Source organism: Meles meles, chromosome 21, assembly GCF_922984935.1.
Source record: "Meles meles chromosome 21, mMelMel3.1 paternal haplotype, whole genome shotgun sequence".
Classification (NCBI taxonomy): domain Eukaryota; kingdom Metazoa; phylum Chordata; class Mammalia; order Carnivora; family Mustelidae; genus Meles; species Meles meles.
In genome coordinates, this window is record NC_060086.1 from 10336430 (window position 1) to 10441707 (window position 105278).

The 105278-nt window shown below is 44.8% G+C and overlaps 4 protein-coding genes and 1 long non-coding RNA gene across 25 annotated transcripts in view; 2 read left to right on the forward strand and 3 right to left on the reverse strand.

Annotated features, from left to right (window-relative positions):
* Positions 1-6557: 6557 nt before the first annotated feature.
* Positions 6558-37876, reverse strand: LOC123934047 (transmembrane protein 225B-like). Of its 11 annotated transcripts, none has more exons than XM_045993923.1 (12): positions 37598-37876; positions 37186-37344; positions 33752-33856; positions 33284-33359; positions 20386-20560; positions 18732-18809; positions 17262-17472; positions 15617-15763; positions 15115-15186; positions 14662-14799; positions 7738-7796; positions 6558-6906 (listed from the first exon to the last, which is right to left on the reverse strand). In XM_045993923.1, exons 6-12 carry the CDS (start codon positions 18741-18743, stop codon positions 6781-6783), a joined length of 765 nt encoding a protein of 254 aa, XP_045849879.1. In that variant the 5' UTR covers positions 18744-18809; positions 20386-20560; positions 33284-33359; positions 33752-33856; positions 37186-37344; positions 37598-37876; the 3' UTR covers positions 6558-6780. The 11 variants fall into 11 exon arrangements, with proteins under 11 accessions (XP_045849879.1, XP_045849878.1, XP_045849880.1 ...); XM_045993922.1 differs by having other exon boundaries at positions 33752-33887; XM_045993924.1 differs by lacking the exon at positions 33284-33359.
* A 5694-nt stretch (positions 37877-43570) lies between these two features.
* On the reverse strand, positions 43571-58562 carry LOC123934046 (zinc finger protein 655-like). 7 transcript variants are annotated; one of them, XM_045993916.1, is made up of 5 exons: positions 58436-58540; positions 57345-57389; positions 57097-57239; positions 45719-45823; positions 43571-45200 (listed from the first exon to the last, which is right to left on the reverse strand). In XM_045993916.1, the coding sequence occupies exons 3-5, from the start codon at positions 57230-57232 to the stop codon at positions 43807-43809; spliced, it is 1635 nt and encodes a 544-aa protein (XP_045849872.1). In that variant the 5' UTR covers positions 57233-57239; positions 57345-57389; positions 58436-58540; the 3' UTR covers positions 43571-43806. The 7 variants fall into 7 exon arrangements, with proteins under 7 accessions (XP_045849872.1, XP_045849870.1, XP_045849869.1 ...); XM_045993918.1 differs by lacking the exons at positions 43571-45200; positions 45719-45823; positions 57345-57389; positions 58436-58540 and adding exons at positions 53632-54320; positions 55313-55439; positions 55839-55924; positions 57906-58091; XM_045993914.1 differs by lacking the exon at positions 57345-57389 and having other exon boundaries at positions 58436-58562.
* Positions 58563-58595: 33 nt separating this feature from the next.
* On the forward strand, positions 58596-63410 carry LOC123934048. Its single transcript, XR_006816728.1, has 2 exons — positions 58596-58864; positions 63257-63410. It is a non-coding gene; the product is annotated as an uncharacterized LOC123934048 (long non-coding RNA).
* Positions 63411-70404: 6994 nt separating this feature from the next.
* Positions 70405-95065, reverse strand: LOC123934045 (zinc finger protein with KRAB and SCAN domains 5). 5 transcript variants are annotated; one of them, XM_045993907.1, is made up of 7 exons: positions 94590-95065; positions 93805-94324; positions 88236-88374; positions 82955-83037; positions 82540-82675; positions 74144-74752; positions 70405-72080 (listed from the first exon to the last, which is right to left on the reverse strand). In XM_045993907.1, exons 2-7 carry the CDS (start codon positions 94216-94218, stop codon positions 70963-70965), a joined length of 2499 nt encoding a protein of 832 aa, XP_045849863.1. In that variant the 5' UTR covers positions 94219-94324; positions 94590-95065; the 3' UTR covers positions 70405-70962. The 5 variants fall into 5 exon arrangements, with proteins under 5 accessions (XP_045849863.1, XP_045849866.1, XP_045849868.1 ...); XM_045993910.1 differs by lacking the exons at positions 93805-94324; positions 94590-95065 and adding an exon at positions 93515-93612; XM_045993912.1 differs by lacking the exons at positions 93805-94324; positions 94590-95065 and adding an exon at positions 90324-90619.
* A 6574-nt stretch (positions 95066-101639) lies between these two features.
* Positions 101640-105278, forward strand: part of LOC123934158 (zinc finger protein 394-like) — a 6645-nt gene continuing 3006 nt past the window's right edge. The window contains exons 1-2 of the mRNA XM_045994154.1: positions 101640-102269; positions 104856-104991. Of these exons, the coding sequence (XP_045850110.1) occupies positions 101817-102269; positions 104856-104991 (589 nt within the window). The 5' untranslated portion in view covers positions 101640-101816. The remainder of the gene's footprint in view (positions 102270-104855; positions 104992-105278) is intronic.

Below are 105278 nucleotides of genomic sequence, written 5' to 3' on the forward strand. Positions count from 1 at the left end.
ACCGCCTTACACCAATTAGAATAGCCAAAGTTAGCAAGACAAGAAACAACATGTGTTGGAGAGGATGTGGAGAAAGGGGAACGCTCTTACACTGTTGGTGGGAATGCAAGTTGGTGCAGCCACTTTGGAGAACAGTGTGGAGATTCCTCAAGAAATTAAAAATAGAGCTTCCCTATGACCCTGCAATTGCACTGCTGGGTATTTACCCCAAAGATACAGATGTAGTGAAAAGAAGGGCCATCTGTACCCCAATGTTTATAGCAGCAATGGACACGGTCGCCAAACTGTGGAAAGAACCAAGATGCCCTTCCATGGACAAATGGATAAGGAAGATGTGGTACATATACACAATGGAGTATTATGCCTCCATCAGAAAGGATGAATACCCAACTTTTGTAGCAACATGGACGGGACTGGAAGAGATTATGCTGAGTGAAATAAGTCAAGCAGAGAGAGTCAAGTATCATATGGTCTCACTTATTTGTGGAGCATAACAAATAACATGGAGGACATGGGGAGATGGAGAGGAGAAGGGAGTTGAGGGAAATTGGAAGGGGAGGTGAACCATGAGAGACTATGGACTCTGAAAAAGAATCTGAAGGTTTTAAAGGGGCAGGGGGTGGGAGGTTGGGGGAGCCAGGTGGTGGGTATTATGGAGGGCACACATTGCATGGAGCACTGGGTATGGTGCATAAACAATGAATTCTGTTATGCTGAAAAGAAATATAAAATAAAATAAAATAAAAAAGAAGCAGTCCAGGAGAGAGAGGATGATACAGACCTGGGCCAGTCCCCAAGACCAGAAACTGCCAGGAGTGATTCGATAGGAAACTTACTGGGGAAGTAACATTGCCATGGTTTGAGGATTGATTGGATCTGGAGGATGACAGAGAAGGTGAAATAATTTAGTAAATGACCAAAGCCACATATATCAATAAGAATGAACATTTTTAAAGCAAACAATTTATTGGTTATCTGGAAAGAGATAATGTTGGGTCCATACCTTATGACGCATTCAGGACCAAGTCCAGCTGGGCTCAGAGGATCACAGATGTTTTTATATTACAAATTATATAATCAGTCCACCTTGGGAATAGTGTTATAGCCTACATCTGCTAACATGCACTCACATCTGAGAGTTATTAGACAACCTTGACATCCAGGGCCAAATGAAACTGCCTGATTGGCTCAGTCTATCTGGGAACACTGAGCTATTCCTAGTGATATCAAAAACCTTCCATCAGCTTGCCACGGAGAAGACACAGAGAAGAGAGTGTTCTGGCAGAGGCAGGATTGGATCAGATCACAGGTTTCCAGGGCAGGTTTGGAGAGGAATTGGGAAGAAAAAATTCAAAAAGATTCAAAGAGATGGTCTAGGTTAGGGCTCAGCAAACTTTTTCCACGAAAGGCCAGAAATAACTATCCTAAGTTTTGCTGGACACATTTTCATATATTCTTCATTTTTGAAATCCTGTAAAAATGTCAAAACCATGTTTAGCTCACACCCAGTGCTAGCTTTGACACAAGGGCTGTAGCTGGCTGACCCCTAAAGTAGATGGTTTTAAAATCATTCTACAGAGGTGTTTGAGGAGTTCATTCTTGGCCTCTTTCCCCAGTGATATTACCTGTTGAGAATGCACAGGACAATGATAGGCTTAAATAATGAAGTAAAAAAACTGAAATATCTATTGTGAGGAATAATGTAAGAAAAAACTGTAGGGGCACCTGGGTGACTCAGTTGGTTAAGCATTTGCCTTCCGCTCTGGGTCTTGGCATTGAGCCCCACAGGGGGCTCCCTGCTCAGCGGGGAGCCTGCTTCTCCCTCTCCCTCACCCTCTCCCCCTGCTTGTGCTCTCTTTCTCTGCCCCCCCACAGTTTGTGCTCTCTCCTCCTCCCTCTCTCTCTCAAATAAATAAAATCTTTTAGAAAAAAGAAAAAATTGTAAGGCAAATGGCAAGATTGTCAAGCAACACTGAACACCCAAGTGAGATTGAAACCAAACAAGTGATAGAATCAAGCCACACAATTGTTTGTGCAATCTGGGGCAAATCTGCTTAAAAATAACAGGTGGATTGATCTAATGTTGGGATTTGACATAGAGAATCCCGGAGTGGAGGGAAGGAGTACTCTGGTGGGAAAAGTTTGTGCTGAGTGGCCAGGAGTCTAAGCTGAGCAGAGAGGAGGGATGGAAACCAACAAGAACGGAACAGCTGAGGAATGAGAGGTTGGGATGAGGCCGTGAAGCAGGTTCCAGAAATGTTATAGGCAAACTAAGCATAAAATGCATATCCTGTTTGTTTCCCATAAACAGAACCATGCTATATTATTCTGCACTTTGCTTTTATTCACTAAACAACATCTCTTTCCGTGTCTACACATATCGATCTATTCCACTCTCTTTAACCAGCCGCATAGTGTTCCAGTGCATGGATTTGCCATGACTTATGGAGACTCTTGGTAGACTTTTAGGATGTTTCCAGCATTAAGATTTACCAGAAATAGGGGCACCTGGGTGGCTCAGTGGGTTAAAGCCTCTGCTTTCGGCTCAGGTCATGATCCCAGGGTCCTGGGATCGAGCCCCACATCTGGCTCTTTGCTCAGCGGGGAGCCTGCTTCCCTTCCTCTCTCTCTGGCTGCCTCTCTGCCTACCTGTGATCTCTGTCTGTCAAATAAATAAATAAAATCTTAAAAAAAAAAAAGATTTACCAGAAATATAGGATGAACATTGTTAACCATTCTTGAAAGTTTTATCCAAGGATAAATTCCATACATAGAATTGCTGGGTCTAAAAGTTATATGCATTTGGAATTTTGTCAGCTACTGCCAAATTTTCCTGCAAGGAGTCTGCACAAATTTCCATTCTCACTGACAATGGGCGATTAACATTCATTTCCCCACAATCTCATCAACATTAGATGTTATCAAACTTTTCCATCTTTGCCAATCTGATGAGGGAAATAAATGATGCCACAATTTTTACTTGCATTTCTTAATTATAAGGGAAGTCAATCATTATTCCTGCCCACATTATTTACTTGTATTTCTTTTTCTGTGGACTAGCTATGTTTATCCTTCCCTCTTGTTTCTGTTAGGTTATTTATCTCTTTCTTATTGATATATGTGTTTTCTGGACATTTGAGACAATTGGCCCTTTTCTAAATGTCTTGCAAGTATTTTCTTTTTTGTCTTTTTTTTTTTTTTAAGATTTATTTACTGGGGCGCCTGGGTGGCTCAGTGGGTTAAGCCTCTGCCGTCAGCTCAGGTCATGATCTCAGGGTCCTGGGATCAAGCCCCGCATCGGGCTCTCTGCTCAGCAGGGAGCCTACTTCCCCCTCTCTCTGCCTCTCTGCCTACTTGTGATCTATCTCTCTGTCAAATAAATAAATAAATTCTTTTAAAAAAAAGATTTATTTACTCACTTGAGAGAGAGAGAGAAAAATAGAACAGGGGGAAGGGCAAAGGGAGAGGGACAGAGAGAATCCTCAAGCAGACTCCATACTGAGCACAGAGCCCAACTCGGGACTCAGTCCCAGGACCCTGAGATGATAACCAACTGTGCTATCCAGGTGCCTCCCCATTTGTGTTTCTTAATGAATTTCATGCATGACCAAAGATTGTATGTTTTATGTATTCAAATTCATTTATCTTTTTTTATATTTTTTAAGATTTTATTTATTTATTTAAGAGAGAGAGCGTGCACGCACCCACACACACAAACCTGGGTTGGAGGAGGGGAGGATTGAAGGCGAAGGGGCAGAGGTTGAAGGAGAAGCAGACTCCTGCTGAGCAGAGAGCCCAAGGTGGGACTCAAACCCAGGACCATGAGATCATGACCTGAGTGGAAGATAAGTGCTTAAGCAACTGAGCCACTCAGTCACCCTTCATTCATTCTTTTTTAAAAATCTCTGTGCCTTCCAAGGGCACCTGAGTGACTCAGTCCATTAAGTGTCTGCCTTTGGCTCAGATCCTGATCCTGGGGTCCTGGGATCAAGCCTTGTGTCAGGCTTCCTGATCAGTGGGGAATCTGCTTCTCCCTCTCCTTCTGCTTCTCCCCCCTGCTCATGCTCTAGCCTGTTCTCTCTCTCGCTCCCTCAAATACATAAAATCTTTTTTTAAAAAATCTCTGTGCCTGGGTGGCGCAGTGGGTTGGGCCTCTGCCTTTGGCTCAGGTCCTGATCTCAGGGTCCTGGGATCCCCCCGCATCAGGCTCTCTGCTCAGCGGGGGGTCTGCTTCCCTCCCCACCCCGTCTGCATCTCTGCCTACTTGTGGTCTCTCTCTCACTGTCAAATAAATATAAACAAATAAATTCTTAAAAAGTCTCTGTGCCTTCCATACTCCCAATGACTAGCAAGTTTCCCTCAACACCATTTGTTGAAGGCCATATTTTTCCCTGTATAAAGTTGCCTCTATGTTTGGACTCTTATTCTTTAATCTAGCCCTATGTCAGAACCTGCCAAATTGTTTAATAACCACAGTTTTATATTTATCTTTTATATTTGGAGAGCTATTCTACATCACTGGCCCTTCTTTCATGATGTAAAGAGAAGATTTTTGAAGAAAAGTTAAGAACAGCACTCTGAAAACTGCAAAGGAAACCAGACAAATTCCAACCTCATGCTTCTGGCCCCGAGAGGTCAGAATATAACCAAAGGATTGTTAGGGAAAACGGCAATGTCAAAAAGAAAACAGCTCAGGGATGCTGAGCAAATGAGGGCATTTTTTCCTAGCAAGGAACATGATACGGAATGAGTTGAGAGCACTATGAGGCTCTGAGAGAAAAGAACGGGTAAAGGGAGGAAGGAAGGGAGAAGGAGACAGAGAGACAGAGGGAGAGGGGAAGAAAATTATCTGACAAAAGACATCACCTCTGTGGTTCTTATTTTAAAAATGGGTAGAATTATACCTGGCCTATCTTTGGCAGGACAAAGTAAAATGACAGATGTGAGAGTTGTTTTAGCATTAACAATGGAAATGTAGGTTATAGGGGTGCCTGGGTGGCTCAGTCAGTCGAGCAACTGACTCTTGATTTCGACTCAGGTCCTGATCTTATCCTGATCTTGGGGTCCTAAGATCAGGACCTGAGTCAGGCTCAGTGGGGAGTGTGCTTAAGATTTTCTCTCCCCCTCTGCCCTTTATGCCCCCCAACTCCCTTTCAAGTAAGTAAATCTTAAAAAAAAAAAAAAAAAAATGAAGGTTATAAGTTCAGAGTGCTGGTATGGACAGTTTGGGATTTTTTTTATATATTACCCTTTCTTATTTAACTTTTATAATTCAATAGGAGGTTTTGAAAAGGTAAAACACGTTTTGAGAGTCAAAATCATATAAGTTACCCGCAGAGAATCACTGCTCCTATCTCTGCCTTCTGCTCCCACCCCATTCCCTAATCTATCTCCATCGCCAAAGATTTATTAGTTTATTGTATGAGCTTCAAGCATTTATTTGCAAATACTAATATTTGGATATTTTCCTTATCTTCTCCCCATTTCTTGCATGAAAGGAACTACACCAGGTACCTTGTTTTTTTTTTGTTGTTGTTGTTGTTTTTTTTAATATTTTATTTATTTATTTGACAGAGAGAGAGGTCACAAGTAGGCAGAGAGGTAGGCAGAGAGGGAGAAACAGGCTCCCCACCGAGCAGAGAGCCCGATGCGGGGCTCGATCCCAGGACCCTAAGATCATGACCTGAGCCGAAGGCAGAGACTTAAACCACTGAGCCACCCAGGCGCCCCGGTACCTTGTTTTTTTAATCATGTAATATGTCCTAGAAAATTTTCTGTGTCGGTACATAAACATCTTTTTTTTTTTTTTAAGATTTTATTTATTTGACAGACAGAGATCACAAGTAGGCAGAGAGGCAGGCAGAGAGAGAGGAAGGGAAGCAGGCTCCCCGCTGAACAGAGAGCCCGATGCGGGGCTCGATCCCAGGACTCTGGGATCATGACCCGAGCCCAAGGCAGAGGCTTTAACCCACTGAGCCACCCAGGCGCCCCGGTACATAAACATCTTTCTCACTTTCTTTTCCCCTTAAGCTAGTGTGGATGTAACATAATTTAACATGTCCCCCATTCATGGACATGTGAATTGCTCATTTGATGTGACAAATGCGACCCTTTGTATCCGTGCACCTATATGTCAGTTTTAAACATGCGTGCAGGTGTATCTGTCAGATAAATCATTAAATTGAGAATGTTAAAGCAGGAATGCTCCTGCAGTCTCGCACACATTGTAAGAGTCCCCTCAGCAGGGGTTATGTCATTTTTTACTTCCATCTACAACACGTGACTTCCCGCCACCCCACAGCTTAGCCGACACAAAGGCCCATCAAAATTTTGAGTTTTGGGGCGCCTGGGTGGCTCATCGATTAAGCACCTGCCTTAGGTTCAGGTCATGATCCCAGGATCTTGGGACAGAGCCCGACATCTGGCTCTGTGCTCAGTGGGGTGTCTCCTTCTCCCTCTCCTTCTGCCACTACCCCCGTTTGTGCTCTCGCTCTCTCTCAAATAAATCAATAAAATCTTAAAAAAAAAAAAAGACAAAACACTCAGGAAACACAGACTAATTCAAAAAACTTTTAATAAACTGCAAATACAAGCAAGACAGAACAGTTGTGAGTACAGGGAAGGGGACCACTGATCTGAGTCACGAAGCTCCTTGGAAGCGGCGGAGACCAGCTGCCCCTTAGGCCTCCGCAGGCTCATACAGCTGAGGACGCCTGGAGGACGCTCTCTTGGACTAGATAACCGTTTCTTCCTTCAGCAATGTCTCCTTTTGTATGGAGCTCAGGTCTCCTCCCAAACTCTCCAGATTCTCCAGGTTGGGGATGCCCTGGGTCTCCTCGATACTCCGGGAATTGGGCAACCAATGGCAGCTAAGGCAGGCTGTTTCCTGGAAGAGGCAGATGGCACCTGGGTAACAGCGAAAGTTTGGGTCAGGTTAGGGATTGAGGTCAGGAACGCCCTCCTCGAATGTGACCCCCTCTGACCTGCATCTAACCTCCCTAATTCTCCCCTCCAATAGAGAGTATCACAGAGACAGATGGAAAACAGAATGCATCACAAGACAAGGCAGACGAACAGATGGATAAACTCACAGAACCAGAGCCAGTGCTGGAGGGCGTCTTAGCAACCGGCTAACTATTAATAGGTAAGAAAACAAGGTTTAGGAGAGGAAGGTCAGACACAAAACCCAGGCCTCTTGATGCCCCGCTCAAGACTCCCAGCGAAGTAAAAGAAAGGAAAAAGAGAGCTGATGTCACAAATGGAGATAGCTTGAGTGAATAATATATGCTGTGTTAAGGTTAAGGCTAAGGGAAAGGACAACTTCGATGTTCTGATATGTGTGATAGCAGACTACATACTCTCCCACTGAAAAAAACCCAAAAACTCGACAGAAGATATTTCTTCAGAAACCTATTGGTAAATACAGCATCAAACTGGCATCAGGGTAAGGCATTCTTAGGAACAAAACTCTAGTGAAAACAGAAACCTAGAGAGTTTAAGCAAGCATACAATCAGCCTTCACCGTAGGGACCTACACTCAACCCAGGTGACCCTGAGTTTCCATTCTTTTGGACATTTGGGACACAAAGTGAGAGGAAAAGCCCAGGGCCTGCTCAAGATGACCAGTCTAACAAGGCTCTGCCATATGGAGCTAGAACTTCAAAGTTACCTGTATTGACTGAGAATTCATAAACAGAGGCTAGCTGTTCTGTGGGTCTGCAACCAAATTCACAATACCTGTTGTGATCCTTGGCTAGCTGTACATCCGAGCATCAAACAGGAGCAAATGCAAATCCCTTTTTGAAAAAAACCACTTTAAATACAGGCCTCAATTAGTTTCTACCGGGAAAAAAAAAAAAAAAAAAAAACTTCCAAGGAAAATGAATTCACAAACATACCAAGAAACAAGGCACCAGAAACAAGAGCCAGTAGAAATAGCAGCCTCCGGACACAGACCTGCATATCATTCAGTTGTTAAACTTAAAAGACACAGAATCGGGGTGCCTGGGTGGCTCAGTGGGTTAAGCCTCTGCCTTCAACTCAGGTCATGATCTCGGGTCCTGGGATCAAGCCCTGCATCAGGCTCCCTGCTCAGCAGGGAGCCCGCTTCCCTCTCTCTCTGCCTACTTGTGATCTCTGTCTGTCAAATAAATAAGTAAAATCTTTAAAAAATAAAAGACACAGAATGCAAAGTATGCTTAACATGAATAATAAAAAATGTAGAGAATAGATTAAAAGTATAAATAAGGAAAAACAGCATAAAACTAACACAAATTAAGGGAAAATATAATTCCAGTTATAAAAAGATTCACAGATTGAGTGAAATAAAAATGTAATGAACGGGTAAAGCAGCCAACCAGACACAGCTGGAAAGTGAATGGATGAAATTGAAGATCTACATGAGTTATTCAGAAGGCAGCCCAGAAAGACAAAGAGATGGAAAGCATGAAAAGACAGAGAGAGAGACATAGAATAGAGTGACAAAGTCTAACAGATGTCTTCCTGGCGTTCTGCAAAGAAAAGAAAAGAGAGAGGAAAGCACACAGAGATTAAAAAAAAAAAAAAAAAAGAGAGAGAGAGAGAGATTAAGATGGTTGAGAAATTTTGAAAGACCTCACTCCTCAGACTCAGTTCACACCACAAGTCATGACACAAATATCCACACCCTGTAAGGTACCAAAGAAAGTCTGAGAGAAAACTAAGATTGCTTCAAAAAGAATGATATTTTTAGAGTCAACAACAATGGAAGTGGTCAAATAAGAAAAAATAATAGAATAATATCTTGGATGCTTAGGGATACTGTCAACTTCAAAATATAAGTTCAGCAAAACTAATTTTAATAAACAAAAATGAAAGGAAGGGGGCGCCTGGGTGGCTCAGTGGGTTAAAGCCTCTGCCTTTAGCTAAGGTCATGATCCCATGATCGACTCCCACATTGGGCTCTCTGCTCGGCGGGGAGCCTGCTTCCCCTTCTCTCTCTGCCTGCCTTTCTGCCTTGTGATCTCTCTCTCTCTCTCTCTCTCTTTCTGTCAAATAAATAAATAAATAAATAAAATCTTTTTTAAAAATTTTTAAAAATGAAAGGAAGATAATTTCATACAAACAAAATATGAGAGTGTATCTCTAATTGACCCTCACTAAAACCCATTATAAAGTATGTATTTCAGGCAGAAGGACAGAAGGTCTGAGAAGGGTTGATGAGCAACTAAATTGGTAAATATGTGGGTAAATTTAAACAAATAAATATCAAATGCATAAAATAACAATAACATCAAATGTATAGAATTAAAAAGGAAACAGAAGAAACTAAAACATACGAAACAGCATATAAATTGGGAAGACATTACCTTGTATTATTTATAAAGAGAATAAATATGTTGGTGAAATTTCAACTTTGTTTAGTAAGCATGTTTAGTGTTTAGTAGCATGTTTAGTAAGCATGTTAAAATGACAAGAGTCGCTACTACAAGATAGACTACATGACTTCCAAACTAAAGAGGGAGGAAATATTTAATGAGAACTGTATCGATCAAAGTCAATCAATTCAAAGCAAGGCAAGAGAGGTGGGGAGCAGAAAAAACTGAAAGCAAAAAGTAAGATGGTAGGAAAAAATACAAATATATCAGTAGTCACAATAAATATAAATCAGTAATAAATGCTCCAGTTAAAAGACAAAGATTAGGGGCACCTGGGTGGCTCAGCTGTTAAGGGTCTGCCTTCGGCTCAGGTCATGATCCCAGGGTCCTGGGATCGAGCCCCACATCAGACTCCCTGGTCAGCAGGAAGCCTGCTTCTCCCTCTCCCACTCCCCCCTGCTTGTATTCCCTCTTTCACTGTCTCTGTCTCTGTCAAATAAGTAAATAAAATGTTTTTTTAAAAAAGACAAAGATGATAAAACTAGATGAAAAAGATACAATCACAAGCTATATGATTACATATAAGTAAAAGATTAGAAGGATCTATAACAGGCAAATACTAGAGCACTATTACTAGCTAGAGTAATACCAGATAAAACAGACTTTCACAAATGGGATTACTAGAAATAAAAAGGATCACAGCATGCATAATGATTAAAAGTTCAATTCACCAGTAAAACAGAACAACTTTTTTTTGCCTTTAAAATCATTTTATACACAATTTTCCCAACTTATTCTCCCCCTCAGTTAATAGAGCATGAAGGGCCCTCCACATCAATACATAAAGATTTGCTATACTTTTTAATAGCTACATAGTACTTCATTACACGAACGTAACATAAGTTTATCTATTTCTCTTCCTTAGATAATGCTGCAGAGAACATTCCTATATTTTCCCATACTTGTGCTAGTATTTCCATTTCATTGTGTTTTGAAAAGCCTGTTCTATAGTTATAGTTCCTAGACTTTCTTTCTTTGTGTTGAACTGAAATCTGTGTACCTGTGAATTTCTCTGCTGCCACCCCTCCCTTGATGTGGTTTTTCCACTTCCCTGTGAGCATGAATCTAGGCTTATAAAAATTTGTGAATACAGTTTCACTATACATATATTTGTCTCTTTTACTGGTAAACTTGAAATCACATGTTTTCAGGGCTTTAGCCTTGAAACAAGTATGATGCGATTAAAATGTGAGTTAAGGGGCGCCTGGGTAGCTCAGTGGGTTAAAGCCTCTGCCTTCGGCTCAGGTCATGATCCCAGAGTTCCAGGATCGAGCCCCACATTGGGCTCTCTGCTCAGCAGGAAGCCTGCTTCCCTCTCCCTCTGCCTGCCTCTCTGCGTACTTGTGATCTCTCTCTCTGTCAAATAAATAAATAAACTCTTTTAAAAAATAAAATAAATAAAATGTGAGTTAACTTTATTAATAACTGGATTTCTGGAAAGGTATGCTTTTGTAGCAGACCGTGTCTTTGTGGGCCTTTCCACATGGCTTCGATTGTGTTTCTTGACCTGAGAGATGCCAGCCACGTCTGTGCGTTGTGTGGTCAAGCAAGGTCAATTGTTAGGCTGTCATTAAGCCACTTACAAAGACCATTTAGAGGAGTTTTACAGGGAAAAAAATCAAAAGAAAAGTTTCCATCTATGTGTAAGCTCTGCCCCTCTGAAGCTGGCATCTGAATTGTCAGGAATGGTTCTTATCACATTAAGTTGGAAGCAATGAGAAAGGAAAACAGGGCATCTTGGGGCACCTGGGTGGCTCAGTGGGTTAAAGCCTCTGCCTTCAGCTCAGGTCATGATCCCAGAGCCCAGGGATCGAGCCCCGAATCGCGCTCTCTGCTTAGCAGGGAGCCTGCTTCCCCCTCTCTCTCTGTCTGCCTCCCTGCCTACTTGTGATCTTTGTCTGTCTAATAAATAAATAAATAAAAATCTAAAAACAAAAAAAAAAAACTCAGGGCATATAAGTGAATGAAACTGAGAACTGCCTATAGGAAGTAGGCTCTATTGTACTTTTTTTTTCAGCCTTTTAAAATTAATGTAATTTTCTCCATTTAAAAAATATACTTGGAAATTAAAAATAGAGCTTCCCTATGACCCTGCAATTGCACTACTGGGTATTTACCCCAAAGATACAGATGTAGTGAAAAGAAGAGCCATCTGTACCCCAATGTTTATTGCAGCAATGGACACGGTCGCCAAACTGTGGAAAGAACCAAGATGTCCTTCAACGGATGAACGGATAAGGAAGACGTGGTCCATATACACGATGGAGTATTATGCCTCCATCAGAAAGGATGAATACCCAACTTTTGTAGCACATGGACGGGACTGGAAGAGATTATGCTGAGCGAAATAAGTCAAGCAGAGAGAGTCGAGTATCATATGGTCTCACTTATTTGTGGAGCATAACAAAGAACATGGAGGACATGGGGAGATGGAGAGGAGAAGGGAGTTGAGGGAAATTGGAAGGGGAGGTGAACCATGAGAGACTATGGACTCTGAAAAACAACCTGAGGGTTTTGAAAGGGTGGGGGGGGTGGGAGGGTGGGGAACCAGGTGGAGGGTAATAGGGAGGGCACATACTGCATGGAGCATTGGGTGTGGTGCAAAAACAATGAGTACCGTTATGCTGAAAATAAATTAATTAAAAATATATATATATACTTGGGTATCCTTATCATTTCCATTTTTTGAAAAACGAATTCATTATTTTCAGCTTTTGTTTTGATTTTTTTTATTGTGGTAAGAATACTTCAAATGAGATCTACCTACTTAATGAATCCTTAAGTGCACGGTACAGGTACAGTATTGTTAACTATAGGTATTATGTTGTGCAGCACATCTTTAGAACTTACTTATCTTGAATAACTGAGACATTATATTCATTGAACAACATCTCATTTTGCCCTGCTAGCTGCTGGCAACTACCATCCTACTCTGCCTCTATGACCTTGACTATTTCGGTCATCTCATATTGCACAATCATGCAGTATTTCTCCTTCTGTGACCAGCTTAAACCAGAACAATTCCAAATCAAGATTAGAATAATATAATAAATAAGCTTGATCTAATGTTTATAAGTGAAAAGTTGTGTTCAACATCAAACATCAAAATGGACCTCCAGGGGCGCCTGCGTGGCTCTGTGGGTTAAAAGCTTCTGCCTTTGGCTCAGGTTGTGATCCAGGGGTCCTGGGGTCAAGGCCCACATCCGGCTCCCTGCTAGGTGGGGAGTCTGCTTCCCCCTCTCTCTGCCTGCCTCTCTGCCTACTTGTGATCGCTCTCTGTCAAATAAATAAATAAAATCTTTTTTAAAAAAATGGACCTCCAACTAGGCTACAAGAAATCTCAATAAATCAGAACGCTTTAGGATTATATAGACCATGATCCCTCATCACATTGAAATTAAGTTAAAATCATTAACACGAAAATATAATAAAAAGTTACATGCTTGGAAATTTAAAAGTACACTCTAAAATAATCTATGGATCAAAAAAATCATAAGGGGAGCTAGAAAATATTTGAAATAGAATAATAACATAAAATACCTCATATGAAAATGGGAGCTGCAAATGAAGCAATTCTTACAGGGGAATTAAAGCTTTAATTGCCTACTTAGAAAAGAAGAAGTAGGGACACGTGGGTGGCTCAGTCAGTTAAGTGTCTGCCTTGGGCTCAGGTCATGATCCTGGAGTCCCAGGATAGAACCCTGCATTGGGCTCCCTGCTCAGGGGGGAGTCTGCTTCTCCCCCTGCACTTCACCCCTCTCATGCTCTGTCTCTCTCTCAAATAAACAAAATCTTAAAAAAGAAGAGAAGAAATAAGCAATGAGTTTAGATCCTGACTTAAGAAGCTGGAAAAGGAATAGCAGAATAAATGCAAAAAAGCAGCATGGAGGGAGGTTCAAAATAAGAAGCAAAAATTAATAAAATAGAAAACAAACATAAGGGGCGCCTGTGTGGCTCAGTGGGTTAAAGTCTCTGCCTTCGGCTCAGGTCATGATCCCGGGATCCTGGGATCGAGCCCCGCATCAGGCTCTCTGCTCGGTGGGGAGCCTGCTTCCTCCTCTCATTCTGCCTGTCTCTCTGTCTACTTGTGATCTCTGTCTGTCAAATAAATAAATAAAATCTTTAAATAAATAAATTAATTAAATTAAAAATAAAATTCTAAAATTTTAAAAAAAGAAAACAAACATAAAATATGAAGGTTCAAGAAAACTAAATGCTGGTCCTTTGGAAAGACTAAAAATGTGGTAAATCTGACACAAACCTGGCAATGAGAAAAGAAAAAATTAAGTATGAAAAATGAAGCATATAACTACAGATGCAGCACAAAATAAAGTTAAAAAAGAAAACATTTCAAGTAACTTTATGTCAATAAATTTCAAAATTTAGACAAAATGTATAAACCTATAGAAATATGTAAATTACCAAAACTAACTCAAGAAGAAATCAAATAGCTGAACGGTCCTATAGTAATTAAAAGAAACTGAACCATGAGCTTAAAATTCTCCCACAGAGAAATACCATATTCCTTCTATAGACAAGCTTAGTTTATACAATTAAGTACTTAAGATGTTAAAAATGGGGGCGCCAGGGTGGCTCAGCAGGTTATAGCCTCTGCCTTCGGCTCAGGTCATGATCTCAGAGTCCTGGGATCGAGTCCCACATCGGGCTCTCTGCTCAGCAGGGAGCCTGCTTCCTCTTCTCTCTCTCTCTCTCTCTCTCTGCCTGCCTCTCTGCCTGCTTGTGGTCTCTCTCTGTCAAATAAATAAATAAAATCTTTAAAAAAAATAAGTTAAAAAAGATAAGACAGTAAGGTGTTGGTGAGGTGAGTAAGATCACAGATTCCAAGACAGAGATAGAGACAGGCACAGAAACCTGTAGGAGTCAGGAACAGAATAAGATAGAATGTGAAATCTGGAGGCTGGTTCTAAAGTCAAGGAGGACAAGGGTGAGAGAGAGGACTGAGGCTCCGGAGCAGTGCTGTTCTGTAGAACTTTCTGCACTGATGGAAATTTCCGCATCTGCCCCATTCAATATGGCAGCTACTAGTACATTATAATGTTACCAAACACCTGAAGTGTGGTTACCATGGGTGAGGAACTGAACTTCTACAAATTTCATTTTAATTAATTAAATAGCCACAAGTAGTTAAGTGACTAGAGTTTCGGACAGCACCGCTCTAGAGCGTCCACGGCTCCTGAATCCAGACAGAGGGCAGGGAGAGGGGCACCAGCCCCAGGACACTCACCGGCCACTATGAACAGAACGATGGCAAAGCCAAGGACGTAGTAAGGCCACTGCACGGAGAACTGGGGGGGGCTGGGCTTCATCCTCAGATTCTGGATCTCCAGGGCATGCAGCAACAAGGCCAGGAAGGCACAGACCCCTGCAGGGTCACAGGGAGGCACTCTTGCTCTCCTCCCATGGTCCCCGCCTTTGCTCTTAATCCGACAGAGGCACGTGGTCCACACCGGTGGTGCTCCAGTGCAGAGCCTGTTTTCTCCAGCCCACACCTGTGCCCTGTTGGAGCCCGTAACCTCTACCCCACATGCCTCCATCCCAACTCATTTCAGAGCCCATGTGCCTCAGCTCCCAGGGGCCCCATAACCAGAAATCCCTTTCCCGGGTCCCCTCTGTGCCCATGCTGTTGGCTGACTCCAGTTGGGACCCCCTGGGTGCGATGTCTTGGGTGCAACTCAACCTGATTCTCCCACTGTGAGCGTTCCACCTTCTCCATGTGATGGGAGCCTCCCGGGGCAGGGCCTTGGCCAGCCTCTTAAAGTCAAAAGGTTCCAAAGGGCAGAGATGGTGTCTTCCATCCACTCATCCAAGAAACACTTATATTTCACTCATATTATATATTTCACTTCCACACTTTCATTCTGCGCCAGATTCTATGACAGTGGCTGGGATAGAGATGATGGCAAAAAAGAACCCCAGACCGATGACCCCAAGCCAACGCAGTGAGGGCTGTCCTAGCTCAAGTGCAGGGGGCCGAGCAGCCCCCCGGGGAGAGTGACTGTCATCCTGGGGGGCAGGCTGCCTCAGAGAAGGCAGCAGGTGAGAGGGGCCCTAAAAATTCCCTCTCTCCTGACATCACAGAAACCAACCATCTCCCTGCTTTTGGGTCCCCCCACCCCACCCCAACCCCTTCCCAAGGCCGAGGCTTGCCTGAGGACAAGGCCTGCCTGCCTCTTCCACACCTGTGAGGAAGCTGATGAAGGCTGACACCAGATTGTGCTTCCGGGTCCTGGGAAACAGCTGAGATGCAAAGGACACCAGGATGAAGGTGGTGAGGAAAGACAGGACAACCGCAGACAGCAGGAAAACGCGGCCGAGAATGATGTACACTGCAAGGGAGGGAAGCTGGGCTGCAGCTGGAAACCCTGACCCGTGACCGGGGACAGAGCCCCGCAGAGCCTACAGAGGAGGCCCCCGGAGCTCGCCACCCTCAGTCCCACGACGCGGCCTGGGACCATGGCTCCAACCCCGCCACTTTGCCTCCGAGAATGCTCTGGTTCCAACATTTTGTTCCCCATGACATGGAAGTGTATGGGGGAAAAAAAAAAACTAGACAGACAAATGGTCTTTTCAATAAACAATAAAAATTATAAAAGCTGCGTGTGGAAATGTGAAGAATTGTATCAGTATGGGTCACACTGAAATAAGCCCCTGGTGGAAAATCGGAACTTATGCGGTTAAGATGGTCTGAACTCTGGGGGGGAGGGGTGAATGCTTATTTCTTTGTCCCAGTTAACAGAAGTAATGAAACAGATCCAAAATGGCAGGACCAGGGTCTCGATGATCCCCAACTATTGGCGTGACTCAGACGCACATTAAAAACACGTCTGTACGCCCTCCTAAGCACGGAGAGATGGACAGCTAGGGGACAAAAAGACAAAGGTGTTGCTAAAGACCCAAATGTTCTAGAATCTACTCTGGAGTTAAGCCAATGGTTCTCAATTGGGGGTGGTTTTACACACACACCCCGGGGATATCTGGCGATGCTAAGAGATAATTTTAGTTGTCGCAACTGAGGGCATCAATTGTGTCGGAGGGGGTAAGGGCGCCGTTAACTGTCCCGCATGGAAGAGGAATGCCCCCACAACAGAGTATCCAGCCAAGTTTCAGCAGCACTGAGGCTGAGGAGCCCCAGATCGAACAGCACACACAGCGTGGCCTGTCTTCCCCAAAGAGGCTTCTCCGATTCTGTCACCAGGAGAGAGTCCCTAAGGACTCTTCCCCAAAGAGGCTCACCCCTTTTCCAAGACAGACATCCTCCTGACCTCCCTAAGTCCCTTGTAAAACACAGCCTCAAGTGCACCCATGGTCCATTGGGCTCATATCCACCTGCTTTCCCTTGAGAATGTGGTACTCGGGCCTGAGCACCTTATCTGCCGGGTTGCCACCTGCAGTCGGACGGGTGTTCAGCACAGGGGACGAGCGGGGGCTGAAATCCAGCCTGGGTCCTACTAACAAGGCTTTCCCCAGCTGGGAGCTGTGCCCACCCAAAAGGGTCCCTTGTCGGGGAGCTAGTAGCTGCCTTGGGAGGTGGCGGAGCCTCACAGAGTAGGGCAGGACACCTGCCCCTCCATCCTAGGTGAAGCCACTCCCACCCCAGAAATCAACTTCCTTGCTGACACATTTGCTCCTGACCCTGGTGGTCGACTTGATACTATTAACTTTTTGCTAGCCACGTACTTCCCTCTAGAGAGCAGAGGCTCAGAAAATGTCCTTATGCGCTTACTAAATTCTGTCCTCTCTGACTCCTTCTGGTCCTCTTGTCACCCAAGTCCCCATGCTGGCCCCATCTCCCCCTGTCCTGTCCCTGCCTCCATCCCTCCTTACCTGATAAGGGTCGAGGCTTCCAGCACTTGATATGGAAGCAGTTCTCAAACAGGCCACTGAAAAACACCTCGTGGGACTCCCCGTTTACCAGCCGTACCCAGAAGGGAAAGATGGAGACCAGCAGTATGAGCAGGTAGCCCAGGGAGGTCAAGGCTGGGGCTATGGCCCACGTGAATCCCTTCATGTCCTTGTTCTCTAAAGTCAGCATCACCTGTTCAAGGGAAAAGTGAGCGCTTCTCATGCGGAACAGGGGAAGGAGATGACGCCTGCAGAAATGTTAGCACACTAAGTGAGGCTCGGGAAATGTTGATTTCTTGGTCCGGATAAACTTGACGACCTTACAGACCGCTTCAGCAGACCTAAAATATGCACGAAACGTTTTCTGCCACTGAGTCACTGGGGGATCTTGGGCAAGTAGGGTCCCTTCTCTGAGCCCCAATTTCCACCTCAATAAATGATGTTGGACTAGGCCAGTCCCAAAGCCCCGCCAACCCTGAAGTTCTCACCACTCGATTCTGTCAAGAATCACCCCGCCTGCAAAGACCCCCTGCCCTGTGCTCCGCAGGCAGCTAACAGCCAATGGCTTTGGGGATTTCAGGATAACGATGGAGGTGGTCGTTAGGCCGGGGTCTGAAGTGCAGAAGACAGGGCCCTCGAGAGTGAGTGGGCTGTTCTCTCTGGTCCACACCCTGTGCAATCCCCCCAGGCACTGGGGCCTCTCCAGGGTCCAGAGGCAGAACCCCGCCCCTGCAGCTGGGGCAGGGAGTGTCTCTGAGGCTGTGGGACCCACAGAGTGGGGGGTGCGCTCATGCACCCCCCCCCCAAAATCTGCTGTTTATAAACACGTGAACAGCTACACTACTCTGAGTGCTGTCAGTCTGGTTTGGAAACAGCCTCCTGCGCTTTCCCCTCTTTCCTGTCACTAGCTTCTCTTTTTCCCACCTGAATAATCCTTCGCTCTGTCCAAAGCTCCCCTTAGATCTTCCCTCCACCCCCCAGGCCACACCGCTCAGTCACCTCACTGCTGGGCCTCAGTTTCCTTGCTCTAAAATGATGGAGTCAGGCAGTCCCCAGATCAGTCCCAGCTCTACAGCTCTCTGGTCCGAGCCATCCTCACGCCCCTGCTCCAGGTGGGGCGGAGTCCACTAGACACTGTCAGCAGATGGTCTGCACCCCCGCCTGATCCCCCGCAACCTCAACTTCCCTAAAACAGGCCTTCGTGTTTTCCCTGTTTTGGTCATGCTCCATCACCACGCGACACCTCCATCTCCTCCGCCTTCCTCCCAGGAAGTCCCCAAGCCCCTACTCTTCCTGCCCCACGCCTACAGGTCTCCCTCCCAAGCAGCTCCAGCCTCCCCAGGGTGGGGCAGGGGGGCCCTCTGCCTCTCCCACAAAGCTCAGCTTGGCCCCATCCACGGCACCCAGCCCTCCCAGCCACCGGCCACTACCTGTCATTCCGTCCACACTTACCGGACGCCCCATGCCCAGCTTAGGCCAGCAGCAGCGATTCAGGGATGAAAAAGACAGGAACTCGCAGGCTCTTGGTAACTAGAGGGGAGAAAGACACAAAAAACAGGTCACTGGGTACAAAGCCTTCCTCCCCCCGCCTGGGTGACTTCAGGGCCAATGTACCCCAGCATGCCACCTCTTATCTGCTCCCCCCCCCCCACACCTGGCAGCTCTCCAGTGAGGAGGACCTTGCCAACAGCCCTTAGCCCAGGGACTGGACCACTGCACCCCATGGACATACAACTTGGGGGATGCACTGATATCGGCTAGACTTAAAGGACCCTAGACATGTTAATACAACAGGGAAATCTGTTTGTTTTCAGGGGGTCCCTGTTTGTATACAGGGACCCCTTTGTACTGTTGAAATGGAGAGCAGGAGAGAAAGACCCACCACCACCGGTCAGCGCAGGGGCAAGGACCAGAATCCCACACGGCTGCCCCTCCCTCCCGCTTCAGGGCTCAGGCCCAGAGTTCAGCTTGGTGACTTTCAAATCAGGAACCAGTGAATTCTTCCTACAAGATAAGCTCATTTGCATGAGTGAGAAAGAGATTGTGAATGGGGTGTGGGGTGGGTTACAGAATTGCTAAAACTTTTAATTTTGCCAAAAGCATTCAAAACAGCAACACTTGGGTGACTCAGTGGGTTAAGCCTCAGTCACCGGCTCAGGTCGTGATCCCAGGGTCCTGGGATGGAGTCCTGCCTCCCGGCTCCTTGCTCAACAGGGAGCCTGCTTCTTCCTCTCCTTCTGCCGCTCGCCCTGCTTGTCGACACATTCTCTCTCAAATAAATAAATAAAATTTAAAAAAAAAAAAAAGAGGCATTCCAAACAAAACAAAAACAACTGTCAGCAACTATCACGCTGTCTTAATTATTATTTTAAAAGGACCCAGGAAAGTAAAAGAGCTGCGGCTCGGGGACCTTGGACCAGCGGGGAGCCGCTCCCCGGCTCCCTCAATCGGGGTTCCCTCGGGGAGAGTCCCTGAGCCACCCTGCAGCAGCCTGGATGCAGCCCTGTTCCCTCCGGAGGCCCCGCGCAGCCCCGGGGTCAGCAGGGAACTGTACTGGGAATGAAAGCGATGGACGAAAGAAAGTACATCTGGTCAGGACAGTGCGGGTACCCCTTTCCCGCCAGTGATTCGGGGCAACCTGGGCAGCAAACTGACCCCGGTTTGGTCAGAAGATCCTTCCTGCCGACGAGCTTCCTTGGCCCTTCTCTGGCCCCAAAGCCAGACCCCAAAATGGACCCAGACCTGACGATCCGCCCCCATCCTACAGTGGGTCCCAACAGCATGTAGGGTTCTGTACAGCCTGGAGGTGGGGGGTTGGAGGCCCTCTTCACAACCCCTTAACCGGGGAGACACCCTGACCCTCCCTCCCCCGCGGCCTCCCTTCCCTCCTTGGGAACCGTCAGGGTCTCCCGGTCTCCGGGGCAGGCTTCCCTCCAGGAGGGCCCCTCACCCGCGCCTTGGACCCCCAGTCCGCAGTTTCCGTTGGGCCTGGAGGCCCGGAGCGAGAGGTTGCACGGTCTGCGGACAGAGCCCACGGAGCCCGTGGGGCCCTGCGGAGGGGGGCAGGGGCTCACGGGCCCTGTGACCGCACCCGCCCGCCACTGACCTGGCTCTCCGCTCGGCGGGCCCTGGCCTCCGCAGCTGTTGGCGGTGGGCGCGCTGGAGGGGTTGGAAGCGATCCGGAGCTGGGCAGATCTGAATTCGAATTCCAGCTCTGCCATCACCAGGAGGGGGACCTTGGGTAAGTTACTTCTCCTTCCTGGGTGTCAGCTTTCTCATTCCTGAAACAGGAATGATAATAATAACTCCTCCTGCCGGGCTGAAAGGGCCTAATAGCAAGTGCCCCGAAGAAGGCTCCGACACCTCAGGACCCTTGATTTTTTTTTTTCCCCCTGATTCAAAATAAAAGAGCTGTAAAACACATTCTTGGGGCAACTGGAGAAAGTCTGAATATGGACTGCACTTCAGACGGTATTAGGGAATTAAATTCTTTTTCTTAGGTATGTTACTAGTGTCGCGATGATGCAGAACTGCCTTCCTCTTAGGAGAAGCATGACATTGTACTTAGGAGTGAAGGTTATATCCATGCTCACTTTCAAGTAATTCAGAAAAAAAGTATATGGATAGAAAGCAGGTACCGGAAAACAATAATAATTATTAATCTGAGTGATATATAGGGTGTTCATTTATACTTTTTTCCAGCTTTTTGGTATATTGAAATCTCTCAGATAAAATTATTGTTTAAGAACATATACACAGCAGGGCACCTGGGTGGCTCAGTGGGTTAAAGCCTCTGCCTTTGGCTCAGGTCATGATCCCAGAGTCCTGAAATCCAGTCCCCACCCCCCACCCCACCCCCAAGAATCAGGCTCTCTGCTCAGCAGGGAGCCTGCTTCCCCTCTCTCTGCTTACTTGTGATCTGTCTGTCAAATAAATAAATAAAATCTTAAAAAAAAAACATATACTCTATTGGGAGGGAGACAAACCATAAATGACTCTTAATCTCACAAAACAAACTGGGGGTTGCTGGGGGGAGGTGGGATTGGGAGAGGGGGAGCGGGCTATGGACATTGGGGAGGGGAGGCGAACCATAAGAGACTATGGACTCTGAAAAACAACCTGAGGGTTTTGAAGGGTCAGGGGTGGGAGGTTGGGGCAACCTGAGGGTTTTGAAGGGTCAGGGGTGGGAGGTTGGGGGAACAGGTGGTGGGTAATGGGGAGGGCACGTTTTGCATGGAGCACTGGGTATTGTGCAAAAAGAATGAATACTGTTACACTGAAAAAATAAATAAAATGAAAAAAAAAAAAGAAAAAAAAACACATATACATAGCTGGATGCTAAACTTGGGTTTATCATTCAGCTACATGGTATCTCAGTGCTTTCTCCAGTGACAGATACGATGTTCGCTGCATGGTCCTCGCCCTCATGGAGCTTGCAATCTAGCACAGAGACAAGTAACTGAATACCTTTTTTTTTTTTTTTTTCTCAAATGTGATCAGTGCACAAAGGAACAGAGCTACAGGGATTGCAGAGGCAAATACGGTTCAAGGGAAGACCTGCAAGGAGGCAGGATTTAGACGGAATCTTATCCCGTAAAGGGGACAGCATTGTGCAAAGGTTTTCACTGGCTCTACAGCAAGAACTACTATACAGGGTACACACGTGTGCACATGCACACGGGAAAGCTCCACTTACCTTTGCGACACTCAATGCATGCAAATATTGTCTATCCTGCTCCGGCCCTGCCTACTTTTTACTTTTACCCTCAGTGCTGATTGCAACTCACTATGATAAATTAACCTTATGACCCATTAGTTGCTTTGACCTACATTTGAAAAATACTGTGTTCAAGGGCCCAACGAATTTTAAAACGACTGAAAGGAGTACCCCCAAGAGGACTGAAGAAATCAATGGGCAGAGCTGGGGTGTGAAGGGTCTTGTAGAATTTCATCCTAAGAGCCATGACAGGTGAGATGAAAGCAGTCATGTTTGGATGCTAGTACCCAAATTCCTCTTCCTCCTTCTATCTTCCCTTTGCCCAAAGACTCCTACCTCTTTAACCAGAGCACAGGAAATGCCTCTCACCCAGGGGTCCCAAGGCTATATACACAGCACAGCTAGGGCTTACCAGGCCAGCCCACACTAGGACTGGAAATTCTAGAATGTGTGCATAGGTTTAGGTTATAGCCTCCTCTAGAAATACTTTCATATTTTCCCAGCTCCAGGGTAGAGGACGGGCAACGGAGGAGTGAGTGCCTGCTGAAAACGGGGTTTTTCAGCCCCCCTGAGCTGGGGCTCTGACTTCCCCTAGGCTCTGTGCTTCCTTTGGCCAGAGCTCCAAAGGGAAAACCCAAGTCACCCAAACTGTAGTGGGTTTTTTTTGTTTTGTTTTGTTTTTTCTTTTCAGCATAACAGAATTCATTGTTTTTGCACCACACCCAGTGCTCCATGCAATACATGCCCTCCTTAATACCCACCACCTGGCTCCCCCAACCTCCCACCACCCCTCTTTCAAAACCCTCAGATTCTTTTTCAGAGTCCATAGTCTCTCATGGTTCACCTCCCCCTCCAATTTCCTTCAACTTCCTTCTCCTCTCCATCTCCCTATGTCCTCCATGTTATTTGTTATGCTCCACAAATAAGTGAAACCATATGATACTTGACTCTCTCTGCTTGACTTAGTTTTACCAGGTAACAGAACTGGGAAGTGAGCAGGTCCCTGCCCCCTCCCCTCCACACCCAGCTTACTGCCCTCAGGGAATCCCCTCAATAGCTGGCTCCAAATCCAAGGCCAGAGCCCCCTCCCACAGCTCCTTCCTCCTGGGACACCCTCTCTCCACTTTCACATGGGGCTCCTGATGCACTCCACACTCCCAGCCCCATCCTCTTACCAGCCCTTAGTGACTAAGCCACAGATCCTATATGGTCTTTTTGTGTCTTTCTCTCAGCACCTGTAAAGCATTAATATCCTCTATCGCATGGGTTCTCAACCTTAGGTGCACATTAGAATTACCTGGGAACTTGCAAAATCCCAATATCCAGGCCAAACACCACACCATAAAATCTCTGAGACTGGAACCAAGACTATAGTCTTCTGGAAGCTACCCAGGTGATTCCAGTATGCAACCTAAGTTAAGAATTCCTGCTCTACTGGGTCCTGCTGCAGCTAGGAGCTATGAGGGACAAGGGAGGTGCGGTTACTATGGTGTCAGGTGACCAGTCATCCCAGTTTGCCCAGGACCAAACATTTCTTGGTGTGGAATGTTCAGTACTAAGACAGAGAAAGGCTTGACCAACAACTGGGCTGAGTGGTTGCCCTTGTGTTTACCTGAGGCCTAAGAGCTTGGTCAGTTGCCTGGCCACTTGTAATGGTTGTGCCCAAAGAATCAGAGCCCCCACTTTAGTGGGGTTTTTTTTTGTTGTTGTTGTTGTTTTAACATTTTATTTAAGTAATCTCTATACCCAACACATGGGGCTTGAACTTACAACTCCAAGATCAAGTCACATGCTCTACTGACTGAGCGAGCCAGGCATCGCCCCGACCACACACACACACACACCAACCTCAGTGCCTTTGATGCTGCTAGACAAACTCTTTTCTCCCCTTTCCTGGTCTCCACAGACACCTCTGCCCTTGAAGCCTGGCATTTGACCCCACGCACTTGCCTTATCCTGGGGTGCCCCTCTCTGTTATTCTCCACCAATCAGAATCCCGCCCAGCCTTCAACCCCAACTCATCAAGCTCTGCCTCAACCGTGATGCAGCTCAAGACCCCACAGAAGGAAAGGGCCCTTTCTGTGGTGAAGGGAATGGGGAGGGACTCAAGGAGGGTCATGAGTCGAGTGCAGTAAGTGGGCACTTGAGCTCAGACCCGACCTCACAGAGGGCAAGTCCATACTCAGGACATCCAGATGCAAGGCAGTCCTTAGAGCAAGGTCACCTTCAGTGAGTGCTGATAACCACCTATCGATTACAGAGGGAGAAAAGCAGAGGAGTGCAGACAGGAGATCTGAGATAAAGAAGACTGTGGTGTCTGGTAAACAGGTTCATTCCAGAGCCATGCACTCAGTACCTGCTGTGTGCACAGCACCAGACCAGACTTGGGAGCTATGAGACTGGCAATTTTCTATTTTAAGAGTCCACATTGTAAGTATACTTTTCATTTATATTTTAGATAATCATTAATCCAAACTAACTGGAGAAAAAATAATCTGATTATTTTGTAACCAAAAATAAGCATTTACTTGGGGTGCCTGTGTGGCTCAGTCAGTTAAGCATCCAACTCTTGATCTCAACTCAGGTCTTGATCTCAGGGTCGTGAGTTTGACTGCCCTTACCCCACCCCACCCCACCCCCTGTTATGCCCCATGCCCAACATGGAGCCTACTTTAAAAAAGAAAAAGAAAAAGAAAAAGGGGCGTCTGGGTGGCTCAGTGGGTTAAAGCCTCTGCCTTCGGCTCAGGTCACGATCCCAGGTCCTGGGATCAAGCCCCGCATCTCTGCGCAGCGGGGAGCCTGCTTTCCTTCCTCTCTCTCTGCCTGCCTCTCTGCCTGCTTGTGATCTGTCAAATAAATACACAAAATCTTAAAAAAAAAAAAAAGTTATATGGGGCACCTAGGTGTCTCAGTGGGCTGAGGCTCTGCCTTCGGCTCCAGTGATGATCTCAGGGTCCTGGGATCGAGTCCCGCATCGGGCTCTCTGCTCGGCAGGGAGCCTGCTTCCTTGTCTCTGTTTTTCTCTCTCTCTCTCTCTGCCTCCCTCTCTGCCTACTTATGATCTCTGTCAAATAAATAAATAAAATATTTTTTTAAAAAAGTTATATCTATTATGTATCACTATTCAACTGCTTTGCTATTCAGCCTTTTCCTGGACAATTATACAATAGTGAAGCTCTGCCTCAGGTTATGATTTAAATTTTGTTATGAAGGAGTTTGAACCGTGGCTTTTTCTCAAAGGAAATCATAAAAATTATTTTTTCAAAAACAGCCAGAAATTAACCATTCCTCTCTATCTAAACTGAAAATCAATGTGTACTTGTTCAAGAACAGTAAGCACATGTATGACTAGGATTTGATCAGAGAAGTAAAACCATGAGGACACACACACACACACACACACACACACAGAGCCCAGCAAAGGCAGAGCAGGATCCAGGGGAAGGTAGGCAAGTGGCAGGCCCTAGGGAGCTGAGTCAGCAGATTAGCAACAACGTGGGTGAGCCACAAAGATAATAACTGCTGCTTTTCTTCTGCGCTCCTGGTCTCCTTAGAATCTCCCTCTAGCCCACAAGAACCAGAAAAAAATACAGAAAAGGGAATTCTAGCAAATGCAGTTCAGCCCAAGTTGACACATAACAAAGCCCATAACGTGTCATCCTGAGAGATTGTTTGGTCTAGAAAATTTGCCTGTTTATTAAGTGCAGTTATGTCCTATAAAGCAAAAAGAGAGTCTGCAGAGTAGTCTGCAGAACGCTGAGGAGTGAAATGCTGGTACAAGATCCAAGAGTCACTTCCATTGATAGTTACAACAAATGGAAGAGATGAGATAGGAGAGTTACTGGGTTCAAAGGTCACCTGGCTGCTTTCTTGACCTACAAGTCCAAATCTAGAATTCCCGGATTCTTTCTTCCCTGGGATGGACCTAACTCATTCCATTTTCAGAAGGCTATGAAGATTTGGACACCAAACCACAGAATCTCCCTCTGATGCAGATCCTTGACACCAAATCATAGTGTTAATTGAAGGTTCTGCTTAGCCACCACCTTCGTTGTGCTGCACTATGTTCCTTTCACAGCCCTCTCTGACACACGCTCCTCCAAAGTGAATCTGCTGATGCTGAGTAAGGCAGAAACTCCATCTAAAGGTTTTTGTGCATTGAACACACCCATGAGATTTGTCTACCATCTGTATTTTCAGGTTTTATTTTTTTAAAGATTTTATTTATTTATTTGACAGACACGGATCACAAGTAGGCAGAGAGGCAGGCAGAGAGGCAGGCAGAGAGAGAGAGGAAGGGAAGCAGGCTCCCCGCTGAGCAGAAAGCCCGATGTGGGGCTCGATCCCAGGACCCTGGGATCATGACCTGAGCCGAAGGCAGAGGCTTAACCCACTGAGCCACCCAAGTGCCCCTGTATTTTCAGGTTGTTTTTTTTTTTAAGATTTTATTTATTTATTTGACACAGAGAGAGATCACAAGTAGGCAGAGAGGCAGGAAGAGAGAGAGGAGGAAGCAGGCTCCCTGCGGAGCGGAGAGCCCCTTGCGAGGCTTGATCCCAGGACCCTGAGATCATGACCTGAGCCGAAGGCAGCGGCTTAATCCACTGAGCCACCCAGGCGCCCCTGTATTTTCAGGTTTTAATAAGAGCTGAGCCAGCACAGAAGGCCGCCCACCCTCATGAAACCCAAAGGCTTTCTCCCCAGTTGCAAGCTCTAACATTCAATCAAGGGCTCTACCCACTTCATTTCATTCAGTTGCTCTCTTGTGTGGATTCCTAGATGATTTGGAAAGGTATGAACTGTACTTGAAGGTTTTCCCACATTCTTTGTATTCAGAAGATTTTGCTCCACCATGAGATTTCTGGTGCTAAGTAAGAGTGCCAACTGAAGGCCTTCTCACATTCACAACATGCATAAGTTCTCTTTCCAGTGTGGATCCTGTGGTGTTTAGTAAGAAGTGAACTCCTACTGAAAGATTTCCCACACTCGCTGCAATCATAAGGAGTCTCCACTGTGTGGACTCTCTGGTGTTCAATGAGGTGTGAGTTACAACTCTAAGTTTTCCCACATTCGTTGCACTCATATGGTCTCCCTTTGGTGTGAACTCGCTGGTGTTCTTTTAGACTTGAGCTCTGGCTGAAGGCCTTCCCACACGGGCTACACACATAGGTTTTCTCCCTCGTGTGGATTCTCTGGTGTTGAACAAGACTTGAGCTCCGAGCAAAAGTTTTCCCACGATCATCACACATATAAGGCAGCTCTCCTGTATGAATTGTCTGAAGCTGGATAAGGTGTGAGCTGCACCAGGTTTTCCCACAGCCACTATATTCATAGGGTTTCTCTTCAGTATGTGTTCTTCAATGCTGAATAAAGTTCGAAATATGGCCAAAAGCTTTTCCACATTCATGACACTCATAAGGTTTCTCTTATGTGTGGATCCTTTCATGCTGAATAAGGTATGAGTTCCACCTGAATAATTTTCTACAAATATTACACATTTGGGATTTCTCTTCAATTAAGAATTCGTGGCTGTTGGATAGAGTTTGTGATGTTATGAAAGTTTTGTCCATATTCACAGAGCCCCTCATGTTTGTTTTGTTCATGTTCATCTCCTTTGTGTAGTCATAGCCCTATTTTGAGAGTTTTCTGCTTTTATAATTAACTGATCCTCAGTCCAGTTCTCACCATCTGACATAAAATATTAAAAAAGTAAAATATAACAAGAAAAATTCCTGGTGGGGAACAGGATGATCAGAGTATACCAGAAGTATTTGGTTTAAAAAAATGTATGAAAAATGGCCTTGCAATATAGGGAAAAGATGGATACAAGTTGAGCAGATTTGGAGAAAGTGGTGGGGAAACTAAAATTTGGGTTTATAAAGTAGATAACCAGACAGACATACTGGGATTAGCAGAAAGGGAAGCAGAGTTTGAGGGAAGTGGAGTCATCTCAGAACTTTAGAAGGGAGAGGCTGGGAGCTACATGTGGGGTGGGGCAGGGTCTGAACAGATAAATTAAAGAGGAGAACCTCACCCCAGAGGTTCTGCCCACATAGCACTCTGGCCACATGATCATCCCTGAGGTACAGAGAAGACTACCTTCATGGACCAACACCTTCCCCACCAGAGCATCTCTCTCTACATTCCAATGCTCATTCATGAACACAAACTCGGACCTCATATGCATCTTTTAGAAATACTGCAAATGGGTAAGATTTGATAAAGGAAGAGGTGGGAGGAGGAAAAGTTATTTAAAATATGAACCATGGGGTACAGAGAAATATTCCCAAGTTGATTTCAACTCTAAGAGAATATACAAAAACAAATCCTGTACCCCTGCATTCAAGGGAGACAGGAGAGAAAAATATCTATTTAACAGATTTCTCCCCTTAACTGAAATACGGCTTACTAAAGCTGGAGAGGTTGTTTTGCAATGAAATTAGAGAAAGGAGGCCCTCTGCTAAGAGGGATCTTTATGAAAGGACGGGGTGCCACATTTCCATCAGCAGTGAAAGCGTAACACACAAACAGCCCTGAATTTATTAGTCAATGGTCATTTTAAGAATTTAATAATCATCTGTAATATCTTATCACAGAACCTATTCACACTTGTTTTCCACCTCCAAATATGCCCTCATCCTCTGTATGTTCAGTTTAGATACTGTGTTTTTAATAATTTTTCCTTCTGATAAGAATTTTTAAGATCCCCTCTCTCAGTAACTTTCAAACACACAATACAGCATTACCAAGTACAATTGCCAGGTTGTACATTACATCCCAGGACTTGTTTATCTTATAACTGGAAGTTTCTACCTTTTAACCCCATTCATCCAATTCCCCCACTCCCACCTCCCATGTCTGGCAAGCACAAGTCTGTTTTCTGTGTCTGAGTTGGGTTTTTTTGTTTTTTTGTTTTGGATTCCACACATAATTGAGATCACACAGTATTTGTCTCTGTTTGATTTATTTCACTTAGGGTAATGCCCTCGAGGTTCATCCGTGTTGTCGAAAATGGCAGGATTTCCTTCTTTTTGCAGCTGTACAATATTCCACTGTGTATATTCATATATTTTTTGTTGGCCCAGCACATCTGCTTTATCCACTCGTCCACTGATGGACACTTAGGCTGCTTCCACGTCTTGGCTACTGTACCTAATGCTGCAGTGAACGTAGGGGTGCAGGTAGCTTTCCGAGACAGTGCTTTCATTGCCTGCAGATAAATACTCAGAAGTGGAACTGACAGATATGTAGTTCTCTTGGTAGGTCACCAGTTTACATCCTCACCAACACGTGTTACTTCTTGTCTTTTACGCAATAACCATTCTAGCAGTGTGACTGATTACTGGCTTAATGTTTTTACAAGCGCTTGTACATGTGTTTTACTGTTTCTCTTACATGTCACACAATCTGCAAACAGTTGGAGAACACCAGCTCGGTCTAAAAAGTTAGGTAACTTAAAAAGAAAGATAAAGACACCGATCAAGTCTAAATACTAGCTAGGCAGGCCAATTCTTTTTAGCAAGATACCATAATGAACTGGTACTATGAATTCAAGTCACTCACTGTGCACGGTCCCGACAGAACTTTCTGTGGTTATACAGCTGTTCCACATCTGCACTGTCCAATACAGTAGCCAGTGGCCACATGTGGCTACTGACCACTTGAAATGTGGCCAGTGCAACTGAGCAGCTGAACTTTTAATGGTATTTAATTTTAAATTAAATCTTTTTTTAAAAAATGGAAAGATCAATAGCCTTGGAATGCCTCCATTTGGACTTGGATTTGGAATACTTCATGAAGCAGGAGACGTGCCTTCTGTGGTTGGTTTGGGCAAATATTAAACTCAGGGTTTCTTCTACATCTCCCTGGCCTGGCCCGTCTTTCCAGCTTCATTCCCCTCTCCTCCCCTATACAAAGCCTCCTCTCCTTTCTGTTGGGCCATGCTATTTGTTCTCTCCCAACATGTGAAGGCTTAGTATCCTAGAGGATGAGCTTTTTATGTGGCCCACTGCCGGAGAACTGACAGCTGGCCCGACATCTTCAAGAATGTAAATCCTACAGCTCTCAGGCCCTGTTCAATACCACTCTCTCCATTAAGCTGGAGGTGATCCTTCTCCTACAACTCTCGAGTCCTTCTCTTTACCAGTCCTGTGACACTTGAGTCGTTCACATTTATCTTACTGAGCACCAACAACATGCCACGTACAGTTCAAGGTGCCGAGATACAGCAGGGGGCAAACAGGCAAAAACTCTGCCCTCTAAGGTCTTTCATTACAGTAAGGGAGCCGAGTAGTAAACCCTCATAATCACATACTACTAGAGGATACAAGTGGTACAGAGACAAAAGCAAGAATAGAGAGCCAGAGGGAGGGAGTGGGCAGAAGGGTTGTAATTTTACACCCTACGGTCAAAGGAGGACTAAGAAAATGACACTGAAGCAAAGACTCGAAGGAGATAAGGGTTTCTGGGAAAGAGCATTACACATGGAAGAAACAGCAAGTGCAAAGGACCGGGGTCTTCAAAGAGTCAAGTATGACTAGAACGCAATGAGCATGGGAAAAAGTAGTGAGAAATGAGGTCAGAGACATAGAAAGGAATCAGAGAACATAGGACCCGATAGGCTATTGTAAGAGGTGTGCTTTTATGAGGTGAGACAGGAAGCCTTAGGAGGCTTGTGACCAAAGGAAGACCAAGACCTGACATTTTAACAGGATCACGTTGCCGGCTATAATAAGTATATAAGTAGAGAGTATATAGTAATAAGTATATAGTATATAATAATAAGTATATAGTATATAAGTAGGGAGGCAAAAGCAGAGGCAGGACAACCAGCCAGGAAGCCACTGCCATGATCCAGATGAGGGATAATGGCACCCTGGACCAAAATGGTGGCAGAGAAGGTGTGGTAAGTGCTAGGATTCTGGAAAAACGTGGTGATGATGGTATGGACAGGATTTTTCTCTGTGGGTTGAGTAGCTGGAGGGATTGTGTCCCCTTCTCCTGAAATGGAGGATATTTATGACAGGCGACAGCATCTTCAATAATCTAAAAAGGTGTTTCTAAGTGGCTCTCATACCCTAAGTCTCTTGAGATCATATGTCTCAAATGTGCTCCTCCCTCTGGCGTATGAGTATTGGTTTTACTGTTCTTTGCAACTCTCCTCTAGCTTTAGCGTTTTCAAAATATAAAGGGAACGGGTGACAATGAGCAGTAACTCCCTTTTCTGCCCCCACATCCACTTGGTAAATAAGTACTATTGCTTCTACCTACAACACACTCCTTGGTTTTTGTCCCTATCCTCCTATTATCACTAGCAACAGCCTAAGTCGGATCCTAATCACCTCTCACCTCCCATACCACACTCAACAAATCATATTCTCTCCCCTGATACACAATGCTCACTGGCTAGCTGCCTATTAAGAAAAGCTGACATAACATACTTCAATATCTACCAAACGAAAGCTAAGCTCCCTGGCTTGGCATTCCTTTCCCACAGTTCTACTTCACTCTTCCTCACAGACTCACCTTCTATCACATCTCCTCTGTGCTCCAGTCAATGTGAACAGTTTCCTGGCCATGCATATCCCCTCCCACGTCCTTCTCCTCCACCTATCAAAATCCTATTCAACCTTCCAGACCCCAGACCCCCCTTCCTGAAACCTAACCCTACCCTAATCCCAGCTGGAAGAGAGCTCACCCTTCAATCTCTAAAGCATTTGCTTTTTGCCTCCTTCATAGAATTTAACCACATCGTCCTGGGACCTCTCCTTGGAAGTATTTTCAGTTGTGTGTGTTCCCTTCAATTTATATTGAAAGTATCTCTAGATTAAAAGATGTCTTCCGGGGCACCTGGGTGGCTCAGTGGGTTGAGGCCTCTGCCTTTGGCTCAGGTCATGATCTCGGGGTCCTGGGATTGAGCCCTGCATTGGACTCTCTGCTCCACGGGGAGCCTGCTTCCCCCTCTCTCTGCCTGCCTCTGCCTGCTTATGATCTCTGTCTGTCAAATAAATAAATAAAACCTTTTTAAAAACAATAATAAAATAAAAGATGTCTTCCGGGGCGCCTGGGTGGCTCAGTGGGTTAAAGCCTCTGCCTTTGGCTCAAGTCATGATCTCAGGGTCCTGAGATCGAGCCCCACATCAGGCTCTCTGCTCAGCAGGGAACCTGCTTCCCTTTCTCTCTGCCTGCCTCTCTGCCTACTTGTGATCTCTGTCTGTCAAATGAATAAATAAAATCTTAAAAAAAAAAAAAATGATGTGGGGTGCCTGGATGGCTCAGCGGGGTAAAGCCTCTGCCTTCAGCTCAGGTCATGATCCCAGGGTCCTGGGATTGAGCCCCGCATCGGGCTCTCTGCTTAGCTGGGAGCCTGCTTCCGTCTCTCTCTCTCTCTCTCTCTGCCTGCCTCTCTGCCTACTTGTAATCTCTGTCAAATAAATAAATCTTTAAAAAAAAAAAAAATGATGTCTTCCATTTCTTTGTCTCCAAGCCCAGTACTATGTAAAGAACCCTGCACACAATTCGGCGCTTCAAAATGCTCCTAATTAGGGCGCCTGAATGGCTCAGTTGGTTAAGCATCTACCTTTGGCTCAGGTCATGATCTCTGCATCCCAGAATCTGGCCCCACATCAAGCTCCCTGCTCATCAGGGAGCCTGCTCCTCTCCTCCCCCCTCATCATCTCTCTTGCTATCTCTCTCTCTCTCTCTCAAATAAATAAAATCTTCAAAAAAAACAAACAAAACTGAAAAAATGCTCCTGATTATCTCCTAGCAATCCAGAGAAGAATCGTTAAGTCACTGAGGGGCCCAAACAGACCATTTGTAAAACGTCTTCAGGACTGAGGCTCAAACAGAATTCAGAGAGATGTATCTCCTCATGGGTCAGAGCCACTTACAGAAAAAATATCAAAAACTTGGGATTTGAACACTGGTAGAGAGTAGGACCTTCTGGAATGCCTCAGCAGACAGTAGCCAGACTGAGACAGACCTTGAGAAGCCCAAGAAGAGAGCAGTTGTCCCCTGAAATAAACAAATCAAATGTGTCCCTGTGAACAGAGTTTTTTTTTTTAAAAAAAAAAAAGAGTTTCTTCACTGATCTGCTTCTAATTTAAAGGGAAGGGGGGAAAGTAGTTCTTCTAACCCTAACTACAAAGCTGTGGGATCCCAAGTATATTTACTTCTAACAGCAGAAGAAATGAGCATTACTTATTGTACTGGGTCCAAAAGTGCCGTTTCCCTGCCCCACCCCCCACCGATTCATGTCCACCTGGAACCTCAGATATGACCTTACTTGGAAGTGGAGTCTTTGCAGAGTTAAGATGAGGTCAGAATGGATTCGGGTGGGCCCTAAATCCAATGACTGCCATCTATAGAAGAGAAACGAGAGGAAGATTCAGACATGGAAACACACAGGAAAGAAAGCCATTGGACAAGTGAGGCAGCCTTAAGCGAAGGAGCACCAGGGATTGCTGGGAACCACCAGAAGCTGGGAACAGCCAAGGAGGGATTCTATCCTAGAGCCTTCAGAGGCAGCACAGCCTTCATGGATTTCTAGTTTGCAAAAAACTAGAAGAGAATACAGTTCTGCTGTATGAAGCCATGAAGTTGTGGTAATTCGTTACAGAAGCCCTAGGAAACGAATACACTCCCTGTTTGATTTAGCCAATCAGCAAACGTACATCCCACCTACTACATGCAAGATACCAGTAGAGGGCTTATAAAGGTGCTTCAAAGCACAATCAGGAAGGACAACCCCTACCTAGGTGAACTGGAGATGGTAGGCTCAAAGAATGACGTTGAGCTGGATCTTGAACTATGATCAGGATCAACAAGATGAAGAGTATTCCAGGCAAAGTAACAGCATCTGCAAAAGCTCAGCAACATGGAGGGGAACACTAAGTTTAAGGAATAATTAAAAAAAAAAAAAGAAAACCTCCATGTAAGTGAAATATATGGCCCATGTGGGCAGGAAGCCAGAGATACAGCAGAAAAATAGAGGAGAACCAGATGAGGTGCCTGGGAGGCTCAATCAGTTGGCTGTCTGACTCGATTTCAGCTCAGGTCATGATCCTGGGGTCATGAGATTCGAGCCCACACTGGGCTCTTCACTGAGCACAGAGTCTGCTCAGGATGCTGCCCCCTCCTCCCACTTACGCTTTCTCTTTCTCTCAAGAGAGGAAGGAAGGAAGGAAAATAGGAAAAGGGCAGAGCCAGATATGAAGAAGCATATATGCCACACCCAGGGCTTTGGACAGAGACTGACTTGATCAAATTTGTTTCCAGGGAAATTCATTCTGGCAGCAGATGGAGGATAGCCTAGAGTAGGGGACATGGCCAATAGCACAGGGATGTGTGAACGCTCCAAGAAAACTAGAATGGGTCTAAAGTGAGGAAATGGCAGTCACAGACAACAGAATCAGGCCTTTCTGAGGAAACACTGATGGGATTTGGTGGTAGTTGACTGAATACGGAGGGAAGGAGAATAGTAGAGTACAGCTCCAAATTTTCCAGCTTGGGAAAACCAGTTACTACAATTAACCAAGGTAGTCACTGGAAGGTAGGGAGGTGGGGGCCTGGCAGAAAACAAGGAGCTCCAAAGTACACCCATGAACATCTAGTATCCAGGACCCAGCTGGCAGCAAGAGCAGAAGCAAGCAGTTAAGAGAGGTCCTGAGAGGGGATAGGATCACCCACAGGAGTGAAAAAAAGGGGGCTAAGAACAGTCTTGGGAGAAAAACCAATGTTTAAAAACAGATGGAGAAACAGGAGTGGGGAAGGCCCGAGAAGGCAAGAGGAAGACCAGAAGAAAAGAGAAGAGTACTTCCAAAACCAAAGAACATGATGTGCAAGGAATAGCGATCACATCAACAAAAAAATAGTTATAATGGGCCAAAAAATTAAAGCTTATAAAAGGTGTCCAGTGGATTCCTCAGCTAAGCCACTGGCAACTTGGCTTTGATCAATTCTGATGAGGCAGAAGCAGTGCCTGCGTTCCAAAAGCAAAAGCAACTAGTGACGATTTTTTTAAGGGGTATGACAGTGACGGGAACGAGGGCGATTGTCCCCAATTCCTCCCTAATGCTCAATCAACCACCAGGTCCTTGGGTTTTCATGTAAATGTCTCTTGCATCTGTTTGTTTCCTTCCTCACAGTCCAAGTCTGTTTCATAAACTTCACGGAGGAGGCTGCCGTGCATGGGACGCTGGGATATGTGGCGTTTGGATAGGCAGAGAATGTAGGGGACAGCAATGCACATGAGAAAAAGGACACAAAGGCACAACGGTGGAGAGTGCAGGGTCTGTGGCATTACTTTGTGTAGACACACCAGTCTTGCTGGGTTTGTTTTGGGGAACACACAGGAAAGATTTCAAGGTGGGTTGAGGCCACACTGCAGAGGACCCTGGATGCCAGGTTATGGAGTATGGACTGAATGCAGTGGGCACTGTGAACCAACATGAGTAAATGAGTATTTTAGAAGGTGAGTCCAGGCACTTGGCCTTTTAGAAAGACTAGTAACAGGGGCGCCTGGGTGGCTCAGTGGGTTAAAGCCTCTGCCTTCAGCTCGGGTCATGATCCCAGGGTCCTGGGATCGAGCCCCACATCGGGCTCTCTGCTCAGCAGAGAGCCTGCTTCCCTCCTCTCTCTGCCTGCCTCTCTGCTTACTTGTGATCTCTGTCTGTGAAATAAATAAAATAAAATAAATAAAATCTTTAAAAAAAAAAAAAAAGAAAGAAAGACTAGTAACAGGGAGCCTATGGTAAGCATCTATCCCCTCTCATTTAAAATTTGACTCCTTTCGGGGCTCCTGGGTGGCTCAGTGGGTTAAAGACTCTGCCTTCGGCTCAGCTCATGGTCTCGGGGTCCTGGGATTGGCCCCGCATCGGGCTCTCTGCTCAGTGGGGAACCTGCTTCCTCCTCTCTGCCTGCCTCTCTGCCTGCTTGTGATCTCTGTCTGTCAAATAAATAATTTTTTTAAAAAATCTTAAAAAAAAAAAAAACTTGACTCCTTTCTGGAACACCTGGGTGGCTCAGTCAGATAAGCGTCCGACTCTTGATCTCAGTTCGGGTCATGATCTCAGGGTCGTGAGATCGAGCCCCATGTCGGGTTCCATGCTGGGCATGGAGCCTGCTTAGGATTCTCTCCCTCTCCCTCTGCTCCTCCACTCACTCACTTGCTCTCTCTAAATAAATAAATAAATACAACAATAGTATACTACTTAAAAGAGAAATGCCAACTTCATACCTTTCTTACTCTAAATTCTTTCAAGGCCAGACTTCTGACTTTCTAAGATTTCCAGGGCCAAAACCCAGTCTACGGGGATCTCCTCTTGCAAACTTTTACAGTTTACTGTCCCAAAGCCCCTCACAGGTAACTATTCCAACTCTTAAGTTTGCGGGTGAGTAGGGGTTTGGTTTTCTTCCAACTTAGTCCCAACACCTTATACTAAGAGCTCAATTAATACCTGTCAAGTTAAAAAATTAGTCTGAAAACACAGTTTTTACAAATAAATGTGTAAAAGAAAATCTCCCCCAAAATAAGCCATCTCAGAGTCTTTATCTAAGCCTTTGTCACGCAATTAAATAATCTTTTTTTTTAATGGCTATGCCACTTAATGTTGGGATGGATGGCAGGATGAAATAAAAATGTTTGCTACTCAGGGGAAAAATGTTGATACTAATAGCTTAACCTCATTTTCCATCAGCATCTACTGTACTCCACAGGCAAAGCACCCTCTCGGAGTTTACACCTCAGGTGGTAAATGTATCTTCCCTAAGGATGAAGGAGAGCTTGGGTAAGATGAGCGGAGAAGCCCACTCTTCTCCTGGTACTTCAGGTATGGGACACACTTGGCTGAGTTCATTCATTCATTTATTCACACATTTCCTGAGCTTCTCCGAAAGCCAAGCAAGTTGGCTGGTGCTGGAATGACAGATCCTCCAAGACTTAGTGCGAGGATAGTACTGCTGAGGCAGGTCTGCTCCACACAGTCAAGAGAGGAAACTTTGGTTACAGGCTTTATTTACAGGTAATAGAGCCCTGAGGTTAAAAAAATAAAATAAAAAAAGGACGTGGGGGAGTAGTTTTCCACCAGACCAATTCTAAGTGTAAAGTTAATCGTGGCCATCTGATCCGAGGCCGCGGCTGGAAGGACAAAGTTTAGACAAAGAAAGCCAGCTAGGTCAGCTCCTCACCCTTGCTCTTTCGGGGATCCTGCTGGGAGGATGGGTACAGGGACTCCGGGGTTATCTGCTCAGGCAGCTTCTCCATGGGCTGGATCCAATCCCCGGTGCTGCTCCAAAGACAAGACCTCTAAAATTTCTTCAGAGCGCGGCACAACGGATGGGCAGTCACTGCGGGAAAGGGAGGGAGAAGAGGGTAGATGTAGGGGAAACCGCAAGTGAAGCTTTTCCAGGAGAGGGTCCCACTTCTCTCTCCCCTGGCTGGCTGGGCCCCGGAGTCGGGGGGGCGCGGTCCTGCCTGAGGCCCCACCCCCACGCCACCTGGGTCCCCTCGGCGCGAGCCCCACTTCCGCCGCAGGACCGCGCTTCTCCCCTAGCGACAGCGCAGGCCCCGCAGCTCCCGGTCCCGGACCTCGATACTCACTGGCGCAACCGCTCCGTAGCAGCGTCGACCACGGTCCCCAGGCACGACTGGAAACTCGGGCTCCCCCGTGCGCACTTCCGGGTCCCGTCTAGGCAGCTCGGAGGTCTCCTCTCGATCGCGAGTTCTCAGGGGCCGCTGGGGAGCTGGGCCCAGCGCGGCTTGGGATCGCGTCTCTTTCGGGCCCCCAAGGAGGCATTGAGGGAGATGGGGCTAGATTTCCCTATTTGCCCTTCATCGCCCATGTGGACCTAGCGTCTAAATTGGTTGCTTACTTCTTTCTCACCCCTACTGTCCCGTATGCACCCCCATTTGCCTACTCCCTTGACCCCTGCGGTTTTACCACCCATCCCCACCTCCCTTCTTCCGAATCACAAGGCGGGGATGCCCCTGCTGGGAGGAAATCCCTTATCTTTACCCGCAGTCCAGCCTGTCTTCTCCCTATGCTTCAACCCAACTGGTGTTTCCCCTACACTATTCCAGTACCCCCTAACTGGGCCTGGAGTAAGTAAGTAAGCAGGCCTAACATATAGGTATCCATGGGCTAAAAGAGGGAGAAGAGCCTTAGAAATAGGATCAAGATTTCGAATACCCTACTGTGCCTAGATAAGTTTGCCAGAGGTATATTTGATATGTTGATGCAGGAAAAATGTTAGGGAAATGAATTGTTCCTGATAGGGTTATATCCTGCTAAACTCAGAAACAACAGTTACCACCTATGGAGTAAAATGGCGTCTCATTAATTTTCACAACAATCCCATGAAATTCGTACTTTTTCACAATTTTAGGTGCCCCAAACTGCAGACTCAGTAAGTAAAGGCAGCCTTTAGACCCCTGGCCAGTTCAAACCAGAGCCTGGGGAAGGACAAAGGCTAGACTAGGTGGAGATTTGTAATTGGAGCAAGTGTGGGGGGAAAAAAAGACAGACACTGTCATTATGCCCAAGTTGTAAATTTATAAACATGAATGGATTACAAATATGAGGTCAACCATTTTCTAAAAGTGAAGAGTGTGGGGGCGCCTGGGTGACTCAGTTGTTAAGCGACTGCCTTCAGCTCAGGTCGTGATCCCAAAGTCCTGGGATGAGCCCTGCATGGAGCCCCACATCAGGCTCCCTGCTCAGCAGAAATCCTTTTCCCTCTCCACTCCCCCTGCTTGTGTTCCCTCTCTCGCTGTGTCCCTGCCAAATAAATAAAATCTTAAAAAAATAAAAGTGAAGAGTGTGAACAGAATGCATCAGCAAAATGAAAAATTCCCGTATTTATTTTCTCATTGACTTGTACAGTGCAAGGTTGAAATCATCTTTCCAGTCTCAGATTAAACACTGGTTCATTCATGCACCCATATTTTGAAGGGAGTGTAAGATGTGATCCCAAAGGGTACAAATCTTAGCAAAAAGAGATGTCAAGGTTTGCTGACTCCAGTAAAGAGCGCCTATGGGGAGGCAGTTCCTACCAGTCTAGGATTCCTGATGACCTCTCAAGCCATATTTAAGTTCTCCAAACCCAGGGTATCCCTCCCTGGACAATGCTAGTCCTGCACTGCTAAATGCTTGCTCCTTAATTTGCTTTTTTTTTTTAGACTTCATGTTCTCACTGGTTTTTATAGTGATGTTTATATTTGTAATTTTTTGGCAGTTAATTTATGACCAGTACCTTTTCTATTACTTGGTTTAATTTTCATGCAATTATTAATCATCATATGGACAAGGAAACCAGAGGCTAAAATGTCCAAAGTCACACAGCTAGTAAACAGCAAAGTTGAAACACAGATATGTCCAATTCCAAAGTCATTGCTCTGACTAATGTTGTCTTCATTACTTAGTAGATGGTTTAACTGTGCCCACAGGTTAGCACTGAATATCACACAGCATCTGGCAACTGTATTACCGAATGAATGAAAGGATAGTTGAGGTCACATTTTCAGATGTGGAAATCCCATTGTGCTTTGCTGTTATGACATCCAAGGGGCCTCCTTTAAACTTCATTCTTTTTTTTTTTTTTTAAAGATTTTATTTATTTACTTGACAGACAGAGATCACAAGCAGGCAGAGAGGCAGGCAGAGAGAGAGGGGGAAGCAGGCTCCCCGCTGAGCAGAGAGCCCGATGCGGGGCCCGATCCCAGAACCCTGAGATCATGACCTGAGCTAAAGGCAGAGGCTTAACCCACTGAGCCACCCAGGTGCCCCTAAACTTCATTCTTAAATTTCCTCAGTTGCCCACTACTTCCTAGGGTGAGCCATTCCTCCAGAGAGCTTACTACATTGAAGATGCCAAACTCTTTTATCTGGAGGCCTTCTGACATGCTCTTTTGCCTGAAATACTCTCCCTGCTCCTCTTCCAGTGGTCCCCATCTCTCTAGTCTACCATCTATCCACTCTCTTGCTCAAGTCAAAATCTAGTTATCAAACTTGATTTTCCCATTACCCACCCTGTTCACTGCTATGATTTAATCAGAAGTGATAGGAAATCTAATACATGTCCATCAATCAGCAAGTTCCAGTTAGCAGGGGAAAAGAGCACATTCTGGCCATTGAGAAATGGAAATGTGTATAGTGATGGGAGCTAGGATAGCTTGACAGGAGGTTAAGAATTTGGGAGCTCTGACCTGTGGCATGTCATTGTCAAAATTATCTAAGCCTGTTTCAGGAGCAGGATTTCTGACTTGCTCCCCAAAGATACGGGGAGTGCTTTCTCCTAGTACTCCAGACAGCTCTGGAAGCATTCAGATTAACTGCAAACTGGTAATAGTCAACCACTGAGGATATAACCGGGAATGAAGAGCTATCAAAGAAAACTTCTCTGGGTTCTGGGATGTGTCTAATACCAACATCATGATGATGGAAAGCCTGGAGTCAGGCCTGACTTGGGCCATTAACTTGCTGAGTGACACTAGCAGATTCTTCAACCTCTCTACGCTTCAGTTCCTCTGTAAAATGGAGCTAGTTCCCTTGCAGAGTTGCAAGAATTAAGTCTGACCATGAATATACATACATACGCATGTAGGTAGGTGGACAGAAAAAAGATAAATCTGCTTGGGGTGCCTGGGTGGCTCAGTGGGTTGAAGCCTCTGCCTTCGGCTCGGGTCATGTTTCCAGGGTCCTGGGATCGAGCCCCGCATCAGGCTTTCTGCTTGGTGGGGAGCCTGCTTCCTCCTCTCTCTGCCTGCCTCTCTGCCTACTTGTGATCTCTGTCTGTCAAATAAATAAGTACGCCTGGGTGGCTCGGTGGTTTGGGCCGCTGCCTTCGGCTCGGGTCATGGTCTCAGGGTCCTGGGATCGAGTCCCGCATCGGGCTCTCTGCTCGGCGGGGAGCCTGCTTCCCTCTCACTCTCTCTGCTTGCCTCTCTGCCTACTTGTGATCTCTCTCTGTCAAGTAAATAAATAAAATCTTTAAAAAAAAATAATAAAAATAAAAATAAAAATCTTTTAAAAAAAGAAGATAAATCTGGTAGACCTCAACTATTAGATCTCTTCCTTCCTCAATCTTCAAGATTAAAAGACTAAAAATACAAACTCATATTATATTGGACTGATTAAATATCACAAGTTTAAAGAGGCAAGTTAATTGTCCTCCAGAATTATTTTGGTTTCTCATTTTTTAAAATGTGTTTTACTTATTTAAAACACACACACACATATATTCTGCCTAGTTCTACTGAAATCTCAAACTATTTATGTGCCAACAAAATCCTAACTGAACAATTCTTAAAACCCTAAACATTCCAATGGACTTTGTTCCCGAAGTCTGTGGAAGAGCAAGCTTTGTATCAGTATGAAAGAGAGTGATCTATTCTTCTGAAGCGGGTTTCTGGAAGGAAGTGAGTCACAGCCAGGAAGGTGATTCCGTGATTTCCAAATGCTTCTGGTTGAGGCCTTAAGATATTTTTTGAAACAAATTCTGAGTATCAAACACACCTTTATTCAAGTGGAAGTACAAAAGCACATTCCTAAACCAAATGCATACATGTGATTTTTACATATTCTGTTATTTAGGGATTAATCTGTTTCATAATCACCAGAAGTGACCATTGGTCTCTGTACATAAGGGCATACACATTCATAAACAAGGGGAAAAAACATGCATTTTTCATTTGCTTTTACATTTATATCAATTCATTTAGATCTCTACTTTGCCCTGATAAGATCCTATGCTTGCTGATGGCTAAGAGGCAAAATACGGTGGTAGAACTATCTTAGAGCTTAGCCATAAGAGGATTATAGAATAAGCAATAAATTGTTATATATTTGTTGAGGATCCCTAGTAAATATTATAACATCTGAACTACGAAGGCCTCACTTGCTTGGAATGACAGTAAGACTTTTAAGTGACATCTTATTCACAAAATGTTATGAAACTTAAGATGGAAAAATATAATAAAATGCTCTAACATCATCTAAACAATCACGAATTCTTGGCGAGTTGTTGACAGGGACCCTGAACTCTGGACATCCTGACATCTGTGATCACTTTTATCAATCAAAAAACCAAGTTCTTGGCCCGCAGACTCATAAAATGCAGAAAATGTGATGATGAACAAACAATTATACACAAAGCCCCCACACTTCAAATACTGTCCTGGACTGATGGGAGAGGGGGCCAAAAATCCAAACAGATAAAGAAGCAATCGTAGCGGTTAAAATTATATCAGGAATACCTGCCACTCTTGAAATTCTCTCTCCAGAGAGATTACAGAAGAATAGCAGTATCTTTTTTGAAAAGCTGCATTCCCTTATGAAGGTCTCTGACTTTTCTGTATATGTTCTTTTATTTTGCCCCTATCAAAAGCAGACCTGAGCATTTTGCTGGCCTTCAACAGAAGTATATAAAATAATTCTAAACCTTGACATGCAGAATAGGTGCTGAATGAATGTAGCTAGACCACCAGGAGTCTTGTGGGCTCCCTGATGTCCTTATCTCTTTTACAGGGCTGTGGATGCAGACAAGGCAGCTAAGAACTTGGGTGTCATTTGAAAATGTTTAGCTGCCTGCCACAAACAGAGCAGAGATGGAATCCTTCAAACGCACGGGTGGACAGGATGTGGAATTCCAATTCTTTTTAAAGGTAGATGCTTCACTTTAGGAAAGAAGACACCAGAACACGAACATCAAGTAGGGACGGCATACCTGCTGGTGAGACGCTTAAAACTAGAAAACCATCATTTGACGGTACTAAGAAAATGGAGAAATTAACAGGAATCCAAGTGTTGTGCCTGGAAAGGAACAGGAAAGTAGGATGCTCAGGAAACAGCAGACCTAAGAGTCTGTTTTGGAGAGAACCTGGGGTGAGAACAGCAGAGATAGCTAAATGAGCTGTTTTCAGAGCTAACTTTCCAGAAGTTAATTATGTCTTTACATTGGTATATTAACAATATCCTAGAGAAGCTGTGACAGGAACCAAATTTCGGAAAAAATAAAAATGTTCATAGGCCATATTTAAAAAAATAGTTTCAATGAGTCCCATAAATTTCATATACCTACTTACACCAGCTATTAAATAAAAAGAATGCCAGGAGGAGTCAGCATTGCATTCACCAAGTCACTCCTCAGACTATCTTCTTCTGCAATGAAAAAGATCAGGGCTATATATTAACAATTTTATATAAAATTTTCTCTCCAATATTTTGATGTTGAATAAAGCCTGAAATGTACAAGTCCGTTTTTTCCATTTGCGTTATGAGCAGACCGTGATCTGGTGCGGAGATTCTAAGGATGAAAAAGACTTGAACTCCTACTGGAAGACCTGTCACCTTTGCTACACTTGAATGGCTTCTCCTGGGCATGGATTCTTGAGCGTTGAGTGAGGGGTAGAATATGACTGAATCCTCCCACGTGCATACAGATTTATTACACTCATTGGCTTTCTGCATGGGATGAATTTGATGCTGAGCAAGGTAGTTACTTTGACTGAAGGCTATTTCATATTTATTCTGGTGATGGAATTTTATTCTGGTTAAGAATTCTCCAGCAGTGACTAAGGTATGAAGATGGCATGGAGCATTTACCACATTCAATATATTCGTAGATTTTCCCATTGGTATGGGTTTGCAGATGTCGATGAAGTTTAACACTGGCAAATAGTCTTCCTACATTCATCACATTCAGAGGGTTTCTCTCTGGTTTCGATTCTCTGATGCTGAATAAAGGTTGAGCTGTGCCTGAAGGCTTCACCACCTTCAGTACGTATATGCTTTCTCCCTGGTATATAACCTCTCACATGTTGAAGGAGGCCTGAATCTGACTAAAGGTCTCTCCACGTTCATCACATTCATAAGGTTTCTCTTTGGTATGAATTCTTTGATGCTGAACGAGGTGTGCTCTCTGACCGAGGTTCTTTTCCCATACATCACAATCAAAGGCTTTTTCCCTGGTGAGGACTTCCTGCTGAAGAACAAGATCTGAGCTATGATTGAAACTTTCCTCGTATTCACTACACTCATAGGATTTCTCTCGCCCATGGATTTTGTGATGCTGAATAAGGCATGACGTTTGGCCGAAAGCTTTTCCACATTCGTTACATTCATGTGGTTTCTCTCCTGTGTGAATTCTTTGATGCTGAATAAGATGGGAATTCAATCTGAAGTCCTTTCCACATTCATTACACGTATAGGGCTTTTCTCTGAGATGAATTCCTTGATGTTTAACAAAGGTCAACCCACAATCACTGTACTCATAGGCTTTCTCTTCACAGTGGACTTTCTGATGTTCAGCCAGGTATGAGGTATGATGGAAGTCACTGCCACATACAGTACACTTACAGGGCATCTCTCTGTGAACCTTCTGATGCTGAGTAAGATGCACGCTACGACTGAAAACTCTTTCACAATTACTACATTTATAAGACTTTGCTCTAGTGTGAATCCTCTTATGTGGAGTAATGTCAGAGCTCTGACTACAGGACTTATCAGATGCTTCACAGGATTTATCAGATGCTTCACATTTATAGGGTTTTTCTCTAGTGTGTATTCTTTTATGTCGACTAAGACTTGAACTCTGACTGAAAGATTTTTCACATTCTTTACACTTGTAGGGTTTCTCTCTAGTATGAATTCTCTGATGTCTAGAAAGGGCAGAGCTCTGATGGAAGACTTTCTCACACGCATCACACTGATAGGATTTCTCAGCGGCAGGCATGCTGTCACATTTACTAAGGTGGGAGAGATCCATTAAGCTTTCCTTATATTCACTACTCTGAACATCCTGTATGAGATTTATTTGTTCCTGTTTACCAGCAGCTGAATTCTGGTTCACCCCCATGTCATACTTATCAGTATCATCAATATTCTGAATTCTAAGAACTCTTTGATCTGTATCAAGGGTGGAGTCCAGACTGAAGCTTTTTTCAGGTTCATTACATTCATTGTTGTCACTGGTGAAGGCTTTCTTGCTGATTGTTATTTGCCTAAACTCTCTCTCCAGGAAGAGAAATTTCCTTAGGATTTCCTGAAGCCTTTCTAATCTGTCCTCAGGTTTAGACACTTCTCTAGTCCCAGGAACTTGGGCAATATCCTTTTTGAGTCTTCCTACTCTCACTTTGTACGAATGTACTTCTTCCAAAATTTCCTGCTTAGGAATCAACAGCTTGTTCTCTTCTCTGGTCTCTCCATCTGATTCAATATATAAATAGAAAATGCAAATGTAATCTGTACCCTGTGCTTAATGGGGGGGGGGGAACCTCAGAGAGGAGAAAACTAAATAATCTAGAATTTACTAAAATGAGAGAAGTTTATTTACTCTGAAGCAGAGGCACAAAATCTCAACAGCAGATGTAAGGGCATGAACAGGAGCAATAAGGTTAAAACGCAAATGGTTCAGGGTGTGGTAAAACAGAGGACTTTTTGGCACAGAAGGTAATCAATTAAGATGGTTCAAAGCAGGTAACAGGGAAGTAATTCAAAAGATTTATAGATCTTTTGATAGATAGATAGACCCAGTACAACTTGTGGGTGAAAAGGGATAAAATAAATGCAAAGAATTCATCAAAACTGAAGGGAAAACAAAGGAGCTTGCCATCTGGTGTAGAGATCGAGCTCTTCTTCTGACTACCAAAGCGGCTACAATTTGGCTCAACAATTTGAATCTTACTTCCCTACTAATTCCATCTGATTGAGTCTACCTTACTCACCTGAGCAGTCATCTCTTAAGACTTCTCTATTCTTAGTTTCCAGATCAAAGACCTGTAGATCTTGTTCCCGCAGGGAGATCCCATCAGGCTTGGAAATTGGAAATCCTGCTCACAGAGAAGGAAATGGGATGTGGCGATTTATCCCCCAGACACTACACAAAGCCACTTTTTCTCTTAACTAATGGTTAATGGAGAAAGAAAGTAAATTCTTAGGAAGACATAAGGTTAGTCCTAGAGAGTGAGAAGGGCAAAGATCCTCCACAAGGAGCTCCTACTTGTGCTCCAGAAAGAGGTGTGTTATGGGGCAAGTTGATGACTCTGGGAGAAGTATTCATTTAAACATTACTCAGACGGGCGCCTGGGTGGCTCAGTGGGTTAAGCCGCTGCCTTCGGCTCAGGTCATGATCTCAGGGTCCTGGGATCGAGTCCCGCATCGGGCTCTCTGCTCCGCAGGGAGCCTGCTTCCCTCTCACTCTCTCTGCCTGCCTCTCTGCCTACTTGTGATCTCTCTCTGTCAAATAAATAAATAAAATCTTTTAAAAAATAAAAAATAAAAAAAAAATAAATAAATAAACATTACTCAGACAAGGGAACTGGTGCATGAGTGTGTACCTGTCTTCACAGAAGCGATCTTCTTCAGCTACTGCCTATAGATCAATCTTTAGATTAGACCCCGTCAAAAGGGAGGCCCTCAAAATATACCTTTGCTGGACTGGAGAAAGGCAAATACTCAAATACCCATTGTGGGGTGAGCTAAACTGCAGCAACACAATCACTAACGACTGAATAAATATTCCAAGAACCAATCTTAAGAAATGTCACGAATCTCAATTTGCTTCAGTGCACATGAGGAAACAAAAAACAGCATAACACATTCTCACCATCAGGAGCTTACACTCTTCTTTATTCAACAAACATCTATGAGGTGCCTCCCATATGGAGAGTATGTAGAGACAGATATAAACAACTAACCATAATACGATATAGAGAGGCAAATACAATAAAAATGCACCATGGGGCGCCTGGGTGGCTCAGTGGGTTAAAGCCTCTGCTTTCGGCTCGGGTCATGATCTCAGGGTTCTGAGATGGAGTTCCCCATCAGGCTCTCTGCTCAGCAGGAAGCCTGATTCCTCCTCTCTCTGCCTGCCTCTCTGCCTACTTGTGTTCTGTCAAATAAAGAAATAAAATCTTTAAAAAAAAAAATGCACCTTAACATAAAAATTGCCGTTCTTGGGGCGCCTGGGTGGCTCAGTGGGTTAAAGCCTCTGCCTTCAGTTCAGGTCATGATCTCAGGGTCCTGGGATCGATCCCCACATCGGGCTCTCTGCTCAGCGGGGAGCCTGCTTTCTCCTCTCTCTCTGCCTGCCTCTCTGCCTACTTGTGATCTCTGCCTGTCAAATAAATAAATAAAATCTTAAAAAAAAAAATTGCCTTTCTTGGCTCACGTAATGGGACTGCTAGGATCTTATCTCTTTTAAAGCAAAACCAAAAAGCAGTCTGCTCCTGAGGGAGACAGAACTATCAGAGTATCAAAGGGGCAGTTTTTATACATCTTCAGACCAGAGTCTTCTACTAGCACACATACAAGGTCTAGCTCAAGCCCATCAACTTCAAAAACCTTTCTTTCGGGCGCCTGGGTGGCTCAGTGGGTTAAGCCTCTGCCTTCGGCTCAGGTCATGATCTCAGGGTCCTGGGATCGAGTCCCCCATCGGGCTCTCTGCTCAGCAGGGAGCCTGCTTCCCTCTCTCTCTCTCTGCCTGCCTCTCTGTCTACTTGTGATCTCTCTCTGTCAAATAAATAAATAAAATCTTTAAAAAAAAAAAAAAAACCTTTCTTTCTACTTACTGAATAGCTACACAATTTATTAGTTGTTCCTCTTATCCTGACATGTCACTATATAATGGAGTTTATAGATTTTTTTTTTACTTAATTGGTTTCAGGAATTATCATCCCTACTTTATTTGTAAACTTTTACTAGCAGGGACCACACATCTAGTATCTTCTTTTGATTTATTTACTTAAGAGTTACTTATTGAAAAAAAAACTAAAAAAGGAGTTACTTATTGAGTGCCAATCTTGTGTCCCGGTGTCAACATATCATAGATAACCAGTTTCTAAAAGGGCACTGGGCCTGGAAAATATGACAAACCAACAGCTGTCCTCTTGGGATTCCATATGAGAGCCTACGAACAGGCAGACACAGAACACACATAAGAAAGACATTTCCTGGGGAGCCTGGGTGGCTCAGTGGGTTAAGCCGCTGCCTTCGGCTCAGGTCATGATCTCAGGGTCCTGGGATCGAGTCCCGCATCGGGCTGTCTGCTCAGCAGCGAGCCTGCTTCCCTCTCTCTCTCTCTGCCTGCCTATCTGTCTACTTGTGATCTCTCTCTGTCAAATAAATAAATAAAATCTTTTAAAAAAAAAAAAAGAAAGAAAGAAAGGCATTTACCGTGTTTCTGAATTCCTGCTGGGCACTAATAGTCTATTACCCCCTTTGGATGCTTATTTAGTTGAGGTCCTCCATGCCAAATGAAATAGTTAAGTTTTTAAAAAAGGTTAGCATGGCTTGAAGCAGCAAATATTCTGCTTGAATTCTGATAACAGAATTTGTAGCTTTTACCTCGAGTATATCTAAAGTATTTCTAAGTATTTGATAACTGAAGCAACTTTTGCTTATTTACTCTATATCTACACGTATATCACCTACAAAAAACAAAAAAAACTGTCTCCACGTGGAAAGAAGCATTTGATTTTTTGAAAGATTTTATTTATTTATGACAAAGATCACAAGTAGGCAGACAAGCAGAGAGAGAGGGAGAAGCAGGCTCCCTCCTGAGCAGAGAGCCCGATGTGGGACTCGATCCCAGGACCCTGAGATCATGACCTGAGCAAAAGGCAGAGGCTTAACCCACTGAGCCACCCAGGCGCCCCAGAAGCATTTGATTTTAGACCGTGCTTAAGTTAATGCAGTGAGGAATAAGAGAAAAAGCTTAGTAGGCAATTAAAGATAAAAAAAACTATAGTTCTGGGACTCCTGGGTGGCTCAGTTGGTTAAGCCGGCCACCTTTGGCTCAGATCATGATCCCCGGGTCTTGGGATCAAGTCCCTTATCAAGCTTCTTGCTTGGCGGGGAGACTGCTTCTCCCTCTCCCACTTGCCCTGCTTGTGTTCCCTCTCCCACTGTGTCTCTGTCAAATAAATAAATAAAATCTTAAAAAAACATAATCTGCATCATCAGTATCATTAAAATAATTAAGCTAACACTTACTGCACATTTGGCAGATCCAAAGTACCACACCAAGAACCTTATAAATTTTCACTAACTTAATGGTAATCCTAACTTCATGAAGTAGAAACCACCATTGTACCCATTTTACAAACAAGAAAACTAAGACTGACAACTTAAGTAACTCACCCTGGAGCGCCTGGGTGGCTCAATGGGTTAAGCCTCTGTCTTCGTTTCGGGTCATGATCTCAGGGTTCTGGGATCGAGCCCCACATCGGGCTCTCTGCTCAGGAGGGAACCTGCTTCCCCCTCTCCCTCCACCTGCCTCTCTGCCTACTTGTGATCTCTCTGTCAAATAAATAAATAAAATCTTTAAAAAAAAAAAAAAAAAGTAACTCGCCCAAGGTCACAACAACTAGCGAACCTAGGGCTCAACATCAGTCTTTCAGAACCTGGCTTTTACATAATCTGCTTGTAAAAAACAATGGTTGTGAATGAAATCTGTCCTTTCCTCCAACATACGTACAGAAAGACAACAGAAGACCAACATACTGACAATGGAGTAAAAAGTAAAAATAAATAAAAAGAAGACATAGTGGTGCCTCAGTGGCTCAGTTGGTTAAGCGTCTGCCTTTGGCTCAGATCATGATCCTGGAGTCCTGGGATCAAGTCCCATCTCAGACTCCCCGCTCTGCTTCTCCCTTTGTTCTCCGCACCCCTGCCCCGCCCCCGACCAACCCCACTCATGTTCTCTCTCTCTCAAAAAAAAAAAAGAAAAGAAAAAGAGGACAGAGAAATAGTTATTAGAGTAATACACGGAGAGCCAGGACCCAACAGATTTACAGTCATGGATGTTCTAATTAAAAGCGGGCGCCTGGGTGGCTCAGTGGGTTAAGCCGCTGCCTTTGGCTCGGGTCACGATCTCAGGGTCCTGGGATCGAGTCCCGCGTCGGGCTCTCTCCTCGGCAGGGAGCCTGCTTCCCTCTCTCTCTCTCTCTCTCTGCCTGCCTCTCTGCCAACTTGTGATCTCTCTCTGCCAAATAAATAAATAAAAAATCTTTAAAAAATAAAAAAAATAAAAAATAAATAAAATAAACGCAAACTAAAAGATCACATAGTGTCAAAGAAATGAAAGTCTCTTCAAAATAAAAATCCAAACTCCTTTACAAAAGTATGAGCAATATTCAATTTGAGGAAATACCACTATAAAGAAGTAATTTGAACATACTCCTGAAATTTGTTTATATTAAAAAATCTAGGGGCGCCTGGGTGGCTCAGTGGGTTAAAGCCTCTGCCTTCAGCTCAGGTCATGATCCCAACATTCTGGGATCGAGCCCCGAATCGGGCTCTCTGCTCGGCAGGGAGCCTGCTTCCACACACCGCCCCCCACCCCCCGCCTGCCTCTCTACCTACTTGTGATCTCAGTCAAATAAATAAATAAAGTCTTAAAAAAAAAAAAAAATCTAGTCTGGGGCACCTGGGTGGCTCAGTTGGTTAAGCATCCGACTCTTGATCTCAGCTCAGGTCTTGATCTCAGGTTGTGAGTTTAAGCCCTGCTTTGGGCTCCATGCTGAGCATGGAGCCTACTTAAAAATTAAAAAAAAAAATTTTTTTTTAAATCTGATCTATTGCTCTTTTCGCCTGCAGTCGTTTCTAAAAAAGCATTTAAGGAACTACCACAAGTCAGGTCCTTACACACACGTAATTTAATCTCATTTAATCCTGGGCATAAATTCAATCCTTGGCATAAACCCAGAAAGGCAGACATTATTTTTCATGTTTTATAGTTGAAGAAAATGAATACCAGTTTAAATAATCTGCTCAATGTAAGATGAACCCAAGTCTGATTCCACAGTTTATATTCTTTCCAGTCTAACATTCTAAGGGTCACAGGAAGCATTAAGGCAGGTTTTCTTGCCATCGTCCTGAATGCCTTTTTCCTAAATTTTAAAGTCAGAACTCTATGACTTAAAAATACGCATTTGCAATTAATTTTTCCTATCTAAAATTATTTAATCTTAGGTACCTAGGTGGCTCAGTTGGTTAAGCGATTGCCTTTGGCTCAGGTCATGATCCCAGAGTCTGGATCCAGTCCCACGTTGGGCTCCCTGCTCAGAAGGGAGCCTGTTCTTCTGACCCTCCCACCTCTCATGCTCTCTCTCATTCCCTCTCTCTCGAATAAATAAAATCTTTAAAATAGATAAAAATTATTTGATCCTTTATTAAAATCTTTTGATTTTTGACATTTAAACCCTGACAGTGTTCCAATGAGATTTATTTTAAATCTGGTCTTTAAAAATGACATTTAAAATTCACCTCATTATTTGGTTTGTTGCCTATCCAGTTATGCTAAGATTTTAGCCACCTAGAAGTTTTATGCCCTTCTTCTTGGTCCTTAATACACAAAATCTTTCCTTAGTAATACTGTTCTTAGGTAGATACCTACTGTTTTTAAATTTATTTATTTGAGAGCGAGCAAGAGAAGGGACTCCCCACTGAGAAGGGGGCCAGAATCGGGGTGGTTCCCATGACCCTGGGATCATGACCTCAGCCAAAGGCAGCTGTTTAACCAACTGAGCCACCCAGGCACCCCTAGATACCTAATTTAATGGAACGTATCCCTAGACAATTTTATTTCTTCTCCAATGCATGTTTTGTTTTTTAAAGATTTTTATTTATTTATTTGACAGAGACAGTAAGAGCAGGAACACAAGGAAGAGGAGTGGGAAAGGGAGAAGCAGACTCCTCGCTGAGCAAGGAGCTCAATGTGGGGCTTAATCCCAGGACCCTGGGACCATGACCTGAGCTGAAGGCAGAGGCTTAACTGGCTGAGCCACCCAGGCGCCCCTCGAATGCATGTTCTTTCTGCTCCCAAACTGTACAACCTAATGCCCATCTGTCCAATTTTTCTAACTGGATGGATTTTTCTAATTGTAATCAGAGTATATAGCCACAAGAATACTTTAAAAAAACACATGTGAAGCCCCTGGGTGGCAGAGTCAATAGAGCATCCACTCAGTTTCCACTCACGCTGTGATCTCAGGGCAGTGAGACCAAGCCCTATGTCAGTCTCTTCACTCAGCACGAAATCTGTTTGGGACTTTCTCTCCCTCTGACCCTCCCCACTGCTCTCTCTCTCTCTCTAAAGACATAGATGGATAGGTCTTTAAAAAAAACACTGTATGGGGGCGCCTGGGTGGCTCAGTGGGTTAAAGCCTTTGCCTTCGGCTCAGGTCATGATCCCAGGGTCCTGGGATCGAGCCCCGAATCGGGCTTTCTGCTCAGCAGGGAGCCTGCTTCCTCCTCTCTCTCTGCCTGCCTCTCTGCCTACTTATGGTCCTGGGATCGAGCCCTGAATCGGGCTTTCTGCTCAGCAGGGAGCCTGCTTCCTCCTCTCTCTCTGCCTGCCTCTCTGCCTACTTATGATCTCTGTCAAATAAATAAATAAAATTTAAAAAAAAAAAATAACACTGTATGTGGTTAGACTAATTGTCCTAAGGGGTGTAACAATGAAAAAGAGCCTGAGCTTCAGATTCAGATCTGAGTCCTATGCCTAGTTCTGACCCTGAGTGGATCACTTAACTTTTGAGCCTGAGTTTCCTCAGGTATAAAATAGAGTAACGTCTGCTCACAGGGTTATGGCAAGGATTAAATGAGATATGTATCGTACCTTGTAACACACTGGCTCTTCAATAAATAGTAAATAGACATGGCAATAAAAGACATTCTATACAAAATCATTTTTGTTTTCATGACATCAACTTCCAAAAGCAAAGGGTAAGTGTCAAACATTTCCTGATTTATTAACTTACTTAACAACCAGAATTCTGATAGGCATGTTTCTAATGATGTCATTGAATAAGGCACCCGCCGCACTGACCCTGTGTGAAATGCAAACCAGACCACTTTCCTGGTCTTAATCTCCAGCACTAAGTCACAGAAAACTTCCTTTTGGGTATGACCCTCAAGCCAGTAATTCACTCGCTGTGAACAAACACAATTCTTTTCAGATTTAGCAATGAAAAATACGACTTTTTACTTTTTTATTCTTTTACTCGGCTGTTCATACTCTGTACATTTACCACTATACAGCAGAAGCACTTACCCAAAAGAACAAAGTTCTGATGTCTGTGACAACTGAGCTACTGCCGTGGGAAAAAGATGTGAACTTGACAGTGAGACTGCTAAGTCAGGAACCGAATTACAATGCCCATATTTTACAACACCAAACATTAAGCTAAGTACGTGTATAAATTCACATTTCAGGTGGAGTTTGCTGAGCCTAAAAATATAAAAATGATTTCCTAAGAACTGTAAAAAGTAATTACTAAAAAGATGCTGCTGACTTGGTCACAAAAGCAAGGTGAATGGCGGGGGGGTGGAGGGGGTTCTTGTATGCCTTTGTAGCCAGTATGTGAGCATGTGCATGCGTGTCCTGTACTTGCAGAGATGACACAGGAAATGCGATAAAATTCAGTCTAATAGCACGCTGTGCTACTAGGCTGATTAAAGTGCTAAGAAGTTTGTTTACTCCAAAAAGTAGACAGGTTAACTGTTGGAAATTATGTAATTATTAGATAAAATTAACAGTAGTTTACAAGTACATCACTTTACAGTTTACAAAGTTGTTAAATATACATTCAATTTGATACCCTGAAATAGAAAAATTAAACTCTTTCACCCTCCCATTTCCCATCCATCAAGGACAGAGCTAAGGAACACTTGATCGGGAAAGGTCATTTAAATTCATCAATCTGTATAGCACCACAAAGAATAAAGGGGACAAAGTCAGGGCCTTGGGATGGGGAGATAGGGACTTAAAGGAGAAGACTAGAGTGTTCAACATAAGGAAAGCCTAGGGGTCACAGGAAAGTCAGACCAGAGAAGGGGCAGGTCATATTCACTACAGAAAAGGGGGGTGCACAGCATATATTCCACATTCTAAAATAACATGAAAAGATTATAACTGAAGAGCTGGAGTTGAACTTTGTGGTTTCTCAGAACACAAATAGATGACCACCAACCGTGGCTTTTGAATGAACTCAGAACACAGGTTCAAAATTCATCTGGTTGCAACGGAGGGCCTCCTTGGCCCTTCCGAAATTTAACAAAGGTCATCTGAGGAGCTGCAATTTTACATACTGGTGGCATCCTGAGAGCATCAATCAAGTGTGATATCTTACAATCGTGGAAAAGGAGTTTCCGAGCGGGGACGAGCAATATCGATGGGAAGCCGATACCTGGGCCATCTCTTGGAGATTCCTGCTGAAAGAACTGCAAGTGTTTCTCCAGAGAAAGCACTTGCCTGGGTATGACTCAGGGCCGGGCAGGAATTCACACTATGAATCCGGGTGGTAGGAAGGCGGAGAAGTATGCCTATAAAGATCAAAGAGCCAGGAATGGGAAACACACGAAAAACCTTCCCAGTGGGCAGGCTGCCTCCCCACAGGTAAAAAGACTTCTTTAACCCTGAGCATAATCAAGGAGACAAAGGAACACCCTGGATGCCACCAGCATAGGCAAAGCCGAAATAAAAAAGAGAGAGAAAGAAAAAAAATATGATTAAATACACACATATATTTAGGGGGAAAAAAAAAAAGGCAGAAGCAGAGACCGGCCAAAAAAAAAAAAAGAGGAAAAGGAGCAATGCTCACATCAAGGGGGCTGCCAACAGCCCTGCTGATGCCCCTCTAGAACACTACTGGGGGCCCAATCCCGGCAGCCCACTGTACCACCCAAACGACAAAGGAGAGACTCAGTTTAAAGCTGAAACTTCTGCCGCTCCGGGTAAGGTTACTTAGGACTACCATCTGGATGACTCACTGAAATAGACCCGCAGTGAGTCATGTCTTTAAATGAAGTCTCTCACACTCTGCCTCTTGGAGATGAGTTTAGGAATGTTAAGAGGTGAGGGATCATTCAGCAAGGAGCTTAGCCTATTTAAAAAAGGATTTCTTCTTCCAAGGAAAATGGAAAACTTTCAGATACAGGGGCACTGAATTACCAGGAAGGAAAGTGTCTGCTTGTGGACTGGGAGACCCTAAGGTCCCTCTCATAAAAAAGGAAAAGATAGAGAAGGTAAGAACCGAGGCAAAGCACAAGCAAGTTTCCCTTTTCTAACAGGAAACAGATGCCCCACAAAAGCAGGAATCGTTAATTAAAGATAAGGAGTACAAGGTCTCCTCTTGAAACCCGCCCCTGCAAGAAAACCCACTCCCAGAGGAGAGGACCTTGAAGATGGAGGATTCAGAGGTTCTAACACCTGGAATCTGAGCCACACTCTACTTTCTCAGAGACCTCGCACCTCCTCAGAAACAAGGAAGTAAAGAAATCCTAATAGGTAAACTGAAAAATAAGAAAGTCCTTACCCAGTGAGACCACGTTCCCATAATTCTCTAACATCACTTCTCTGTAGAGATCCCTCTGAACAGGGTCCAGGCATCCCCATTCCTCTCGAGTAAGGTGCACAGCCACATCCTCGAATGTCACAAACTCCTGAAATAACACAGCCTGGCTGCCCTGCGGAATGAGGCCACTACAGCATCGTGGCCAAAAAGTGAAGGAGATGACACAGAGAGAGTGACCAGTGTACAGCCAAGCTGGGGAGGAGGGAAAACAGACCAGAAACAGGGGGGCAAGTTCCATAACCTTTAATATCTAATAAACGCCCATCACAGCACCAGGGGTAGAGAAGAAATAGTGTTTACTGAGGGAGGTGGGGAAATGGGGAGGTGGTTTCTGTGAAGTCCAGGTCTCTGAAGAGGATCAATTCTGAAACTGAGGTCTGCTATTGAAAAAAATTCAAGGCAGGGTTTATGGATGGGATGAGGGAAGGGCCACACTCAATCAGTAGCAACAGTCCCTGAGGAAAAAGCAGAGGGTTCCTCAGCTCACCTGGTACCTGGCTGTCAGGAGCGTAGCTGCCTGGTCTCCTGGGCTTCCCTCATGGGGAAGAGCAGGCACCTGGGGAACAGGTGGAGCTGAGGGAGGAGAGAGGAGCCAAGAGTGAGAGCAACCCTTCCCCAGGGCTCCCTGACAGAAGAGGGAGTCAGCGGGACCCTTCTTCGCATCAACATTCTAGTAAAACTAGTGAATGTTTCTCAGGTACCGAGTGCGTCTACTCTGCTCCTTCTCAACATCAGCATGCCCTCCTTACCCATGTTTAGGCCCGTGATTCAGGATTTTCTTATAACATCTCGTATTTCACCATATTCTCATGACAGGACATTCCTCTAACAAGAGGGTAAGTACCGTACCTGTTTTGCAGATGGGCAAAGCAAAGCACAAAGACTTGCAGTGACTTGTCCAGAGAAATGACTACTTAGTTGACTTACTGTTATGTACATTTTAGTAAGCCTTCATGTGAATGGACACTGTCTCTGTAACCACTGCGTAAGGCTCCCAAGAATAAGGAATGGTCGTCTGTTTCCTCGCAACCTTTTCCACACTCCCACAACACCCCACAGCACTCTACACACCACAGCACTCAACTGGTGTTGCTGACACAAGTTATTTCAGGCAATGCAGTCGGCCACAGCAATTTAAAACAAGGTTCTTACAAAACAAGAGAAGTACGAGACACATCAACCTATTTATATGATACATAAAGATGTTACTGTTCAGTCAATACGTGGTATGTGTACACTCGTACAGGCGTTATGCTCGACCCAAGAATTAAACGGTTGCTTTTTAGGCCAAAATTAGATTAGTCACAAACACTGCAGCTGCAGCAGAATGGCAGGTGGCAAAGCTCGCAAAGTCACCAAGGAGGGAAGAAACTAAGTGAAGGGAACAGGGGGAGAGAAGGGCCCTAACTCTAAGAGGAAGTAAAAGCGAGGCAGGGATTGCGAGATACAACAAAAGCAGCATATCTTAAAAATTTTTCTGGATGTGACACCGGATAAAGTGAAGGTTGCATGAATGAAAAAAAAAAGCCAAAGCAGAGTGAATGACCACCACTCTGCCTATTAAAGAAAGATGGACTGTCCTTAAAAGAGCCCAAGACCAGGACTGAACTGAGTCACACTGGTCCCTCCCTCAGACCTCCCCTAGGGGCCACCTTCTTAGAGAAGTTCCCGGCCTCTCTCGTACCAGACCCAGAAGCCCCACTGTATCCCCATTCTCGTGGATTTCAGTGCTCTCTCAGCCTTACCCCCGTTGAGCTCCTGTTCCATGTCGGTGTCCTGTGTGAACGGAGGCTCTGGGGACAGACCCTCAGACAGGCTCTCCAAAGACTGAAAATGGACAACTGGTGATCCAACAGCTTCCTGGGCGGATATTTCCTCCATCCCTGTTCTGAAGGACAAGGACCATCACTGCCGTGTCAGACTGTGAGAATTCATTGTATAAGCTAAGTCAGCCCATCCTTTTACATCCTCAGGACTTAGCCAAGTATCTTACACGCTGCAGATAACTCAACAGAAACAGTTAATAATGACTAACCACCTAAATAAAACAGAAAGAAAAAATGGAAATCATTCAGTTTCAAATATTTAAGAGCCAAATCACATGGTCCAATTGGGCAGTTTTAAACTCCACTTATTCAGAATTTGTGGTATTTCAGGGGAAAGAAAAAAAAAATCAAGAAAGCCCAACTTTTAAGGCTTCTATCTTCGGCTCAGGTCATGATCCTGGGGTCCTGGGATAGAGCCCCACCACCGGCTCTCTGCTTGGCAGGGAGCCTGCTCCCCACCCCCACCCCCGTCTGCCTCTCTGCCTACTTGTGATTTCTGTCAAATGAATAAATAAAATCTTAAAAAAAAAAAAAAAAAGAAAGCCCAACTTAATAAACATTTCTGAAGAAAGTTTAAAATATTTGAAATGTACAAACTTCTTTCAAGGGTCAAGTCTGTACGCAGAGAAACATACTAGTTATGATTACTTTTTTTTTTTTTAAGCAGGCCCCCGAGGCATTACTTGCCAAACACTGCCTGCCCACTGTGATTTACCAAATGGGCTTACCTAATGACAAAATTCCCACTGTGGTGGGGGAGGGGAATGGTCATACAGTTCACCAACGCAGACGAGTTGGGCAGGCCGCTTCCCACCGCCCTGACAGTGATCCAGGGAAGAGCTGCGTCTCAAACAGTTTGGCTCGCGTCCTTCAAACCCAAGGACGCCACAGGGCACCGTCCCGCTTCCACAACCCTCAGAATCGGCCCTGGCGCCCAGCCCTCGGAAGGCCTCGCCCGGCGCTGCCCTCCTCCCACTTCCCTGTTAGGTGAAGACGCGCTCCCCGAAGGGCGGGGCGGGCCCCAGACACCCAGCTCGCACCACGGCAGGGTCACCGGGCCCCGGCGGCGAAGCCCTAGTCCGCGGGGCGTCAGGGTAAAACCTGACTGAAGAGAAACAGGCCCTCGCACCCTGGCCCCGCAGCGCTCCTGGGGACGGGAACCGCCGTCGGCCGGAACGGAGCTCCTCCTCATCCTTCCCAGGAGCCTAAACCAACGGCGACGCCTACCGCGACCCCAAAACGGCTGCCGGGCACTCACCCGAGCTGAGGGGCAAGGCCAGGCGGCCGTCCCGTCGCAGACACCCTCGCTCTAGGAGCAGCCCCAGGGTTTCCGGGGTCGCTCTAGACCGCTTGGAGCCCGACGCTTCTCAGTGGCACTTCCGGAGGTGGAGTCCGACGACCATGGGCGGAAGGCGGGCCCCGGATGAGGGCCCCGGATGAGGGCCCCGGATGAGGGCCCCGGATGAGGGCCCCGGATCCGGGATGAGTATGGAGGAGGGTTTCTTGCCTGGTTTTTCGTGTGCTTTTCCCGGTTTGACTTCCCTCGGTGCTGATCCCGCTGGCAGCTTTTGGAGCCAGTCTACTAGTAGTGACCGCGACAGCCCCGAATTTGCGAAAGCGACCCCGCTGGCCCTTCCCTGATTCCAGCCAACCGTGGAGCCCCCGTGGGGTGGTGGCCGCCCACGTGGTGCGTGTCTCGGGGGTGAGAAGGAGTGGGGGACCTCATGGTCCTTAAGTCAGCGGGTGGGGGAAACAGCATAGGGGTACAAAATACACTGATTGTTGTTTTTAAGATTTTATGTTATGTTTTATGTTGTGTTATGCTATGTTATATTATGTTGTGTTATTTGTTAGAATCTCAAGCAGACTGCTCAGTGATTGCTGTGGGGGCTTGATCCCATGACCCTGCCATCAGACCTGAGTTGAAACCTGAGCATGTCCCTTAACTGTGCTAGCCTGGGCGCCTCCAAATTACACTGATTAAAGCGAGGGTGGAAGGCGTTTGGGTCTATGAGGACCACAAAAAATCGTGGGATCAGAATCTATTAATATTTGGGGGGAGGGACAGGGCATTGAGGAAGTTGGAGTTTCCTCAGAGAAATTGAGCCTGGAAGACAGCTGCGTTTCTGGTGGAAAAACTGGATTATACCGAAATGGACAGGTAAAGCAGGGAGCGTGAGGACAGATTGGGGCTGGGGGCGGGGGAGGGCTGTGCCAGAACTTTGTGACCTCCCATATCCTTAGAAAATGGCATATCTTGGGTTGGAATTGGACTGGCAAGTCTTTTAAAGAATAGAAAGTGATTTGCAGGGGCCCTTGGTGGCTCGGTGGGGTAAAGCCTCTGCCTTCAGCTCAGGTCATGATCCCCGGGTCCTGGGATGGAGCCCTGCATTGGGCTCTCTGCTCAGCAGGGGGCCTGCTTCCTCCTTTCTCTGCCTGCCTTTCTGCCTACTTGTGATATGTCTGTCAAATAAATAAATAAAATCTTTTAAAAAAAAAGTATTTTGCAAGGTACTTTAGATATGAGTCCTTTAAGTTTACAAATCAAGTATGATCCTTTAATGACATTTGACGTTTCAAATTAAATACAAGAAAAATCAAAAGTGTAGTATTTACGTGCCTTTTCAAATTCCATCAGCCTCTTGGAGATTCCCTTTCCTTCTTGAGGGTCATTGATCTAATGCAGCTTCCTACTATGACACACTTTCTAGCCTATGGTGTCTGGCAGGATGGAGTCAGCAGTCAGTTGCTTGCTATACAGCTCCAGTCAGAAACTTTTGTTGAGCAAAAATATACCCCCTAGTAATGCTTATTGTTTCTTTTGAGATTCCTGGAACCGTAGATGGCACATTACTCCCTCCTCTTCATTAACAGCTCTTCTAATGTTCTTTTTTTTTTTTAATTTTATTTGACAGAGATCACAAGTAGGCAGAGAGGCAGGCAGAGAGAGAGAGAGAGAGAGAAGCAGGCTCCCTGCTGAGCAGAGAGCCCGATGCGGGGCTCGATCCCAGGACCCTGAGATCATGACCTGAGCCGAAGGCAGTAGCTTAACCCACTGAGCCACCCAGGTGCCCCAGCTCTTCTAATGTTCTTTTTTTTTTTTTTTTTTTTTTAAAGATTTTATTTATGTATTTGACAGAGAGAGATCACAAGTAGGCAGAGAGGCAGGCAGAGAGAGAGTGAGAGGGAAGCAGGCTCCCTGCGGAGCAGAGAGCCCGATGCGGGACTGGATCCCAGACCCCTGAGTTCATGATCTGAGCCGAAGGCAGTGGCCCAAACCACTGAGCCACCCAGGCGCCCCTCTTCTAATGTTCTAAGATCACTGTGAGTTTGGGGGTTTTTCCCTGAGTTACCATTTTCCCACAGCTTGTACCAATTAGGCGGCTGCATTTCTGCCCGAGAAGTGAGCAGACTATGGCAAGGGGTGCATTTGTGTCTTAAGCTTTAGCTGACTCATGCAGTTTGCTCCAGTGAGAGGGCCTTGTGAGGCACTCATTTAAGAGTCCACATCTTGGGGCACCTGGGTGGCTCAGTCAGTTGAGCTTCCGATTCTTGGTTTCAGCTCTGGTGATGATCTCAGGGTTGTGGGATCGGACTCCGCACGTAGAAGGGTCTGCTTGCTTGTTCCTCTCCCTCTGTTCCTTTCTTCATGTCCTCTCCCTTCTCTCTCTTTAAATAAATAAAATCTTTTTAAAAAATTTAAAAAGTCCACTTCTCTTCAGTAGGCATCAGTCCCTAACAAAAAGAAACTAATTTTGCTTTTGAACAAAAATTTTCTTTCAACTGTTCTTCAGATGACACAGGTGGCAACATTTAGCCATCTCTTAAAAGTTGTCGTTTTTATCTTACACTGCATTGCTTCAAAGAAAAATATATGAACAACTATTCCCAAGGGATTGAGCACTTTCTTAGTCTTTCCCATATGCCCACCATTGAACTAGGTATGATAGTTACAAAAGAGAGAAAATATTACACCAGAATTGACACAAGTTCTAAACATGGAGTTTGTTTTCCCTGACTGCTTTATCTCCACCGGCACCATCATCTGAGGGTTTATAGGATGCCTTATCCATTAGACATACCTTAAATCAAGGAACACGTTTTATGGTCAAGGAGGTCTGACAATGAGCCTGTAACCGCAGAATTCATGGTGCTTACTTATCACCGAGAAGCAGCTATCTGATAGAACTGTGGAATGGGAAGGGCACCTGAGTGGCTAAGTTGGTTGGGCATCTGCCTTTGGCTCATGTCATGATCCCAGGGTTCTGGAATCGAGCCCTGTGTCAGGCTCCCTGCTCAGTGAGGAGCCTGCTTCTCTCTCTCCCTCTGCTTGTGTTCTCTTTGTCAAATAAATAAAATCTTAAAAAACTATGGAATGGGGGCACCTGGGTGGCTCAGTGGGTTGGGGCCTCTGCCTTCGGCTTAGGTCATGATCCCAGGGTCCTGGGATCGAGCCCCGCATCAGGGGCTCTGCTTAGCTGGGAGCCTGCTTCCTCCTCTCTCTCTCTCTGCCTGCCTCTCTACCTACTTGTAATCTCTGTCAAATAAATAAATCTTAAAAAAAAAAAAACAACAACTATGGAATGGTATATTGAAGACTCAGCTGAATTAAAACTTGCAACATTGGGGAGCTGTCCTCTAGGATACAGTATGTGCACTGATAACTCGAACCAATAACATACGTACAATATTTTGTCTCCAACAGAAAGATTAAGTGGGTACAGGAACCAAGGGGTACAGGGGTAATAACCCCTATTACTATCATATGCAGTAACTCACTTGTGGAATTTGTGCTTCATATCTCCAAACCCAGAGTCTTCTGGGTTATGGTTCTGATTCGCAGGAAGAACATTTCTTCTAGGAGCTACATTAAGTGTTCAAGTGAACTGGAAAGTAAGAATATCACCAGGCCCCGTAAGGTTCCTTGTGCCAGTAGATCAGCAGGCAAAGAATGGAGTTATTATTAAGGCTCTCTCCCTGCCGCACACACTACATAAATACAAAAACATACACAGCCATCTGCATTCAATAAGCTACCTTCCTGAATTTTTTAGGCACTTTAGTGTAGGAATGGGGCAGGAGGAGGGGGGAATAGGTATGAAGGGGAGAAGACAAGGTTTAGACAAGAAAGACAATGCATAACAATGTTATGTTCTTAAGATGACTTGGAACACTGGAAAGAACTTTGAGGAAGTATGTAGAGGAAGAAATTGTAGGGCTATGGGGCGTTCAAGGAAAAGCTGAGCTGAGGTGAGATACCCCCAAAACCAGACTCAGCGATTGGAGAACAAGGCCGCAGTCCTCCCGCGTTCCTAGAGTGGACCCCGAATGACTTCTTGAAATATTCTGTTCAGAGATTGGAATTAACCATACCCACTTACTGTTTCATACAGAAGTTTGTCGGTTGTCATAAAGAAAAGTATTGAGCAAAGTATCGGAACTCAGGGATGAGATGTACATTTTCCTCATTGAAAAGCAATCTCATTTGGCAAATATTTTTGAAGATGACATTTGGGTAACAAAACTGGCCTATTTAAGTGATGTTTTTGGCATTCTTAATGAGTTAAATTTGAAAGTACACGGCAAAAAACAATGTATTTCAGTATCTTTTTTTTTTTTAAGATTTTATTTTTATTTGACAGAGAGAGATCACAAGTAGGCAGAGAGGCAGGCAGAGAGAGTGAGAGGGAAGCAGGCTCCCTGCTGAGCAGAGAGCCCGATGCGGGACTCAGTCCCAGCACCCTGAGATCATGACCCGAGCGGAAGGCAGCGGCTTAAACCACTGAGCCACCCAGGCGCCCCTGTATTTCAGTATCTTGAAGGTATTCTAGGATTCCAAAAGACATTACTGTTGTGGCAAGCAAGACTTAAAAGTAATCGCCCTAGTTACTATACGTTCCCAACTTTGTTGCAACACGCTGAAGAGAACATCATGAATGAAGACCGCTTAAAGGAAATAAAATTAGAGATAATGATGCATCTCGCTTCTTTGTCTCAAACCTTTCATCATTACTTTCCAGAAGAGAAATTTAAATCATTAAAGGAAAGTATTTGGATAAAAGATCCATTTGTTTTTCAGACCGCGAAATCAATCATTGAGTTAAACTTGGAGCCCGAAGAAGAGAATGAATTATTGCAGCTCAGTTCATCTTTCACGCTAAGGAATTATTATAAGACACTGAGTTTATCAACATTTTGGATTAAGATTAAAGATGAATTTCCATTACTAAGTAGAAAGAGTATGTTGTTGTTATTACCATTCACAACTACTTATTTGTGTGAACTAGGATTTTCAGTCTTGACACGATTAAAAACAAAGAAAAGAAACGGGCTCAATAGTGCACCTGACATGCGGGTAGCCTTAGCCTCCTGTGTTCCTGACTGGAACGAACTTATGAACAGGCAGGCACACCCCTCACATTAAATCCAGTCTCTGTGAAATTTGGTTTTGTACTTTTTAAGGGTTTTTTTTTTTTAGTAGATTGTATTTAAAGTATTAATAAAATTATATTTGGAATTTACTATGTTTCATTTTCCTATGTAATCAGTGTCATTCCAGGAAACTTTTCCAGTTACACAAATTGGGTGTATGTGTACCCAGCACATCTTCCTTTCAGGCAGGGCCCAGTCAAGTTCAATTTCTCACCATCTATGTACTTCTGTGGTCTTCCTTTTTTGTTCTAATTCCAGGAAGTGAATCTTGATGCTAATCACGGTTTAACACCCTCCTCACACTGGGTTTATTTAAGCATGGCCACGTGTTATAATTCTAGCTAATGAGATGCATATGTAGGACACTCTGTCAGTGTGTTTTGTGAAGGTGTCCCTTGCTCTCAGAGAGAAGATAGTGATAGGGGCATCGTTTTTAAATCTCCCCAAGTCTCTCCTTAAAAACAGAGCAACTAAGATAGCCAAAGGGAAACTCATGGACGTCATCTACAGCAAAACCAGGTGACAGGATACCACTAACAGAAAACTAACATGGTCTCAAGCCATTGTGGAGAAGGAAAGAGAAGAAACAAGCGTCTGATAGATTTGAAAGCTGTGAACAGGTACTCGTGCAAAATTGCAGTGAGCTACACTAAGACCAGCCCCTTAAACCAGGAGCAGCTTGCCCACTTCAGTAGAGGGTGTGTTTTAGGGGTTGGTGGCAAAGCCTGGGAGCAGGATGGACCCTGTGGAATAGAATCCAAATTCACTAAGACGGGAACAAGAGAGACCGAGTCTTACCTCTGTGTCCTTAAGGATTGTTTGCTTTGGTTTCCTTTGCCCCCAATCAAGTTTTTTTTTTTTTTTTTTTTGTCTCCTGATTAGTGACAGCTGGCCTGTGGCCAAATTCCAGGGTTTGCCCAAGGGCCATCCTCTTGAGTTTATGATGGGTCTTTCCTACTAAAAAGGATTTCCTGCTAAAATCCTGCCCCTTCTGGATCAAATACCAGCTTCCTTTATGTTTTCTCATGATGGCAGTAACTAGTACACCTATCTCACCAGCACCATTCAACAAGGGACAATTTGGAATTGCAGTGACCCCTTTGGGAGAACATCTTTATCTAGGAAGATGTTGGAATGGGGAGTGAAGCTCACTCAGTTTGCTGCCAGAAAGAGAACCAGAAGGCTGTGAAAACATCAGATACAGAACTTGTCTCTCACTGTAGTGTTGGGGTCTATGTTACACTGAGGAGACCTGAGGCTCCAGCCTCCATTTCAGAGATAACGAGTCACAGTGAGGTCCTCTCTCTGTGCCTCCATCTCTTCTGTAAAATGAGGACTATACTGTTTGCTTTCCCTGCAGAGCTTTTGAAGACCATAGGAAAAATTCCTATTTCCTATGCTCTTCAAAACTTAAAGCACTTACAACTTAAAGCACTATATAAACAGGGTGTATTCAAGAAAAAGATACACCACGTGCTGCTGAGAATTCAGGATCTAGAACTGGACAGATGAATTCTGTCTCCGATCCTTACTACCTATCTACCTATCTGACCTTAGCTTTCTGAAGCTCGGATTGACCAATTCTAAAATTGGGACGCACCTGGGGCGCCTGGGTGGCTCAGTTGTTGAGCATCTGCCTTTGGCTCCCGTCATGATCCCAGGATCCTCGGATTGAGCCCTGCGTTGGGCTCCCTGTTTGGGGGGGGAGCCTGCTTCTCTCTCCCTCTCCCACTTCCCTGCTTGTGTTCCCTCTCTAGCTGTCTTTCTCTGTCCAATAAACAAATAAGTAAAATCTTTTTTAAAAAATACAATAAAATTGGGACATACTACTAAGTAGTTATTAAAAATGTATTGTAAATCTACATGTATTGGGAATACACTGGAAGCCAGTACGTTGAAAATACCCTCCTAAGTTAGGACAGAATTGTGTCTCCCCTCCTGAAGAAATTAAGAATAGAGCTTCCCTATGACCCTGCAATTGCACTGCTGGGTATTTACCCCAAAGATACAGATGTAGTGAAAAGAAGGGCCATCTGTACCCCAATGTTTATTGCAGCAATGGCCACGGTCGCCAAACTGTGGAAGAGCCAAGATGCCCTTCAACGGATGAATGGATAAGGAAGATGTGGTCCATATACACAATGGAGTATTATGCCTCCATCAGAAAGGATGAATACCCAACTTTTGTAGCAACATGGACGGGACTGGAAGAGATTATGCTGAGCGAAATAAGTCAAGCAGAGAGAGTCAAGTATCATATGGTCTCACTTATTTGTGGAGCATAACAAATAACATGGAGGACATGGGGAGATGGAGAGGAGAGGGAGTTGAGGGAAACTGGAAGGGGAGATGAACCATGAGAGACTATGGACTCTGAAAAACAACCAGAGGGTTTTGAAGGGGCGGGGGGGGGGGGGCGGGGTGAGGAACCAGGTGGTGGGTAATAGGGAGGGCACGTACTGCATGGAGCACTGGGTGTGATGCCAAAACAATGAACACTGTTATGCTGTAAATAAACAAATAAATGAATAAAAAAAAGGGGGGGGGGGAAGAAAAGGAAAAAAAAAAAAAAGAATTGTGTCTCCCAAAATTCGTACGTTGAAGCCCTAACCCCTAATGTGACTGCATTTGGAGACAAGGGGGTAAAGTGAAATGAGGTCATAGGGTTGGCCCTCATCTATAGGACTGATGTCCTTACATCCAGGAGCGCACGCACACAGGAGAAAGGCCGCGCGAGGACACAGCAAGAAGGCCGCTGTCAGCAAGCCTAGGAGAGGGCACAGTAGAAACCAACTCTGCTGTCACTTGGACCTCTCACTTCCAGCCTCCGAAACTGTAAAAAAAAAAAAATTTAGCTTCTGTTGTTTGAGTCACCCTTTCTGCAGCATGTAGTTCTAGGGGCGGAGCATACTAACTTACCAGGTAAAGTATTCAGCGCAGAAATAGACACGTCGGGTGCACAACAAATATAAGCTTTTTTTCTCATAGAAACAAGATAACCCCAATGGTTTAAGGTTGTTTATCTGTTTGTAGTAACACAGCGCAACCTATTTTCTCCTGGTTGCGCTCACAACCAGGGATGTATACTGTACTTGTTTTTGTTTGTTTTTTTTTTTTTAAGATTTTATTTACTCATTTGACAGAGAGAGAGATCACAAGTAGGCAGAGAGGCAGGCAGAGAGAGAGGGGGAAGCAGGCTCCCCACTGAGCAGAGAACCTATGCGGGGCTCGATCCCAGGACCCTGAGATCATGACCTGAGCCAAAGACAGAGGCTTAACCCACTGAGCCACCCAGGTGCCCCTGTAGTTTTCTTTTTCTGGACGTTCTCTAGGTTTCTTTCTCCTCAGGTCTAAACCACCAGAACTGCACTTACTGGTGAAGTCATTCTAGAAGTCTGTACAAGGTTAGAAAGAACGCTCATTCTTTCCTCCCACGCCTTTCCTGATGGGTCCCATCATTTAGGTTTAAGTCAAAGCACAAAGCTGGGCTGGGCAGGGGCGAGGGCACCGTGGAGGAGGAGCTTCCCTCCACATCCTGCTGGGGTGACCCCTCCACCACCCGCACACAGGAACTCGGAGCCGGAGGGGTCGACCCGGGAGAAGGAAGACCAGCAGCACCAGACCTTTGGGACAAATACAAGTCCCAGAAAACCCACCAGGAGTGCTTCACAGCTCCGCCCCCCCCCCCCACCCTCCTCCATGTCTTTGGTGTTCTCTAGGAATCTGGGAGGTCTCACCATGTCGGTGCTTCCCTGATCCTTCCTCTACACATGCAGGGGGCTTTAGCCTCCTCAGACAGGGAAAAAGACCAAAGTTTAGAAGCATTTCCTCCCCAGTGAGAAAGAAAGAAAGGAACTATGGGGAATCTAGCCTCCAGGTGGAAGGTGCAGGTCAGAAGTTCCTCCTGTAGGGAAAGTATGTCGAGATACTGACAGGGGGCCTAGCTGTGCTCAAATGGTTCCAGTACTTTTGGAAAAACAATAGAAAAATTTTATAGAACCAATCACAGGCTTCCTCTCTGCCCCCAGTACCATAGCAAATATTTTCTAAAAACATGCTCCATGCACCCATTTACTGATGTAATTGATTAGAACCTAGATTCTACTGTTCTGTTCCCTTTTTTGCCTTAGTCCCCTCCAATTTTGCAATATTAAAAAGGTTAAGAAAGAAGTGTCTCGAGCCAACAAATCTTACTCTAACTTGCCCAAACTCGAGCAAAATAAAATGCATGACCCTAATGTTTTGTTTCCCTTTCCTTTTGGAGGTTTGGAAGAGAAGGTATGATGGATACGGTGACTAACACCAAAAAGCTTTTCAAACATTGAAATCACAAAACTGTCTTAATTCTTTTTTGTCTTCCTGCACCCCGAAGCAATGAAGGAAAGCTGTTAAGACTGATCTGTAAGACTGATCAATATAGTTGTCAGCTCAGGAGGATGTTTCTGGCAATCAGAACCTGGATAGTCAACTGTCAGAAAATGTTTTCTCCAGTTCAACATGTTTATGAAGGATTTGTTACATAAATGTGCCTGAAAACTGGGGATTCACCCATCAGGGTGGGTTTGATAATCCCATGGGACCTGTGACAATTTTAAGATTTTGTAACTGTATGATTTTATGGTATCTTGAATCAGAATTCTTTTTCACACAGGTGACAAAAACACAGTTTTGCCACTTTGCAGTGTTTGATGTTTAATAATAAAAGGTGTGCCTGGGTGGCTCAGTCAGTTAAGCGACTGACTCTTGATTTCGGTTCAGGTCATGATCTCAGGGTCATGAGGCAGAGCCCTGAGTTGGGCTCCACGCCGGGCATGGAGCCTGCTTAGGATTCTCTCTCCCTCCCCTTCTCACATCCTTGTCCCAGGTCAGGTGCCCACGCACACACAACTCTCTCTAAAAGGGAAAAAAAAAAAAAAAAAAAAAAGCTTAAAAAAATAATGTAAGACATAATATAGCTTAGTGCTTAAGAGTTTAGATTTGGAGGCAAAGTGGAACGTGGTCTGGCTGGGTTCAAATACTAGTTCTGCCACATGCTGTGTGCCTTTGGGCACGTGAATTACCTATTGTAAACTTCAGTGTTAAAGAGAGATGATCCATATAAAGCACACGATGTTTGGAACATGGCAAATGCTCAATAAACATTAATACCAGTCTTCACTGAAGTGTTCCTTCTCCATTAAGTCTTGTATGTGACCTTCAGTAGTGATTCTCCTTGTAGGAGACTTCCTAAATGCTACCAGTGAGGCTCTGACACTCACTTTACATGAAATTGGTGGTTACCTGTCCCGAGGGTGTCACTGTCTCTTTAAGCAACTAATGGCTTTCAGCAAGAGCCACCCAATTCCATTAAACTTTCTATTTCGTTTTCCACCCAAACCCTACATAAGCCAGCAGCGCATCCCTTTCTACCTATATCCCATCCCAGTTCACCACAGTTGAGTGTCCCACAACTGAACAGCCACCTCACACCAGAAACTACCAGTACTCCGCCCACCAGCAGTGATGGGGGTCCTCCCTGCCTCCTGGCTGAGTGGCCAACTCCACAATCCATTCTTACAGTCAGCTTCCTGGGACCACCCATGGCACCAAATGTCTTAGATCAGATTTCCTAAAGCAGAGCCTGAGAAAGGGATTCAGAGCCATGTGATCTGTTGGGGAAGTGCTCTTCAGGAAAAGTTTTTGTGTTTTTTTTTTTAAGTAAACCCTATGCCGAAAGTGAGGCTTGAACTCATGACCCCAAGATCAGGAGTCACATGCTCCCCCATCTGAGCCAGCCAGGCGTCCCTTCCAGAAAAGTCTTTATGGGAAGGAATGAAACAGGATAGAGAGAGGCAAGAACCAAGCATGGATGCAGTCTCAGATACAGTCTGGCCTGATCCACAAAGGAGGGTTCTGCACCACAGTTCTCCCCGTCCCCCACTGAGACAGACCTAGTGAATTGGCCTTTTGTATCCCCCATATCAATCAGCCGCTGGCTGGCGGGTATGGAGGACAGCTAACTCCTGCGAGGAATCTCCCATCATCTGAGGACAACTTTCCAGAGTCTCTAGAGAAGGGGGGAAGTTTTGAGTACTCAGCAGCCAAAACTCAGCGGCCAGAGGATGGGTGTGCCAGCTTGGTAATGGGGATCTGGGCAGGGCACCGGTGTACAAAACATAGAGTCAACAAGCATTTACTGTTTATTGTAAGCCCAGCAGTCGGCCGAAGCAGTTCCCAGAAGCACTCTCTCCCTGTCTCTAGAAAAGGGGCTCAAATTAACCCTCTTATCCATGTCATCTTTCCCCCAAGACCTTCCCACAAAGCAGGGCTAACCAGAAGATGTACCTTTCTATTCCCGATTACGGTTTACTTTCAAATCCAACTGAAATCCAAACTGACACTTATTCTACACACCATTATCCTAGGGAGGAGGTCTATCTCCAGAGCAACTGGAAATTGCGACACATCCTCCCGGACCAAGATTCTTAACTTGGTCCAGGTCCTTCCATGGACACAGTTGCCCTCCATCTTGTGGGTGACAGACTGAAAACCAGCCCACAGTTTGGCCTATTTTCTCTTCTCTCTTCCCAAGGTCCCTCTCTCTTCTCCTTAAGATGTGACTGATCAACAGTTTCTCTCCTCAATTTACGCACTTAACTCCTCTTGCTACCAGTCACCTTTGATGCTAGTAGAATCAAAACAAAAACAAGGTGGAAAATGTTTCATGGAGAAGTCAGAGCCAAATAATGCAATGGGAACACATACCATCCAGCCTCTGAACCCCGATTTTGCCAGAATATAAATACCTTAAGTCGATTTCTTTTCAAAGCCTTTAATACTCAAGATGCGCACAACAGCCGGAGCACTCTAGAGGCTGCAATCCTCGTTTCTAGAAAAGGTCCGTTGCTGAGGTACCAAAACAGAAATCATGCTGAAGAGTTCTCTCTTCCTTTCACTGTGCTCTTCCCTGAATAAGCTGTCAAACAAGGCAGAAACTGCAAATAAAGCTTATTTCTACTGCATTCATGAGGCTTTTCTCAGTGTGAGCTTTCTGAGATTCAACCAAAGAATGAGTTCCACCTGAAGGCTCTCCTTCATCCACCGTATCCATGGGTTCTCTCGTCTAGATTCTTAAGCATGAAGATCCTAACAAAAGCATTTCTCAATGAGGAAAGCAAATAGGTATCTACTCACTGTGGGTTCCCCAGTGTCCCTAAGTTCTAACTGAAGGATTTCAACCTGTCTGTAGGTTTGATGGTTACACTGGAGAGAATGCTGGAAGTTATTACATTCATTATAGGAGTAGGGTTTCTCTTAGGAAGGCTTCTCTAAAATTGAGTAAGAGCTGTTCTACAACGGAAACATCTATACACTTCAAGTATTTACGGGATCTGTCCTCTCATGACTTCTCAGATGTTTGAAGAGGCTACAACTCCAACTGAAACTCATTCCACATTCTTTACACTGAAAGGGTTTCTCACCAGTATGGATTCTCTGATGCTGATTAAGATGGGATTTCAGAGTGAAGCCTCTGCCACACTCGTTGCACTGATGGGATTTCACGTTGGAGTAGGTTTTTTGATGTTGTGTTATGTGGGAACACTGGCCAGTGCTTTCTCTACATATACCACATTTATGGGTCTTCTCTGCACTGTGAGTTCTGTAATGCTGGATAAGGTCTGAGCTGTAACTAAAGGCTTTGCCACAGATATCACACTTATAAGGCTGCTCTTGTAACTCAATCTTCTTATCTTCAATCACTGTCAGGTTCCAGCTATAGGCTTCCTCACAAATGCCATTTTTTTCATTTCTCTGACCCATGTGGAGCACCTGATGTTCAACGAGGCTAACGTACTGAAAGAAGATTTCTCCACACTCATGACACTGATGGGATTTCTCTCGCGAGTGGAGTCTCAGATGCCCCGCAAGGTGGGACCGCCTGCCAAAGCCTTTCCCGCACTCGTTACACTTAAAGGGTCTCTCCCCACTGTGCACGCTCTGATGCTGAACGAGATGGGACCTCACCCTAAACGCTTTCCCACACAAGTGACAGGTGTAGGGCTTCTCGCCAGTGTGGACTCGCTGATGCTGAGTGAGGTGCACACGCTGATTGTAGCTTTTCCCACATTCGTCACACCTAAAGGGCTTCTCCCCCGTGTGTATTCGTTGATGTTGAATCAGATGTGCGCTCTGAATAAAGCTTTTTCCGCATTCGTTACATTTGTACGGTCTCTCTCCTGTGGCTGATTTTTTGTGCACATATGTGACTTCATTGAAATTTATCCTCTTTGAAGAGGGCTGTCCTAGTATCTCCTTCCTGGGAATTCCCTGCTTTCTATCCAACTGGCCTGGGTGTTCATGGCCTTCTTCAAAATCTTGACCTTCAGAAACATTTCTTTGGATTCTTCCTGATAGCTCCAAATCTGCTTCTGAAAATTCTGAAATTTTCTTCTTAACATTCAATTTTATATTCTTACTTCTCTTGTCATTGCCTGAAAGAATAAAGAGGAAATGCAAATGTCACCAGTTTTTGGTTTTTTTTTTAAAGATTTTATTTATTTGAGAGAGAGAGAGAGAGCATGAGCAGGGGGAGGGTCAGACAGAGGGAGGAGCAGACTCCCAGCTGAGCAGAGAGCCCGACGTGGGGCTCAATCCCAGGACCTGAGATCATGACCGGAGCCAAAGGCAGATGCTTACCCCACTGAGCCACCCAGGCGCCCCTGTCACTAGTTCTTTTACCGGACAAAAATAAACTGTCAGGAGAAAGGATAATCAGGTGAAACCATGATGTGATGGCAGTAACCAAGGGAGGGGTTGACTGTTCGCAACTGATGCCAGCAGGAGTGAAAAGAAACTTTGGTATTTGTCTAGTGAAAAGAATGAGATGAAGAGGCTCACTGGTCAGGGTGGGGAGAGTGCCCGAGGAGGAGGAGGAGTAGCACACTTCTATCATACTACGGGAAGGAGAGAAGGTATTCTGAAATGTGAACATGAGTTGGGCAGACAGAATGAGACAGAACAAAAACACAGCTGGATGAGATGAGAGCAGAAAAGAACGGAAAGATGGGAAGCAAAGGAGATACCGAGTTACAGAGTTGGAAGGGAACCTCATCAGGATCCATGACAAAAACTACTGTGGGGGTGGGGGGGGGAGTGTTAATCAATCTCTGCTCTCTCTCTCTCTCTCTTTTTTTTTAAGATTTTATTCATTTATTTGACAGAGATCACAAGTAGGCAGAGAGGCAGGCAGAGAGAGAGGAGGAAGCAGGCTCCCTATTGAGCAGAGAGCCCAATGCGGGGCTCGATCCCAGGACCCTGAGATCTTGACCTGAGCTGAAGGCATAGGCTTTAACCCACTGAGCCACCCAGGCGCCCCAATAAAATCTTTAAAAAAAAAAAAAAAGACCCATAAAAATGTTTTTGACCTTTCATTCACTAATCCCCTTCTGGGCATCTATAAGGAAATTATCCTAAATATATTTTTTGAAAAGTTATCAGGACAAAAGAAAAAAATAATTTGAAGTTCAACTGAGGAACAGTTAAGTGTTGGCGTCTCCACACAATGGCAGGAAATAACAGGAGGGCCGAGCCATACTGGACAAAGTGTGTCTAATATTTAGCTGTACCCTCTGAGAACACCTACATAAAAATAAGCTTATGAAAAAAAAAAAGATAGAAGGAATACACTAAATAGTAACAGTTCTATTAGTCAGGATGGTGGGATTGTGGATCCTGCTTGCTTTCCTCCAACTTCCTGGTCCAGTATTATTTTATCATTTTAAAATAAAATGTGAGTTAGCAAAACGAGAAAAGGGGAAAGAGAAAAGGAAGCATGCGGCAGAGCCAAAAATCCTCATTTACTACAACAGAAAGGCAAGAGATAATGTTTAAAATCGGGAAGTCGGGCAATAGCCATATGATTGACAGAGAAGGAATTACCAGGGGCATCTGGGTGGCTCAGTCAGTTAAGCGTCTGCCTTTAGCCCAGGTCATAATCCCGGGGTCTGGGGATCAAGCCACACATTGGGCTCCCCTCCCTGCTTGGCGGGCAACACGCCTCTCCCTCTCCCCAACCCCTGCTCCTGCTCTATCTCCCTCTCAAATAAATAAATGAAATCTTAAAAAAAAAAAAAATAGGGAATTACCAGAACAAACAGGTAAGAAAGCTGAAAGCAGGGGCGCCTGGGAGGGTCCTGGGATCGAGCCCCACATCGTGCTCTCTGCTCAGCAGGGAGCCTGCTTCCCTTCCCCTCTCTCTGCCTGCCTCTCTGCCTACTTGCGATCTCTCTCTGTCAAATAAATAAATAAAATCCTTAAAAAAAAAAAAAAAGAAAGCTGAAAGCAGGTACCTCTGGGAAGAGGGAAGCTGGGGAGGGCAGAGGGCATAGGTTTGCCCACTCACCGGACTCATTAAAGTATTAAACAATGAAACGGACTGTGATCTCTGCCCCTTAGCTACTGCTCGCAGTAGCACAACCTGTCTGTCCTGTTGCTCTAAGTTCATAAAACCATTTCGCCTCCGCTTATTCTCCAAACACAAACCCCCGATACGTACATCTTTGGGATTTCTCTCTGAAGTGGCGTTTCAGGTGCTCGATCAGATGGGAGTGCCGGCTGAAGTTCTTCCCGCACTCGGTACAGCCGTACGGTCTCTCTCCGCTGTGCACACTGTGATGCTGGACGAGGTGTGAGCTCACACGGAAGGCTTTTCCGCACACCTGACACTTGTACGGCTTCTCGCCAGTGTGGACTCGCTGGTGCTGAGTCAGATGCACGCGCTGATTGTAGCTTTTCCCACACTCACTACACTTGAACGGTTTTTCTCCAGTGTGGATTCGCCGATGCTGAATGAAGTTCGAGGCTTGAAGGAAAAATTTACCGCAATCGTTACATTTGTGACCTCTCTCGCCACTTGTGTTTTGCTTACGGGGAACGTCCGTGATGGCACTGAGATCTCTTTTCTGGGAAGGGTTCTGCCTTGATTTCCCTGCTGTGGGGTTGACCTGCCACCTCTCTACCATGCTGTGAAGGTCACTAACTTCTCCAAACCCTTGACTCTGGGGCACATTTCTTCCAGGGCTTCCTGACGTCATCCAGTGGGGTTCAGCGTCATCAGAAATCGGCTTGACGGCGAGTTCCACGTTGTCATGCCCAGAATCATAATCTGAAGTAATAGAAGGAAAACGGATTAGCTATTCCCCATACAGGAAGAAACAAAATGACGGAAGGACATGGATAATTATGAAGCCGACATGTGCTAGCACTGCAGGACTTGGCAAAGGCAGTTTTATGCGCCAGGGAGGGGACAAAGAATCCTCTGGCGGAAACAGACAGGCTGGGGATGGAAGCGCTGGCAAGAATGCATCAAACGGATGAAACTGGGAGAGCAGTCCTTCTACTTAATGAAGGTGACGCCCTCCTGGTGGCGTATTTAACAGAACCTATGCATGCACAGCTGTGCAACAGTAAACCTTCTTCATAAAATGTGGTATTGGGTTGTGCAGCCAACCCAATCTTCACCTCCTTCTTCCCGTTCATTTACAGCATGGAGAAGAAAGATGATCTTTCCAGCTTTTTTAATCCCCAAAGAATCTCAGTTTGGTATGAATCAGTCTAAAGGAAAAAAGGCATTTTTCCTATACCCAGAGAAGAATCTAGTACTGTTAAGAGCTAGCTTAACACCTAATAGTCATTGATGCCTACAGATGCTGGAGAGACGGCAATCATCTCCCTATGTAACCTGATCGGCAACCTACATTTCACTGGAAGCATGGACATTTATTACGCTTTGCAGAGATAAATCTTCAGTAATTAAAAAATACGGACTATTGGTGGCGCCTGGGTGGCTCAGTGGGTTTAAGCCTCTGCCTTTGGCTTAGGTCACAATCCCAGGGTCCTGGGATCGAGCCCCGCATCGGGCTCTCTGCTCAGAGGGAGCCTGCTTCCTCCTTTCTCTCTGCCTGTCTCTCTGCCTACTTCTGAGCTGTCAAATAAATAAATAAAATCTTTTTTAAAAAATAGGGACTATTATTTTTTATATGCTAGAGAGAGACAGAGAGACAAGGGCCTACTAAGAACTTTCTAATAAGATTTTTCTTTTTGTAAACAGAAAAGTTGTTTTCAAATATTACACAATCAGGGTAATGAGAGATACCATTTGCTGAGTGCTCCTATGGACCAGATCTATAAATATTTGTTGAATATTTTATAGCATTTAATCCTAACAATGACCTTTTGAGGTAGATACTATTACTAACGTATTTTTCATAGTGAGAAGTTGTAATTTTTTTTTTTCAGATTTTTATTTTAGAGAGTTGGGGGAGGAGAGAGAGAGAGAGTCTTTTTTTTTTTTAAGATTTTATTTATTTGACAGAGAGAGAGATCACAAGTAGGCAGAGTCAGGCACAGCGGGGGGGTGGGGGTGGCGAGCAGGCTCCCCACTGAGCAGAGAGCCTGGTGCAGGACTCGATCCCAGGACTCTGGGATCATGACCTGAGCCGAAGGCAGTGGCTTAATCCACTGAGCCACCCAGGCGCCCCAGAAGTTGTAATTCTTACACCATCAAGAAAACTTGAGTTTTAATTTCTTAAAACTCTTTTTACTTCTCTTCCTAAAAGACATCTTAATAGTAGAAACAAACATATACGCAAAAAGAATGGTTTTTTTCCTCCCCCATTTAAGTAGGCAGGTAATCTCCCTGTCATCACAGGCTTTTTCTCTTTTATTCACATCTGCTTATACCCACACATTCCACTCTTACCAGAATTCTCTCCCATTCAACCAGTCAAAAAAGCACATGGTTTTCTTTTTCCAGGGATGAATTCAAAGAAAAAAAAAAATCAGATTAGCCCAATGCACCTCTCTCATTCTATTAACAATTGCCCTTTTCCAGAGAAAGTGATTATATACGTTATCACACCAATGGGTTCAGATTAACTTTTTTCCTCTTTCCCCACCTCTTTACCATGTACACGACAAACTTTCTATTGATGTTCTGGGTTTATCTGTATATCTGACAGAGGACTATGCTTCTTGCTCAATGCTCTGCCCAGCTAGTTAGTAATACAATGGTGGGGGGAGAGGAGATAAAAACAAATCAGGCAGACTTGGTGCTTTAAATATTCAGGCCTTTCAACCTCACTGCTGCCCTGTCTGGCATTCTACATTCCTACGTTTGGCTCCTCTCCCCACTCATTTTTCTCATTAGCGATGTAAAAATATCTCCACCGTGAGGGGCACCTGGGTGGCTCAGTGGGTTAAAGCCTCTGCCTTCGGCTCAGGTCATGATCCCAGGGTCCTGGGATCAAGCCCCGTATCGGGATCTCTGCTCCGCACAGAGCCTGCTTCCTCCTCTCTCTGTGCCTGCCTCTCTGCCTAGTTGTGATTTCTCTCTGTCAAATAAATAAAATATTTTAAAAAAAAATCTCCACCGTGGCTTCCAAGATATATCACTGCTACTTTAAAATTCCAGTACTGTATGGTACGTTATCATTTTTGCAAAAACGTGTGGATACAGAATATGCCGGGAGATACAACCCAGAAACTGGTAATAGTCAACAGAAGACTGAGGACTGGGATAGGTGACTCAGTTTTTTACTTTAGACCCATTTATACTATTTGAATATGTTTTACTATGTGTATGTACGGCCTTTTTTTTTTTTCTTTAAGATTTTATTTAGGGAGAGAAGCAGGCAGAGAGAGAGAGGGAGAAGCAGGCTTCCTGCTGAGCAGAGAGCCCAATGCAGGGCTCGATCCCAGGACCTGAGCCGAAGGCAGACCTGAGCTGAAGGCAGAGGCTTTAACGCAATGAGCCACCCAGGTGCCCCTACTGTCTTCTTCAAGCCAAAGTTCTCCAGGGTATTCGAACCCCTACTCTGCCACCTACTTCATCACCTGCTCTTTCTCAACGGGTGACTGGCTCCTCTTTCAAAGAAAGGCAAAGCTCCTATAGCCACAACCAAAAACTTGCTGGCAGCCTTCCTCCATCATCCTCCCGTCATCTCATGGGGGAAGAGCTGTCTCTGTGGCCAGAGGCCAAGCCTCACTCCTGGACCCTGGATCTCCCAATGCCATCCCCTTTTTGAGGGCCCACCCTCATCAATGATCTCCTCTTCCTTGCCCCATCATTTCAACTCACTCTTTACTAGTTCTTTTCCTACAGCATTTAAGTCTGCTTAGAACTCTCCCACTGAAAAAGAGAACGTACAGAGGTGCCTGGGTGGCTCGGTCAGTTAACCGGCTGACTCTTTAACTTTGGCTCAGGTCATGATCTCCGGGTCATGAAATCAAGCTCCATGGCTCAGTGAGAGTCTGCTGGAGATTCTCTCTCTCCCTTCTCCCTTTGCCCTCCCTCTAATAAAAAAGAAAGAAGGAAAAAAGAGAACATACAAAACCAAGCTATCCACCTAAGCCATGTACTCTTACACTGATAAGTCCTCTTTCTCATTAACTTCACAATGTTCTCGAAAGTTTATGTGTGATAGCCTTCTCAAATTCCTCTCCTTTGCTATCTTAACAGAAACTGTCCTTACTCCCCAACATCCCAGACACCCCACTAAATGGCTGTCTCCAGGATACATCTATCTTTTTAAAATTCTCTTTCTGAATCTGACGGATACTTTTTAAAACCCTGGCCTCCTCTTTTTTTTTTTTTTAAGATTGTATTTATTTAAGACAGAAGCAAGAAAGAGAGCATGAGCAGGGGGAGGCACAGAATGAGAGGGAGAAGCAGGCTCTCCAACTGAGCAGGGAACCTGACACAGGGCTCGATTCTGGGACCTCTGGATCATGACCTAAGCCAAAGGGAGACCCTTAACCAAATGAGCCACCCAGGCACCCCAAATCTTGACCTTCTCAATGCTGTTAAGAACACACAAGCACGAAAATAATCTAATGTGGCCTTCCCAGAGAAGATAAGGGGCAGAAATAATCTAATATGTTCTTAATGTAGGAGTACACTAGAGTTGTAAAGAGCTTATAATGAACAGATGGATTTTTTAAAAAAAATCAGAAAGGACAAAGTTAAAACTGCTTGGAAAACAAAGAAGAACTGTGCCAAGTACTGAAAGCCTGAAACCCATTAAATGCCTGCAAAGTAACTGAAAAAAAGAAAACGATACTACCAGACTCAAATGTGAAATCTGAAATGAATTTGAAATTCATTTAAAAAGAGAATGAAGGGGCGCCTGGGTGGCTCAGTCATTAAGCCACTGCCTTCGGCTCAGGTCATGATCCCAGGATCCTGGGATCGAGCCTCGCATCAGGCTCGCTGCTCAGTAGAAAGCCTGCTTCTCCCTCTCCTACTCCCCCTGCTTGTGTTCCCTCTCTTGCTGTGTCTCTCTCTATCAAATAAATAAATGAAATCTTTTAAAACAATAAAAATAAAAAAATAAAAAGAGAATGAAGAAATATCTGCATTGCATATAACATTTGTGCTGCATTAAGTAATCCCTTGAGATGAATCACCATCACTAAGATCCCTACAAGATAAAGCCGCAGAGGGCACGTACAAGCAAATCAAAGAAAAGGAAATACAAGTATGTATCACTAGTAGTAAAAGAAATAGAGAATTTCAGAGAGTAGGAGTCAATTTTATTTTTTTATATAAAACCCTGTAAGTGAACTAAAACTCTTAGAACAATGTAAGCTGGTGTAAATGCTTAAAAGTCGCCAAACTGTGAAAAGAACCAAGATGCCCTTCAACGGATGAATGGATAAGGAAGATGTGGTCCATATACACAATGGAGTATTATGCCTCCATCAGAAAGGATGAATACCCAACTTTTGTAGCAACATGGACGGGACTGGAAGAGATTATGCTGAGTGAAATAAGTCAAGCAGAGAGAGTCAAGTATCATATGGTTTCACTTATTTGTGGAGCATAACAAATAACACGGAGGACATGGGGAGATGGAGAGGAGAAGGGAGTCGAGGGAAATTGGAAGGGGAGGTGAACCATGAGAGACTATGGACTCTGAAAAACAACCTGAGGGTTTGGAAGGGGCGGGGGGGTGGGAGGTTGAGGAACCAGGTGGTGGGTATTAAGGAGGGCACACATTGCATGGAGCACTGGGTGTGGTGCAAAAACAATGAATTCTGTTACGCTGAAAAGAAATTTTAAAAATCTTAAAAAAAAAAAAAGAAATTTGGCATTATATGTGGCTGGCTGGCTCAGAGAAGCACGAGACTCTTGCTCTTGGAGTGGTGGGTTGGAGCCCCATGCTGGGTATAGAGACTAATTAAATAAATAAGCTTTTTTTAAAAAAGACAGATTTGACATTATATGTGTATTTCACCTGAAGTCTACCAGAGTGCTTAGTATGTAGTGGCTCTTCTAAGAGAATTCGTTCAAAAGACAATAAAAGCTGTAAGCTCCAAAATTTTGGTGCTGAGATCAGCATTTATACGGTGAGAGATTTTTTATAAATGCTCCAGGCACATAATTGAGTAAGAGTTTGCAGATCATAATTTAGAAACAAGCTCAAAATCTCATTTGGGGCTCAAAATTCAAGAAGGGACGGGGACATGTAAAATAGAGGTGGCAAGGCGAACGTCATGAACTAGGCACCTCTGATCCGAGAATGGTGATGGAATGAACCACTAGCCACCCATGCACTGGGGAAAGGGGAGATCCTCCAATAACACAGTCGCCCCTTGAACAACACGAGTTTAAACCGCACAGGTCCACTGACACGTGAATTTCCTTTGATACATATAGTCCCATAAATGCATTTCCTCTTCTCTAGCTTAGTTTCATGTAAGATCACAGTATATGACACATACATAAACTACGTGTCACTCAGCTTTATGATCTCTAAAAAATTTTTTTAAATTTTTTATTTACTTTCATTTTATTTTTTATAAATTTTTATACATTTTTGGGCTTTATGTTATCAGAAGGCTTCAGCTCAACAGTAGGCTATGACTAGTTAAGTTTTTTTTTTTTTTTTTATAGAGAGAGATTGGTTGCTATTTTTTTTTTTTTTTTTAAGATTTCATTTATTTATTTGACAGAGAGAGAGATCACAAGTAGGCAGAGAGGCAGACAGAGAGAGAGGAGGAAGCAGGCTCCCTGCAGAGCAGAGAGCCCGACGCGGGGCTCGATCCCAGGACCCTGAGATCATGACCTGAGCCGAAGGCAGCGGCTTAATCCACTGAGCCACCCAGGCGCCCCGACTAGTTAAGTTTTGCAGAGTCAAAAGTTATACTCAGGGGGCGCCTGGGTGGCTCAGTGGGTTAAGGCCTCTGCCTTCAGCTCAGGTCACAATCTCAGGGTCCTGGGATTGAGCCCCGCATCAGGCTTTCTGCTCCGCGGGGAGCCTGCTTCCCTTCCTCTCTCTCTGCCTGCCTCTCTGCCTACTTGTGCCTCTGTCTGTCAAATAAACAAATAAAAATCTTAAAAAAAAAAAAAAAGAAGTTATACTCAGACTTTCGACCGTGTGGGAGGTCGGCGCCCTTGGCCCCATGTTGCTCAAAGGTGAAATGTACTCTAATAAGCAGTTATTCGGCAAAGTCTGAGATGCCTTCACAGATGAGAATTATTCAGTTAAGAATTATTCAATTTGTTGGGGCGCCTGGGTGGCTCAGTGGATTAAGCCACTGCCTTCGGCTCAGGTCATGATCTCGGGGTCCTGGGATCGAGCCCCGCATCAGGCTCTCTGCCCCGCAGGGAGCCTGCTTCCTCCTCTCTCTCTGCCTGCCTCCCTGCCTACTTGTGATCTCTCTGTCAAATAAATAAATAAAATCTTCAAAAAAAAAAGAATTATTTAATATGTCAAGGAATAGAATACAATTAACTACTACGAATCTATTAAAACCCAAGCCTGTCATCAGACACCTGAAAAAATGTTCATCATCACTAGCCATCAGGGAGATTCAAATTAAAACCACATTGAGATACCACCTGACACCAGTTAGAATGGCCAAAATTAGCAAGACAGGAAACAACATGTGTTGGAGAGGATGTGGAGAAAGGGGAACCCTCTTACACTGTTGGTGGGAATGCAAGTTGGTGCAGCCGCTTTGGAGAACAGTGTGGCGATTCCTCAAGAAATTAAAAATAGAGCTTCCCTATGACCCTGCAATTGCACTACTGGGTGTTTACCCCAAAGATACAGATGTAGTGAAAAGAAGGGCCATTTGTACCCCAATGTTCATAGCAGCAATGGACACGGTCGCCAAACTGTGGAAAGAACCAAGATGCCCTTCAACGGATGAATGGATAAGGAAGATGTGGTCCATATACACAATGGAGTATTATGCCTCTATCAGAAAAGATGAATACCCAACTTTTGTAGCAACATGGATGGGACTGGAAGAGATTATGTTGAGTGAAATAAGCCAAGCAGAGAGAGTCAAGTATCATATGGTCTCACTTATTTGTGGAGCATAACAAATAACATGGAGGACATGGGGAGATGGAGAGGAGAGGGAGTTGAGGGAAACTGGAAGGGGAGGTGAACCATGAGAGACTATGGACTCTGAAAAACAACCTGAGGGTTTTGAAGGGGCGGGGGTGGGAGGTTGGGGAACCAGGTGGTGGGTAATAGGGAGGGCACGTATTGCATGGAGCACTGGGTGTGGTGCAAAAACAATAAATACTGTTACGCTGAAAAAATAAATAAATTAATTAAAAAAAAAAAAAAAACAAGCCTGTCAGCTCTGAGCTCTTTTACCCTAAAGCACTAAAATGAAAACATTTGCTGGATTGCAAATACTATCCCCCAAGTATTATCAGACTTTATCCATACCCTGATGATGATGATGGAAACAATCAGAATAAGCTGAATAAGAAAAAAAAAGGGAATGTCAATTTACTCTTCCACAGGAAAAAAAAATAATAATCAAAGTCACAGTAATTAAGTCACATACATGCTTTTATATGATGTGCCAGAAAAACTCTTTATAACAAAGTTAAGATGTCCTAATCCATGCAGATGAAATCATTCTTACCCATGGAAGTAATACTCCCAAATTTCTCCTTCCTGTCATCCCTATAGAGGGACTTCTGGGACTGGTCCAAATGTCCCCATTCCTCCAGGATGAAGGATACAGCCACATCAGCCACATCTTCAATTTTCACCAACTTCTGAAACACGAGATCACCACTAAATTCCCATTCCCTATGTTCAAATTTGGAGTGAGGGAAGGAAGTGGGAGCATGAAGGGAAAAAACAGAGGGAGGGTCTGTGCTTCAAAGAGGAGAGGGGAGCACTGGGTAGAAGGGAAAGCAACATTCAAGTAGGGACCCCAGCTGGGCCCGGTCTGCAGTGAGAGACAGAACTCCTGATGGAGATTCAGGATTATGGTGGCTACTTGTCCAAGAACAGATATGGGTCCTCACTGCGGGCATGGGACACCGGCTCACCTGGGACCCAGCCGAGAGAAGTGAGGCTGTCAGCTCCTGGCTGTCCTTCAGGGGAAGGGAAGGAACTTGGAGAGCAGGTAGGGCTGAGGGGGGAGAAAAAGAGGTGTCAGTGAGAATAACTTTGTCCAGTTCCGACTGCCATCATGGTCTACTTGCGCTCAAGAATCCACGATGGCGCCTTGCCATGTCAAGGCCCTATTTTTCTGCTTGGCTCTCAAGGCCCTCCACGTTGTGGCTCCTTCCCCACCAACTACACTCACTCTTCCCCCACAAAAACTAGACTCCCTGCTGTAGTCGGGCTAATCCCTGCCGGGGACCTCAAGACTGTGCCATTCACTTGTAAAGGATGCAATCTGCTCTGCCAAGGTCAAATCTCATCATCTCAAAGAACAACCAGTCCCACAGCTTCCAGGAGACTGAAGTGCTAGGGAGAGCCCAGGATTTCCCAAACTTTAATGTGCACACAAATTATGTGGAGGTCTTGGTACAGGACAGATACAGCTCAGCCGTTCTGCAGCGGCCCCCATATCCTGCACTTCTAACAAAGCCATGTGATTCTGGTGCTGCTCCTTGAGCCACATTTTGACAAGCAAAGTCTTAGTCCACGTTCTCTTTTGTCCAAAAGCTATCATGGTTGATGGAGAGTCAGCCAATTAGTAAAGCACTAAGTCTACATTGTGTGTTATAAGAACAGGAAGGTAAAACAATTCTTGCCTTCCAAAAACTTTACTGTCTAGTGGGGAGAGCAGACATGTGAGCCTCACTGACTTACAGCTCAGGGTAAGGGTGATATACTTGAAATTCACTCAAGTTCCCACAGAAGCTGGAAGCAGGAGCACCTCCAGAGTGGGCAGCAGGAGATGGGAGCATCAGGAAGGCCTTTCCACAGGATGTGACTGGGAAGCAGGGTTGGGGTGGGGTTTGGGGGATGAGGGTGCTTTCTGAGCAGAGAGAACTGCATGTACAATGTCTAGAGGGTCTGTTGGTGACCTTCTGACCCCTGCTGTCACCTCTGCTTGTTCTTTGTCTGAGACTGGGGGTGCATACGATCTCACGGTCTATGTATGCCCTGACTGGGACAAATCCACCTGGTATTAATCCTTAATCTGACAGTTTAGACGTTGCTATGGTTTCCCTGGTCCTAAAGATGAATGTCCTTATGTAGCTTGTTTCTCTCTAAGGACTAGGAAGTAATCAGCAATGACACACACAAAAAAGGAGATAATGGTTAGATAATGAAAGCCAGAAACAGAGACGGCAGAGACAGCAGCTGAACCCAGGAGCATGGCTACAGAGTCAAAATAAGACTCCAAGAAAGGGATGAATAGGGGCGCCTGGGTGGCTCAGTGGGTTGGGCCTCTGACTTCAGCTCAGGTCGTGATCTCAGGGTCCTGGGATCTAGCCCCGCATCTGGCTCTCTGCTCAGCGGGGAGCCTGCTTCCTTCTCTCTCTCTGCCTGCCTCTCTGCCTACTTGTGATCTCTGTCTGTCAAATAAATAAACAAAATCTTAATAAAAAAAATAAAAGGGATGAATATAGTTTGTACTTAAACAGTAATTCTGATTTTGAGTATAGACTACCTTCCAATTACAACTACAATAATTAAAATAATTATACTCCAGACAATTCCACTTATTTTATGAAGTTCCTATAAAACCTTTTGTTTCTTAAACAAGATGGGATTGGGAGGGAGACAAACCATAAATGACTCTTAATCTCACAAAACAAACTGGGGGTTGCTGGGGGGAGGTGGGGTTGGGAGAGGGGGAGGGGGTTATGGACATTGGGGAGGGTATGTGCTATGGTGAGTGCTGTGAAGTGTGTAAACCTGATGATTCACAGACCTGTACCCCTGGGGATAAAAATACATTATATGTTTATTAAAAAAAAAAAAAAAGGATGAATACCCAACCTTTGTAGCAACATGGACGGGACTGGAAGTGATTATGCTGAGTGAAATAAGTCAAGCAGAGAGAGTCAAGTATCATATGGTTTCACTTATTTGTGGCATAACAAATGACATGGAGGACATGGGGAGATGGAGAGGAGAAGGAAGTTGAGGGAAACTGGAAGGGGAGGTGAACCATGAGAGACTATGGACTCTGAAAAACAACCTGAGGGTTTTGAAGGGGCGGGGGTGGGAGGTTGGGGGAACCAGGTGGTGGGTAATAGGGAGGGCACGTATTGCATGGAGCACTGGGTGTTGTGCAAAAACAATGAATACTGTTACCCTGAAAAAATAAATTAATTAATTTTAAAAAAAGAATGAAAAAAAAAAAAACTTTTGTTTCTTTAGCTTTTTAGCAAATGACTTTGCCCCTCTCATGCTGTAATGAGTTCCAGAGACAGAAAACCTGCCATCGGTGCTATCAAAGGCATGAGGAATGCAGCCTTCCCCAGTGTGTGGAAATCAAAAACCGAAACAAACACAAAACAAACCTCATAATTTTGCTGGAAGAAAGAATCTGGCTGGGTCTAGCTAACAGAGAGGAAAAGAGAAGCAGCACCTAGGCACAGAAGGAGAGAGCAGCCCGGCGTGATGAGACTCTGGCAGTAGAGGAAAGAGGCCAGGAGTGCACTTGGAAGGGCCTGATGGAAAAGCAAAGGCAGCACAGCTAGGAATCGGGTAAAAGGATAAATGTAGAACTGGATTTTGCTGGGGTTAGAAGCCCAGCTCTGTCAATAAGAGCTCCGTGACCTTGAATGAATTACCCAACCTGACCAGGCCTCAGCTTTTTAATTTCTAACATGTGGATAACAGTAGTACCTATTACATTGGATCACTGTGGGCATTAACCCTTGGTATGCCAACTAAGTATATTAGACACAATTTGGAATTTGGGGTTTCTTTTCTGAACAGTGTTAACTATTTCTTTTTTTTAGTGTTAACTATTTTAAAGGCTGGAATTACATGACTTTTATTCCTCTAGAGGTCTTCTGAAGAACAAAAAGAAAATTTGTTTTAGTATTATTAAAGAACAGAATACGACTCATTCTGTCTCATAATTCTATATGGGTCGACTGGACTCTTCTACACATGGAGGGGACATTTTGAGATCTGAGTGACCGTACTTTTCCCGTATCATAAAACATTTTCCTAATTCATCATACTAAGAATTACTGCATGTTTACTAATCATTATTCATTAATTATTCCCAACAACAGCAAAAAAACCTAAAACAGTAAGAAAACAGGAGAATAAAGGAAATACTGAGGAAGATGATGTAAGAGTGAAATAAGTGATCATTCTTCACTAGTCTCCAAGTATTAAATTCGCTGCCCAGAGTTTTGCATCATCTTCAAGAAGGTATAAGACTATTGACGCCTGCTTTAAGCTTTCATTGAGTATAGCTGTGAATTCAGAATTCATTTTCCACCCCATTAGCAAAGAGAAGACAATTTGCAGCTGAAGACACTTCACTATTACTAGATGCCTAAGACACCATGAAGAGACCGAGCAGGACATTCCACACAGTAACAATGAAACTGAACCCAAAGGGCAAATCTTCAAAGGAGTCTACAAATATTATCAGAGGTAAATTTTCTCAAACATAAGAATCAACGACAAACACTATTTCTAGGGGCACCTGGGTGGCTCAGTGGGTTAAAGCCTCTGCCTTCGGCTCAGGTCATGATCCCAGGGTCCTGGGATCGAGCCCTGCATCGGGCTCTCTGCTCAGCAGGGAGCCTGCCTCCTCCTCTTTCTGCCTGCCTTTGCGTACTTGCGATCTCAGTCTGTCAAATAAATAAATAAAATCTTTAAAAAAAAAAACACTCTATTTCTAATTTCAGAAAGGAAATATGACATTCTCATCCACTTAATTATTCAACAGGAAGGACTTCATCAGGCAAGATTTTGCAACAAGATTCTGGACCATCTCACTTTGCAAAAGGGACAGTTTTCATTTTTCTAAAGGGAAAAGGGGCAGTACTAGGTGACAGTATTCTTTCATTTTTTTATGTTTCTATTACCAAAATGTACTTGATATAAAGACGTTTAGTTCTTATTAAAATTTCCTTGAGAATTTATTATCCTTTGATTCTTTTGTAAATTATTCATAAAATAACATAATAATAATATATATAATAAAATAATATAATAATAAATAAAATAAAAGGGTCCCTTGGTAAACAGCGAAAACTATTTTCTCTGGTACACTGAGGGCTTAATGATTCCTACACGTAAAGCACTTGGGACATTTGCTGATGCCCAGTAAACACTGTATTAGTACGGCGGCTGCTCCAACTTTTGTTATTATTACCACAGTGAAAGGAAAGCTGGAAAAGACCGGAGCCATGGGGCATGCGAAATGGACGGGCTGACCCCTCAGGGGAGAACACAAGAAAGCCTGCGGCCGAACCTGGAACACGTTTGTGATACCTTCTCCACAATTCTGAAAGCCCCCAGCGCTATATACCACAGAAGGCGTTCCTCGCATTAAGTTAGGCTCTGAACTAATTTGACAGCAAAACCTGACCAGAACTGATGTGAAGCTCTTTCGGGTTTTTACTTAATCTACTTACTGCAAAGCTGCACACATACCACTGCCAAAATATTAATGTGTGTCACTGTGGAGTCCCACCTCAAATCCTGTTGGTACTGTACTATATGGTATATAAATCATAATCCCGTATTCCCTTAATAAATCTGAAAATGTCTGACTCCTAAAATGTATCTGCTAGCGAGAGTTTCGGATTAGGGTTAGAGACCTGTGGACATTTGCCATCATAAATAAGACTCATCAGTTCGCTTTCCTTCCTTCATGTGTCTAACACAAGTTAATAAAATTTGGGGGGAGGGGCAAGGGAGGAGAGAGAAAGAACAGTCACTCTAAAGGTCACCGTGAAGCCCTGCTTGAAATGTTTCAAGGTGGAGGACTGAGGAGCCAGAAACGAACGCAGTCGGGAACCCGAGAGCTGTTCTCACAGAAGCAGTAAGACAACAAAATTGACGAGCTGGAGCCGGAAAACTGTCGTAAAACATCACGACACTTTCGTAAAGGACTTCTGCAGGTCTTCTAATAGCCGCCGCACTTAGAGCTGTCATCATCAGGGCCCCTTCCGAACGGGGCTACATACACTGCTAGCCATCCTACAAGGTGACCTCTTGCTGAATGCCCAGGACTCGATGCCAGGTCCCCAGCCCTTCCCAAGCTCCCGAGCCTGCTGACTGCAGAGAGGCTGCCCAGCCCGAAGTCTCTCTCCCACAGATACCGCTTACCCACGTGGCCTGGCCACTCACTTCTAGCCATATCTGCTCCACCAAACCTCACGTCCTCACCATTTTCCTCCAGGAGATGAGGCTTCTGTGGCTCTTGTTCAGACTGGGGGTCCACGGACAGGAGCTGGTGGCTGAGGGATTCCTGCACAACTCCAGGTGGCACCATCTTCTGAGGAAGCCCTTCGGGACACACCACGATCTAACAAGCACAACCACACCGATCAGCACGTTGCAGAGAGGGCTGCGGAAGAATCCAGTAAATTCCCACTCTTCCATTCACTCTTTTGCCAGATATTTAATGTGTATCTACAATGAGCCAGGCAAACTGAGTACACAGTGGCTTAATAAACACAGTTTCTTTCTAGGTGAAGATGACTTCCATTAAGCTTATTCACACACAAATAAATACATACTTACAAATTGTTAACGGTTAGAAAGGAGAAGAAAGTGGTGCCTTAAGACAGAGCTGATGAGACCCACTTTAGAGAGGGTGGCCAAGAAAGGCTTTTCTGAGTAAGTGTCACTTTAAGTAAACACCTAAAGGGCAAAAGAAGCCCGCCAGGAGAAAAGTCGTAAGTGTCTGGGGCCAAGAGAATGATATAAGCAAAGACTCTCAGGCAGAAAACAGGTGTCTGGTACAGTTGAGGAACCATAAGAAAGCCACGAGAGTCAAGTTTAGTGAAGGGGAAGAAAGTGAGAAGGGAAGTTGCAAAGGTCAATATAGACTCAGGAAGCCACACTCGGGTCCTTAGTGGACCCCGTTCAAGTAGGACAGACCAACACCAAGACCAGGGCTAGTTCCTGTCCCACCTGCTAAGTACTCCGTGTTTCTGTTCTGGGCTCTTCGTCCACCCTAGCGGACACACAATTACTCTGCCACAACTGGTCTCTGCAGTCTCTCTTTTCTGGAAGGTACAAGCTCAGCAGCATCCTAGCAGAAACTAAGATCCTGCATTGAGAGAGAACTGACATCCCCCTTTTCCCCTCCCTTATGTTTCAAAGCACTTTGAATTTTCATCCTCTTAGCACTGGCAGAACGTGGTACAGGAGTCACATTAACGAGCACCCCAGAACAGTTGTGGCAAAGATCATTTGGCATGGAAGTTGTTTGTGTGTCCTTGTGGACCCGCTCAGGGTAAGAGTCAAGATGATGCCAAGTATGTCAAAGGGCACATCAGCACCGAAAAAGCAAAGCAGCCCTTGAGGTTCCCTTACACTAGGACAGAGACACCAAGGGATAAAGCCTGGGAAAAGGGCTGCCAGAGACAAGAACTGCCTGGAGAGAAAGCTGAGGAACAGTGTCGGGGATACAGATAGCAGGCAGAGAGAAAGGCAAACAAAGTGAGCTGTGGGGGCCTTTAAGAAAATCCCCTATTAGTCAAGTATCATATGGTTTCACTTATTTGTGGAGCATAACAAATGACATGGAGGACATGGGGAGATGGAGAGGAGAAGGAAGTTGAGGGAAATTGGAAGGGGAGGCGAACCATAAGAGACTATGGACTCTGAAAAACAACCTGAGGGTTTTGAAGGGGCGGGGATGGGAGGTTGGGGGAACCAGGTGGTGGGTAATAGGGAGGGCATATATTGCATGGAGCACTGGGTGTTGTGCAAAAACAATGAATACTGTTACACTGAAAAAATAAATTAATTAATTAATTAAAAAAAAAAAAGAAAAAAGAAAATCCCCTCTTGGGGCACCTGGGTGACTCAGCAGGTTAAGCCTCTGCCTTCGGCTCAGGTCATGATCCCAGGGTCCTGGGATCGAGCCCCACATCGGGCTCTCTGCTTATGGGGGAGCTTGCTTCCCCCCCTCCCTCTCTGCCTGGTCTCTGCCTACTTGTGATCTCTCTCTCTGTCAAATAAATAAATAAAATCTTTAAAAAAAAAAAAAAATCCCCTCTACGGGCCTCAAATCCCTACTACCACCAAGAAACTAATTTTCTCTGTGTCCCTGCCAAAGATAGGCTGCATATCACAATGAAGGAGGTAAATGTACATAGCGGCTGTCGATCCTGTTTCAAATATCTGTTTTGTTTTTCATTGTACTTTTCAATATTTATTATTATAAAAAAAAGTAGGGAAAAGTTTGTTTGTTAATGTCCCAAATTATGCTTAAAAAAGGAATAACCAGAGGTCACCACGAACCTTTATTTTCTGTCCTGACGGAGGCAATAGAAAGGTTCAGACATTCCCATCTGGAGGACAATCATTCAGTATAGCCAAGGGTCTGGCTGAGGGTCCATAGCAAATCCCTCTTGCTGCCCACTTACCTCATGGAATGAATTATACCAGCTGAAGAGCCTGAGGATGTTCTGGAATGCTGAAGTACCCCTCACCCAGATATGAAGAATAATGAGACTGGGACCTTACAATGAAGTGCAATGGCTCTCAAAAATGAGGGAGGGGGGCCTGGATGGCTCAGTCAGTTAAGTGTCTGACTTTGGCTCAGGTCATGATCTCAGCATCCTGCATCCTGAGATCAAGCCCTATGTCAGGCTCCCCGCTCAACAGGGAATTGGGTTATCCCTCCTCCTCCCTCTGCCCATGCTCTTTCTCTCTCTCAAATAAATCTTTAGAAAGAAAGAAAGAGAAAAGAAAAAGAAAGAATGAGGGAAATTCTCCACCTAGCTTCAAACTCTTGTGACCTAAGGTCTCACAATTTTTGTTTCTTCGTTAAAAAAAATAATTAATTAATTAATTAAAGCTTAAGAAAGTGTGACCCTAGCAACAAGAAGGTAGAAGGTCAGGTTATAAATGAGTAAGACAAGAATAGGGGCGCCTGGGTGGCTCAGTCAGTTAAGCGTCTGCCTTCGGCTCAGGTCACGATCCCAGGATCCTGGGATCAAGCCCAGCATCGGGCTCCCTGCTCAGCAGAGAGCTTGCTTCTCCCTCTCCCTCTGCCTGCAGCCCTGCCTACTTGTGGTGTCTCTCTCTCTGTCAAGTAATTTCGTTAAATTAACAAAAAAAAATAGATAAGAAGATGTAACAACATAAAGATACTGATCCTCTCTAAATTAATACATGATTTACTGCAAACCGCCCCCCCAAGCCAAAAAAAACCAACAGGATTTTTGGAGTGGTGAAAACTAAAGTAAGTAATTCTAAAGTTCATCAGGAAAAAAGAAAGTATTGAACAAAATTTGGAACGGGGAAGGGTAGCCCAATCAGTACCAAAACACTTTACAGAGCTCAAATAATCAAAAAACTCAAACATTAACAGATAATAAGGTCAATAAAACAGATTAAAAAGACCATAAATACACCCAAATACATGCAGAAATTTGGTATGTAATAAAGACAGCATTTTAATGAGAGAGGAAAAAAGGGATTACTATGCAAGTTTGCTGGGACAACTGGATAGACATCTGGGGAAAGAAAGTTATAACCATATCAAACACTGTGCACCAAAAAAATAAATAAATAAAAATTTAAAAACTGAGAAGAGACTATTAGAAAATTTTCTTATAATATTGTAGTGGAGAAGACCTTTCTAAGTATGGCACAAAATCCAGAAACCATAAATTAAAAGATATAAATGGACTACATAAAAATTTAAAACCCTGCAAAACAAAAATCTCCATGAGCAAAGACAAACAACAAAGTGGAAAAATAAACTTGCAACTCAGACAGACACAGTGCTTACTTTTTTCAAATAGATAAATGATGTAAACAGATAATGCACAAAAAAGGGTACATAGGCAGCCTGGCTGGCTCAGTCAGTGAGCATGTGACTCTTCATCTCAGGGTTGTGAGTTCAAGGCCCACATTGGGTGTAGAGGTTACTTTAAAAAAAAAAAAAAAGGGGGGGGTGGGGCGCCTGGGTGGCTCAGTGGATTAAGCCGCTGCCTTGCCTTCGGCTCAGGTCATGATCTCAAGGTCCTGGGATCTAGCCCCGCATCGGGCTCTCTGCTCCGCGGGGAGCCTGCTTCCTCCTCTCTCTCTGCCTCTCTCTCTCCGCCTGCATCTCTACCTACTTGTGATCTCTCTCTCTGTCAAATAAATAAATAAAATCTTTAAAAAAAAAAAAAAAAAGGGTACACACATAACCCTTTAAAATATATTGTGGTCGGGGCACCTGGGTGGCTCGGTGGGTTAAGCCTCTGTCTTCGGCTCAGGTCATGATCCCAGCATCCTGGGATCGAGCCCCGCATCAGGCTCTCTGCTCAGCGGGGAGCCTGCTTCCCCCCCCACCCCCACCTGCCTCTCTGCCTACTTGTGATCTCTATCTGTTAAATAAATAAATAAAAATCTTTAAAAAAATAAATAAAATATATTGTGGTCAAACTCACTCATAATATGAGAAATGCACACTAAAATCTCGCAGTAATGGAATATTGCATCTTTCAGATTAGCAATAACAAAAAGTTGGATAACATCACATCATCAGGCTGTGAGCAAAAATTTCTCTTGTACCCTGCAGGAGGGCGTAAAAACTGGTCTAAGCTCTGCCAAGGGCAATCTGTCAACAGCTGTCAAAATTACAAATGCAGGGGTGCCTGGTTTTAAGCTCCGTGGTTAAGCGTCTGCCTTGTGCTCGGGTCATGATCCCAGGGTCCTAGGATCGAGCCCCACATCAGGCTCCCTGCTCAGCAGGAAGCCTGCTTCTCCCTCTCCTGCTCCCCTGCTTGTGTTCCCTCTCTCGCTGTGTCTCCATCAAATGAATATATAAAATCTTTAAGAAAAAAAATTACAGGGCCCCTGGGTGGCCCAGTGGGTTAAAGCTTCTGCCTTCAGCTCAGGTAATGATCTCAGGGTCCTGGGATCGAGGCCCACATCGGGCTCTCTGCTGGGCGGGGAGCCTGCTCCCCTTGCTCTCTCTCTTCCTGCCTCTCTGCCTATTTGTGATATCTGTCTGTCAAATAAATAAATAAAATCTTTTTTTAAAAAATTACAAATGCATTCGCCCTCTGAGCCAACAATCCGACTTCCTCTGAGCATTTATTCTATACTTAATGACGTACGTAAAAGTCATTGCAGCCAAGTTTGTTATAGTAAAAGTTCAGAAACAATCGAAAGGAAATGACTTAAATGGCCTTCAACAGGAGTTAAAATTCTGGTACATTCATCCACACTGAAATATAACACAGTTTCAGAGACTGAGGCAGCGTTGTTCGCACGAACATGGAACAAAACAAGATGTAAGAAAAAAACAAGAGACAGAAGTACACAGTGATTTAAAAACACTTCTGTTTTCTTAAAACACATCACCTACATGTGTGCTCATATATACACAGAAGAAAGTCTCTCTCTATAAGGATATACAGGTATCGAGCGAACAGTGGCTGCCTCTGAAGAGGATTAGGTAGCTGGGGACTTAGAGGCAAGAGGAAACTTACTTTTCATAACAACCTTATGCACCTTTTGAATTTTGTATCATGTCATTCAAAAAATAGATACAGTAATTTTAAAAAGAAATAAAATCGCTGACTGTCTTCTCCAGGTTAACACACTGGATACTGCTTCTCTTTGCTGGACTGGCAGGAAATCTCCACAGTGTACCTAATCCCAGGAGAACAAAAGAATATGGATGAAGGACCAGAGCTCGAAGGATCTCACCCCTGCTCAGCAGCACCCTAACTCTCTTCCTCTCCTTCCTCATTGCACCAATGTCTCCCCTTTCGCTCACCTGTTGCCTGCGTTCGTCCAGTTCTCTCTGTATATTTTCTACCACAGCCACAGCCTCTTCTCCACTTTCCGGGTGATGTTCTCTCACCCAGGTCTGAAATTCTTCAGGGAGGATGGTCAGGAACTGCTCCAGCACCAACAGCTCCAGGATCTGCTCCTTGGTGTGCAGCTCGGGCCTCAGCCACTCGCAGCACAGCACCCGGAGCTGGCTCAGGGCCTCCCGCGGACCCGAGGCCTCATGATACTGGAAGTGCCTGAAGCGCTGGTAAAAAGTCTCAAACACTGGAGGACTGTAGTCCTGCATCCAAGTGCAGTCTTCTTCTTCCACCTTAACTATGAGAAGGTCTTCTTGCTCCTGTGAAGTCTCAGCTGCAGGGTCTAAGACTATAACTTCCCCAGACTCTGTCATTATCATTCCAACTCCGAGGGATGTCTCTCCAGGTTAGATGAGTTACACAGATCAAATCTGTTTTCTGCCCTTTAAGATCTTCCGAAGGGCACTTCCATTAGTGTGCAACCTACTGATATATTGGAAATCATTATTAGCAGAGAGATGACAAAGAGGTCATCGGTACTAACGATGACAGCTCAACAGTGCCATTTACTTTAAAATACAGACTACAAGACAGCCGTCACTCCGCCCATAAAATTACTACCAATAGAGAACATTTCCAACATTTAAACAATGCAAAGAAAAGCAATAAAAACCTGGCATCAGGCCTAACCGAATACAATTTTAATGGTGAGGAACGTTACATTTCATATAAATAACAGGACAAGACTTACTAACTCGTCCAGACGCAGTCTCTGCTTGTCTCTACCACAAGCCAAACTTAAGTCAAAACAGGGGTCAAAAACATTACAGCGGTCAAAAGGGGTCTTGTCCTTCATGCCACAAGAGCATGAGAGACCAAGAGGAGACTTCATTGGTTCCGAAGAGAAGCACAGTTATAAGTACAGGCTTGGACCTGGATTCTTCGGAATCGCCCCTGACCCCATAGTCAAGAAACCGGGCCGGTCAAGGTTAGAGACAGGACCCCCGTCTGGACACAAAGCCCATCCCCTTTCCTCCAGGCGCCAGTCCCGGGGAGCTCTCCTGGAGACCAAGCTCCCGCAGCTACGCTTGGAAAAACGGGTTTTTTCCCACAAACGGAAAGAAAACCGAAGCCGACACTTCGCAACACTTCCTCGCCGGAAGTAAGCAAGTCCAAGCTTTCCCGGTCCAACGGGGTCGGGCCATCAATCCCACCGCCGAAAGCACTTCCGAGTCCTCTCTAGGAATCCCGGAGGCCCTCGCCTCGCAGCGGGCGGGAGCGGCCCGCCCCAGACCCCGCCCCGGAGGGGCTGTGGGCCAATCGGCGGGGAATTTGAGATGCTCCGGGTCGCGGCCGTTCCCCGCCCACCGAGCCGCAGGTTCAGTACCACTAGAGCTGGAAGGAAACGGAGCCCCCTTCTGTCCACCCGAGCCCAAACACATTTAAACAGCCCGGGCTCCCCCCATTTCCTTGGAGTGAGGGCAAGGGACCGGGCCTTAGCTGTCCGGAGTGGTTGCTAGGGCAACAGTTTAGCTAATGTCTGATTGGCCGTAGAACTTGTGCTCCCCCACCTCCAACGCTCTGCGCCCCACTTGGAAGTAGGTTCGCCCCTTCCTGAGTGCCCGCAACCCTAATTTCGCTTCAATTTTAAATCCTTCGTGTTTTTTTTTCTCCTGAATCCTTGCCCCTCCCCGCACCCCGTCTCCAGACACACCCACCTCTTCGCCACAGCAGTGCTCAAGGGGCCGAAATCTCCGACATCAGACGCGGAGTCCAGAAGCCTACAACTCCCAGCAAGCCCCGCGCGGGCCACGCCCGCTAGCCAATAGGTCCGCAGGTCTCTTTGCAGCCTCGATCTCGAGAGCCTATCAGAACGTGGGAGGGCAAGGAGGCGTTTCCTCGAGCTCCGCCGCGGGAAGGCAGATGATGGGGTAGTGGGTTGGTCTCCAGACTTGGGGGTAACGGAGTCCGGAGCAATACGTTTCTGCGGAGTAGAGGACTCGTCTGTGCAGCGGTTCTTAGCCAAAAGGATGCACTTCTTAATAACCTCTCGTTTGTGTATGTGTTTATAAACGCCTAAATTGACACTGCGATATGTCTGGTGGGCTACAGGATTTGTGTGGTTTCACTTTTTACATGTACTTTGCGTACGTTCACTTTTTTTTTTAATATTTTATTTATTTATTTGACAGAGAGAGAGATCACAGGCAGAGAGAGTGAGAGGGAAGCAGGCTCCATGCAGAGCAGAGAGCCCGATGCGGGACTCGATCCCAGGACCCTGAGATCATGACCTGAGCCGACGGCAGCGGCTTAAACCACTGAGCCACCCAGGCGCCCTGCGTACGTTCACTTTTAAACACTGAGCCTTTGATCCATTCAAAATTATCTTGGTGTATGGTGTAAAGTATAGATCGAACTCTTGTCTTTTTCCAAATCACTACCCAGTTGTCTCATCATTTATGAGAAAGTGTCTTCACCTCCCATAGATTTGTGATGCTGCCTTTATCGTACACTAAATCCTCGTGCTTTGTGGTCTGTTTCTAGATTTTCTACTCTGGTGCAATGGTCTGTCCCTGTGATGATTTGATATTTTGATTTATTGAGGATTAATACTTGGCTTTAATCTCTCTTTTTAAGATTTTATTTATTTGGCACAGAGAGAGAGAGCACAAGCGGGGGGGAGTGGCAGGCAGGGGGAGAAACAGGCTCCCCGCTGAGCAAGGAGCTATAACCCAGGACTCTGGGATCATGACCTGAGTGGAAGGCAGACGCTTAACCGACTGAGCCATTCAGGCGCCCTTGGTTTTAATATCTCTGAGGGCATATGTCCCCAGTTCGGTTTCTTCTTCAAAGTATTTTTGCTTCTTTAGTTCTTTTCCAAATTTAACTTTAGATTCAGTTTTTATGGTTCCAGAGAGAAGTCTCTATTGGGATTAGTTTTAATTTATATAATTTATATTCACTTAGGGAGAATTGACATTCTTATGAAGTTGATTTTCCTATCCAAGAACAGGTTATGTTTTTCTGTTTCTGGGGCGGGGGGGGGGGGGGCCTAATTCTGGATCCGTCAGGAGTATTTTAGTTTTCTTCATATATTTTGCACATAGCTTATTATGTTCCTTCCTAAGTGTTTTATCTTTCTTGTTAATATTGTGAATTGGGGGCACCTGGGTGGCTCAGTGGGTTAAAGCCTCCGCCTTTGGCTCAGGTCATGATCCCAGGGTCTGGGACCAAGCCCCACATCAGGCTCTCTGCTCAGCAGGGAGCCTGCTTCCTCCTTTCTCTCTGCCTGCCTCTCTGCCTACTTGTGATCTCTGTCTGTCAAATAAATAAATAAAATCTTTTAAAAAATATTGTGAATTGGGTTGCTCTTTTTTTTTTAAGTGTGTCTGTTAGTTTTTGCTGCATAACAAACCACACAAAATTTAGTGACCTAAAAAAGCAACAACTTATTTTGCTTTTGACTCTGTGGGCTGGCCATTTGGTGCACGCTTAGCTGGGTGACTTTTCTGCTGGGTTCCTTTGGTCTGTGGTGGGCTGCGGATGAGATAAGCACTTCTCCTTCTGGGGATTGGCTGGTTGTCAGTTGGAGTGCTAGAAGGCACGCGGGCCACCTGTTTTCCATCACCCGGCAGCCTAACTTAGACTTGTTCACTTGGCGGTGGCAGGTTACAAAAGCAAGAGACCACATTTGCGAAGGTTCTTGATCCCAAGGCGTGAAACTCAGACAGTGTCACTTCTGCAACATTCTTTTAGTCAGATCAAGCCACAAGACCAGCCCAGATTCAAATGGTGGGAAAACAGACTCCAGTTTTAGAAAGGAGGAAAGGCAAAGCGTATTCCTATACCTTTTGTTTTAATTTTTTGGCCATTTTTGCAATATACCACAATAAGATACTATCAAGAGGAGAGAAAAGGGTGATGATCCAGTTAGTACTGGAAATGGACTTTTCACATAATCATCACAGCCTGCATGGCAGAGTAAAAGGTCTGGAAATCAATGCTGTAGACACTTTGGATTTTGTCTTTATATTAAACCAGAACTTCAGAGAGTTGAATCTTAAATGACACTCTTTTTCTTCCTTCTCAGAATTAGCTCTTTTGAATTTGTGCTTTGGGACTTGCCATCAGCTAACACTGAAAGGGCATTAAAATCCGTTAATTTTATTTACTTATTATAGAGACAGTATCTTAAGATACTGTCCACTATGTCACACAGTGTCCTTTTCTTGGGCAGTCATGGGAAATTTATCTTCCCGCTTGGTATCAAGAATAGCTGAATTTCTCCTAAGCTACTATGAATAGTTTGCTTTTTTAAAAAAAATATTTTATTTATTTGACGGAGAGAAATCACAACTAGGCAGAGAGGCAGGCAGAGAGAGAGGAAGAAGCAGGCCCTCCACGGAGCAGAGAGCCCGATGCAGGGCTCGATCCCAGGACCCTGGGATCATGACCTGAGCTGAAGGCAGAGGCTTTAACCCACTGAGCCACCCAGGCGCCCCTAATAGTTTGCTTTTACCCAAGACACACTGCATATCACGTAACTGATCTCGTTTTCCTTTTGCATTGGGTGCTGAGGCTTTTCAGAGCCAAACTGTGGGCAATCTTTCGCCAGTACATAGGAGCTTACAGTGGGCCACTTGTAATCTCATTTTTATCCCTGGCCCCATTTATCCTTGCCCTATTTTTCAATTATTTTTCCAATTATTTTTTAAAGGTGAGACAATATGTTGTGGTTAGAGCCCATAATCACACAACCCAGAGGCAGGAGCTGGTAGAACCTGACTGGTAATCAGCCGGTGAGCAGACCACCTTGGTGGGAGGGGATGAAAAATGCTTGTATTGTCCTCACAGTACTTGTTATTGACTTCCAGATTCCATAATTAGTTATATAAATGGATATTTCCTGAAGCTAGGTTTGCCTGTAGTTAGGAATTTGCATTCTGTCCTTAATTCCTTTGCCTATCCTTGGCCACCTGGCCCTAGTGGAAGCCTTGTCCTGAAATACTGGGAAAAGAACTCTTGACTTCCTGCCAGATTGTGACAACATTCCCACAGAGATGAATAAGTAGACTTATACAAAGTTTCTGCCTTCCGGGGACTTTCAGACCATTTGGAATATCAGATATAAACATCGGACCAGTTATGTCTTTAAATTATTATAAATTGCTCCAAATTTCGAGAATGACAAACCTAAGCCTTGAGAATAATGAAGTTGTTTCTCTAGAAGTGGACTTATCATAAAGATAAATCCTGAATAACCTGCCTTTGCCTCTTTCATGCCATATTAATGTCTAACCAAAACAGATCCCAGACTAGCCACTTAGCTGCTAAAGCAGAAAGTAGGGGTTGACTCCCCGTGCTTTTGCACAACTTTTGGATAAATCATTAGTTTGTAATTTAAACTTTAGTCCATAAAGATGTCATAGGGAATTCTGACCTTGCCTGGGACTTTGCATTCATAAATCAGGATATTAATTGTACTCATTTAAATAGATGAATTTTTAAAATGAATTTACCTATAACATATAACTTGGATAATTCTTCACTTGTTAAATAATGCAGGTGATTTAATGTAAATGTTAAACCAATGTACGGTACTTTTTATTTCAATTGTATGATTTGTTTTCTGAACATTGTTGAAGTATAAATGGATTTGAAACATGTAAAACATAATTATTATATTTTTATTATATATTCTGTTTCTTGAGGCAAGGAAAAAACTCCTAAAATCTTTTTCTATTAAATAGCTAGATTATTTTCTGCTTCCGACTTTTCTGACTACATAGGATCCAAAGGTTAAGCTATTTCCATGATACTTAAATAAGTCTTTGGTATTTATGTTTTCAAACATACTATAATGAGGAGTTACTGTCACATAATAGAGTCCAGGGGTCAAAATGATATAATCATTAAATATTTTTTAAAGATTTTATTTATTTATTTGATAGAGAGAGCGATCACAAGTAGGCAGAGAGGCAGGCAGAGAGAGAGGGGGAAGCAGGCTCCCCGCTGAGTAGACAGCCTGATGCAGGGCTCGATCCCAGGACCCCGAGATCATGACCTAAGCTGAAGGCAGAGGCTTAACCCACAATATCATCATAAAATATTTTTTAATGAAGTTTTAAAGTGATCAAAATTCCTGTCACAAACTCAATTAAAGTTTAGTTTCAAAGGTTTGGAGGCAAGATACCTATGGTGGAGCTCCATTCCTTCCACATTTTCTCCTGAAATACAACTCTATTTCACATTGTCACACAAAAATTTATGTGTCCTAGTAATCTATTTACACAAAATATTTAAGTTGTGTACTGGTCAGAAAGGTTCATCTGATCTCTTCTTTGCAATTCGTGTGTATACAAGTCACTTGGGGGTCTTTTTAAAATACAGATTCTGGGGCTCCTGGGTGGTTCAGTCAGTTAAGCCTCTGCCTTAGGCTCAGGTCATGATCCCACTGTCCTGGGATTAAGCCCCACACTGGGCTCCCTGCTTAGTTGAGAAACCTTCTTCACCCTCTCCTCCCTGCTCTCACTGTCTCTCTCTCTTTCAAATAAATAAACAAAATCTTTAAAGAATAGAAGAAAATAAAATACAGAATCAGATTCAGTAGGTCTGAAGCAAGGCTTAAATTGTGCAATTCTAACAGGCTTCCAGGAAGTTCCAGTGCTGTCTGCCGCCCACAGTTTGAGAAACAAAACCTCATACATCCCTGTCACCTGTGGGTATGTGTACACCTTGGCTTGGTGCCACATCACAAAATATTAAAAAAAAAAAAAAAAACCTTTCCTTGAATGAGATGAAAATTAAGTCATCATGCTACCTAATTCCTGATATAAACGCTTCATGGAAATTTTTAATGATTAAGGAAGAAGGTGAAGTTTCATTAGAAATGAACATTAAGGGGTGCCTGGGTGGCTGACAATGGACTCTTGATTTCTGCTGAGGTCAGCACAGGGGCACCTGGGTGGCTCAGTCGATTAAGTGTCTGACTTTGTCTCAGGTCATGATCCCAGGGTCCGGATCCAGCCCCATGGGGGTTGCCGGGGAGGGAAGGCACCGCGGGAAGTTGGTGATGAGCTCTCTGCTCATTGGGGAACCTACTTCTCCCTCTCCTGCTCCCCCTGCTTGTGTTCCCTCTCTGTCAAACAAATAAACAAAACCTTAGAAAAATTTATGTCTTCAGTCCATACGGACATTTTAAGCTTTAATCTCCTAGGCGAAGTCATTCACGGTACCCTCCCTCCCCATCAGCCATGGCTGTCCATACATGCCAAAGTATCGCATTTACCACCCTGTCCTGTAACGATCTAAGTGTCTGACTCTCTTAGGAGACTGAGGATAGAGACTATGTTTACTCAGTCTTGTAATTTTGGTGTCAGGCAGGATGCCTCGGCGTGTAGCAGGTACTCTACAAACCTTTCCTGTATCAACAAGTACCACGTGAACGGACACTTGTTTACCACTCACTGTACAGGTGGATTTTTATCGTCCCTACGACGAAACTTACAAAACTTTATTCACAGACAATGTGCTTAAAAATGACATTCAAGCTGTAAAATAAGAGTAGCTCTTCTGAGCTCAGCGACTGCAAACTCCTCCAGGAGGGTACACACACAAAGTACCTGTGGAAGGGGCAGGAGGGCAAGCCACAGAGATGGACCTCACTCCTCCGGGGCGCCCAGAGAGGCCCAGAAAATGCCCGGGAAGGAAGGCACCGCCGGAAGTTGGTGACGCACTTCCGGGCTGGGTATTTTTTTTTAGTACTTTTTGTCGCGGGGCGAGGCGGGTTGTGGGTGGAATACCTGCGGGTGGGAGGAGTATCAGAGGGGGCCGGGCAGAGTAGGCCCTTGCTGGGGACTGGATAGTCGGAAGCCGCTGTTCTGGGGAAGGCCGATGAGTTCCGGGGCTTTTTGCAGGGTTTGCTGTCTTTGTCACCTGAAGGCAGCACTCCGGGAAAGTCTGCACGCGCCAGAGGACGATGAGCTCGAGCTTGACCGCGAGTCAAGTCACTGACGCTGAGGCAGGAGCCTGGATGGCAGCTGCGAGGTCGAGGGTCGGCGCGCCGTCTCCGCGTGATGGACTTTTGATAGTGAAAGTGGAGGAAGACTCTCCCGAAGGTCAGGAGCCCGAAGCGTCCGGGGACTGTCAGGATTCGGAAAAGTCGCGACAACGTTTTAGGCGGTTCCGTTACCAGGAGGTGGCTGGACCCGAAGAGGCGCTAAACCGGCTTCGGGAACTTTGTCGCCGGTGGCTGAGACCCGAGATGCACTCAAAGGAGCAGATCCTGGAGCTGCTGGTGCTGGAGCAGTTCCTGAGCATCCTGCCCCAGGAGCTCCAGGCCTGGGTGCGGAGGCACTGCCCGCAGAGCGGGGAGAAGGCTGCGGCCGCCGTGCGCGCTTTTCAGAGAGCTCTGGATGGGGCTTCACCCCAGGTGAGGAGTGAAAGTGTTCTGGTGGCCGAGATGCTGAGTTTCAGACCTTCTTTCCTAACTATGCTTTGTCCTAACTTCACGGTGTGCATGAAAATTTCTTTTCGTAAGGAAAGAGTGACAAGTAAATCTATCCAGGAAATGATCCTTCAGTTATAGACCTCTGAGCACAAAACCAACGTGAGAGCATTATTTACCCGTTGTAAGACACCCGCTCGTCTAACTAGAGTATTTGGGGAAGAAAGATGTCAGATGGAACGTGGCTTCATGTCGTTGACTACTTAAGCTAGAGCAGCAATTCTCCACCACTTTGTTTTACTTTTTAGAAGTTTAGCGACCCCCCTCCTCCTACATTTGATAATGGTCCTGGCAGAGGGGAGATGGGCTATAATGGAGTTAAGTGATCATGCCTACGTGATGAAGCCTCGGTAAAAAATCCAAACAGGGTGAGATTCGGAGAGCTTCCTATGGGTGAACACATCCATGTACCCAGAGGGTGACAAACCCCAACTCTTTGGGGACAGAAGCTCCTCCTCTCTGGACCCTCCCAGACCTCACTATGTATCTCTTCATTTGGCTGTTCATCTGTATCCTTTATCATATCTTTTTGTAATAAACTGGTAAACCTAAGTGTTTCCCTAAGTACTGTGAGCTCTTCAAGCAAAGAGTCAAATTGGTAGGGGGAGATCTTGGGAATCCCTGATTTGTGGCCAAGTCAGACAGAAATTGTGGGTAACCTGGAGACCCAACTGCTCCCTGAGTTGGGAGGAAAGGGTAGTCCTGTGGGACCCCGTCCTTAATCTGTGGGATCTGAGTCTATATCCAGGTAGATAATATCAGAATTGAGTTAAATTTTTAAATTTTAGGATACCCAGCTGGTATTACAGAACTCCCTGATATATGAAAACCCCTACATCTGGTGTCAGAAGTGAAGGGGTTTGGGGATGAAAGTACTCAGAGTACTGAGAGTAGAAGAAACACACAGGAAGGAGTATGATTTTCATTTACAAGGAAGCAGAGGCAAGGGTCAGGAAAAAACAAGTTTTATTATACTCAGATCTTAGAAACAGGAGGCACAGCATGACACTCAGAGCTTCCTGGGAAGGACACCACAGGTGGTGAGGAGGCAGAACACTGGCGCAAGGGGAAGGTTTAGGCCAGAGCCTGTACTGAGGTTTCTCAAAGAAAGACAAGGCAGGGCAGGGGAACAGTTTAGAATCAGTTGGTTTGAATAATTTTAACAGGCTCTAACCTATAGGGCTGGTCTGTAGTTGGCCTGATACCTGCTCCTAGGATGAAGAAGGTAGAGGAGTGTTACCTCCTGGAGTGTACAGGCCAGGTAGAGGAGGTATGGCTTGAGATTAAGTAGTATTGGCTAAGTCTTTTTTTTTTTTTAAGATTTTTTTTTTTTTTGGACAGAGAGGGATCACAAGCAGGCAGAGAGGCAGGCAGAGAAGAGGGAGAAGCAGGCTACCTGCTGAACAGAGAGCCCGATTCGGGGCTCGATCCCAGGACCCTGAAATCATGACCTGAGCTGAAGGCAGAGGCTAAATGCACTGAGCCACCCAGGCGCCCCTGGCTGAGCCTTTTGCTCTAAGAATTGACTAGCCCTGGGAAGGGCAGTCTCCCTAGCCAGGAAAAAAAAAAAAAAAAAAAAATTTTAAAGCTATCAAAACAACACACAGAAAATTTAAAAATATATTTCTTTTTCCTGTTCTTTAGTGAGAGATTCTTGGAGTCAGTTTGTGACCCATCACTGAAGCCTGGACTGACATCTCCCCACACCAGTGCTGGAACCTTCCCTTTCTAAGAACTGCGGTTTTACCCTCTGTGAATGGTCAACTTAGATTTAAATAAGCTATCGCAAAAGATCATCTTACTGGTTAATTATCTTATAGGGCAATGGTCATGGAAAGGGAAAGTAAATGTTATTGAACAGTTGCTGTCAGTGAGCTACCCTCATTCTTCTTAAATTTTTTTTTTTTTAAAGATTTTATTTATTTATTTGACAGACAGAGATCACAGGTAGGCAGAGAGGCAGGCAGAGAGAGAGGAGGAAGCAGGCTCCCTGCAGAGCAGAGAGCCCGATGCGGGGCTCGATCCCAGGACCCTGAGATCATGACCTGAGCCGAAGGCAGAGGCTTTAACCCACTGAGCCACCCAGGCGCCCCTCTTCTTAAATTTTTTGTATGCATCTCACACATGGGTTGGCGAGTCTCAGAGCCAGCACTGGAATTTGGGACTTCCTGGTTACCTGTATATTTTTAATCTATATCAGATTTCCATTTGAGTTAATCACAGTGATATAACACAAATGAAGATTTTTCTCTTTCCCCACGTTAGTGTAAACAGTCCACAGAAAAGCTTTTCAGGATTGCAAGAGAATTTCAGCCTCTTTGTTACTTTGAAACTCCAGTCCGTGCAAGACTCACTGGAAAAGACTCAACAGTCATGGTTGTTACTTGATTCCCAGGGCTTCCTGCTCAGTGTTTGCAGACTCCTCTGGAGTCCAGCCTCATCCGGAGATGAGTGGTCACTTACACTGTCCTGGAACAGCAGGCGCTGAGTGGAGGTCTCGTGTCATTTCAGGAGTTGGTGATGGTTGACAATGTTGCTGTGTCTCTAACTTGGGAAGAGTGGGACCACGTGGACCCAGCTCAGAGGAACTTCTGCCAGGAGAACACCCTGAAGGACTGTAGAAACATGGTCTCATTGGTCTCTCCGAGTAAGTGCTGACTTCGTTTCAAGCTGTGGGTGATTTGTGGAGGGCCAGTCACACAGACAGGTTGAGAGCTGTTAATATCTCTTTTGTGACTCAACAGGACCTTGCTGTTCTATATTGTTAGGTGATAGATTCGGCTTTTTATTTTCATTTGTTTTTTGTTGTTGTTTGTTTTTAAAGATTTTATTTATTTATTGGACAGACAGAGATCACAAGTAGGCAGAGAAGCAGGCAGAGAGAGGAGGAAGCAGGCTCCCTGCTAAGCAGAGAGCCCGATGGGCGGCTCAATC

What these genes read in the sequence shown, in the direction of transcription:
- LOC123934047 (XM_045993925.1), bottom strand. An exon ending in GCTCACAGTGGGAGAATCAG is followed by an intron (nt 14,800 to 15,114) that starts GTTGAGTTGCAC and finishes GTGACCCTGCAG; the next exon opens with GGGTCTGTGCCTTCCTGGCC. An exon ending in CTAGCCAAGGATCACAACAG is followed by an intron (nt 6,907 to 7,737) that starts GTATTGTGAATT and finishes GCTGTTACCCAG; the next exon opens with GTGCCATCTGCCTCTTCCAG.
- LOC123934046 (XM_045993913.1), bottom strand. Translation starts at nt 57,949, where the DNA reads ATGACCATTCCCCTCCCCCACCACAGTGGGAATTTTGTCATTAG. An exon ending in AGTGGGAATTTTGTCATTAG is followed by an intron (nt 57,240 to 57,905) that starts GTAAGCCCATTT and finishes CTTGTCCTTCAG; the next exon opens with AACAGGGATGGAGGAAATAT. An exon ending in CTTAAGAGATGACTGCTCAG is followed by an intron (nt 45,201 to 45,718) that starts GTGAGTAAGGTA and finishes ATATTGAATCAG; the next exon opens with ATGGAGAGACCAGAGAAGAG.
- LOC123934045 (XM_045993907.1), bottom strand. Translation starts at nt 94,218, where the DNA reads ATGATAATGACAGAGTCTGGGGAAGTTATAGTCTTAGACCCTGCAGCT. An exon ending in TTCTCTCGGCTGGGTCCCAG is followed by an intron (nt 82,676 to 82,954) that starts GTGAGCCGGTGT and finishes CTCGTGTTTCAG; the next exon opens with AAGTTGGTGAAAATTGAAGA. An exon ending in CAGAGAGAAATCCCAAAGAT is followed by an intron (nt 72,081 to 74,143) that starts GTACGTATCGGG and finishes TTATTCTTTCAG; the next exon opens with GCAATGACAAGAGAAGTAAG.